The 144179-nt window shown below is 37.6% G+C and overlaps 5 protein-coding genes and 1 long non-coding RNA gene across 11 annotated transcripts; 5 read left to right on the top strand and 1 right to left on the bottom strand.

The window, feature by feature from the left end:
* Positions 1 to 6431: 6431 nt before the first annotated feature.
* Positions 6432 to 32417, bottom strand: LOC111195411 (uncharacterized). Its single transcript, XR_002651632.2, has 3 exons — positions 31889 to 32417; positions 15087 to 15174; positions 6432 to 6601 (listed from the first exon to the last, which is right to left on the bottom strand). It is a non-coding gene; the product is annotated as an uncharacterized LOC111195411 (long non-coding RNA).
* On the top strand, positions 29072 to 30936 carry gpr25 (G protein-coupled receptor 25). The gene has a single exon (XM_007234744.4). The coding sequence runs from the start codon at positions 29365 to 29367 to the stop codon at positions 30505 to 30507; it is 1143 nt and encodes a 380-aa protein (XP_007234806.1). The 5' UTR covers positions 29072 to 29364; the 3' UTR covers positions 30508 to 30936.
* A 16276-nt stretch (positions 32418 to 48693) lies between the features above and the next one.
* Positions 48694 to 91854, top strand: inavab (innate immunity activator b). 3 transcript variants are annotated; one of them, XM_022682663.2, is made up of 10 exons: positions 48694 to 48800; positions 71933 to 72051; positions 75251 to 75384; positions 78120 to 78245; positions 79816 to 80044; positions 80910 to 80963; positions 81524 to 81824; positions 82867 to 83022; positions 84026 to 84773; positions 91399 to 91854. In XM_022682663.2, the coding sequence occupies exons 2-10, from the start codon at positions 71997 to 71999 to the stop codon at positions 91492 to 91494; spliced, it is 1899 nt and encodes a 632-aa protein (XP_022538384.2). In that variant the 5' UTR covers positions 48694 to 48800; positions 71933 to 71996; the 3' UTR covers positions 91495 to 91854. The 3 variants fall into 3 exon arrangements, with proteins under 3 accessions (XP_022538384.2, XP_022538385.2, XP_022538383.2); XM_022682664.2 differs by lacking the exon at positions 48694 to 48800 and adding an exon at positions 66156 to 66363 and having other exon boundaries at positions 91402 to 91854; XM_022682662.2 differs by lacking the exon at positions 48694 to 48800 and adding an exon at positions 66169 to 66363.
* Positions 91855 to 97509: 5655 nt separating this feature from the next.
* On the top strand, positions 97510 to 108365 carry LOC103045130 (arginyl aminopeptidase (aminopeptidase B)). 2 transcript variants are annotated; one of them, XM_007248420.4, is made up of 11 exons: positions 97510 to 97980; positions 100328 to 100468; positions 102256 to 102407; positions 102505 to 102621; positions 103627 to 103862; positions 104074 to 104187; positions 104354 to 104466; positions 105984 to 106092; positions 106170 to 106394; positions 106490 to 106632; positions 107952 to 108365. In XM_007248420.4, exons 1-11 carry the CDS (start codon positions 97600 to 97602, stop codon positions 108096 to 108098), a joined length of 1878 nt encoding a protein of 625 aa, XP_007248482.3. In that variant the 5' UTR covers positions 97510 to 97599; the 3' UTR covers positions 108099 to 108365. The 2 variants fall into 2 exon arrangements, with proteins under 2 accessions (XP_007248482.3, XP_015461108.3); XM_015605622.3 differs by lacking the exon at positions 100328 to 100468 and adding an exon at positions 100144 to 100284 and having other exon boundaries at positions 97511 to 97980.
* Positions 108366 to 113943: 5578 nt separating this feature from the next.
* On the top strand, positions 113944 to 122246 carry LOC103045443 (NADH-cytochrome b5 reductase 3). Its single transcript, XM_007248421.4, has 9 exons — positions 113944 to 114110; positions 116993 to 117139; positions 117321 to 117393; positions 118119 to 118225; positions 118347 to 118476; positions 118590 to 118673; positions 119767 to 119852; positions 119981 to 120080; positions 121273 to 122246. Exons 1-9 carry the CDS (start codon positions 114096 to 114098, stop codon positions 121443 to 121445), a joined length of 915 nt encoding a protein of 304 aa, XP_007248483.3. The 5' UTR covers positions 113944 to 114095; the 3' UTR covers positions 121446 to 122246.
* A 1941-nt stretch (positions 122247 to 124187) lies between these two features.
* adipor1a (adiponectin receptor 1a) lies at positions 124188 to 138820 on the top strand. Of its 3 annotated transcripts, none has more exons than XM_049471707.1 (8): positions 124188 to 124505; positions 128046 to 128248; positions 128343 to 128456; positions 129488 to 129659; positions 130964 to 131150; positions 131266 to 131453; positions 134603 to 134796; positions 136791 to 138820. In XM_049471707.1, the coding sequence occupies exons 2-8, from the start codon at positions 128114 to 128116 to the stop codon at positions 136917 to 136919; spliced, it is 1119 nt and encodes a 372-aa protein (XP_049327664.1). In that variant the 5' UTR covers positions 124188 to 124505; positions 128046 to 128113; the 3' UTR covers positions 136920 to 138820. The 3 variants fall into 3 exon arrangements, with proteins under 3 accessions (XP_049327664.1, XP_049327663.1, XP_049327662.1); XM_049471706.1 differs by having other exon boundaries at positions 124196 to 124505; positions 128049 to 128248; positions 128340 to 128456; XM_049471705.1 differs by having other exon boundaries at positions 124201 to 124505; positions 128340 to 128456.
* The last annotated feature ends 5359 nt before the right edge of the window (positions 138821 to 144179 follow it).

Here is a 144179-nt window from a genome sequence, read left to right as displayed (position 1 = left end):
AATAAAAGTGTTAAACAAACCAAAATATATTTTAGATTCTTCAAACTAGGCACCTCTTGTTTAGATGACAGTTTTGCACATCTTGGCTGGATTTTTTCAGTCAGCTTTATATAAACAATAACTTTACCAAATTGAAAACCTCTGGAATATAATCAAGAGGAAGATGGAAGATCACAAGCCATCAAACCAAGCTGAACTGCTTACATTTTTGTAAGTGAGCAGCATAAAGTTATACAAAGGCAGTGTATAAGACTGGTGGAGGAGAACATGCCTAGATAGATGCAAGATAGATGAGAACTGTGATTAAATTCTACCAAATATTGATTTCTGAACTCTTTAGGAATTTAGGAACTTTAGGAATATGAACTTGTTTTCTTTGCATTATTTGAGGTCTGAAAGCCATAGTTTTAGAATAAAACAACAATGTTCATTTTACTTAAACATACCTATATATATATATATATATATATATATATATATATATATATATATATATATATATATATATATATATATATATATATATATATATACCAATGAACATTTAGCCATGAAATCTACCAGCATCATTAAAATACACCAAAACATATAATTACGGATACATTATTATGATGCAAACTGTATTACTCCATCAATTTCTAATACAAATATCAGTAGATTAACATATACACAGTATTCTCTTTATATACACTGTATACATGCTCTTATCTAATCTAGTAGCATGCAGTGGTGTTATAATCTACATATTTCAGAAGCACAGGCGTGCAATTAGCTGTTATTATAGCAAACAGCATCATCACTGGCCTTGGTGAGGCCCCTATAGTCAATGTGAGCAAAGTTTTTTATCAATATTACAGCCCTGCAGCTCAGTAATAACTCTTACAGTCCACTGAGATCTGATTTCCAATTAAATATAATCTGCTCTTTATTATAATAGACTGTAAAGCAATCAGTCATTCACAGCCTCTAAACAGTAATTAACCAAAAAGGCCTTTTATATCATAATGTTCTAATTCTTACAGATAATATATTTTTTATTTTATATTAATGTTAACACTTTGTTCTGGGGGTTTAGAAACACATGTGAAATATATGTTTTTAAACACTAGGTGGCACTGTTGCACTGCAGCAGCATTTGTCAATTACTGCAGCGAAGTCAACCAACATTGTACCAGGCTTTGGAAGAAAGCATTAATATCCTGTGAGGAATACAAGGTCCATACACAAGACATATCACAATGCTCATTGCTACCTTTCACCCCGTCAACAGTCTATTTTCACGCCAAAGCCATTAAAATAGCATTGGAGTTTAGGAATAAATAATTAGCAATAGCAAACAGAATAAATAACATTGCTGTTCCTTTAAATGAGCTGCGCTAAATGTGCTCCACTGTTAAAGGAGAACTCTGGTGTAAAATGGGCTTTTGTTGTAGTAAAACATGATAAAAAGTACTTACCTTTGATGAGTAGGACACCTCCGTTCTCCCACAGCATTTCAAGATCCAGAAATTTTAACAGTTTGTCCAAACACCCTTTAGACTGGACTAGACACAGGGCATAATTTGCCTTTTTCCACCGTTATCCAGCTCGAAGTAGCTCTACACATCATTGGTAGAATGCGGAGAGACCTGACATTTAAAATGTGGCATTAATAACTTAAAAAGTGCACAAGAACCTTATTAAAACCCACTGTTTACATCCCATAACACTAGCTTTCAGCTCTGTGCTCCGCCATCATTGTGCTGATAATGACAGACATATATACATATGTCTGCATAGCGTCCTGGTGGCGGCTGCATATATATCTGTCATAATCAGTACAGTGATGGCGGCACCCGGAGCTACAAAGAAGGACTACGGGATGTAAACAGTATTTTTTTTATGAGCTTCTTGTGCACTTTTAAAGTTATTAATGCCACGTTTTATATATTAGGGCTCTTCAGATTCTACCAAGGAGGTGTGGAGCTACTTTAAGCCTGGATAACAGTGTTATTTTAATTGAGACCACTAATATAAATATAACTGCTTTTTACATTTCTTACATTCATTATTTTATTCCATGTAAATATCCACTATAAAAACGTTTTTTTTTTTTTATCGAGTAATCACAGTTAATCACAGAATATTCTTGTGATTAATGGGGTTAACATTTTTTATCCATCATAATCGAATCATCATAATGTTTAATTAATTTAATAAGTGCAGATATTGTGCTGATTACCATTTTTGTTTGCTTTCAAGTGTGATGCTATGTGGTTTGTTTATGGCTTTACATTTATTTCATTATTTCCTATATACTGCCGTTCACACCTTTCTTAAAAATGAAATATACACTATAAAAATGATATCAATATTATCTATAAAAACAGAACATCACCCACTGCATAACTACACACACAAACACACTTTAACACCACTTGTAAGTATTGTAATGATGCCAGTATCATCAGAGTATTATGGTCTGGGAGTTCTTTGGTTTCTAACCAAACAAGCGTAATGAACCCACAGAGTGGTAATACTGGTATCCATATGACAGTTATTCTTTATATTGTATCAGAACTTAATTACGAATGGACCAATAGAAATGCTCCAAGGGGATTTGGAATAAAAATATATTTACATTAACTTCCACTGAAAAACACTTTTCTGCAAAGTTACTATTTTGGAGATTTAATTTTTTTTGTGTAAAAAATATTATTTTAATAATTTTAGCTTTTTAATTCTTTTAATCCACTTGATTATGTTTTTTTGTTAACATGATAAACTTTATTATATATTGCTGTAGGCTTTGGATGGAGTTGAGGATGGAGAGTTTTATCTTGTTCAGAGGAACTAAACGCGTTGCAGTGAAAGAAGACGATATGACAACAGAAAATACATGTCTTTTTCGCTTAAGGTCGTGTTGAACACAGAACCTTCTAACACTCATTGCAGAACATCGCTGGATCCCCATTTGCTGCAACGTGCACGAAATCTCTTCATGCGTCTTACCACCTTCAAAAAGATCTTTAATTAGGCCAGAATGTGGTTCCAGTCCGGCCATGCTGCCTACAGCAATACAGACTGTGTAGATAACACTGCAGTGAACTCCCGCGCAACAGAAACCCACCAAGAATAAACAAATCAGTAACTTCCGGGGCACACAAATGGGTCAAGTTCAAAATCAAAATCAAATTCGGCTCCTGGTCCGTTTTTTAAATTTCCAATTTTTGTTTGGATAACCAAATAAAAATACAAAATACAAGCCGTTATTCGTTTTTTGGTATTATATTCAAAAACGAAAAAACGAAAAAACGAATTGGTTTTTTAATTTTCCGATTTTGATTCTCAATTGAATATCAAATGAACGAATGATACACGGATTCTGAAGCAACGCAACATCACCGCTCATCAGTTAGGAGGTGGGAGGCAGTGAGCGGCAGAGCGGTGGAGGGGCGTCGCAGTGCTCCTAGACAATCAGAGGAGAGATATTTGCATGCTGTTTGCATGTATGAATATTCATGAGCAAAGCTGGAATCCGGTCATTTTGGACACCCCCCTAAAACAGTCCATTAAAAAAGAGCTATACAGAGACACCTGAGCACTTTTTTTTACAAAAACGGCTCACATGTCATTCATTCATACTAGAGACCACAACTAGACATTTTAAAATGAAAGAAAAAATTACGGAAGGTGACCTTTAATAATTTAAGTGATTATTTTGTCTTAAAGGCAGATCACAAAATCATGCTGGTTTAAATGTGCCAGGATAAAAAAAGGCATTTTATTATGTAAAAAAAAAACTAAAAAAATATATATTTTTATTGTTTTTAAAAAAATCATTGTTTGTTAAAAAAAAAAAAGCTTACAGCTCCAGTTTGGAAACTGGAGAAAACTGATACAGGAAGAGTCACGTCTGGTTGACCCACATGGCAACACCAGCCTGTTTGCTTAGTTCAACACTGGACTAAGTCTGAGTTTTAGCAGCGAAGAGAAGAATTAGAGGTCTGACTTGTAATTAAAGTAATTAAATATACTGCAATAAAAACGGCTTCTTGGTAATGTCTTGTTCTGCTAACAGAGTGGGAGGGTTTGGGTTATTTAAAGTTAATATTAACTGCTGTCAAAAATCTCTATTAAAAGTAAAGTTACATAATAATAATAATAATAATAAAATGTGTTCTTATATTGTTTTAAATATTATGTAATAACTGATCAGTGTGTAATTCAGAAATTGCACGCATAATTTTTTTCTAACAACAGTAAAAGTAATGTGGAGTATTGTTTAGGTTGTAAAGTGACATTTGGTTGGATTTAGCTACTAATAAACAGAAGTACAGAAAAAAAATCTATATATGTTTTTTGTGATTAACTGTAATTGGGCAAATGTTGTTCTAAGTCACTGTCAAACACCTTTGCTTCTAGATATCTAGATACTACATCAAAATGTTGCTAGAATTAACCCAGTTAAGGCCTTGCTTAAAAAGCACTTAAGCTTTAATAGTTTAGATATTTTAGAAATTTAAAAATAGTTATGTAAAAGATCTAAGGCCTGATTGGATGAGTATGGTATATATATTTTACAGAAATTGTTTGTGTTTGCGATGATTAAATAATAAATAAAATGCATTAGAATTTGCTGATCCGAGTGCGTATCTGTTAGGACAGGTAACAAAGTTAGTGTGTAACTCATGGACCTGTATAGATGATGGTTGCTGTGGTGTGTTGGGGGTTGCTGGGATTATTGATGTTGGGTACTGTACAGCTGTGGGAATCTGGGTCAGTGGAATGTGCTGATGGACGTGTTTGTGGGGTAAGTTTAACCTGATCATTTGCATGTACTTATCTTTACCCTCCTGACCCTCTGAAGGCCTCTGTTTCCTGCTCTCTGATTGGCTGCTGAGATTGTTGTGAGAAAGTTCTCATGCATCGTGGCTGAGGTTGGCCGCTGCAGTAACAGTACAGTACAGTATGTAACTCTGGCCCTAGTAAAACTTAAATTCATTATTCCCTTTTGGTAGTATTCAATCATTATATTAAAAAAAAATCTATGAATGATATGAAAAACATGTTTACATGTTGACTGTGTAGGTGCTGGTAGTCTCATAAAATGACTTGCACCTTATAAAAATTTCCGCTTCGTGGACAGAATCGGCACAACACCCCCGCTGTAGAACTGCGGCAGTGAAAACAGCGATTATAAATTGTTTTTTTCACTTTCAGTTTTCGTTATTTGGTTCGTTTTCGTTAACAATAATAATTGGTTACTTAACAACATTGTGATTATCACACCAGAGCTTTATTTAAAAATAAAAATATAATTATAAAACAGATGCCTACATCTCAGACTATTTTCTGGAGACCCGGCCCGAGGAATGTGGTGGTAAATCGATTTCGGGTCGGGCCTCGGGTCAGGTCGGGTTCGGGCAGACAATCTAAGCTCTAGTGTGTGTGTATGAGAGAAAGAGAGTGAGAGAGAGTTCGCACCGTATGTAGACAAGTAAGTAGAGGGTGCGCACGTGTTCTCGCGGGTGCGCGATAGAGACGGACAAAGAAATGGCTTAAGTTTAAAGTGAAGCGTTACTGAGTTCAGCTGGACTTTGTTATGGTCTCTGCTGAGCCAGAACAAAGACTGAAGCTGACTGTTTAAAAGGACATTATTGCTGGGTTCTAGCTTAAGAAATGAGAAATACAGTAGCTGTATTTCAGAAAGAGATTTGCATGCAGAAAAAGATCTAAGTTGTATTGTCAACAGATTTCAGTTTGGAGTATTTAACAGTTGCGGATTTAACTAACAAAAATATATATTTACACTGCAGTAAGCTTAAGATAAAATGTTTTTTTATCTAAACTATGCCCAGATGTTTTAAAGTTCAGTCTCATGTGTCGGATATTTAGAAAATATTCATAGTTTCTGTCCTTACTGGATTAAAGGAATTATCAGCCTTCTTGTAGAAAGGTTTTGACGACGTCCAGGTAACTCTTCTGGAAATGGTCGGTCCTTCTGTTGGGCACAGTTAAGAAAAGGGATCTGGCCGCTGGGTTTACCTGTGTGTGGCAAACTCAGAGAGGCGGATTTCCTGTCTGATCAGTGCTTTTGTCCAGGGCTGCGTCCGAAATCGCGTACTTATGTAGTACGTACTGGTTTGGGGTAAGTATGTACTGCAGACCGCAGTAAGCACTACATCCACCATCTTACTTCGGACGCTCTTTCACCTTTGACCCCTCATTACCAGCGGCACAGTTCACAGAGCTTTTACACAAACTAATTTCATTAAAATCCTCTCACTCGTCAACTCTTATTAATAAATAAACCCCAAACCTGTCCTATTTAATTAGCCCTGACTGTAAATGAAACGTAAAATAAATACTCCTCAAAAGTGAAATATTTTTTGTAATATTGTTTAGTATTCATGAAGTATATACATTTTAAGGAAAAGTGGGTGTGAATGTAAATTCAAAAATTATTTAATAGAAAATGTTCTCTCACTTGCATATTTACACATTAAATTTCCCCACAAAATACAAGAATGACAAGTGATTTTATTTTATTATCCGTTATTGATTCTTTTTGCTCCATCTCCTCGTCTTCATCCTTTCTCTACTGGCAGTATAGTTGAATCTGAAACACAGAGAGAGAGAGAGAGAGAGAGAGAGAGAGATTAAATCATAGTTTCACATTTTCAACTGAATTAGTGAAATAAAGTAACTTTTCAATGATATTCAAATTTTTTGAGATGCACTAGTATATGTTCCATTTCACCAAACCCAGCAACCGTGTCCACTCAGACACACAACAGTCTGCATTTATTTATGCTTGCTGTCTAAAATTGGTGGGAAAATCAGACTTCACACATCATCACATTATCACACATCATCCCACCGCACATCAGCATACCAGACCAAAAAACACGTGCTCACAAAATAAGGAACCGAGAGTACGTCATCAACACGATCTACATACACTGAACAACAGGGATTTCTATAAATAAATGGATTTAGAAGCTTTAATCAATGCCTTTTTAATCTCCCCCATTAAAAAAGCTTAACTTACCACATCTACCCAGCACAGTTACATCACTCTGATTAAGCAGCAAGCTGCATTCCTGTGTTCTGTGTTCTGAAATCAATAACTAAGGACTGAAGTGAACTATAGAGTGAGCCTACCCAACCTTAAATCAGTCTAGAATACCGTTAGGATTATGGCTAATCCACATAATAATCAGGGGCCAGTTGTTCAGAGGAAATCTGATCGGATTTTGGTTATCGGATTGGATCAAATCTGGAAAACGGGTTGTTCAAAAGGGAAAGAAGCATTCTGAAATCGGATCAGATCACGTAATCCAATCCTAGTTTGTAAATGGATCAAACCTTCAGTTTCTGTTGTTCAAAACTTTTCAGTAGGATTTGGATAACTTTGATCCAAAAAAACAGGATTACCCTGATCCCAACAAGGGGTAGGATTTCAAGGGGGATTTCAGGAAGTAAATGTGGTAAAACTTTAAAATCAAAGTTTTAAAGTAAAAAAAAATACATTTGTACAATTTAGTGTATATACATTTACTTCTATTTTGCACTTGACCTGTTTAACCGTTACAGTAATAAAGTAGACATTGGCTACCAATTAAGCCTTTTACTATAGTAACGTAAAAATAAAAACAATCTTGACCCCATTAAATAAACCCCCCAAAAGATTTCAATAACAAACAAAAATAATATATTCATTTTTTCATCTACGTCACTGTCATTCATCACTGTATATTAATGTCAAAGAAACATTTATCAGATATGAAGCTGTCAAAAATAATTTCGAACAATTGAAAAGAACACCAGAGTTTGTTCTGGTTCTTCAACAGGCTCAGGTGCATCATGAACATCACAGAGAGGGACATTGCGTCTGGTAGCAACATTGGGCAGGACAATACATGCAAGTGTTATGTTGCATGCTCCCTGTGGTTCGACTCGCAAATAGTTAAGGCATGCAAAGCGTCTCTGCAGAGCGCTCAACTGCTCGTATTGTTTTGCAATAAGCAGTATCTTGTTACTGCAAGAAAAGGAGTCATCAACCCCTGTTGGTTCTTCTATCTGTTTTTTACATAGCTGGTAATCCGGATTAGGTAATCGTGAAAACTGTGTTTCTGGATCAGGTTGATCCAATCCAATATTGCTTTGAAAAACTGGCTTAAAAGTTTACAAGATACTGCTTATTGCAAAACAATACGAGCAATTGAGCGTTTAAATGGAGTTCTGCAGAGACGCTTTGCATGCCTTAACTATTTGCGAGTCGAACCACAGGGAGCATGCAACATAACACTTGCATGTATTGTCCTGCCCAATGTTGCTACCAGACGCAATGTCCCTCTCTGTGATGTTCATGATGCACCTGAGCCTGTTGAAGAACCAGAACAAACTCTGGTGTTCTTTTCAATTGTTCGAAATTATTTTTGACAGCTTCATATCTGATAAATGTTTCTTTGACATTAATATACAGTGATGAATGACAGTGACGTAGATGAAAAAATGAATATATTATTTTTGTTTGTTATTGAAATCTTTTGGGGGGTTTATTTAATGGGGTCAAGATTGTTTTTATTTTTACGTTACTATAGTAAAAGGCTTAATTGGTAGCCAATGTCTACTTTATTACTGTAACGGTTAAACAGGTCAAGTGCAAAATAGAAGTAAATGTATATACACTAAATTGTACAAATGTATTTTTTTTTACTTTAAAACTTTGATTTTAAAGTTTTACCACATTTACTTCCTGAAATCCCCCTTGAAATCCTACCCCTTGTTGGGATCAGGGTAATCCTGTTTTTTTGGATCAAAGTTATCCAAATCCTACTGAAAAGTTTTGAACAACAGAAACTGAAGGTTTGATCCATTTACAAACTAGGATTGGATTACGTGATCTGATCCGATTTCAGAATGCTTCTTTCCCTTTTGAACAACCCGTTTTCCAGATTTGATCCAATCCGATAACCAAAATCCGATCAGATTTCCTCTGAACAACTGGCCCCAGAACATAAAAAGATGATTAGAATTTAAAAATAAAAATTGTAAAGTTTCAGCACAAGACTAGATAAGATTAGATGCATTTATTGTCAGTGCACAGTGCACAACATAATAGGGCAGCAATTCTCCTTAAAGTGCTTAAACATTCAATAAATAACATGAACTAGAAACTCTAATGCATGGATTTATGATACAGTGAGATGCTTGAATATACAGCTCTTAAACCACTTAAAAATAAAGTGTTTCTTTGAATTTACCAAGTTAAAAACTTCTGGAATATAATCGAGAGGAAGATGGATGAACACAAGCCATCAAATCAAGCTAAACTGCTTGAATTCTAGCATCAGGGGGATGGTATGAATCTCTATATAAGTGAATGTAATAATAATAGATATACAGCTGTGGAAAAAAAAAATTACCCAAAAAGGGAGATGGATGATCCCAAGCCATCAAACCAAGCTGAACCGCTTCAATTTTTGCACCAAGATTGGCAATAAGTTATCCAAAAGCAGTGTGTAAGACTGGTGGAGGAGAACATGCATGAAAACTGTGATTAAAAAACAGGGTTATTCCACCAATTTTTTTATTTCTGAACTCTTAAAACTTTATGAATATTTACTTGATTTCTTTGCATTATTTGAGGTCTAAAAGCTCTGCATCTTTTTTGTAATTTCAGCCATTTCTCATTTTGTGCAAAAACAAAAATGCTTGGAATTTGGGAGAAACGTTGTCCGTAGTTTATAAGTTAAAACAACAATGTTAATTTTACTCAAATATATACCTATAAATAGCAAAATTAGAGAAACTGATTCAGAAATAGAACTGTATGTACAGTGCAAGTATCAGTATATTATTGCACAAGCCCCAGAACAGCAGTGAAGCTTCTCTGCCATTCAGGGTCACGTTCTCCTCACAGCACTTGCTGACGAAAACCCGCGAACCTTCCTGATTCCTTAAACAGAAATAGAAAAAAACAACAAAACAAAGGAAAGTGAAGATCATAAAGCTCTCTACATTGTAATCAGTCGTAAAAATATGATATGTAAATGTAAAAAAACAATTATGTATAAGAGTGTGATTGTGTGGTTATCTACACTATAAAGGCCTCGGCATACTTCATGCGGAGACGACGTTCGCGTGGCTCTAGCGAACAATGTGACGTAATTGCGGAGAAAACGAACAGGCGCTGACGTCGCACAGGGGCTTCGTTCGCCGTGTCGTGCACATGGAAGCTGGGCGAACTCCACGGCCGAAGACACAACGCGACAAAGGCTGTGATTGGTCGTTAAAAAAGAGGCGTGCCAAGAAAACAAACATGGACGATTTTGAAGAAAGGCTGGCTGAGCAGGTACAGCGGTACCCTCACCTTTACGAGTCACACGTTTCATAGTATTATAGCTTGTTTAGACAGAGCGCGATGGTTTTCCGGTAGTCATGAAACTAAGCGTTACTAACGTAACAGCACCACCTGCAGTTGTGGAGCATGCGAGACAGGCAAAGCGAAGCTGCAGAAAGTATGCCAGCTCGAAAGCTCGCGAAAGTGCGCTTGACTTCGTGCAATGCTCACGAAATTCATTTCGCTGGAAGTATGCCGAGGTCTTAAGAGGCTTCTCCTCAATAATGCTCAGCTACACTGTAAATAGGGTCACCATTTATGTGTGAAATAATCAACAGAAGTCCAATTTCCAAATACTGGACAGAGTTTTCTGGACAGCAGCAAGCAACGACAAGTCTTACTCTGTAGCCAATCAGTGAATCTACTCTACATGTTTCAGTGTCCAAAATTCCAGTCTCTACTATGTTAAGGGTGGTAGTAAATCCCCTAGGTATGGTTAAAGAACCTTACTGAAGTTCAGTGTTTACCTGTTAAGCAAATAGAAAAAAAAACACAGTTTGCGTGCTGCTGTGTTCTATTCCTGGCAACCCTGATGGTGGAAATGGTACTAGGGAAATGGTTGCAGGTAGGTTCCGAGGCTACATCCCGCTCAGATTATTGACGTACTACACAATTCAAATGAGAAAATACTGGCTGATTCTCTGCTGAAAAGAGCTGCTAGAACTTAAATTCAGCTTAAATATAAAATATTACTGTTTCTGACATCAGCCTAACCCCCTGATCTGTAAATTTAATATAGTATAGTAAAATATATTGTATGCTTTAATTCATTCAGCTATGAATCTGATCTCATTTACTACAGTAATAAAGTTATAAGAATGAAAAACTGTGCTGCAGCATTTACAGGGTTAATCAGAGCATGCAGCACATTTTTATAGATTCTTATCTCTTTCTGTCTCTCATTCTCGAATCCAGGTTCTCATCTCTCATATCTGCACAGCTTGTTTCTATACAGCACTTTAACAATACTCTCTTATTTAATGCTTACGCACTATATTTAAATAACTACAGATGTACACTATACAGTGGTGTGAAAAATACTTGCCCCCTACAGATTTCTATTGTTTTTCCATTTTTTGTCATTTTGATATTTTTTTACAGATTATCAAACAATCTTTAATATCAGACAAAGATAACCTGAGTAAAAAAATACACATTTTATTTCTTAAAGGAAAAAAAATATCCAAGCTAATCTAGCTCAGTGTGAAAAATTGTTTGCCCCTAATCCTAATAGCTTGGTTGTGCCACTTCTTTACAGAATTGTTTTAATTCAGCCACATTGAAGGGTTTTTGAGCATAAATGGCCTGTTTAAGGTCATGCCACAGGATCACAATCACAGTTTAATTAGGCCATTCCAAAACCTTTATTTTGTCATTCAAGCCATTCAGAAGTGAACTTGTTTGTGTGCTTTGGATCATTGTCCTGCTGCAGAACCCAAGTACGCCTGAGCTTAAGTATAATTTTCTTTTTCTGAAATTATGTTAGTTTTATGCCAGATGTAACTGGACACACACCTTCCATCAGATTGATTTGATCATTTATCATTTATTTTCACTTTCACAATAAATAAAATCATCTTTAAAAAGTGTTTTTTTTATTTTTACTCAGGTTATATTTGTGTCATATTAAAGTTTGTTTGTTAATCTGAAAATGTAAGTATGACAAAAATGCTAAAATATAAGAAAGGGCAAAAACCTTTTTTTACACCGCAGTAGATACACACACATGTTCATTTTACTTTATGTGTTCTATTTCAACCAATCAATTAGGTCTGTCACGATAACTATTTTTTTGTGGAAAATATTGCGATTAACGATATTATTATGATAACACAATAGCATACAAAAAGAACATCAATACCCTTAAAAAAAAAATGTCAATACTATAATTACAGTATAATTATAGTGACATGCCTACAAACAGTCAATTTTATCAACTGAATTTTATTTTATTTCAAAAGCAAATTCTTTTTATTTTTTCTTTCACTATCCCTGTTTACTGTAAATACTCAGCGTCATTAAAAAATTATCATTATAAAAAGAAAAGACCAAAAGGATGAAAAGATTAAACTGGGCTGATTAACTGTGGAGGTTTTTTCTTTCCGGACAGATGAGCATCTGCCGTGGTTAGGATGTTGTGGTGGGTGGGCTTGAAATAGGCCTAGGCGCGTGTGTGTTTGTGTATTAGTATTAATTAGTAAATTACCATTAAAACCATACATTGCTGAACACTGATACATAAAATAGACTAATTTAACTATTAAATAGAATAATTATTAACTTTAAAAATAGCCAGATAATCTTCTTTGATATCAACACATAAGTGTCCTCTATTATGAACATTAAAAAATAAATAACACAAATATTTAAACATTAATTATTATTGCATGAATAAAAGAGAGGTTGCCATAAAAAATCCACATCCTCACTGAGCACTAGTCAGTCATTCCAGGATCACATTTTAAAAATAGCCTAGTGACTTTTATTTAATTTCAGCTTTTTTTTTTCAATGCATCGTTCACAAAAAACAAATACTAAGTATTGATATTTTTATTTGATTTAAATTAAATTAAAGCATGTAACAATTCCACTTCACATTTATGTGCAACTTTGTGTTGGTCTATCATTTAAACCATCATATTTTTTACACTAAAAGGCGCACTTAAAATCCTCTGTTTTTCCCAAAAACTAACAGTGCGCCCTTTAATCCAGTCCGTAAAGCCACTCTGCTGAAGTGCAGCATTATACAGGAGTTACAGCTTAGTTCTCCAGAACTAGCATTAGCATTAGCCGCTAATCGCTATTTCCCTGTTCAGAGGTGAGTATTATCGGCATGTAGCCTGCTAACAGTTAGCCGCTAATGCTAATGCTAATGCTCCAGCCTTAGTGCTTGAAACATTCGGGAATTTAAGCTTATTGTGCGTAAATGGAAGCGCTTTACTTATCCAAATAAACAGTTTTCAGGAGAAATATCTGTGTAGATTAACATTCAGTGCTCGTTTGACTTAAAAAGAAAGTCTTTTTTATTACAGTTTTGTTTACTAAGCTTAGCTTTACTTAACTGAGTTTGCTAACCTCCCCCCCATCACCAGCACCCAGCAGCGAGACCTGCTGAATTAGAAGTTCCTTATAGTGTCTCTTAAAATGCGCCTTATAATCCAGCGCTCCTTATGTATAAAAATAGACCAGAAATACACATTCATTGACAGTGCACCAAATAATAGATGTGCCTTATACTGCGAAAAATACGGTTAGTAAAATATAAATACAAGTTGTGGTTGTAAGATGAGAAAATGTGAAAAAGTTCAAGCCACTGTACAATTATAACACGTATATAACGTTATTTTCAGTATCTACTTTTAGCAACTAAAGTGTTCCATTTTTAATGGTGCACCACCACACCTGTCAGCTCAGCTTCCTGCAGGTCGTATCGGGGAAAAGGGGGGTGTTACTCTCAGGGTTTAGTTGTGATATGGGGTGCTGCTCTCAGGTCCGTTTCAGTTTCCATTTCTTACTGACATTTAGAGGACATTTTTAGAACCACTCTCATATCTTTTTTATAGCATCCCTCGCCTCGTTACACATCAATTAGCTTCAGGGTTTCAGAGTGTCCAAATATTTTCTTCCTATTTTCTGAGTTCATAAAACGTAGTGAATTTTTACTGCAGGTAGTTACTTTTTTAGTAATTGATCATTAACATCAGGGGTCGGGAAACTGATTATTAACTGTCATACCACAGTTAGTTCTGACCCTGCAATGTGATTGGCTGAGAGGGGTTCAATGAGTGCCATTATCAGCCGGTAATTCACTGTAAACAAAGCCATCATGTATTACTCCGCCACATACAAGTAAGCTAGCAACCATGCAGCGCTTACAAGCCAAACAGCGCAGCTACAAACAGAGCAGCAATAGAACTCGCAGAGTGTTTATGACCAAACAGATCTGATTTTCTTATCCTCTAATTCAAAATTTTTCAGTAAACAGTGATAATGTAACTGTGGTCTAAGTGCAATAATTTAGTCGAGGTTCGTGCTATAACACGTAATATTGGCACTGTTTTGCTGTGGTCGTAGGCACGAGGGCTCTGGCTGTTTAATTATATTAAGGGGCCGACTTGGGATCTCCCACACCTTTACAAGTTGTGAGGTGTTAGCTTGTGAGTAAGGCTGAAGATTAACCAGTGTGCTCATCAGGTCTGATGGTGATACGTTCTATTTCTGAAGTTTGCATCGAGCCACATTGTCACAGACTGTTGAAACATTTTCATAAGAGTTCATAAAACATAATGAATTTTTAGTGCATGTAGTTACTTTTTTAGCAACAGATCATTTGTACATAAACAGCTTACGTTTTCTTAAATAAAGTGATTCTACACTGGCATGGCAAAAGTCATGGGACAGCAAACGCTAAATTGATCATTAACTGTAATCTCAGGGTGCGGCTTGGGAACTCCCACACCTGTATTGTGAGATGTTTCTTGTGAGTGAGGCTAAAGATTGGCCAGTGTGCTCATGGCAAGGCCACGCTCTATTTCCAAAGTTGCACATTGAACATTCCTTGAATGGTATACACCATAGATAGCTTTTATTACCACCCACAATGGACAACTCAGTGACAAAAATCATGTGAACAAAAAGTGTTGAAGTGTGAATTTTTTTTCTGAATGAAATTATATATTTAAAATGTTGTGCCTACCTTATTAACATTTATCTAGAACAGTGATGAAAAACCCTGGAGGGCTGGTTCCAGATTGGACTCGATTCCACATCCTGAATAGAAACCCCTGTAAAATAATATATATTATTTTTATGTCTAATTTTTTTTTCTAAAATAAACCTATATATTAAAAAGTAGAAAGTGTATAATCCATACAGAGAACTTCATATCTATTACTGTCCTCCACTCAACCACAGAACCTGTAACGGTGCGGGTTCCTTCAAAATACTTGCTGAAGTCCGCATCCTGTCACCAAAAAAAATTTCAATGCTATTTTGATCAACAACCACCCATTTCCCTTTTTTTGAAAAATTATTATTATTATTCTATTATTATTATTGTTGTTGTTGTTGTTTTCCTTTAATTTCTCTTTTATAAACCAAAAATGCCAAAGTGTCTAGTACAATTTTAGTTCTTTTATAATATTTTTTGTTTTGTATTGTGCAAAAATAAAATAAAATTAAATAATTTTACTGCATGCAGTAATATTTCTGTCACTCTGAGAATGTGTGAATGTGTGCTGACTCAATCATACACATATGAAAGGTATAAAACGTGTAAAGGGAATCGGGGCATGAATATGCTTCACAGGAAATACATTCTGAAATTTCAGCAGCAGACTTCCTTCCAACAGTCATTAACGATCAAAACGCAACCTGACACCGGATATTTACAGACTGCACAATAAATCTGACACAGAAAAAAACAAACCTTCCTCACCCTGTTATAAAATGAAATCCATATAACTTACAACCATGTAATATTAACCTATATATTATTTACAAAGAATAATCTTTCTGTACCACACTGTAAAGCCTGTATTTTTTATAAACATGTATTACATTATATACAATATCCAAAAAGCACTAAATTACAGAAAACAGCTACCAAAGTATTTTATGATTGGGTCTATAGAAATAAAGTTACAGGGGGAAAGACTGTCAGAACTGCAGTTGTTGCTGCCAAGGCTGGCACAAATACGCGACCAACAAGACTTTTTCACACAGAGCTAGATTGGTTTGGGTAGTTTTTTGTTCTTTAATAAATAAATTATTAATTACAAAGTAGTTTTATATTTATTCAGGGTATTTTTGTCTGATATTATTTTTTTTCGATAGTTGGAAAAATACCAGTATGACAAAAAAGCAAAAACACACTGTCAGGAAATACCCAGGCAGGGTGGCGAGGAAAGCGGACACAAGTGCAGGTAGGGTGAAAATAAATAATAATTTAATAAATAAATAACAAGAAAACAAGGAATAAGTAACATGAAACAAAGATACACAAATAACCAATAACAAATCAAAGAACCTAAACTAAATCAACTAGAGATAATGAATAAACAAACAGGGAATATATACAAGGAATAAACTAGGAATATATATATAAGGGAAATAAACTATAAACGTGAAAACAAGAAATAAACGAGAAACAAATGACTAAGGTTATATACAGGGAGCTAGGGAACATGGAGCTAAACAAGAAATTAAATCAAATCAAATCAAATTTATTTGTATAGCGCTTTTTACAACAGGTGTTGGCAAAAAGCAGCTTTACAGAAACATGATTACAGGACAAAGAATCAGGCAAAACATTAAACATAGAATATACATAATACAGAACCCCCAGTGAGCGCGGAGGCAAGGAAAAACTCCCTCAGAGCTGCAGGAGGAGGAAGAAACCTTGGGAGGACCAAGACTCACATTAAAGGGGGGACCATCCTACCACTGGTCAAATGGCTTTTAAATTAATTTTAAAAAGTCTTTCATACATCCACATAGGTTTTATATATTCAGGTGTATAGCAGCTCCACTAATGGCTTATAGAGTAAGATGGATGATGAGCAGCTTATCTGTGGTGGTGGATGGAGAAGAGCTGACTTCAGAAACTTCCAGTCTGGCCAGACAGAGGACATGAGAGCCTGAGGGTCCAACATCCCTCGGTATCGGGTCAGATATGTGTTTATCGAATGCTAGATCTGAATCTATGATAACTCCAAGGTTTTTAGCTGCTGAACCAGGTGTGACTGAGAAGTCAGCCAGATTTAGCATTAAGTCTGATAATTTATTTCTAGCAGCTTTGGGGCCTAATAGGAGAACTTCTGTTTTATCACTATTTAATAGGAGGAAGTTGTGCGACATCCATGATTTTACATCTTCTACACAATCCTCGATTTTCTTTAATCTCACTCTGTCATCAGGTTTGGCTGATATGAAGAGCTGCGTGTCATCCGCATAACAATGAAAATTCACATCATGTTTTCTAATAACTTTGCCCAGTGGGAGCATATATAATGTAAATAATAACGGTCCTAATATAGAGCCTTGTGGAATTCCATATCTTACCTTGGTATAACTGGAAGACATATCATTTATCCTCACAAACTGATAGCGATCGGTTAAGTATGATTTAAACCATGCTAAGGCAGTTCCGGTTACACCGACCATGTTCTCTAGTCTTTCTAAAAGGATAGTATGATCTATTGTATCAAAGGCTGCGCTCAGATCGAGAAGTACGAGTAGGGAAACACAGCCTTGGTCGGCGGCTATAAGTAGATCGTTTGTTATTCTAACTAAAGCTGTCTCAGTGCTATGATAAGGCCTAAATCCAGATTTTTTCATAGATCTGGTTTCTTTGCAGGTAAGAGCAAAGTTGTTGGGCTACAGCTTTTTCTACAATCTTAGAAATAAACGGTAAGTTTGAAATAGGTCTATAGTTAGACAGTACACTAGGATCAAGATTTGGTTTCTTGATCAGAGGTTTAATTACAGCTGTTTTAAAGGCTTTGGGTACATGGCCCAGGGTGAGCAATGAGTTTACTATCATTAACAGAGGTTTAATTATATCTGGCAGTACCTGTTTTAGTAATTTTGTGGGAACAGCATCAAGTGTGCAGGTTGTGCTGTTTGAAGAGGAGATCATTTTCTCTAGTTCTAGCTGTGGAAGTGGGTTAAAGACTTCCAACCTAACTTCAGTAACAGGGTTTTGTTCTAGATCAGCCAGACCAGATGACAGAGAGGATGTAATATTTATCTGTTTAATTTTATCCCGAATGTTTTCAATTTTACTATTGAAGAAGTCCATAAAATCGTTGCTGGTGTAAATGGCTGGAATCTGAGGTTCAGTACCTGCCTGGTTTTTAGTTAATTTGGAAATAACACTAAAGAGAACTCTAGGATTATTTTTATTTATCTCGATCTGTGAGGCCAGATACGCTGAGCGGGCTTTATTAAGTTCTTTTCTATATTTTACAAGACTGTCTTTCCACGCAGAGTGAAACACTTCCAGTTTAGTTGATCGATATTTACGCTCTAAATTTCGTACTAACTGCTTTAAGGTACGAGTTTGATCATTGTACCACGGTGCGAGCTTTTTCTATCTCTCTATTTTGTGTTTAAGGGGTGCTACAACATCTAAGGTAGAGCGAAAGGTATTTTCTAAACCTTCGGTTAGTTTGTCTAGTTCTACTGGGTCTATAGGAGAATATATTAGAGTTGATAAGTCTGGAAGCTTACCTGTAAATTGTTGGGCTGTAAAAGGCGTAATTGAACGTTTTACAGAGTAGCTAGGGGATGTACATATATTATGACTGAGATGTAATTTAAATGAAATAAGGTAATGATCTGAAATTGCGGAGGTTTGAGAACGAATATTTGGGTAATCTATGCTCACACCCAGGGTCAAAACTAAATCCAGAGTATGATTACAGTAATGAGTAGGTCCTGTTATATTTTGAATAATACCAACTGAGTCTAAAATCGATGTGAATGCCTTTTTTAATGGATCATCCAATTTTTCGAAATGAATGTTGAAGTCTCCAACTATAATCACTTTATCATTACTTACTGCTAAGTCTGTGACAAAATCACTAAATTCTTTTAAAAATTCTAAATAGGGCCCTGGTGGTCTGTAGATGTTAATTAAAGAAAATGCATTCTTTTTTGTAACTGGATTAATTATACTGGTGTAAAGAAGCTCAAAAGAAGTAAAATTTTCATAGTGTTTCTGATTGCTAACTAAGGTACTTTGGAAATATATGCAGACCCCACCTCCTCTACCGGACAATCTCGGATTGTGTATATAATTATAGCCTGCAGGGGTGGCTTCATTTAATGCTACATATTCATTTGGCCTAATCCAGGTTTCTGTCAGACACAGAACATCGAATTTCTGATCAGTTATCATTTCATTCACTAGAACTGCTTTTGAATTTAGAGATCTAATATTAAGTAAACCAATCTTTAGGCTTGAAATGTTAGTACTACAGTCTGGATATGATTGTTTAATATAAGTTAAGTTATTTAGATTTACTGTTTTAGTTTTTTGATGTTTTTGTTTGACTCGGGGGACAGACACAGTCTGAATACATTGGTATCTAGGTAACGTCTCTTTGCAGCTCGCAGACGGTCGGTTAAGCCTCTCTGTCTGCGGCCTGGTCCCGGCTCTGGATTGTCAGCAGCTTCTAATACTACTTTGCCGACTAGCTAAAAGACTATGAGCTATGCTGCATGAAAGTAAGGCAGCACCCTCCCGCGTGGGGTGGACACCATCCCTACCTAAAAGACCAGGCTTGCCCTCAAAGTGTAGCCAGTTATCTATAAAGCCCACATGATTTTCTGCACACCACTTGGACATCCAGCGGTTCAGCGAAGAAAGCCTGCTGTAAGCTTCATCACCACGCCTCATTGGGATGGGGCCAGAGCAGATTACCTCCTCGGACAGCGTCTGGGCCTGTTTAATCACCTCTTTAATATTAGCCTTAGTTACTTCAGACTGCCGCAGACGAATATCATTGGCCCCTACATGAATTACTACCCTCGAATATCTCCTATTCCCTAACCTGAGGTTGTCACTAATGTCCAGTGCTCTGGCTCCTGGTAAACAAGTAACTGTTGCCGCTGGTGCCCCTAAAGGAGTAGCTAATTTCACGTGTCGGACGATAGAGTCTCCTATCACCAGAGTATCTTTAACAGGCTCCTCAGTTGGTGCTTCACTGAGCAGGGCAAACCTGTTTGACACTTGAACTGGGGGAGCGTGGTGTTTAGGTGGGCTGGCTGTGGCCTTTGCGGTAGCATTAGCCTTAGCCTTTCGACTATGCCGCCGAGACGTTACCCATTCGCCCCGCCGTGAGGGCTCTAAGGCCGGAGTCGAGGGGGTACTAACTCTCCCTGAGACACCCGGGGCTGCTAACAGTGAATCCTGCTGTCTATCCCTTATTAAACCCCGGACGTGCAGCTCTAACTTATTCACCTTATCCACCAAGGTGCTAACTATCTCACACTAAACTAGACAAGGAGAACTAAACTAAGCAGGGCAAGGGAGAAAACAATGGAAATAAATAGGAAACTAGAAATATACACAAGAGATAAACAGAGGTAAACACAGAGCAAGGACTAGGGCTATGAAACGCGGTGAAGCAACAGAGAGACAAAACAACAGGGGAAGGTGCAACGGAGAAAAAGTGGCAGAGGAGTGCTATTTATAGTAACATGTAACACACAAGAATAGGAAACACCTGGGGAAGGGGCGGAGCTACAAATGAGACACAGGTGGAAAAGTACTGAGACGGGAGACACAGGGGAGCACAGGTCACTGGGGAAGACACACAGAGACACGAGACGAGGCCAAGACGTGATACACACGAAATCTGTAGGGGGTAAATACTTTTAAATACTTGATTAAGAGCCGGTGTTTAGCTGTTGTTTGAAATATACTATTTCTAAATATACTAAATATACTATTCATTTTGCTTCAGGGTTTGCTGTGGACATTACGCCTAGTAAAAATGAGTAGTTATCCACTACCTCACACCAGCACAGAAACTATCAATCTTCCTTCAGTATGAGGAACTGTTTTTTTGTACTGGTTTTTAAATGAGTAAACCAGCAACAATCCTTTCCTGAACTCTGAGCCAAACTTCACGTCAGGCCCACACACCGACTAAACCACCGACAACCTCTACCGAAGTGTTACACTTTCACAAACACCCTATTATTCCACCAACAGCCATGTACTGTCGAAACTGGCATTCACCCAGTATCACTACTGACTGATTAAAATTTTACCATTACAATCTGCCCTTCTTATGTTTCTTGAGGAAAATTATAAGACATTCTAAGACACACATTGCTGTCGATCTGCCTGTTTGGCAAACAGTTCTGAACCATTGACCACAGTGTGAGGTTTAACCTGTAAAGTTTCAGTTTCAATTTTTTTAAGTGTTCATTGTACTGCATGTATGTTCAATACATAAACAAGGCACTGAACCAATGACTGGTTTATTTATTTTAGATACACTTTGGTTTTAGACCAAACGAGAGAAGGTACAAAATAATGGTTTGGTGATGTGGGTAGTGTTGATCAGATTAGCAGTGATCAGCATTTACAAAAACAAATGGTTGCAACAGGAAGTGGACTTTTACCAGTTCTTAGGTTGGGTGGCAAACAGTTACGCACATGAGCCCAGTAGTGTTAAAATCGTGAACTGCCTTAATGAATGAAGGTGTATTCTCTGGTAGAGTAGTTGTGGATTTCAAAGTTATGTTAAAATAGGTGTTGATTAATGGTTCAGTATTAGTGATAGAGCAATTCAAATTTATATTACATTACATTCATTGCATTTATCACTTTTTGATAAGAATGTATTTTAAACAGTACAATTCAAATGAAGTTCAGCAAAGGAGAAAATAAATGAATAAATAAAACAGCACATACTTAAAAGCTCCCTGCAAATACTGCAGAACCCTAAAATCTCATAAAACTCTAGGCCAATTTTTCATAGTTTGGTTCACATTTATTTACCTAAAAATTACAAAACAGTTCTAGAAGACAGTCACACATGCCAAATATTTTTAGGAGACTGAAGGCTACTCAGATATGGCTTAAACAGTAACAATTTTTTTTACAATAATAGCTGAAATATTTTGCTCTGTTATAATAAAATTTACCAGCCCTGCCTAAAACACTTAAAAAATTAAATGCAAATATTAACAGAATTTTGATATTTAGATATACAGTGACGTGAAAAGTATTTGCCCCCTTATAGATTTCTTTTGTTGTTGTATTTTTGTCATACTTACATTTCTCAGATTATCAAATAAACTTTAATATCAAAAATATAACCTGAGTAAATATAAAAATCAGTTTAAAATGATGATAAATTATTATTTATTTGTGAAAAATAAATGAATTAATTAACTGTGATTAATCACTCTTTTTCGAAAACTAAGTTTAATGAACTAGGCCTGATTACTGCCAGACCTGTAGAATCAAGAAATCTCTTAAAAAGAACCTGTCTGACAACATCATCGTCATCATACTGAACGTAAAACTTGGTGGTAGTGTGATGGTCTGAGGCTGCTTTGCTGCTTCAGGGTCTGGATAACTTGCTGTAAAAGATGGAAGCAGGAATTTAGCTGTTTACCAGACAATCCTGCGGGAGAATATCCGGTCATCTGTTTGTGACCTCAAGCTCAGGTGTACTTATGTTCTGTATCAGGACAATGATCCACACAGCTCAGCACATTGCGGGGGTTCAGCCCCCAAACCTACTGGACTTGTACAACAGCCACTGCCTGAGAAAGTGTGGTCTAAATGAAAGACCATAATAAAACACAAAAATAAAAGCCTTACTGTTTTACACTAATCATCATAAACATTTCATAGTCGTGTTTTGTCTAGGTTAGCAAATTATAACTTAAATTAAAGTATAGCAGGTCATAACTTATAAATTAAAACTAGGTTAGCTAGTTATTTATAACTTATAAATTAAAGCTGTTGGTTAGTTATTTGTAACTTATAAATCAAAGCTAGGTTGACTAGTTATTCATAATTTATAAATTAAAGCTAGGTTAGCTACTTATTTATAACTTATGAATTAAAGCTAGGTTAGCTAGTTATTTATAACTTATAAATTAAAGCTAGGTTGACTAGTTATTCATAATTTATAAATTAAAGCTAGGTTAGCTACTTATTTATAACTTATAAATTAAAGCTAGGTTGACTATTTATTTATAGTTTATAAATTAAAGTTAGGTAAGCTAGTTATAACTTATAAATTAAAGCTAGGTTGACTATTTATTCATAGTTTATAAATTAAAGTTAGGTAAGATAGTTATAACTTATAAATTTAAGCTAGGTTAGCTAGTTATAACTAGTACACCACACTGAGCAAAAGTCCAAGCTCAAACCCATTAATTCCTGCAATTTTCTCTAGGTAATAAGGAGGCTATAAGGAGTTGTAAATAGCACCCTGATAGCACCCTGGCTTACCAAAACACTAAGGGTTCCTAAATCTAGGCTTACAGTAAATAAACAGATGTGCTTTTCTCTCCCAAATAAACATTTTTCAGGAGAGAAATCTGTGTAGATTAACATCCAGTGCTCATTTGACTTAAAACAAAATGTTTTTTTTTTTTTAAAGAATTAGAATTTTGTTAAATTTGTTAATTTAGGTTAGCTTTACAGGTCTGACCTGCTGAATTAGAAGGAAAACATGGCGACACCCCTGTTCCTTACTAGTGTCGCATAAAATGGGTCTTTTAATCCAGTGTGCCTTATAGTGCAAAAAATACGGTATTTACCATAGTGTCTTGTAAAATATATCTTAGCTGACAAGACAAAACATTCTCAAATACTCTATTTTAATGTTTTGTTAAAGTTTTGTTACACAACCTAAAAAAGCATCTGCCCTTTATTTACAATGTCCTACTAGAAAAAAAACTACCATGTCTTTTTTTTTATATTAAGTTGATAACTGGATGTTTACCCTAAGGATCAAACACGCATAGCTATAAATTATTGTTTGTAGTACTGAATATTATTATTTGTGGAGAAAACAGAAAGGAACCATTGCTTTTATATGGCTGCAGGTTTTAGAACGGAAAGCCACAACAGAGACTCTTTGTTATTGTTATTGTGGTCTCATGTCAGCTGAACCAAAAAAAAAACTAAACATGGAACACGTTCTTTACACACTGAATGAAAACCTAATTACCCCTAATCCATATTCATTATCTCCATATCCATTTTAACAAACAACTGATTTTTTATATGAAAGAAGATTAAAATGTGTTTGAGGTTATTTTGTAAAGAAAAGTAAAAAATAAATAAAAATAACCAAATTCATTAAATGCATTAAACAGTATTTTAGTGTATGCTTGTGTTCCAGTAAAGTTTAATATTTAAATTAAAAGATTAACAAACAAAAAAAATATGTAGTGTGTATATGATAATTTCATATTGTGCACCATTATAAGATTATTATTTTTTTATTATTATTTTATTTTTGTGTATAGTAATAAATGCATAAAAGTCTTTATTTACAGTTTATATCCCTCAGTTTATCTTATCAGTTAATTAAATTAATTAAATAAACTCTTTAAGATTAACTAATCTATACATGGTCTGACGTTGAAACAGAACCGGAGTTCTACCAACCAACCCTGTCATATCCAACTGTTTATGGATGACTGAATTATTGCTTATCTGTGGTTATTCTACTGATGTATGACCACAAAACACACACACACCCACACTTGAGATAATTGATTGTATACACTGTGAGGACTGTCTGATATGTTTACACAGCACTGCACATTTTTATACAATTTATTCTATTGTATCTACTGTATCTGTTTATTTATAAATATTTTATTTGTATATATTAATGTAAAACTGACTTAAAACACAACAATTAAACAAAATCCACTATTATTTATATATATATATATATATATATATATATATTTTTTTTTTTTTTTTTTTTTTTTTATTATTATATGAAATATTATTTCCAGAGTTTTACAATGTTAGTGTCCAATAAATAACAAGCACTTTAATTTTTTGTTGTTGATTTTTGTGTCAAAAAATTTTGATGAATGGACCAATAGGGATTCTTTAAAATGACCTGAAATAAACTCTATTTAAATTGAGTTTTTTTTCTCTCTCCTGTTTTGGAGATACAATATTTTTTTATTAGAAAGCAACATATGTATGTAGTATAATTTATTTGATACCATATTTCATTTATTGTCTGTTCTAGTTAGTTCAGAGGATTCCAAACTTTTGCAACTCGCAGCTCACTTAACCCACCACAAAACATTCGCAACACATGCAAAATGTAATACACTTTTTAAAATCTAAATGCAGTCAGACTCACTCTAAAATTAGCGTAATCGCTAATTCTGTCAGTAATGTGACTGCATATAAAAACGTGATTTATATAAGAACACTGATTGTTATTTTAGTTCTGTATATCAGTAATAACCTACGGTAGTAGAGTAACTGACCTGCTCACATGATAAACAGGGTCATTTTATGGCATTTGGGGGCCCAAAGCGAAATGCCCCCCAGATCCCGACACCCCACCCGTCATACACTTTATATCAAAAAATTAATTGCATATACATATACTGCACACAAAGTAATGGTCACATTTGCAAAAATCCCATCATAATATAACCTTACAGTTTGGAGCCACATTACCAGCCCATTGGCTGAATGATTACATCAGCAACAAGTGGGAGGGGCCCCCTTGAGGGGGATTTTGATAACAGTGTCGTTAGATAGATAAAGGGGCGCTCACACCGTTTGTAATAGCATTCAGTGCTTGAGCAGTCATGTTTGGGGGCAGCTTGGGGCCCTTGATTGGTTTGCTTGCCTTGTTGCAACGGACCTAGTGATAAAAAACACCAACATGAACTTTGATTTTGGTGCCGAGTCTAAAGCGCTGCCACTATGATCTGGAGATCTGGAGAATTGGTGTGAGAACATAACATGGCCACATATTGGGGAGAAAAATGGGAGAACATTTGAAATAAAAAATACAAAACTGCAACACAAAATTTGACGTGCTTGTGATTTTATCATAGAACCCATTAACATTTCACTACAATTATACAATTATTGTGAAACTTCATCAATGTTTAGTATGATAGCTCAAAAACGGGTATATTTTCTGGTTTTGTGTACTGTACTGTATATTACCTTCTCAGAGAAGGACAGAGAACATGGACATTTTTTGTATTATTATTTTTTTTTATTTCTGATTTTTCCCCATTTTTCTCCCCAATATGTGGCCAGCGCTTTAGACTGCTGGACCACTCGGCACCAAAATCAAAGTTCATGTTGGTGTTTTTTATCACCAGTGACCCCGTGACCCTTGGAGGATGCGGGCGAGCAGACGCCTCCTCCGACACGTGTGAAATCAATCACCCCTTTTTTCGAGCTGCTGCTGATGAATCATTGCCTGAGCAGCTAGCGCGCTCGGAGGAAAACACAGTGGCTAGATTCCGATTCATCTGCTCACAGACACCTCGTGCCGCCCAGCGCCACCTTAAGTGTGATGGGGAGAGAGCGCCATCTACCCACCCCAGAGGGAGCAGGGCCAATTTTGCTCCCTCTAAGCACCGGCAGCTGATGGCAAAGCTGCATGAGCGGGGGTGCGAACCTGCGACCTCCCACTCATAGTGGCATCGCATTAGACCACTGGACCACTTGGCGCCCCGAACATGGACATTTTTGGTGATGACCTTAAAGGCCCATCAAGAATGGCAGTGTTTTAAAATACCCAACCTCCTCCCATCAACAAAGAAGTGTATAAAGAAGTATATGCATTGCAAATTTACGAAGAAAACCAAACAACGTTCAGAAGTGTGAGGTTTTCCCCTGAATAAGCTCTCATGTTCTCTTTAAATTTACCAAGAAGGGCATCAAGGATATTGAGTTTGAGTGGAAGCCGTGAGCCACTGCAATGAAACTTTTTGCCAGTTCGATGGTTGGAAGGGTCCACCATGCAGAAGTAGCAACTGGTTGGGTGGTTGATTGGTTAAGTCAATTCATGCAAAATTCTTGTGATAGCAAAATACTGTACATGGTCTAAACAACTGCCACAATGATCGGGAGATCGCTGGTTTAAATCTCCAGTCATGCAGCTCGCCATCAGTTGCCGGAGCCCCGAGAAAGCACAATTGGCCTTGCTCTCTCTCTCTGGGTGGGTCAATGGTGCTTATTCTCCTCATCACTCCAAAGGGTGATGTCGATCAGCACAAAGCGTCTGTGAGCTACTGTATCGGAGCAAAGTCATTGCGCTTTCCTCTGCGCTGTGCTGGCTACTTGGCAAAGAGGTGGTGATTGGCTTCACATGTGTCGGAGGAGGCATGTGCTAGCCCTCCCCCTCATTGTGTTGAGGATTCACCAGTGGTGGGGGATATACAGCTGGCAAGCAGCTGAATGGGTGGAACAATTGGCCACATAAATTGAAAAGAAAAATAGGAGACAGATCTGGAAGACTACACTCATCACTCGACATTTTGTGAATATTTATAAATATTAATTTTAGGTGCAAATAACTAGGAAAACACACTTAACACCTGGGAACAAAACTATATGTAAAACTATATTGTTAAGTAGTGTTATTTCATTACATAACTATGGACTACTGTATTATGAAATCCATTATTAGGCCTTTATTTCTGTGAAGATTTTTATTTAGTGCTGCTGTTTAATATACATAAAAAAGCCGCTCAGCGTCTGCAGACTGTTTGTAAATCTGTCTTCAGAGAAATATCAGGAAACCACAGCAGCAGTTAAAAACACCTCAGTGTGTCTTAGTTTAAAGTGCCGGCAGCCTGATTAAATATGCAGCACATTTACTTGAGGTAAATCAGTACTTTTAGTGCTAAATTAACACACTGTGTATTACAATTAAGCATTATACTATTTATTTATCACTGCTAGCAGTGCAAACTGCTTCAAGACTGAGCTGAGGGTTTTAGAATCTTGAATTTACACTGATTTAATACAGTATAGTTGCTGTACTGGACTTAAATGTTCTTGCTGGTTTCCCAGAGTCATTCCTACTGCTTGTACTCCTGCATTCAGATGTATCTTGGTTTATATCTGGTAACTGAAAGTGGAGGTTCTGGAGGTTCTGACCCAGCTGGACAGACGTCCTGTTGTAAATTGCGCTGTCAGGAAACCTCATGATTACAGCATTGGACGATATCCTCAAACACAGTTTTCAAGTTAAATTAAAAAGTAGAGGTCCTACCTTAGGTAAAACTTCCAATGTATTAAAATTCAAATTAACTTAAGTGTCAAAACTAAAAGTACTATTATTTGATGTAGTGGAGTTAAATTAAGATATTGAGTTTGAAAAGTAGTGGAGTTTGAAATATAGTGGAGTTAAAAGAATAATGTGTGAGTTTGACATGTAGCAAAGTAAAAGGGTTGATATTTGAATTTGAAATATAGTGAAATAAAAAGTAAAATATGTGAGTTTGAAATGTAATGGAGTTAAATAAAGAAATGTGAGTTTAAAATATAGTAGAGTTAAAGTAAGATATGTAAGTTTGAAATGTACTGGGGTTAAATTAAGATATGTTAGTTTGAAATGTAGTGGAGTAAAAAGAGTGGTATTTAAGTTTGAACTATAATGGATTTGCGTTTAAAATGTAGTGGAGTTAAAAGTAAAATATATGAGTCTGACATGTAGCAAGGTAAAAACTAAGATATGTGAGTTTGAAATGTAGTGGAGTTAAAGTAAGATATTTGAGTTTAAAATATAGTGGAGTAAAACGTGTGATATTTGTGTTTAAACTATAATGGATTTGAGTTTAAAATATAGTGGAGTTACATTAAGATATGTGAGTTTGAAATGTAGTGGAGTTAAATAAATATATTGGGTTTGAAATGTAGTGGAGTAAAAAGTGTGCTATTTGAGTTTAAACTATAATGGATTTGAGTTTGAAGTATAGTGGAGTTAAAAGTAAAATATGTGAGTCTGACATATAGCAAAGTAAAAGTAAGATATTTGCATTTGAAATGTAGTGGAGTAAAAAGTTAAATATTTATGTTTAAAATATTGTGGATTTCAGTTTTAAATGTAGTGGAGTTAAAATTAATATATATGAGTTTGACATGTAGCAAAGTAAAAAGTAAGATATGTGAGTTTCAAATGAAGTGAGATAAAAAGTTATAAGCTTGAGTTGTAAATGTAGTGGAGTTATTTAGTGGAATTAAGTACTTAATTAAATTTATATCATTACTGTCCAGAACTGCAGGTAAGATAAGTTGAATCAGCTAGATAAGTTTGATAATTGAGTTGATTGATTTGATGAAGAAAGTGCGAGATAAGCAAGATGCTTCTGACAAACAGAGAGAGACAGCAGGTCAACAGAAACGAGATGTTGCAGTTGTGGTTTGTAAGCATGTGACTGAATGGGTTTTCTTTCCTTTGCCAGTCTGAAGAGCACAGATGGCACGCAGCAGCACCTCAGCAGCCTTGTCTCGACACACAATGGACAACTCAACCCCCAGCCCATACGAGTACGACTACAACTTCAGCGGTGATGATGATTTGAATGACACCAGCACCACCGAGGTTCTGTACATGTCCCACGTCTACCTGCCCATGCTTTACTTTATCGTGTTCTTTGCCGGATTCTCAGGCAACCTCTTTGTGCTTATTGTCATTGGCAACCGTCACAAGAGGAGCAGGCGGCTGGTGGACATCTTTGTGCTGAACCTGGCTCTGGCTGACCTGGTCTTTGTCTTCACCCTGCCTCTGTGGGCCGTTGCAGCCGGGCAGCACCACCGGTGGCCCTTCGGTAGAGTCATGTGCAAGATCAGCAGCTACATCATAGCTGTCAACAGGTTCTCGAACATATTCTTCCTCACCTGCATGAGTGTAGACCGCTACCTGGCTGTAGTACGCCTCATGGACTCCCACGTCCTCCGCAGTAGCAGGTGCGTACACCTTACCTGCGGGGTGGTGTGGGGAGTGTCTCTGCTCTTGGGGGTGCCCTCACTCGTCTACCGACACCTGAGTGAAGAAGATGATGGCAGTTCCTGCATCGACGACATGGACTCGCTCTTCTTCAAAGCCATGATCCTGCTGACCGGCTTCCTCACATTCATGCTGCCTGTGCTCATCATCGTCCTGTGCTACGGATCCATCCTGGCCAAACTGCGCAAGCACTCCATCTCCGCCGGGAACCAACGAGCCGAAGCCAGGCGCCGACACTCGCTCAAGATCGTCTTCACCATCATCACCGCATTCCTGGTGTCATGGCTGCCGTACAACGTCTTCAAGACCATCCAGGTGATCTCCAGCATGAGCGACACCAGCCTGGGCGACGCCGTTCAAGAGAACCTGAGCCGAGGGCTCATCATCTCCTCCTGTCTGGCCTTCGTCAACAGCTGCATCAATCCCGCCATTTACCTGTCGCTGGATAAGCATTTCCGGCGTAGCGCCGCGGCGCTGTGCCTGAACTGCCTGGGTCACGGAGATGCACAGCACAGCTACGTCTCCTCCAACTCCTTCTCCAACGCCACGTCTGAGAGCCTGGGCAGTGTGCCCAGCCGTGGGCGCCTGTTCTCTCTAACTCAGAAGACCTGAATTGGACTTTAGGCCTGACCTGTTCATGCATTATTCACTTACAGCTTCAGCGTTTAGCGCTTTTTTAGAGGAATGCTGTAAAACATTGACCTCAAACAGAGATCGGTTTTCAATGGTACGTATTGTAAAGTTTTTATCAGATTCATAACAAACCTTTAAATATATTCACGCTTTTAAGCACGTCAGTTTCCGAACAAGTCTGTGATATACTGTTATGAGTCAAGAGACTTTTTTCATTCAGGTTCTTTATGAGCATTACAAGACATTTACAGATTTTAAATGTGGTTTTCTGAGCTCTATCTCTAAATTGCAGAAGGGAAACGTGCAAAACCCCCAACGGCGCCCCAAGCCCTTTCCTCTCAGACAGCTTCAGACAAGTCAGTCACAGCTGGGATTTTTTAAATGTGCATTTAAAATACAATCTGTGTTGCATTTTAAATGTTTTATTTTAAGCTTATCTAAACCCCACAGGGTTTAATCCTAGGTCCTGCGAACATTTTAAAGATAAAGATAAAACTATCTGAGCTACAGGGTCTAAGGGGTGGGGCTGTTTTAAACATATCCTTGTTTTAATATATACTGTAGGAGATAAAAATAAAAAAAGAAAAATCGAAAAAGAAAATGATAATAATAATATTCCAAAATAAAAACCTTACTGTCTTTTTTTGTTGTCTATAGTGTTTTAGAATAGTAGCAGGTTTACTCTCACCAATGTGAAAGCATTTATGTACGTAGAAATATTGTGAATATTTTATATTTTAGCATATTTTTTTTCATACAGGGTTCTATTTTTATTAGATATAAAATGTATTATAATTATTACAATTCTATCATTTTAAAAGGGAAAACAATATGTGCCAACAGGTTAAACTGTTCTAATTATACCTTTGGTTTTAATAATTTAATTATTAACCTTTGGTTTAAAAATAATATAATATAATAATAATATTCTACAAAAACAACTATTCTAATATAATGTAATACTTTTTTGTTACTTTATGATAATGGAAAGTCTGTCAGTCTGATCTGTGCTGTTACTGCTGGTTATGCACACCTTTCATTCAATTCCTTTCATTTCATGTTTACTTTCACTAATATATAATCCAATGCATTCATTTAAAATGATTTTCTACTTGTTTTCTTTGTGTTGTTTTAATTTTGCAATATTGTATCAAATCAGTCTTTTATTTTGTCTTGTCATGTATTTATGCTCTGTAGTGTCAGTGATTTATTGATTTGTGATTTGCTGTGTATTTTCTGTCTGACATCGAATAAAACTATAAAACAGATTTTTACACTCTTTGTAAAAAAAACTAAACAGATATTAAACTAATCGTGAGCATTTTTTTAAAGACAATTTTAACACAAACACATACCCTACCTCGTTTAGGTTTCGGTAGTTTTATCGGCCTGTAACGGATGCGTCCCGCCGCTGAGACAGATCGGCCCGGGCGACTCATTCTGGACTCTTTATTACAGAAATGATCAAAGTATACGTGTGGCAATATTACCCTGGCATCACTAACTGTTGGTAACATACTTTCTCATGAGAACTGGAGTGGGTAGTTGTGAGACATGAGAGTTCAATGGTTCACACTTGGCCACACGGCTCCACTGTTCCCCTTCGAAATGACTCACACAGCGGGTTTTTAGACACAATGGTTACGGTATATGCCAGCGTGAACTTTTGGCCTGAGCCGCGAGAAAGGCTGGTCAAAGATCACACAGAGCTTGCTGCAATAGCGCTTTTCTAGCCAACTGAGGAACACTCTGCATACTGTTACAGTGGTATAAAAAAAATATCATATGGTGTACATTTGCTTAAGACATTAAAATTATTTTTTTGCAATTAAATAAAATTCCAACCAAACATGATGAATCCATAATGAAGATAATTGTTACCTGAAAAAAAAAAACAAACAAAAAAAAAAACAGCAGCAAATCTTTCATTTAACCAACAAAAAAATAATGGTTTGGGCCAATAATAATAAGAGATCAACAACAGCAATTATAACAACAAGAAAAATAACTGTGAAATATCGTGAAACACTGTTACTGTTGACATGATACACTGTAATAAGAACACCGTAAATTGTACAACATTGTGTAACATGCTGGCAGCAATTAGCTAGTAAATTGCTGTAGAAAATTTTAAAAAAGTTTTCACTGCACATTTAATCAAAGTACATGTAAAATGCTGTATTATTTATTACAATAACAATCACAGTACTGTCATTATTATTATCACAGTAATAATCAGCTATATTTTTACCACATCACATATTAGACTGTTATAAACAGCATTACTGCATTCATTTTACCTGTTTTAAAATAAAACTAATGATGAAATAATTATATATAATTATCTTTTTTTTTATTTATTGTATAATTAGGAGCGTTTTGCTACGCATTTATTAAATATATAATATATGAATATTTTGTGATTAATTTAACCCTTTATGTTACGAGTCAAATTGACCTGTTTTAAAGTTAAAAAGTTATAAAGAATATCTAGGAAAAATAGTTAAAAGTATTTTTCAGTATGAAACTTCTTCTGTTTGCCTTAATTAATGTACATCAACATATAATATGAAAAATGGTCCATCTCACATATTCTCAACCACCCCCTGCAAAAACAAAAAGTAAATGTTTTAATGTTATGTAAAACTATTGGTTTTTATATGTTGGTCTTTCAAATGAAATAAAGTAGTGAAACATTAATAAAAAAGTTTTTTTTTTAATGAAAAACGAATGAATTCTCCTACTTGAACCATTACCTGTTAGAGGTAAGGGACACCATTGCACTTAATATTGATAAAATAATTAACAGTGGAGTAAGTAATAAAAATATTCACACTGCTTGTTAGGATTTTTGGATCCAATGCATTTTTGGATAATTAACCGGGTGAAACTTACCCCAGAACACCATTGGTGTTCCTGACAAACGAACATAACAGGAGGGTTAAGAAAAATGTCAAGTCAAGAGTCAAGAGGCTTTTATTGTCAGTACAACTGAGTACAGGTACACAGTGTAATGAAATTACGTTCCTCCGGAACCATGGTGCAACATGGAACAACAAGCAATAGACAACATAAAGTGCAGGAGTGACGACAGTGCAACATGAAACTGTAACACTAAGTAGCAATAAATACAATAAATACAAAAGACGAGACAATTTAAGAGACAGGATAGTGCAGTACCGATACGGTATAATAAAGTGTATAATGAGGATAAGGTGCAGAGATGTGTGACATACTGTAACATTTAGAACATATATAATCACAGCAGTTACTGAGGTAGAGAATTTATGGTTATTGAAAGTGAACCATGAAGGGAGCCAATAAACACCAAAATAAAGTTCATTAGTTAACTCTATCTGTAGGAAATAAAGCATTTGACTCCACTTTTCACGCTTGGTGTCAGTTTCTACATCTTAAACACAGACTGGCTGCTTACCACATGAAAGATACAAACTGAAAAAGGTTAGCTTAGAGGTAGCAAGCTAAAGTAACAAATTGCTAAGCTAAAAAATTAGCTAACTCCCTTTCTCGGTACATTTCAGCTCCATATCATCTAACTTGTATTTTTAATAAGAGACAGTGTTGGGAGTAACGGCGTTAAAACTAACGGCGTTACTAACGCCGTTACTTTTTTTCAGTAACGAGTAATCTAACTAATTACTATGACTGTAACTATAACGCCGTTACCATTTCCGACACCCCGTTACTGCACGTTACTTTAGCAGCTCTATGAACTTTTTTTTTTTATTTCGCTTTGCCCTGGTTAACCCCTCCTCTGTCCGGTGAACTTGAGCTTCTGGCCGCTGTGCCTGTGGTTTGGCGTGGTGAAGTGAGGCACAATTGTGACGATTTGCTGCTCTAATCAATTCAGTGATTGCTGTGGACAGCCCAAGTTCCGAATTAAGGACGTTAAGCTCTTTTTAGCTGCTCCGGTTTTTGTGGTGCTGCTGCTTTCTATTTTAGAGCTTAGATTCTCTGCCCGAATCCCACCTGACCTGAGGACCGACCCGAAATCAGGCTCCTATTTTTATTTTATATAAAGCTCTGGTGTGATAATCACAATGTTGCTAAGTAACCAATTATTATTGTTCACTAAAGCGAACGAAATAGCGAAAACTGAAAGTGAAAAACATTTGTGTTAACTGAATCTAATAAAAACGGTAATTAAAAGGAAAAACATAACTCGAACTGTATTTTGTGTTTATAAAACTAACTAAAACGAACTGAAATTACTGATAGAATACCCTCATTTTTGTGTTTAATTTATTTATAAGCGCTGTTGTACAGCGGAGTTGTACAGCGGGAGTTGTTGTGCCGAGCGCGCGGCACTCGTGGTCCGTTAGTTCTTGTGTAAAGCGCTCGCGCTAGCAAGCCCACCCTAAAATGAACAGAAAAAATAAAAACAAAATAAAATTAAACTATAATAAAAATGAAAACTGTAATCACGTAGCTCTGGGCGCACGTGAACGCCTCCGCGTTTGACTTGCAGCATTGTGTGTAGCTGTTCTTAAAAATCATTTAAATTAAATAATAGTTCTATGCTTCTATGTTACAGTGTTAATTAACATAATTCTGATTATATTTCGCTCATTCAATCAGCCCGAAAACAGACAGTTTATGGGGCGGATCGGGTCAGGCTCATAATGACAGTTTATGGTTCGGGCTTGGGCAGAACGTGCACGGGCTCCGGCTGGGTCGGATTTTTTGGGCACGATCTAAGCTCTATTCTCTTTTGGTGAAGCTGTTACATTAATACCATTTTAACGGGCATTAAATTGTTGTTTTTGTCCATTATTTTGTTTTATATATACATATTTCTTTTGAGTGTGGCTTGGTTTGTTAAATTTCATCCCCAGACGCGTTTTTCCGCTTTTTTCAGTATTACAAGTTTTAGTAATTTTCTTTGGTTGTGTGGAGAATTTCGTTTTATTTTTTTGAAATTCGTTAGATTATATTTTTGTCAACATTTTGGGTTTATTTTCGTTTGTTATTTTTTGTTATTTTTCTAATAATAATAGTAAATGCATAATTGATTTCCTTTTTTTGACGGGCGAATAATAAAAAGTAACGCGAGTTACTTTTACTGGTAACTAATTACTTTTATAGTGGAGTAACTCCGTTAGTAACTCAGTTACTTTTTTGGAGAAGTAACGAGTAACTATAACTAATTACTTTTTCAAAGTAACGTGCCCAACACTGATAAGAGACCACTTAAAATGACAAGTTTCTTTGATTTTACAAAATTAAAAACCTCTGGAATACACTCAAGAGGAAAATGGAATATCACAAGCCATCACATCTAGGCATGCAGTTATCCAAAAGCAGCGTGTAAGACTTGAGATAACTGGAGAAATATGAACTTGTTTTCTTTGTATTATTTGAGGACTGAAAGCTCTGTATATTTCAGCCATTGTCATTTCTCTAAATGACAAAAATTTTATTTGGAATTTGGGAGAAATGTTGTCTGTAAACAAAAATGTTTATTTTACTCAAACGTATACCTATAAATAGCAAAATCAGAGAAACTTATTCAGAAATGGAAGTGGTCTCTTGAGCTGTATACAGTTATGGAAAATATAAATTTGCCCATCTGTCTGCATAATAATAAAACATTATATCAGAGTTGTAAAAATTAAATGTCCCATTAACAAAGACAGACTCTTATATAAGTGCTGAGAATGTATGTCCTTCTAAAATTACCGTAATGTGATTCAGTGGTTATCATACCATAGAAAATCTAATCTAAAATAATTGAATCTAACGATTGTAAAACCAGTGTGTTTCTGCATGCATACGTTACAAAACAACATTTGAGAAACTGGACAACTTTTTTCATGGGTAAATAACTCATGAAAGCACCTTATAACTAAGAAATGTCATGATTGATTACAGACAGCCTACTTTTGATGCCCATCGTTAAGTATCTGACTCAGATCAGTGGTGGCGGCTGGTTGTGAAAGTTCAGTGGTTCATGTTGTTGGCATCAGAGTTCTGAAATGATTCAATCCGATCTGTCTGAGCCGGTGGGGAAAAAACATTTAGCTTGGCTTTTCCATTAGCCTGACGTTCACCAAAGAGTTCACTATAGCATGGGTTCATCTTCACCTCCTAAAATATTACAAAAGTATTATTGTACTGTTAGCTTTACTGGATAAAATAGCAACTGAAAAAAGCTCTTAAATTAAAAGTGCCATAATGTGCCTTGTGGGTTTCTTGAAGAATATTTAAAAGAGAGATAGAGCGATAGAGAGAGAGAGAAAGATTTATCCTTCTGAGACCCAAGCTCTATCTTTGTACAGGCAGTCATTTTTGCAAAAAACATATATATATAAATATATAGCTTCCAATTATTAGAATAATGTGTCAAAAACGCATACCATATCAAGCTAGATTTGTTATTGTACAGAAATGAACATTTATGTAACATTTCTCAAACATAAAATAAATACACATTTTTACCTAGCCCATGTTTCTGTCTGAACTGGCTGTAGAAACTTTTGACTGGGATTTCTGCACTCTTGTTTTCAATCAGTGTAACATTTGTCATGTGACCACTAGACGGTATAGGCAGCGTCTCCAATATGGTGTCAGTGATACTTTTATTTACTGTGATGTATTTTTTTGATTGTCATATTAGTTTTGGAAAAGTTACTAAAGATGTTTTCGTAATGTCTGTTTTTGTCTAAATGGGAATGATGTATAAGAAATGAACCATATTTTACCAGTTTAACCATTACTAGACACACTTTTATTTTTATTTTACATGATTCTAAATGCATTCCCAATTAAAAACTTTATTAAAGAACCAAAAGTGGAAAAACTGATTTAATTGATTAATTTATTTATAAATGTAATCCAGAACAAAGCAGCAGGTCACAGGTCAAGGTTTTTACAAAAATAATGATCATCTTGCAGCGATTCTTCAGTAAGAATGTGAACAACAGTTCTTGGAAGAGACTCGAGGGCTATCCGGCCACAGCGGACATCACAGCTGTAAGTGCTTATGAGGTGAAAGTGCAAAGCTGGGTAGAACTTTTTTTTTTTTATCTCAGTTAGGATATGGATATGCAGATCTTTTTTTGTGGTCACTGGCTTTGATGTTTTGGTGTAGGTTAAAACTATAGCTGCTACAGAACTTTTGTTTAAGGGTTTTTTCCTTGGTTTTACACATAAGCAATGTAATAAATACAGTAATAAAGTAATTGGTTATTGAACTTTTAAATAAATACTTTTCAAATATTTATTTTGGGTGACTGAGTTTCCTTATTTTTAAGTATTCTTATTTATTACAATTTGATTTATGTTAATAAAAACTTTATATACCGATCCTGCAATGTGATTGGCTGAGAGGCATTTTATGAGTGCTCTCATTAGCCAATAATGCACTGTAACTGAAGCTCTCTATGTATTACTCTGCAACATACAGGTAACCTAGCAACGATGCAGCTCTTACAAACCAAGTGCGATGTCATTTTATACAACAGTTAGTTCCGACCTCACAATCTGATTGGTTGAGAAGTGATCTAGCCGTGATGATATTTCGTGATAACATCACGGCCTTCTCACACTAAACTTGTATCTCTCCGCCGACGCGTTGCCGAGTAATGGCGTATACACACAGGACACCCGCAGCAGCGTTAGCTTAGCACAGACTAGCGCTCAGCCGCGGCACGCTCGCCCGCAGCGCTGGCTCGTCTTTCGTGGAAAAAAGGGAACGAAAATCGCTCGGTTAATTCCGTCTTACAGCCAGAACGCTAACCAGCCAGGCTAGGCTAAGCTAAGTTAATGCTGAGCTAAAGCAAGCTACGCTAACCTAACCACAGTCCAGCCAGCTAGCTAAAACCAACACCACCCAGGAAAATAAGCAGAAATGCTAAAATTCGCGGTTTTCACCTGAAGACGACTCCACAGAGCAGGAGAGGAGAGTATTAGCGTTATTTCACGCTTCTAACGTTACCATCTTCACTATTCCCAATTTTGCTTTCAAGCTAACTTTCGTGGTGTTAGTCTGCCTGAACCATACACTGTATGTAGTTAAGTTGTGGTGGAACTACTTTTTGGCGGAAGGCTCAGCCCATATTAAAGCATATTCAAACTGAATTTCTTAAAGTTCTTTGATTTATTTTCTTTATTTATTTAGTAAAAAAGAAACTGTTGTTTAAAAGCAATAGAACACTCGAGGTCGTGTGTTATCGCGAATAACATCACGGCTGTGATTTGGTCGCAGGCACGAACCGAAGGCGAGTTATTTCGCGATAACACACTCCCTCTCGTGTTCTATTGCTTAAATATACCACTGAAAGCCGCTGGATCCCATAGAGGCACCGTGAAGAAATGCCATGTTAATAGGCGGCGCAGATAAAGAGGAGGTCCCTCAAATAAATAAGCCCAGCGATTCAAAAATACACATTATTACACACATTATCAGCCACCAATATCAGGTTAAGATTGTTTATTATTAAAATAAAAGCTTAAGTGTATATATTTTACAGTTAATATGTGGTATTTTAAGCTGAATATAAGGTGGACTCTTGTAATTCCGCAGGTCTTGCCGATGGGGGCGCCAAAGTAAACAAAACTTTAATTCTTAAAAAAAAAAAAAAAACGTTCAGGCAAACGAGCGCTGGACTTTAATCTACACAGATTTCTCTAATGAAAATCGTTTATTTGGGTGAGTTTAACTCTTGTTTATTTAGAGTAAGCTTAGATTTTCACAATTTTGACTGAAAGGCCGATAATGCAGGGCTCACAAGCAGAGACGCTATGGAACTATTTTAACATGCAGTGTGTTTATAACCAAACAGATCGTATTTTCTTGTCCGGTTTAACTCAAAATCTTTTAATAAACAGCGATAATGAAAATGTCGTATAATCGCAATAATATACTCGAGGTTCATGCTATAACATGTAATATTGTCACTGCTGGGCTGATCTTCGGCACTCTGCCTTCGGCCTTGTGCATATGACTGCATCACACCAGTGCCAATATTACACGTTATAGCACTCCCTCTCTTGTACACTTAAGTACATTTTAAGGTAAATACTTTTGCACTTCTATTCAAGTAAAAGATCTAAAGGGTAGACTTCTACTTTTAATGCAGTAATATTTACCTTTAGTACACAAGCATCTCACACCTCGACTACTGCAATGGTAGTGGTTGTAAAACCACAGATGGTCCAGAGCACCACAGGGCGCCTGGTCATCAATTAACCAAAATGGGCACATCACCCCACTACTCATTGAGCTACACCTGCAATTGCTAAATTCAATTTACTTGTAGGCGACGATTACGATTACGATTGCCTACAAGTTGATGACAGAACAGGCTCCTTCCTACAAGCACCTGCTCCTAATAGCTTACGTTACCTCCTGGCTTCCAGTAAACATCACATTAGCTTTGCCAAACATTCTCACAAAGCAATCCAGACTGTTCTCATACAGAGTTTCCCAATGGTGGAACAAACTACCTTCCACTACCAGATCAGGACAGTCGCTCGATACCTTTATGAAACTCCTTAAGACTGAGCTCTTCAAAAAGCACTTATTTTCCTAACACCCCAAACAAATTAACTACTGTACATCTAACTTAATTCCCTGCTCCCCCTCCTCCTTTCTTCCTCATTTTTTCCTCTATCCCTATTATGACCCTTTTGGCCTCCTTTAGGCCCTGACAAAATGTTTTTGCCCCCAATTTTAATGTCCTCTTTTGCATATGTACCCCATTATTTGTAAGTCGCTTTGGATAAAAGTGTATGCTTAATGCAATATAATGTAGTATAAACACTTTAACTCAAATATAAGCTTTAAGCAATTCGTCCAACACTGCAGATTTTTTATAGAACATAAAGCTACACTCCCCTGTTCCAGGAGTGTAGAAGGTAGGCTGAAGGTGTGAAACTGAGACTTGCTATTAGTGAAGGTTCCCATGCTCATCTCCCCCCATATGACTCTCATACTGTCGGCAGTAACTTTCGTTTTGATTCTGAAACCTTTATCTACGGCTGTGTCTGTAATCAGTGCTTACTACAGCTTTCTAGACACTTGTGGTTTCTATAACGAGACTCAGAGAGTCAGACAGTCCATGTTTTAGCATTAATCTCCCAAATCAGACTAAAAACTAAAAACTAGATGTTGTTAAGTTGTTAATAGAGTACTCTGGTTTAAAATGGACTTTTGGTGTAGTAAAACATGATAAAAAGTGCTTACCTTTGTTGATTAGCACACCTCCATTCTCCCACAACTTTCTGAGATCCAGTAATTTTGTGCTTTTTGCCCAGCACTCTTTACGCCGGCTGCTACAGCAGGAGGCATGCTATGTGGAGTCTATCTATATATATGTCTGTTATTATCAGTACAATGATGGCGGCTCCCGGAGCTGAAAGCTATAGCGCTATGGGATGTAAACAGTGTTTTTAATAAGCTTCTTGTGCACTTTTAAAGTTATTAATGCCTCGTTTTAAATATCAAGGCTCTCCAGATTCTACCAAGGAGGTGTGGAGATACTTTGAGTCTGAATAACAGTGTAAAAAGTGATTTATCCGGGCAAAATATGCCCCGAAGCGCCAAGGTGTAAAGAGTGCTGGGCAAAAAGCACAAAATTTCTCATTATGTTCTCATTATGAAAAGCGTTTCTGGAGACTAGTCAGGTGAGCAGAGGCATTCTTTAATTAGGCAAACCTAGGCATTTGCCTAGGGCCTCGACCAAATCTGTCCTCCATAGGGGCCCAAAATCTGACCATCCCAGCTACAGTAAATACACCAAAAACAAAGTGAAGTAAAGTAAAGAAAGTAAAGAAACAAATATTTATATTTAAAAAAAAAAACAGAAATATCAGTAGAATACCGAATTAATGTCTAAATACAATTTGTCCAAACACACATACCCCCCTCCGTTGCTTGCATTGAACTAGTCCATAATATGATGACGTAGCAATGTGCGACAGGAGCAAACACTGGTAATTTACACTGCTAGTAAATAAACGAGTGTTACTGACCAAAATAAACGCTTTTTAGGAGAGATATAAGTTGTGTGTAAATATTTATAAGACAATACCTGACAAAATATCTGTTTTAATGACGTTAATAAACATCACTGTGACAGCGCTATTCACAGTTTCACCGCAGCAAAGGACGAGGACGTGAATCACTTACCTAACCAGCCTTTACTGATTTCTGCCCCCAATAACCCCAATAGCCTTTAATAGTCTCCAGTAGCCTTCAACAGTCTTACCTTGCAGCCGTGGTGTGTCCACTAAACTCCGTAGTTATAAACATCCTGAGGTGAGCAGCGCGCTAACTGACCTGTTTATAATGTAACCCGAGCAGTGACTCCGTGACGGCTGCTCTAAACTGCTGCTGTTAGCTGCTTGGGCTGAAAGACGAACTGTAGAGAGCTGTATTATCCGGTTAGTGGGGTTAAAACCTTTATTTCCTACACAGAAGAACTTTAAAAAACTGTAAAAAAAAAACGCTCCAGACTGACTGGCTGGGCTGTAGCACTGACTGAGCTTCTGCTGCTGCAGCTCCGACTAGTGGTTGGATGAGGAACTGCAGCTTCCTGTAAGTGAGCAGTTTCACCAGTTTCCTCCACACACAGCTCTTATAAACTGCTTAACCCTAAACTCATGAATCAGATCGGCTAAAATCAGAAGAGTATCTGTTGATCGCCGATACCTTATTTTGGCTGAAAATCGGCCAATACCGAAACACTGCCGATCGATCGTTCCATCTCTAGTTATTTGGTTTATATGTGTGTTTCTAAAATGAGGGCCCCTTGTTTATATTTTGCCTAGGTGCAGGTGATGCAGTGATTTTTTTCATGACTAAAAATTATTATTACTATTATTATTAAAAAAAAAAACACTCGTTTAGTGTGAACAGCACAAAAACCTGGCATTAGGGTTTACAAATGTATATTTGTGGCAGTAATATAGTTATAATATTGAAGAACTGAAGAGTGGGCAGACATACAGGGTTTAAAAATATTAAATATATATATATATTTTTTTCATTTGGTTAAACTCACAACTTGAATGCAACATGCAACAAATGCAGAGTAAAGTAAGGGTAAAGCTAAGAATGCGTTGTAGCCTAGGCTATATTTGCCCACCGGAAGTTGTGAAACTGGTCTCTGCAGATACATCTACATTCTGGTTTCACACCTAAGTCTTAAAACTCAAACACAAAGAGAGCCTTTGAGTATCTGAGGTAGGAGGTAGAGTTGGGGGATTTTGGTAAGACTCTGCATCCTCAGTGCAGTAGATAAATTATGGGGAAACTTTTGCCTCATCCTTTCCTGCAATTCAGGCCTGCAACACATTGCAAACTAAATTTGGGAGTAAGACAATAAACTAAATAAAAAATAAAAATACACAAAAATCAGTGTGATGTCTAACAGATCAGTAGATCAACTGTCAAAAGGTAACTGTAATTATGATATCATTTGGGGTGGACCATCAAACAGTGGAAAGAATGTCTGTAAGTTTCGCATTAATGACAAAATGATCCAGTGGATAGAGTAATGTTACAGTGATGCTTGAAAGTTTGTGAACCCTTTAGAATGTTCTATATTTCTGCATAAATATCAGATTTTCAGTCCTTAATGTATATAAAGAAAACCCAGTTAAACAAATTAGACAAAAATAGTATACTTGGTGATTTATTTATTAAGGAAAATGATCCAATATTACAAATTTGTAAGTGCCAAAAGTACAGGTATGTGATCCTTTGCTTCCAGTAACTAGTGACACCTATTTTCAACATTAACTGCAACTAAATGTTTCCAGTAACTGTTGTTCAGTCCTGCACACCGACTCTGAGGAATTTTAGCCCATTCCTCCGCAAAAAACAGCTTTAACTCTGGGATGTTAGTGGGTTTTCTTACACTAATTGCATGCTTCAGGTTGATTGGATTAAGGTCAGGACATTGACCTGGCCATTCCAACACATTAACTTTTTTCTTTTTGACCCTCTACTTCCTTCTTTTGGTAGAACGATTTGTGTATTTTGGGTTGTTGTCCTGCTGCATGACCCATCTTCTTTTGAGATTCAGCTCATGGACAGATGTCCTTACGTTTTCCTTTAGGATTCTCTGTTATAATTCAGAATGTATTGTTCCTTTAATGATGGTAAGCCGTCCTAGCTCAGATGCAGCAACCAAACAGAACCAAACCAAAATACTAACACCTCAATCACAAGATAACACCTCACAACTCATACAAGTGTGGGCATTCCCAAGCCATCCACTGAAGTAACATGTTATCAAGTTACATACTGTTTTTACTGGCATTTCATTGTATTTGCCAATTTAATCAAATTTGATTAAGCTAATATAAAGTGAATATTACTTCATACAAAAAAATATTTAAATGCAAAAAAAAACACACCGTTTCCAAACAAGTTTAGCAGTCTCTGTTGCAGGGTTTCTGATGCTGCAGCACAGCAGCGTCCAACACAATTTACCACACTTTACTGACATCTAGTGGTACATTATTTCAAACCCAGTTGGAGTCTGTCTCAAAATTATTTTAAAAATATTATTTACATTAAATATATAATAACTTGCTATAGGGTTATAGGACAGTATGTGGGTGGTGTTGGAGGTGTACCAGTGTATACAGTGCACTAGACATTAGGTTTCAAGATAATCTTCTAAATATGATAAATAGAGGTGGCTAAAAATATCCATATTGCAAAATATTATTTTATTTTTATTTGCGATACATTATCAGTATGTTGCGTCAAATATTAATATTTTATTAAAACCTAGGCACTCTAAATTCTCTCCCAGTCTAAGTTTTTGTTACATTACTCACATGATGATTCTAATCCAATGAATAGGGTAAACCTGCAAGAGAAAAATATTGGTTGTCAAATCCTGTAAAAAGGACACCAGTAAATATATCATAATATATATATATATATATATATATATATATATATATATATATATATATATATATATATATATATATATATATATATATATATATGGTATTTGCTTATTTAAAGCATTTTGTCCTCTTCATTCACACAGATGTCATAAAGTATCGTCAAGAATAGTCTTGCAATATATTGAGTATTGTAGAATCACAGTATTGTGATATCACTGTTATTGTGGACAACGCATCGAGATAGTATCTTTCATATTGTGAGATGCCCTTGTGATTCCCACCCTTAATAATAAATGAGTAAATAAGAAATTTAAAAAAGATGATCACCTTCTGAATAATTTCAGGAAAGTCACTAATAACAAAATTGGTTATTTTAAACAGGCTCTGTGATTAATGTAATTAAGGTAACTGCAGTGTTAAGGCAGTAAAAGCACTAAAATGCAGGACCAGGGCTTAGAAACAAGACAGAGCTCTCACAGGAAAGATCAACAGATGGTGATATTTCCTCAGATCGCTTGGGACAAAGAAAGAGAAAATGACAGAGTACATTTTCAAAGTTCTTATTTGAAAAAAAAAAACCAACAACACCAAGTTCTTCTGTGTTCACATTGCAGAGAACCTCTCCTGCTTCCTCGACACCAGCACCATAACAAAGTAAGCCCAGCAGCGCCTCTACTTCCAGCGTATACTAAGGAAAGCACATCTTCCACCTCCAATCCTCACCATGTTCTACAGAGGGACTGTAGAAAGCATCCTGAGCACCTGCACCTGCAACATCACAATACCCTACAGCGGATAATTAGGACAGTCGAGAAAATCGGAGCCTCTCTCCCCTCCATCAATGACATCTACACCACCAGTATTGTGGACGACCCTACCCATCCCTCACACTTTTGCCGTCTGGCAGAAGATAATAGAGAATCCGAGCCTCCACTACCAGACTCTGCAACAGCTTCTTCCACCAGGCAGTCAGACTCCTCATCACACAGAGACAGAGCTGAACCCTCCCTCATTACACACCCAAACTCAATCACAAATGAACTGAAACTGAACTGGAACCCCGACCACTCCACGCACACACAAACACTGTACTGAACCTATATATTACTCTACACACACACACACACACACACACTAATTTTAATATATACTCTTTACCTCAGTAACTGCTGTGATCATGTATGACCTATATGTTACAGTATGTCAAATATCACTGCGCCTTATTTTCACCACACACTTTTAGACTTTTAGTCTTGTCTGTTAAACCGTCTCATGCCTGCTGTATTTGTTTTATTTATTGTAGTGTTTTTAGTGCTATGTGGCAAACTCATTGCACGTTTGCACGTTATGTTGTCTATATTGCACTGTTTGTTCCATGTTGCACTGTGTTGGTTCCTGAAAAAATTTCATTTTATTGCACTGTGTACTAGTACTCAGATGAAATGACAAAAAGCCATTTGACTTGACTTGAGATAAAAGGAACAGTAAGGAATAAATGCGATTGAGTGTGTAAAATGACTACAGGAGTCCAATTCCCAAACACTGGGTAGAGTTTTCTGCCACACCCACTCCTTTCCACACATAAAGCTCACACGCACTAGACTGACACAAGTTGGCAAGCGACTAGTCTTACTCTGTAGCTAATCACTGAATATATAGGTTTTAGTGTCCAAAATGCCAACTCTACTACACTAGCAGTGGTGGTAAATTACCTAGCTATGGTTAGCAACCTTACTGAAGCTTAGTGATTACCTGTTCAGCAGAAAAAAATTAGCCAGCTCACCCGTTACCGTGGCAACCCTGAGTGTGGAAATAGGACTGGGGGTAAACAGATTCAGAGGCCACGACCCACACAGATTTCCATTAAGCACTGCACAGTTCAAATAAGAAAATACTGACTAAAGCACTTCTGACAAGAGCTGTCGTTGCTTGAACTCAAAATGTTTCCTTAATATCTGGTGATACATCCTGATCATGGTATGAGTTACTACAGAAAATATAATCCTTAAAACTGATGTTTGTACGTTTTGGGATTTAGGGCCCTCTCTGGTGAGCATGGGTAATTGCATAGAGCATGCGTAATAATAATTTTGAACTGGGTGGGTGTGATGCGGTCTCCTTTCCGAGCGGATGAATCCGTTTCTAGGTTATGTTCAGTCAGAGAGAAACGTAACTCCTTTGTTTCTTTGTCTTTCTTATGGGTGAATAAGCTACTGAGCTCTGAGTTTTCCCTTCTGAAGTCTCCATTGCTCCACCAGCCGCTCGCTTTCAGTAAAACTGGGCCGGATCCTCTTTTAAAAGCTGTACATGTGACATAAGTACGTAAAGACGCGTGACGAGACAAGAAAACTCCCCCAAAAAGCAAGAATAAATATATTAGGCTAAGCATGAATGGTCGTTCCAGCACACTGGTATGATTAAACACAATGTTTTGTCCCTTCCTAACTCACAAATGCCTGTGCTTTAAGTTTACAAACAAAATAATGTCCTGTACTGGCTTTTGAGAAACCATGTAGGCCTTGGGAAACCTAAGCCACCCCTACACTCCACCTACACTGCAGGAACACTTTAATTTCCCCCTAGGGAGTAATACAGTGTTATCTTATCTTAACCTACAGTATGTTTATCTCAGTTATTATTAGCCATTAGTACACAACTGGCACACACTCAAAGTGTGCAGAGCAGGCACTAAGCATTAGAAGCTTAGCACTGGAGTGTAAAATCATTGATTTATCAGTTTGTGTTCATTAATACAGCTCTGCTGTCTTGGTGTGATTGATGGCTGACAGGTTCTATTCTAACAGATCTGTTTAACAGGATCCTGTGTCCTAAATCAGCCCTTTTTCATGTTAATTTCCTTCCTCTAGCAGGGTGGTGGAGTGAGGACATCTACCCTGTACTGAATAGCATGCCCACTCACTCTGTAGTCGTGCAGAGTGCTGGACTGTGCAGAAGTCCACATTTTTTATTTAATGTGAAATTATTTTAAGGTGTGAAACGTTCAACAGCTGACTGACGAATGGGTATAACACATCTCATCACCTTTCTAAACTAATTATTTTTTCAATAATTAACTTTTTTGCCTAAATCATGCATTCACTGCATTGCTACATGTAGGAAAAATCACATGCACCCTCAGTTGATCAGATCATTTAATTCTACTCCTTCAAGATAATGCCCTGAGTGTCAAAAGTGCGACTTAAGCTCATTTGTGATGCTTAAGTCAAAATAAAATGTGTAGGCTATAAATATTGCAGAGTTTTTGTGTCTGCATTTTAGACCACCTAAAATTATGAGTGTCTTTTATTTTACCAAATTAAAAACCTCTAGAATTTTTCCACTAGAAGTGGCTAGAGTTATCCAAAAGCCAAGATGCATGAAAACTGGGATTTAAAACCAGGGTTATTCCACCAAATATAGATTTTTGAACTCTTAAAACTTTATGAAAATGAACTTGTTTTCCTTGCATTATTTGAGGTCTGAAAGTTCGAAACATTTTTTGTTATTTCAGCCATTTCTCATTTTCTGCAAATAAATGCTCTAAATGACAAAAAAATTATTTGGAATTTGGTGAAATGGTGTCTGTAATTTATAGAATAAAACAGCAATGTTAATTTTACTCAAACATAAAACTATAAATAGCAAAATCAGAGAAACTGATTTAAAAACTGAAATGATCTTTCATTTATTTTTTTCATAGCTGTAGGCATAACACCTGTAAAATATGTTTTGTGTGTTTCCTGAAAAAAGTAACGTTATAATAGTTATTTTAGAAATGTGTTGATATGTTAAAAGGTCATACATATGAAGAGTTCTCAGGCAGTATGTGTGTGTGTGTGTGTGTGTGTGTGTTTGAGTGTGTGTGTGTGTGTGTGTGTGTGTTTGAGTGTGTGTACGCGCGCTGTTACTATGCAAACTGTTGATGGGGGAGAAAGTTTTAGCGAGAAGTGAGGGATGTACCATGTTGTAGGTTGTAGGAGGGGGGGTTATCGTGAAAACGTTTTTTTGGAGTCTTTTAGAGGGTAAGAAATCGATAAGTATATTTTCAGAGTTCAGTGTAGAGATTTTAGAATCTGATATATATATATATTTAAGGTGAAATAATACATTTGCACTGTTTAGTGTATAGAATCATTTACAGTGCCAAATATGTAGTTGTGCGTGTTAAAATCAGCGCTCGTGCAGTCTCCCCTCCCCCCGCAGTGTATGGGCAGTTGGTACGGTCCTGTTTCAGAGTTCTGCTGGAATGCGGTGAGCGAGAAAACGTGGATTAAACTGAGTGAGAGAAAGAGAGAGAGAGAGAGAGAGAGAGAGAGAGAGAGAGATGGCGCTACTGGAGAGTTCGTAAAGTTTCAGAGTGTGTGTAATGAGCACAGTGGGTGAGTTCACGCTTGTTTATTATTATTTTGAGCTGTTTAAATAACGTAAGCCAGCTAAGCTACACTTTTAGAGACATATAATAAATATAAAAATAACAGAGCTGAGTTAACCTGAGTGTTTCATAGACAAACACACAGAGAACTACCTGTGATTTACACATTTTTGGGCTAAAATATTTATTTATTTCCCTATTTTAGTTGCTTCTTTGTTTTTATAGCTTGCTTTACGTTACAGTTGCCAGTGTTCATTCAACATACTCAACACATATGTCTGTTCTTTAGTGGGTAACTAGCTACACATGTTGAGTAACGTTAAGTCTTATTGTTACTACTGTACACTCAAAAAAGTTGACAATAAAGGGTTTTAAAACGCTAGTAATTCACTGTGGAGAAATATCACAGCACATTAATGTATAATAAGCATAGTAGGCTCATTTATTGTAACCTAGTTACAGTTTATTACAGCTTAATACAGCTTATTACAGAGCAATAGAGTTTTGGCATACATAAATCCATCATAATACTTAACTATTATTTCTAAAAACAAAAAAAAGCTATTTACTTTAAATGAAACACATAGGTAACCTGTGATTTAAACAGTTGTATTTACACAACTATTTTATATAATTTGGGTAATTATATATATTTATTCCCTCCTTTAGTTTTTACTCAGTTTTTGTCTATTTTAATACTCAATAAATATGTCTGTCCTTTAGTACGATAATACTAAAACGATAGTAATTGACTGTGGAGAAATAATACAACATATTAATGTATAATTAAAAAGTAGGTTTCTTTACTGTAAACAAATTACAGTGTATTACAGCTTAATACAGCTTATTTCAGAGTAAGTCTTTCTCCGAATAAGGCATACATAATACAATCAAATACTGAACCATTTATTTTTAAAATAACCCTATGTATTTTAAATGTTTGGGGTCTTTAGTTTCCACTGAAGCAGGAGAAGCACAGCAAAGTTACTGCATTGCATTTCTCTGGTAACTTGTGCTTATTGCCTACAACACTGTGTCCAGGCAGTCAACCATTAAATAAAAATATATATTAATTTCCAAGATAAATTAGGCCTAGAAGAAAGAGTCAACACTAAGGGTAATGGAAAGTTCATAAAGTGCTTGAGTTCACTCTTTATTATTATTCTAAACTGTTTCAAAGAACCTACAGTTTTAGAGATGAGCTGAAAATATGGAAACCGGATGAAGATGTTTAGAATAATAGGCACATAGCTGAGCTACCTGTGATTTATACTTTTGTATTCCCACAGTTTAGGGATAATAATATATACTGATTTATTGGTTGTACAATTTAAACAGTTTGAGTTGTTTTATAGAACTTTATATGAATTATATATGAAAATAACATTTGTGTGTAGTCTCAAAATTGTAGTTTAATGAAGTTTCACATATCTTCTCCTTTAGTTTCTTGTGTGATAAACATGTCTGTTCTTTAGTAGGTAACTACATATGCTGAGTAAGTCTTATTGTTACTACTGTACACTTTAAAAGGTTTATTATACATTTTACTGTAAGATAACTGCAAAAAAGTTGACAATAAAGAGTTGTAATTGTAAAACTATAGTAGTTTACTGTGGATAAATATTATAGCATATTAAAAAACAATAAGAATTGTAATTAAATGTTAACTAATTATAGTGTATTACAACTTAAGACAGCTTATTACAAAATAGGTCTTGGCATACATAAATACATTATAATACTGAACCATTCCTTTCTAAAATAACCCTATATACTTAACATTTTGGGGGTCTTTAGTTGCCAGTGAAATAGCAGAAACACTGCAAAGTTACTGCACTGCATTTCTCAGCCAGCATTAAAGAATGTATACAGTAAAAAATTGTCAACTTGCACTTATAGTCTACAACAACGTGGCAAGGTATTCAACCATTATATTAAGTAAATATCTATACACATCAAGTTTGAGTTAGGGGTAGGGTGGGGGGGGGCAATACCATTATGCAAATAAAGAATGTCGGGGCCAATAGGAAAGATATAGTTTTTCCGTATCATACTTGGAAACAATGAAAAAGTAAAGTTTTAACATTAGGTGTATGATATTTTATCCAGTACAAAGGATCAGTGTTGTGTCCTTATCTGATTTTTTATATCTGGATGAGAGTCAACAATTAAATAATAGACCTCTGTTTATGTGTTTCTAACACAGTTTATGTGTTTCTTTATGTGTTGGTCAAAATATGACCAATATAAACATGTCTTATCAGTTATATAATGGAACGCCCCCAACTCTGAAAATTAGGGCTCATCAAAAAATCTGATTTCCCACTTGTAAGTATGACGTGACTTCAATAGGCAGCAATAGGCTTCTGTATGCATCCCATTTGAGAAAATCCCCGGCGTTCACACATACACCTTTACCTTTTACATGTGAATTGCATGCTAATTAACCTGGATGGGCATAAGTGTGAATGCAAGCTGGATTCAAAATCCCAGTAAAGGACATACATCAGTAATACCATGGAAATGACCACCGGCCTCGTGTGAAAACAGAAGCATATACTGAAGTACAGGAAGTACATTCAAGTCTTGATTATAACTGGAATGGGGGGATTTTTTGCTTTGCTTTTAGTTAGTTTGAAGTGAAAACTCCACTGGAGTGCACAGTATTTTATATCTGTTTGTGTAAAATACCCTGCATGTGTTTGTGGTCATTTCTGCAGGAATCCATCATGACTGGCAAAGTAATTAATTTCTATGATTCTTTTGCTTTTGTAGGCAAGTTTTTAGCTTTTGCAAGAAAAACATTGTGAAAGTCTTTGTCCACAATTTGGAAAACAAATGGAATTCTTGGCTGAAAAGGTTGTGACCCCTATCTACTGGGAGTGCCATGGCATGTGTGAACGTGTTGATCCTGGTTAAATATCATTTAAGGGCTTTTCTTACAAATGATGTAAAATGGTTTTTTAAGGAAGTGACTCCATTTCTCTAAGGATGGGACTTTTTGTATAGATGTTTGTTTCGAGTTTTAGCATCTGTGCATTGTGAAAATGTCTTTGTATATCGTAATCAAATATTTTTTAGCTTATCGTACAGTTCTATCAGCACGTAATTAAAAACACTAAGGGTATTGGATTTCATACTGTTCATATCCATATCAAAATTGTACCATATCGACCGAAAGAAAGATACATGTTTTCCCCCCACCGTCAAAAGCAGGACTGCAATCCGAACACGTTATCGGAAAACAGGACCAATGGCGTACTTTTTATTACTAATAGATCAAAAATGTAACGGTACTTTGTTACTCCACAAGTTCACTATAGACTCTGTTGCAAGCATTAATTTTGATTAATTGCAGATTTACTGTTAGTTTGTTAATTTAAGAAAGGATGAATATTTAAATGGAAATAATTTATATGGCTTTTGGAATTCATTATTTGGTGGTAAAAATGGTCATTTTTGATACTGTTGTTTGCATTAAAATTAAAAATTAAAGGGACAACTTGGATGTGTTCTCTTTTTTACTGTATTTGCAAGTATCCGATCAGGACTCAGAATCAAATGACTCAGACTCGGGGGCAAAAACATTTTATGGGGTCATGCCTATCTAGTATAATACCATGGAAATGACCAGGAGGTCTAATGTCAAAACAGAACCTAACACTAATAGACGGAATTGCAGTGATGTCTGAAGTAAAAAGAGTAAACCTTGTCTTGTCTCCTAATTTATAAAAGAGATACAACCATTGACATCTGTGAGGGCTCTCAGCTTTGAGACTAAACAATATAGAGAAAATCTAATTGCAAATTAATGATAAACAGTCAATGAATCAATATTTTCCCACTACTTTATAGAAGTTAATTTGTAAAAGTGTATTTTGTCCTACTCCACAATTTTGAAACAAATAGAATTCTTGGTCAAAGGTTGTGACCCCTGTCTACTGGGAGCGTCTTGACGTGTGAACGTGTGACCAAGATGTGGCATGATGTAAAAGTGTTTTTCTAATGCAGTCGTCCCTGTTCACACTGGATGGGACTTTTTGTTTAGATGTTTGTTTAGAGTTTTGGGTTTAAAGTCTGTATATCTCCCCAGATCTTTTGCTTAGTTAAATCCACGTGGTGACTTTTCTTTTTGGCCAGGCAATGTAGTTTGTTTGTGTTTCTTTTTTATTAAATAATGGTGTTATTTGTACATCATTGCTATATTTTTAATCATCATTGTATACCCCATCTTTTTATTAAATATATTTTTAGTTGAATATATGTACACTAGGGGTGGGCGATATTGCTCCAAAATAATATCACGATATTTCAGGGTATTTTTGCGATAACGATATACTTGGCGATATAGGAAAACTAAAATAATTCATTCATTTCAGGAATATAGTATAATCGTATAACAGTATAATCATAATGTGGCAAAATTAATAATATAGCATAAAATAATATAATGCAGCAAATAATATTGCAGAATGTTTAGTGCATGCATATAAACTGCAAACTAAAACAATTATACAATAAAAACACCTAAAGCTTCACAGTAAATAATAGACTACTTTTAAGACAGAACAGCCCTATTATCACGATATGGATTTTTAAAATTGTGATATTTCTTTGTCACGATATATTGTATACAATATAATATTGCCCACCCCTCATGTACACTACTGTTAGGAAGAAACACTTACTCCAGGGAACTAGAATGTCATTCTTTTTTCTGTGGCTGATTTCTCAATACCACAGTTCTGGTTCTCAGAGTGTTACAAATGTTCCTGTTCACCTCATTTACACACAGAAACAAACACACACACACACACACATATAATAACACTTCATGTGTAATTCTTTGAAAGCATGAGTAATTTGTGGGAAATCTAAATGACTGTGTGTATGTGTGTGTGTGTGTGTAATGGATGGGAGATGGAGTGAGCAGGCATCAGGCAGAAGTGTGCAGACAAGTGGACGTGAATGGCTGAGGAATTTGGGGTGTGTTGGGTCAGAGCCAGGGTCGTGCCCAAGCGGAGCCCAACAGCGTGTGTGTATTGTCTGTGTGTAGCATGTGTGTGTAGTGGGTGCATTGTGTGCTGGTGACAGCTTTGCTGAAGACTCTCATTACCACCTCTGGACGTGGGGTAGCAGAGTGATGGGCACTGCTGTGATATTTCAATCTCACCCGCCGCTTCTCCACCACACTCCTGTGCAATTAGAATTTTCATTTATTTATATCGCACTTGTTACATATAATGTGGCAAAGCAGCTTCATAGAATTCTGATATCAATACAAAGATTCATACAAAATACAAACACACCTGTCACGTTTTTGCCCTGTCCCTCATCAGCCTTCATGTTTTTTCCCTTCCTTTGTTTTTCATTGATCAGAGCACATGGCTCTCCCCTTGTCTCCGCTCCTGTCTTTAGTGCTCCCACCTGTATTCATTTGTAGCTCCTCCCCCTCTTTAGTGACAACAGGTGTTTCCCATTGTGTGTGAGTGTATTTATAGCCCCTTTGTCTTCAGTATGGTGTGAGTTCTTGTGCGTGCTACACGTCTGTTAGGTTGTGTGTTTCTTTTGGTTTTTTTATTTATGTATTTATTTTTGCAATAAATCCGCATTACCTGCATTTACGTCCGCCCCCTGGTTCTCCCTGCTATGCACTCCTGACAGAAGAACTCACCATACCCTGGACGTAGCGGGTAAGCTCCGTGCCCGCGACCCCCGTCGCACCGAAGACAGCGGCAGCAGCGCCGGTCCTCGTGCCCGCGACCCCCGTCGCACCGAAGACAGCGGCAGCAGCGCCGGTCCTCGTGCCCGCGACCCCCGTCGCACCGACGACAGCGGCAGCAGCGCCGGTCCCCGTGTCCGCGACCCCCGTCGCACCGACGACAGCGGCAGCAGCGCCGGTCCCCGTGTCCGCGACCCCCGTCGCACCGACGACAGCGGCAGCAGCGCCGGTCCCCGTGTCCGCGACCCCCGTCGCACCGACGACAGCGGCAGCAGCGCCGGTCCCCGTGTCCGCGACCCCCGTCGCACCGACGACAGCGGCAGCAGCGCCGGTCCCCGTGTCCGCGACCCCCGTCGCACCGACGACAGCGGCAGCAGCGCCGGTCTCCATGAACTTTGTAGCTCTGTGGCTTCCGCCACCCCTGCTAAATCCCTGCTAAGATGGCAGCAGCGCCCTCTCCTAGCCTTCGTGTCCGTGGCTCTATAGCCACCTTTGCTATGGAGACAGCAGCAGCGCCCTCTCTTAGCCTCCGTGCCCGTGGCTTTGAGGCTTCAGTGACTTTATTTCTTGTATTTCTCGCGTTTAGTCTTATGTCTGGTCTCTGTTCCCCTCTCTTGTCCTGTTTTTCACTTTTTCGGGTTTTCCTGTCTCTCTCCTTACCGGCGCCTGGGGTTTTTTTTTGTTTGTTTTTTATGCGCCCCAGGAGTTGCGCATTTGGGAGGGCCTAATGTCACGTTTTTGCCCTGTCCCTCATCAGCCTTCATGTTTTTTCCCTTCCTTTGTTTTTCATTGATCAGAGCACATGGCTCTCCCCTTGTCTCCGCTCCTGTCTTTAGTGCTCCCACCTGTATTCATTTGTAGCTCCTCCCCCTCTTTAGTGACAACAGGTGTTTCCCATTGTGTGTGAGTGTATTTATAGCCCCTTTGTCTTCAGTATGGTGTGAGTTCTTGTGCGTGCTACACGTCTGTTAGGTTGTGTGTTTCTTTTGGTTTTTTTATTTATGTATTTATTTTTGCAATAAATCCGCATTACCTGCATTTACGTCCGCCCCCTGGTTCTCCCTGCTATGCACTCCTGACAACACCATACCCCTAGTGTCCAACAGTGGCAGAAAAATAATATAGTGTAATATAGTAAATAACAATGGCTGCAATTTTAAGATTACTAGTTTAAAGGCAGGTAAATATCAATAAACACTAGTGGAGGGCGTGCATTAGTCTGAGGCGGTTAGTACATTAACTAACTAGCTAGAATTAGTTCTGATTAAATTCATGAAGTAAAGAAAGTCCAGAAGGTCTGACTGTAACACCTTAAATAAAAGGAGGTAGGAGCCAGAAGGTAACATAGACATGAGTCCACCCCCATGAAACACTGTCATCCATCTGCTCCTTCGTCCACTATACATCTGCGTAAGTGATCATGTGCAGTTCTCAGTTTACCCACAATTCCCTATAACCATAAACTCCCATCTAAGGGGAACCATAAGTTAATTATATATTTGTTGAAATGCTGTCACTTTAAAAAAAAAAAATTTATCTCTTTTATCTCTTTTCAATACCCTTGATTTCAGAAAAAACAGTGAATGAAGGTGTCGCAATACTTCTGTCCATTTGGTAGACTTCTCATATGGTAGACTGTGGTCAAAACCTTAGCACAGTGGTGTATTTAATATATCAGTCTGATGGTATAAAGTACAGTAGTATACAGACTAAACAGGAACTAGGACACTTGCACTGTGGACGGAACAGTGCACTTCCCCACAGGTTAAAAAAGGCTAAAATAATAATAATGTCCTCATTTTAATGAATGGATGACAAATCATGCTGGAGGCGGAAATTAATTCTGTGTCATGTGTACTTTTGTAACCCTCTTGGGCATGGAATTTGCCAGAGCTGCACGGGTTACTGAAATCCTCTCCTGGAATCAACTACTCTATGATGCCAACACACAATTGGTGGATGTTAGACACCTTACTCGCTTAAAAATATGCCCTACAAGTGCTCAGTTGGGTTTAGGTTTGAAGACATACTTGGCCAGTCCATAACTTCCCACTTCTTCAACCTCTGCAGCAATGCTAGCAGCACTCATACGTCTAATTTTTTAAGCCAACCTCCTGATTTGATGCTGAACACGTGGACTGAACTTCTTTGGTCCACCCTGCCAAAGCTTGTTTCAAGTGGAACCTGTCCTGGAAAAGCACTGTATGACCTTGGTCACCGTGTTGTATCTCAGTTTTAGGGTGTTACCAATCTTCTTATAGCCTTGGCGATCTTTGTCGAGAGAAACAATTTTATTTCTCCCATCCTAAGAGAGTTCTTTGCCATGAAGTGCCATGATTAATATCCAGAGGCAAGTATGAGGGAATTGCTCCCAAAAACAACAGCCATTCTCCTCATTCACACCTAAGATCTTGTAACTCTTAGGGAGAGACAACAACACAATTAGTCACCATTTGGACCATTGGGCATATGTACTGTGAATATGTACTCACTTGAATTGCCAGCTACCAACAGTGTTTAGACATTGGGTCAACATTGATAAGACAGTAAATCTATACTTCTATACAAGCTGTACACTGACTACTCATTATATGTCAAAATCTTAATTTCTATAGTGTTTTGAGGGGTGTACTGATTGTTTTTGGAGTGTGTATATATATATGTCTCTGATGACCTCTGAATGCCGTTTTGAGTGATCCCAATTATGATTAATCCTTGAAACACACTGTATCCCGTTCACACCTGTACTTTGTACCTTATCCCACTACTGGCCACTGCATATTCAACATGGCACTTCATGGCAAATAACTCTCTAAGGATGTGAGAAATGAATGTTTTGCTTTCCACAAAGATTTCTTAGACTCTAGATTTCTTGGATCACCCAGGATGCCAATTAATGCCAGGTGAGATCCGGGTCTCTATCTGTTGTAAACAAAGGTCTAACAGAGTTCCTTAATTACGATGGAATAGTTTTATCACATTTCCTGAATGCCTTCATGCCCACAAACTTGCATTCCCCAAACCAAGCATGTGGCATGTGGGGAAATAGGGAGTCAGTAGTTGGCAGCTGGTGCTGGGGTCTGTTTCATGTGTTCTTCTTAGCCTCCGCTGGTGGATCAGATCTTATGGCCAATAAATGTTGAAGTGATGGTGACTATGGAGACAACTGAGCGTTCCAGCAACTCAGAGAGATGCGCTCACTGCTGCAGTGGTGATGGTGGTGTCTACACCAGCAGAGACATTGGCGTCCACATCAGAAACTTCCAGTCTAAACCATGTAATCAGTTTCCGTTATACATCCTCGTTTACCCATTACCCCCAACCCCCCCAACATACCAAACCCTAAGGCCTTACCCTCCCCAGGCACAGGGGCGGGGTCCTGCACCACTAAGAGCAGTAATTATACAGCACGTCAGTACGGACGGTGGTCTGAAGACATTTCAAATCACTAATTAGTCAGGATGAGCCTAGTGAATTAACATTCTCACACACTTAAAAATAAAAGTCCCCAAAACAGTTCTTTGGAACAATGCCACAGAGGAAACACTTCCCACTTCTATAGAAAATGAGTGTAGCAATACACTCAGCCCATCATGAGATTTATTTCATGGCACTGGATCCAGAATTTGATGTTTCCGTTTAATCAGCTATACTCATTGGCGCAAAAAAAAAAAAAAAAAACGCAGGAAGAATGTTGACAGTCAGAATGGAATGAAGCTTTATATGTATGATTGTAAGTGATTACAATATTAGAGTGAAAGGATTTTTGATTTAAGTTTATTGAAGAAAACAGTACAATTGAAAGGAAGTTCTATTAGTACCCTGTTGACCAGTTTTTGCCTGGATACTAGAAGAGATATGTCTGGGCATGAAGACATTTAGGTTCCTTATAGCAAGGTTGTGTGTGGGTGAGCATTATCCTGCTGAAAGTGCTATTTGAAAAGCCTGCCATTAGAGGTATTTTAATTGTTAATTATTAATAAAATTAGTGGCTAATGCTGATTAGAAAGGAGTGTTGTTTTGAACGGTCAGAATCAAAACAACATGACTTTTACCCATTTCCCATACTCCCATGTCCTCTATACACTAGGGATGTATGTAAATGGTAATATCTGTTGTATCTGGAAGATTTCTTTGCTAATATTGTTTCAGTGTTAAAAACACAGTATCAATTTGTAAGAATAGTTTAGATGTAACGATTGATGTCAGTCAGAGGTTCATTTTGTGTTGTTCAAACGCCAACCTCTAGATGGCAGTTTTGTACTATTGTTAAATCCCACTGTTCTAATTGGATAAAAAGTAAACTTTTATACAGGTTTGATAAATATAATGATGGGTTTTTTACTACGAGAGTTTTTTTTCTATTTAGTGTTATTAATCCCTGTATCGTGATACATATCCTATCACCAAATCCTATCGCCAATACAAAGCCCTACTACACTATACACCCTGTGAATTAGAGCAGTATTTTGTTTTTATGTATGTTTATTATTATGTTTATTAGGTTTTATCCTCAGTCAGTATTATTAATATATGGTTACATTACAATAAATAATATTCATATTTAAGTAAATCCATATGTCGCAAAGCTTCTATAGATTTTCTTACACATGTTTATCCTGCTGTCTTTATGCACTCGGCTCCGTGCGGACTGGTAATGAAAGGCGGCTGCAGATGAGTGCTGGCCTCAGTGCGCTTGAGCTGCCAGGCTGAATGGACAGGATGGTACATATCCCCTGAATACCCCGGCCCGGCGGGCCCCCGCGGGCACTAAGCTCACCCTCTCTGCAGCTCCAGGAAGAGTGAGATAAAGGATCAGAGTTCTATAGAACTGAAAGGAGGTTAGACGCACTGAAAACCAGCTAACCGTAATCCTATGGAAATCCTATAGAGGTTAAAGCTATCCTATAAAGCTAACATTGCTGCTGGCTTTTCTCTCTGTGCTGTTTACTGTTGATTAGATATGATTTCGCCATCTTGCAGATTTACTGATATGAACATGGATTATGTTGGAACACTGTAATAACACGTCACTTACATGCCACATACATTATTAAAGTATAATTTAGGGCTGTCCCTAACGATTATTTTTTAAACGAATATTCTAACGATTATTTTTTTCGATTAGTCGACTAATCTATTTATTGAGAAACATATTTAAATAATTGTTATTTTACGTTTTAAAGCAAACGATAAATTACTATATTTATATATAATAACAACAACAACAACAACAACAACACAAGCCTACTAAACCAAACCCCACACTTATAATCACTTACATGTACAACACGTTTAGATCTATAACGCTAAAAATGGATAAGCTCCCATACACCACAACCGTGTGTTGCACTGTTTTCTGTGACCGCTAGATTTTGTGACCACGGGCAAGTAGTTCTCAGCAGACCGGTGCACTGGCCGATTCGAAACGTGTTCGTTTCTAATGTTAACCCCGACTGGCCAAAACGGTTCAGTTTAGGGCTGAGGGTAAGGTGTAGGTATAGAAAGCTTCCGTTTTGCCAATGAACGCTCATAACCGTGAGCACTGGTCACAAAATTCCGATGGTGACAGAAAACGGTGTAACACCGCAGCGCCGACGGCGCTAGCTAAAATAACTTAAGGCAGCTAGCTTAGCTAAACACCTGAACTTATGAATAATGCTACTGTTTCTGGAAACTGCGAAATGCCATGCACAAATATAAACCAAAACTGTATAATTTCTGCCTGTGGCAGGTTTAAAACCTTTGGTAGACAGCCTTAAGTCTTTATAAGGACGTCCGCGGAGACCCTGATGTAAACGGTAACTTACTGTGTGACCCTGTTGACATATGGCAGAGGACCACATTGTTGCCCTTTTGCGTGAAATGCTCCCAAACTTTAGATGCCCGCTGGCGTTTTTTTTGTAGCTGGAGATTGCTCTCCGGAGTCCAAGCTCTCTAGAGCTTAGATTCTCTGCCCGAACCCGACATGACCCGAGGTCCGACCCGAAATCCGACCCGGGCTCCAGAAAATAGTCCGAGATGTAGGCGTCTGTTTTTTAATTATATTTTTATTTTAAAAAAAAATTACGAAAATAACGAAAACTGAAAGTGAAACTAAAATAATTTATTTATAAGCGCTGTTTTCACTACCGCAGTTCTACAGCGGGGGTGTTGTGCCGATTCTGTCCGCGAAGCGGGAGTCAGATTCAGCAGAGAGTCGGATTCGGCACAAACGCGGCGGCACCTCGCGGTCCGCGGTGTCAGTTGTAAGCGCTCGCGCTAGCCGCAAAATACCAAGTATGTATTGCTGCAGACTGCAGCACCTCCAAAAAGGAGGGGCTTACCTCCAAATGGGAGGTCCACAGCTCCAAAGGGGAGGGGCTTACCTCCAAGTGGGAAGTCCACCAACAGTATAGGGCTGGAGACTGGGAGCGTTTGTGCGCGAGACCTCTCTCACCACGGCTCCGGCTAATGTCATAAAAAAAAAGTCTTCCGTGATTATTATTATTACTATTATTCTATTACATCAAAGTAAATGTTATATAGAATGTACTATCACATTATATTATATTATACTATATAAAAGTCTACATCGTAAGGCAGGGAGACCTCACTCAGCACAGCTCCATTTCTCTGCCAAACGCCACAAAAAAGTCCTCCGTGGTTAAAAGGCTCATGGATGTCAATAAATATATTAGTAAACAATTAATGATTATTTATATTTCTTAAATGTCAATATAATAAAATACGTGCAGTGTGGATGTATTTATAATATTATTGGCTATGAATAAACAACTGCCTTTATTATTTAGATCTTTACTATTTTATAATTTGAAAAATTCACAGCATGGCAAATGTTTAAACGTTTTAAATAAATAAAATGTGGTTGCAATGTGCACAACATGCTTTTAGACTCTTAGAAAATGCATTTTAAAAGAAATAAACATTTAATAAACGAAATTGATTAATTAATTAACCTTTGGGGTTATTTACAAGCACAAAACGTCGTGAAAAACACCATACCGCGTAACACCAAGCACCAGCCTACTTGGATGTAGGCTCCGCCTGTTTGGAGGTATGTTCCTCCCCTTTGGAGGTGCTCCAGGCTGCAGCTATACACTTCTCCAAAATACGGCAGAAAACACTGAGGGAGCTGCAGAATTATGTATGGGACTAGAATATGAGCACTCACCAGAACAAGCGAATCTCTCTCTCTCTCTCTCTCTCTCTCTCTCTCTGTGTGTGTCTCTCTCTCTCTCTCTGTGTCTCTCTCTCTCTGTGTGTGTGTGTCTCTCTCTCTCTCTTGCACGTGAACTCCTCCGCGTTTGACTTGCAGAACTGTGTTTAGCTGTTCTTAAAAATCATTTTAATTAAATAATAGTTCTATGCTTCTATGTTACCGTGTTAATTAACATAGTTCTGATCATATTTACGACGCGCCGACGCACGTTATGCAAATCGATGTATTTTCGTAATCGATGACGTCGATTATGTCGACGCGTCGCCCCAGCCCTAGTATAATTTAGTGATAGTCTAATGTATGCAGGTTTTTTACTGTCAGAGGTGTTGAGCGTTCAAATTGTGCTTCTTTAATTTTAAACTGGAGACTTGTTAAAAATGCAAACAAGGTCTGTAGAGCAGAGGTGGGCAATATAATGATACATTTTTTTTATCTTTTTTTTTCCAAGTATGGAATAAACCAATCAGTGTTTTACTTGCCATTCCCTTTGTTTGCCCTGACTTTGTCGGATTTGTATTTTAATGGCACACTGCATCTGCACTTCTTAGCTGAGAAAACTGGTCTGGGCGTTTATGCTGTTAAGGTGCGTGAGCCGGCCATTTACGGAAACAGCAATGTTATTTTGTTTTGTATTCGGTTTATTGCTGATATGAAAGTTGGGTTTGTGCACTGCTGTGTGTCCTTGTGTGTTTGTAAAGAGTGTTGGAGTATGCTTGCTGAGGGGGCACAGCGCACCAGCTTCGCCAAGATAGCAATGAATTTCTGAATGTTGACTGTTGTCAGGGTTCAAATGAGTCAGTGGCGCACCTGTGTTTTTTTGCCACCAAGATAGCAATATGTCAGAAATTTACCTGAACAAACCTCGCTTCCATACCACCACACACATCAGCGATTTTTTTTTGAAAGCACAGAAAAAATACATTCTCAAACATTATATTAGATAATGTTAGATTGTAGCAAAATGTTAGCTGGACACTAGCTTTTACACACAGTGACTGTAAAAACTTAAATATAATTAACCTTCATGTTAATTACCTAGTAATATAATTTTACATCTCTTCAATAAAAGGGAGCGCTGTTCTGATGGATGAGGGAGAGAGAATTCATTCAGAAAGTAAACTTTAAGTTTCTGTGTTTCAATCTTCTCTGTTTAGCGTTGACAGTGACACAGTATATTATATAATTACAGCTCTATAGAATCTCCAACAAACAAAATATCAAAAACACAATCAATCTTGGATTGAAAAAAAAAATAAAAAAAATAACTTTCCTCTAGATAATAGGATGAGGTGGTGAGATGGTGTACTTTAAGTAAATCTAAGTCAGCGTTGGGTTTATTTTGGTCTGATTCGAGTGAGAATCCTGATCCCACTGTAAACATGGCTGAGCCGCGGTGAGAATAGTGTGTGTAGATGTAAAATAGTGGGACACAGGTCCATTGTATGCCGTTGCTGGAAATTCCTGCGGGTATTTGTGGCGGTCTGAGCGACGTGATCTTCTCAATTGAATTACATCCTACAGAAGAGTCCTGTGGCTGGATTTGTCGAGCTCAGTGTTTGTGGAACGTTTACCGTGTTTAAATAAATGGGAAAGTTATTTCCAGAAATCTGTCGTGACCCGGCCCAGAATAATGGGAGTGTAATCCTGTGCGGGTCGGGTTTCTGTCTTCATTCCCCCACGCTGCATTTATTACACGGCTCAGAGACTCCAGGAATTCTTCCCACCAGCTTCTGCCAGTTCTTAATCCGTCCAATCAGACGTTAGATCTGATGTAGATGTGTCTCAGTCAGTTATCAGTCAGTCTTTTCTTTGTACAGTAGTTGTCTTTTCTTAAACAAAAATGTTCCAGCTGTGATCTTTTTGGACATATGTGGCAGTGACTTCAAGTGTTCAAGCCTGGCATTAACGTGCATCCTGGTCTCCAGCACACAGAAGTTCAGAAGTGAACAGAATACAGTGTGTGTGGAGAAGGTGGTCAGAGATGCATCTGACCTCATTATTATTGTAGTTTAAAGGCCAAAGCGTTTTGATGTTTCCCTGACAGTAGAGCCCTGTCCTCATAAACTATTGAGCATCACTGCCCCTGCTTTAAACATACTTAATAGCCACGATACCTCATTGTATACACAAGTTAGCTGAGCACACATGAGTAACAAGCTAATGTATAAGGTGATACTTGTGGGGAAAAAAAACTGGAAGACTTTTACTGGTGCCGCCTCCAGTGGAAATAATAAGTGAGAAATATTTAGGGGTGAAATAATTACTCGAGTAATTCGAGTTACTCGATTAAAAAAACGATTGATTAATTTTCTGTGCCTCGAGGAAACTTTCAATGAGATTAATCAATGTAATTACCATCAATGTACCTTAATAACAGAACGACAGCTCTGTGGAGTGCTGATTATTAGAAATAGTGTCTAAAGTGTGTGGTTAGTTTATTATGAATTTAAAAATTAAACCAATTCGTCATTCATTATTAAGTAAATATTTCAATTTTTCAGGTGTATTTTTAATTGCTTTTTAGGCAAGCAAATATGTTTTATCCGATTACTCGATTAATCAAATCGATTTTTCAGTAGAGTACTTGACTACTAAAATAATCGATAGCTGCAGCCCTAGAAATATTATCATTCAAACAGCTATGCGTTTTGGGAACCATCTGTAATAAAATTACACAAGACTTAGGTTTAATGCCAGATAAATGTAAATGGCAAAAACACAGAAAATCTGATATTTTCAAATGTCATTTATCAAATATGATTCACTTAGATATGTGGTATTGAAATCTGATGCATATGCAGCAATGTGACTCGACCAGAAGCACCAGATTGTAATTCATGTGACATATGACAAGGCATCAAGGAGATTAAAAAATGGACAACGGCAGTGAGTTCAGTGAGTTCAGTGGTGAAATAAAGATAAATGGTTTGAACAGTCTGATATAAACATCGGATTTAGTAAAAAAAAAAAAAAACAGATTTGGGACCGTTTTATCTAATATTTGAACATATCTTTTTTTTCTAAAATTCCTAAAAAAATTCTTCAACTGGGTTCTCTGATTCAGGCCGGTCTCTTCAGAGGGTGAATATGTGTGTCAGCCCGTGCTGTTAGACATTTCTGGATGTGGACACTATTAAAGAAACCCAATACCGCTCTCGCTGCTGCTGCTTGGCATTCTGTGAGGTGATGGGACTGTGGTAGTTCACATAAACTGGCATTCCTGGAGAGCCAGCACGAGGGTACAGATCCGCTGTGAATGTGAGAGATGTGTATGAGCAGCAGACGCAGTGTCTCCCTGTGCATTCTGGGGGTCTGACCGTCTGACACTCAGGGGTCAGTGCATTTCTCCTGTTTAGGCGAGTGAGCAGTGAGCGACAGCTGGCCTCATGATGTATAGAATTATAGTGCTTGTAATAATTCTATACATCAGCTGGTGGACTGTGGCTATAGATCACAGCTGCTGTGTCAAAGGACAATTACAAATAAAACCTCTTAAAAACCTGCCTGTGTTGAATAATGTACACTTTTTGGAGAGAAGCAAGAAGAAAATACTATAATAAATGGTATTAGTGTGCTTCTGCTACAATTCCTGAAAAGCACATATATTCATTCTAAAAACAGAGGTGTCTGGTAGATCACAAGATATTTTTCTGGCAACAACAGCTTTTGCTGGTTACCAGAGCAAATGCAGCAGTGCTGCTAATGATGCTGATACCAGAGCTACTGCCAACATGGAGATATCATCTGCTCATTCTCACATTGTTACTCGAATTACTGTAAATACAACAAAATAAGAACTGGAGAAATTTGGTCCTCACTAAAATCACCAGATTACTTCACTCTGAAATCAGATTCACTGTTCCATAATGTATGTTTTAAAAGTATTTTTTACCATACTTGGTGCACATACTTGCATACATTCTCACTAAAAACTTACAGACTCAGAGTCTCTTTAAGCATTGCTTCTTAGTGCATGCACATCAGTTTAAACTGTTCACATTAAAACACTGTGTGTGTGAACAGCCTAAAATAAACATCAGGTTTAGTCATAAAATCAGATTTTGGTCACTTTTACTTGTTGTGTGAATGTTTCCATTGTTTTTAACACATCTTTATTCAAATCATTAATTATTAGTAGTATTTAATGTGTCTGTAGAGGGCAGCAAAACTTCATTATCATTATCATTATTATATTTTACACTGTGTGGAATTTATTCATGAATAAATCATTCAGAATGGAGTCATGGTTTCACTCAGGTAGTGTTAACTAGTTAATTAACCATGCTGGTTTATTATCTCACACCATGGACACAGTTTATTTCCCTTCGCCTGCAGAGTGAATCTCACCTTTACCTGCCGTATACATTTCTCTACAGAGCCCTGATCTCAGTTATACTGTACTGAGACCGCCCCTAGACACGCCCCTAACACACTAACACTCAGTCACTGAGGCTCAGAGAGAGTGTGACAGGGTTAGTGTGTTAGAGCGAGTGAGAGAAAGAAGAGAGAGAGAGAGTTGTAGTGTGTGAGAGTGAGCGTGAGAGCTGTTCTTAGTCGATCTGTGGCTGTGATTTCAGCGAACTTTTATCTTTCCTTCATCTTCAAATCTCTTTATACTTTTACCATGTAAGTACACTCTGTTTTCTTTCCTCACATTCTGTTAACACTCTGTGTGTCTGAATGTTGCTGTGAGCATCTATATCTGTCAGGAAACATATAATTTTGATCCATTTATAGGACCAAATAGGACTAAATATAACTGTATAAGGAGGCTTGTGTTAAATAGTGTTTTATATATATACATATATGTATATATTTATGTTATATGAAATCTTACTGAGACAGTCCTGTTGTAAAGGGTGTTGTGTGGTAGGGTGCGACCCTACACTGTGGTGTATATGTTAACTCCCAGGATGTCTGTTAATGTTTAATTAACTGTGTAAGTTAAGCTTGTTCATTTTAATCATTTAATGACACTAAATCGTTTCCTTTCTCACATTATGTACAACAATCTACAACTGTAGGTGAGAGTATCTGTGTCTTTCAGTAACTGTTTGGTTTTGGTGTGTTACTGCACTGAGTTCTTTAGACATTTATTTACATTTATATAATGTGGTCTCTTATTTTTGTGGTTATATAAAGTGGTCTCTTATATATATATATATATATATATATATATATATATATATATATATAGCTCTGAAAAAAATAAGAGACCACTTCATCTTCTGAATCAGTTTCTCTGATTTTGCTATCATAGATATATGTTTGAGTAAAATTAACATGTTTTATTCTATAAACTACGGACAGCATTTCTCCAAAATTCCAAATAAAATATTGTCATTTTAGAGCATTTATTTGCAGAAAATGAGAAATGGCTGAAATAACAAAAAAGATGCAGAACTTTTAGACCTCAAATAATGCAAAGAAAACAAGTTCATATTCATAAAGTTTTAAGAGTTCAGAAATCAGTATTTGGTGGAATAACCCTGTTTTTAATCACAGTTTTCATGCATCTTGGCATGTTTTCCTCCACCAGTCTTACACACTGCTTTTGGATAACTTTATGCCACTCCTGGTGCAACAATTCAAGCAGTTCAGCTTGGTTTGATGGCTTTTGATCATCTATCTTCCTCTTGATTATATTCCAGAGTTTTTTGATTTGGTAAAATCAAAGAAACTCATCATTTTAAAGTGGTCTTTTATTTTTTTCCAGAGCTGTACATATATGTGATATATACCACTACCTGTTTATGTTTGCCATTAAAACCCTTCAGATTCAGTAGATAACCTGAAATAGTACAAAATCTAGTGAACTTAAATGACACAGAAGTTAGCAGGTAACTGTCAGGACCTTTAAGGTATACAATTAACTACAAACTGAAAATGTTAAAAGTTTATTTTAAAACGACCTGAAAAAGTATATTTTAATATGTTGTAATAAAGGCATTTGTTAAAAAAGTATAGCTGATCTGAAGTAATGGAAGTAATCTGAGTTTTGGAAATGGAAGAAGTAGTAAACAGCGCTGTAACAGATCGTGTTACTGCCTTTTTTACTGAAGCATTTAAACACTTACACACAGCACATTCACACCGGAACACAGAGAACTCTGTAACTATTAAATATATAAATACTTCCTTTAGAAAAATCCCAAATTAAGCCAGAGCCCTGTTGGGTACTGTTTCCTCCACATTCAAAAGACTCTGGTCTGGCTGACCCACATGGCAACAACTTCTTTAGCTCAGCTTAACATTAGACATTAGTGAAGAGAAGATTTAGAGGTGCGACAGGTGAAGTGTCTGGTCCATGCAGCACTGCCACTGGACTATTTAAAAAATAATGGCGTTTTAAAGCACTGTTTGACTAGTAGTGGATATGATATACTATGTGAGTGTAGCAGTCTTGGTATAAGGAGTGGTGTAGTCAGCTCTCTGTTATTTGTATGTAAACTCTGTGGAAGTGAGTTAATGCTTAATAACTAACTTGGAGCATGGAGGGGGGTTAGGGTGGTTGTGGTAAATAGTATTCTGTATTAATTAACCTCAGTATTTGTTTAGGATGTGAAGGGGTTGAGTGGAAAAAGCATTACTTTAAGTGTGTGTGGTTTGTGTCTTGGTTTTCCAAGACCTTGTGTTCATTATTTTACTTGATTTTATTGAACATAGTTGGACTTTTATATAATTGTATTTTCTGTATTTCTTGTTATTTGATGAATAGATATATAATGCATTTAGTTTTGACTATTTAGGCAAATGCTTAGTGTTGTTTAGCGCTAAAAAAATCGGTTTGGTGCCAGAAAATAGACGTTTATTGATAGTGCGCCGTATAATCTGGTGCGTCCTATATGTACACTACCGTTCAAAAGTTTGGGGTCACATTAAAACGTCCTTATTTTTGAAGGAAAAGCACTGTACTTTTCAATGAAGATAACTTTAAACTAGTCCTAACTTTAAACAAATACACTCTGTACATTGCTAATGTGGTAAATGACTATTCTAGCTGCAAATGTCTGGTTTTGGTGCAATATCTACATAGGTGTATAGAGGCCCATTTCCAGCAACTATCACTCCAGTGTTCTAATGGTACAATGTGTTTGCTCATTGGCTCAGAAGGCTAATTGATGATTAGAAAACCCTTGTGCAATCATGTTCACACACCTGAAAACAGTCTAGCTCATTACAGAAGCTACAAAACTGACCTTCCTTTGAGCAGATTGAGTTTCTGGAGCATCACATTTGTGGGGTCAATTAAACGCTCAAAATGGCCAGAAAAAGTTCAACTTTCATCTGAAACTCGACAGTCTATTCTTGTTCTTAGAAATGAAGGCTATTCCATGCGAGAAATTGCTAAGAAATTGAAGATTTCCTACAACGGTGTGTACTACTCCCTTCAGAGGACAGCACAAACAGGCTCTAAACAGAGTAAAAAAAGAAGTGGGAGGCCGCGTTGCACAACTAAGCAAGAAGATAAGTACATTAGAGTCTCTAGTTTGAGAAACAGACGCCTCACAGGTCCCCAACTGGCATCTTCATTAAATAGTACCCGCAAAACACCAGTGTCAACATCTACAGTGAAGAGGCGGCTGCGGGATTTTGGGCTTCAGGGCAGAGTGGCAAAGAAAAAGCCATATCTGAGACTGGCTAATAAAAGAAAAAGATTAAGATGGGCAAAAGAACACAGACATTGGACAGAGGAAGACTGGGAAAAAAGTGTTGTGGACGGATGAATCCAAGTTTGAGGTGTTTGGATCACAAAGAAGAACGTTTGTGAGACGCAGAACAAATGAAAAGATGCTGGAAGAATGCCTGACGCCATCTGTTAAGCATGGTGGAGGTAATGTGATGGTCTGGGGTTGCTTTGGTGCTGGTAAGGTGGGAGATTTGTACAGGATAAAAGGGATTCTGAATAAGGAAGGCTATCACTCCATTTTGCAACGCCATGCCATACCCAGTGGACAGCGCCTGATCGGAGCCAATTTTGTCCTACAACAGGACAATGACCCTAAACACACCTCCAAATTGTGCAAGAACTATTTACAGCAGAAGCAGGCAGCTGGTATTCTATTGGTAATGGAGTGGCCAGCGCAGTCACCAGATCTGAACCCCATTGAGCTGTTGTGGGAGCAGCTTGACCGTATGGTACGCCAGAAGTGCCCATCCAACCAATCCAACTTGTGGGAGCTGCTTCTAGAAGCGTGGGGTGCAATTTCTCCAGCTTACCTCAATAAATTAACAGCTAGAATGCCAAAGGTGTGCAATGCTGTAATTGCTGCAAATGGAGGATTCTTTGATGAAAGCAAAGTTTGATGTAAAAACAATGTTATTTCAAATACAAATCATCATTTCTAACCTTGTCAATGTCTTGACTCTATTTTCTATTCATTTCACAACGTATGGTGGTGAATAAGTGTGACTTTTCATGGAAAACACAAAATTGTTTGAGTGACCCCAAACTTTTGAACGGTAGTGTATGTATATAACAATTACAAGAGTATTTACATATGGAATACTATAAAAACTAAGAATGAGAGAATTCAATATATTATTATAAATGAATTCACTATTTAAATCATTTTATTCTTTTTTAATATTTGCAGTTATTTGTCATTTTTTAAGCCTGTCATCCATGTATTGGCCATCATGAGAAACTAGTAAAGTAGAAATGCACTGACATGGGAATTTAAGGCCAATAATGATATCCTACCTGTAAAAAAAAACATCAGTGGAATTCTGTGTTTGGACTTGGCATCAAATGTTTAATTATTTTTAATTAATAGTTTTTATTTCAGACAAAAGATGTATTTCAGTGCATCCCTGCTTAAAATACTGGTCACTTACTTTAACACATAAGTAGGTGTAACCATCCTTCTCTATTTAAAATATACTTCATTTAAACCCAGGCTTTAGTTAAGGCTTCTGCGTTATTCATACAGCAGGTGATCTTATTCCGAACAGTTATCAGTTTATGATTAGACTATACTGGTCAGATTGAACTGATGAATCAAATCCGATGATTGTCCTAATAAAAGATATTCAGCTTTTAGAAGAGTGTTACTCATAGTAAAGCTAGAGTGAATCAGTTTGACAGTGCTGGACTCTGCGCTAGTTTTGGTGATGGACGACTGGTTTATAGTCTCTCAGCTGTTAATCATTGGCCCGGCTGCAGAGATCCCAGTTTAGTCAGACGCCGTCGCTCTGACGTAGACTGGTACAGACAGTCCCACAGACAGGAAACCACACAGACTGGAACAGGCCTGGTACAGACGTGTGTCACTTAGTACACTCTGAATCCAGTCACATATGATACTGTATGAGCAGGTCTGGGCACAGAGGGTGGTGATGTCATACCCTCAGAAAGAGTCAGAACAGAAAGGACTGAAGATATCAAGATTTTTGTACTTGTTTGTGAAATTAATGTGAAAGTAAACTTGGATTACCTTTGAAGTAATATATTGTAGTATTGAAGTATAGTATCACAATGTCTCATATGAAATCATGCTTGGAGCAGAAAGATAAAATTACTCATTACTGTCTAAACTAGGGGTGGGACAATATATTGGTATCGTGATATATTGTATAGTTTGCATCGTATCATATCGTATCATATTTTTTCGGTAGGTGGCATCAAATAAGGATATTTTCAGAGACTCTCCCCCCTAATTTAACTTACTACATTTACTGCTTTATTACTCCACATGAAGTAATGTAACACTGAATGTTAATGGAGAGGCTGTTTCCATCAACCTTTCAGCGCTCAGAGCTGCAGAGCACTCAGTAAACTGAACTCGCCCGTTTCTTCTATTCTCTATTATTAACTTTTCTCAAGTGCACAAAAGAAGCTCACTTCGGGATCAGCAAATTAAAGGGCAGACTAATAGCTAGAGCCTACCACCATCCCCACCACCCCCACTTCATTAAACCCGGGCCGAGCCCCTGCTGACAGAGCGCTGCTGTAAGGCATAGTTAGGCCGAGATTCTGAGCGCCCCGCTAACCCTTTGTTTGCGTGACTTAGCCCCCTGGAATCTGCACTGACCCCCTGTGACTCTGGGTCAGGTGACCTCGTCACGGTTGAAGGGTTAAGTGGCTCCTCAGGACTGGCTGAGCTCTGTTTGGCTCAGACGGCTAAATTAGTCCTGTGTGAGCATGCGTGATAAAATAAAAATTTTATAGTAACGACTTGTTTATATCTCTCAGGGGGCCTTCACTGGAAGTGAAGACATAGTGTTTTGGGTTGAGGAGCACCAGCAGAGCAGAAGAGATGGAGGCCAAGGAGGAGATCAGCGACACGGACAGTGGGATCATACTGCATTCAGGTAGGTGCAGTTAGCTACACCCATTATTTTGCACAATTAATTGCATAAGTATAAAGTTATGTAATTGTACTGTTGCCGCACCTGCTTTAGTTACGATTAATGCTTGTGTTGGCTCTGTGCATCTTTTTAAAGGCAGGGCTTTAATCTGCAAAAATGTAGGCTGTGTACACACAAATCTGAATTATTTAAAGCACAACCAACCTTTTTTTGCATTCTGGCTTCTTTTCATCACATAAACAGTGTTTTAGACAAATAGAAAAAGAATGGTAGGTTTGCAGTGTTTGAATTTTTGTGTTCCACCGTAAATCATGCAGCAACCTCAAAATTTAACAGCTGCTGCACCATTAATTTAAGGTGGAATGTGATATTTTGCTAGCTAGCTACCTAGCGAGATGTACTACTAGTGATTGTCTTATTTTTATACTTTTTATGCTTTATGAAGAAAAGAACAGTAATACATTAATACTCATTAACAACATTGGCACAATCTCATTTCTCTTTTAGTACCCCTACCCCTTGTTTTTAAGTGAACAGAGTTAAAGGGGAAGGAAATAAATCCTCCCTCTAATACTTGGGACAAACCCTTCAATCCCCTAACACAGATATCTATAGATAGCTATATAGCAGTGTAGCACTAAAGTTCAGCAACCTAGCTGCTGGTAAAGTACCGGTAGTTAAAGGGGATAGGTGGTCCAGCAATGAATTAGTATTGTTCATTTCTTAATTCCCCTGTGATGGGGAGCTGAAATAAGCTTTAAATAACTTTTTGTTTTATTTAATTTTTCTGTTCCGCCTTAAATAAGGCAGCCTCTATTTCTGTCTGTTGCACTATTTAAGGTGGAACAGGTAATCTACTAAGATGAACTACTAGTGTTTTTTTATGTTCGTTTTGAAGATAATGGCCATAAAACATTGAAACTACAAATTAAACTGGTAATACAGTGATTATCGTATTTTTTAACAAGAAAAATGTTTAATTTGTGAGTTTCTTTGGTTGCCTGTGCCACTGGCATCTTGCCAGTTATTTTTATATCCCTCTGGTTGGAGTGTGCCTCTTGAAAATTTGTGTTTGAAGGGTCATGTAGCCTTAATACTTTAACCTCCCCTCTTCTCCACCCTAACAAGAATTGGGCCTACATTAAATCTATTTTAAAAAATAATATAATGCAGTGATTGTTGTAATTTTTAATAAAGAATATTCTACATTTATGGGTTTTAGGTGAGTAATTGAGTACTTTTTTTAAGTCACGTGATATCGCACATCCTGTAATGTGATTTGTGCTCATGCACACATGTGATGATGAATCTGAAACAATATATTGTTCCCTTGTTTGTAATGGGGCTGTACATGTGATAGTCAGTGTAGTATGTGCTTAGAACATCAAACAAATTCTCAAGATAAAATCATATCATCTTATCATTGGTTTAAGAATGAGCTTATTAGAATGGGTTATCTCTGTTTGATTCATGTTCCACATTCATTTCCTGTAAATCACAAATTACACACACTCTACACTCTTAGCCACGCCCCCTTCTTATCTCTCTACTACTGTATCTGACCCAGAGTGGACTGGGCGCTCTGTGTAAGTGAAGAGTCCACTCAGAGAGAGTGACTGGTAGCATTCTTCACTGTAGATATAACCCAGCCTCTGTCTGTCTCTCACAGCAGAACGGTATCTCTCCAGGCCTGACAGTTACTTGTTGATGGTGAACTGTGGTGATTAGCTGCAGCGCGGTGGTCATACTGGTATCACGCCAAGTCTAAAGCCTCATTGTGTGTTCTCACACCTCTGAATGGGACAGGAAGTCAGTATAAGCTGAATGGGTAATCTCTTCAGACATTCCTCACACAGGATTTTGCCGTGACCGTCTCTTGTACTTCGCTGCAATGCTGCTGGGCCACTTTCCTCTGCTGAAAGCATAGTTTTAGCATTAGCATAGTTTCGCTGATGATTATATCACTATTGTGTAGATCTGTTTGTTTCTTGAAACCATAGAAGTTACATCCGTACACATCAGTTCAGATAATAAGTCCTCCAGGTCATGTCTGTCAGCGGGAAGTTAAATAAAATACAAAACAAAAAAAACAAAAGCATCAGATTTTTTGACTTGTTAAGATGGTAAAAAATGTTTAAAATATCATTGCATCTCGATTTTGATTCACCACAGTTTCTACCACAATTCAGATACCTGTTTATATGTCTTTCAATGCATATATTGGGTGTTTAAAGCAGAAGTCCTTAAAAAGACCTTTTTCTAATAAATTGAAAGTAGCAGTGTTCCTGAGTGGAAAAAGGGCAAATTTGATAATGCATGGTATAAGGGTTTTTCTTTTACCATTACTGCAAAGCCACATATATTTAGTTAGAGTTGGAGGTCCTGGGATGTTTTTTTAAGCTATAACAGTTTTTACTGGGTACCTGAGCAACCGCGGTGCTACTAATGGTGCTGAGACAAGAGCTACAATTACCATTTTAAATGTATTTTGTGGTATTTTTAGTTTACTTCATAATTTTAACACACAAATTGTCCCTTACAGTGTGCCAAAATTTCTTAATGAATGGATCAATAAATACTTTTCAAAATTACCTGAAATAAACCCTTTTTACATAGACTTCCACTGAAACTTTAGGAAACGTTAGAACCCCCGCTCATGCAGCTTTGCCATCAAGCTGCCGGCGCTCAGAGGGAGCACAATTGGCCCTGCTCCCTCCGGGTGGGTAGATGGAGCTCTCTCCCCACTTCACTCCTTCGGTGATGTCTGCTTTCCTCCGAGCGTGCTGGCTGCTCGGCAATGCTGCATCAGCAGCAGCTCGAAAAGAAGAGGTGGCTGACTTCACATGTATCGGAGGAAGCATGTGTTAGTCTTCACACTCCTGGTGTGTTGGGGCATCACTAGTGAAAGGGGGAGTAATTGGCCGTGTAAATTGTGGAGAAAATGGGAAAAATTAGAAAAAAAAATAAAAGTGGGACTCGTCACTGAAGACAACCAGCTGTCATTCTGAGTTACGCTATGACTGTCACTGGCACGACTACCCACCAAGTTTCATTCCTTCTGAGTGCAGCTATTTATCTGAAGACAAGAAAAAATGATTGCACTTGTACTGTGCTGTGCACTTGTACTTGTACTGCTTGTACTGAATGCTATCTTCCATTACATGTGAATTTATTAAATATATAGCTGTTTATTATCTTGCAGGACCGGACAGTCCGACCACAGTGATGAAGGACGTGAGCACACACACTCGCGCTGTGAAGTTAAAGCGGCAGTCTCTGGAGGACAGACTGGAACTGTGTTTACTGGAACTGAAAAAACTCTGTATCAGAGAGGCTGTGAGTCACATGCACACACACACACACACACACACACAATATACACTACATACTACACACACATACAAACTTTGCAAACAGATGTGTCATTTAGAAACCAGAACTACAAATTAGAGGGACATCCACTGTATCACTTCTGACGTATTTTGTTTTGGGATATTCAGGAAGGGAAAACAAGCCGGTGGTTCAGCTAAAAAAACATGAACAGTAGGGGTGTAACGATGCACTCAGCTTACGATTCACAATTCTGTATTCACAATTCGATTTTCTCACAATATTTGATACAAATTTTGAATATTGAATTCCTGTGTAAACAAATTACTGTGCTGTTTTATTTCTCAATTAATGTCTTGTTTATTTAGGCAATCTAGAAAGTGTATGAAAGAATAATCGTCTAAGCGGACAGTAACCAAAAAAAAAAAATCATTACTCATTACTCATTTATTAAAGTATTTCCTTTTTTGGTGACTTTTTACTTTCATTTGGCTGCATTTAAAGATCTATTCAAACATGTTACTTTTCACTCCACTAAATTATTGGAAATCTGTCATTTCTTTTAGCTTGTGAGGACTGGGTTGAGAATCTTCTTCTTCTAATTTCTCCTGGCCTTGAGCAAAAACTTAAACACAGCGACCATGGTGTGACCACCCACACACATAGCGGGGAAAAAAACGCTTTTGTGATTGGCCTTAGTCAAAAATATCCTCTGTCCTTGACTTACGCCCATTGGTTCTTTGGCCTTCACTAGCGGGATTGCGATCTCTGGTGCAATGCAACTGCATAACATTTTTATAAACAGGACATTGAATCGTTTATTTCCACAATGCACATTGTCATTTTTTTCATAGAGATGCATCATGCAGTAATGCTTTGCTGCACAACCTAATGAACAGTGTGGGTTAGATTCTAAAGTGAGATTCTGAAGGGGTTCCTCATATGGTCAGACACAAGGAATCTACTGACCATAGATGGATGGATGGCTGGCTGGCTGGATTTATCCCGAAGGAAATTTAGGAAGAGCGTAGGGCTGCATGAGACTGTCATGATATTAATATTACACCCTGTGTATACAGGAAGTATAGACGTATAATCAATTATATGGAGCAGATATGATTGTCAAACAGTCCCAGTATTTGTGCAAAGATGCATGTATCAGTAGAAAGTAAACAGAAAGAGAGGAGGAACCAAATGCTTACAGGAACCAAAAGTGCAGGGAGCAGAAGCTGTGAAGAATCTCTGAATGCTGCGTCTATTGTGATTGGTCCAACAAATTTGTTGCTATTAGGGGTGGGTGATATGGCCTTAAATTAATATCAAAACACTTCAGGATCACATAACTGAACAGAAGTCATTGATCCAATATGTCATGATATTAATAATGCCCTCCATATATCCAGGATTGAAGTAAAATGAATGATACTGGACAAGATATAATCTGTCTCTAGTAGATAATTAATTTAATATGAATTTTCCTTTTGCTATCAACAGCAAGAAAGTCATATGGCCCTAAAATAATATCATAATATTTTAGGTTATTTTTTGCAATAATAGCATTCAATAATTTTGGCGAAATTATAGCATATGTTAAGATAAGGCCCAGGCCCACCTCTAGTTGGTATAAAATGGCACTTCACTGCATCATAATTTGTTTGCACAGTAAATATTCATGTGATTTGTTGCTTGTCATGATACTTATCGATAAATTGTGACTACACATTATGTATTTCCATAGGAAATGCCTGGTCACAGCATTACAGTTGCAAGAAAAAGTATGTGAACCCTTTGGGATTACTTGGATTTCTGCATCAATTGGTCATTAAATGTGTTCTGATCTTCATTAGGTCACAACAATAGACAAACACAGTCTGCTTTAACTAATACCACACAAAAAATTTATATGTTTGCATGGTTTTATTGAACGCAACATGTTAACATTCACAGTGCGTGTCTGTTGTGACTTTTAATGACCAATTTATGCAGAAATCCAGTAATCAAGTAATCCTAAAGGGCTCACATACTTTTTCTTGCAACTGTAATGCTGTAATCCATGTCCTTTGATGTAACTGATATGCATCACAATAATACACATTGCAATGACGATTCTGAACTGATATATTGTTCAGCCCTGTCTGCGCATGAGTGGGTGTGAGTGTGTATCATATCCAGGTGTTTTTGAGACCGTCACCAATGAACGCTGAGCCAGCTGTCAAAATAACAGAGGTAGTCATGCCCTGGCGACAGTGTGTGTATTGTGTGTAATTGAATGGGCACGCCCGCATTGTGGCTCACCCGGCTTATGCTGTGTGTTTTTTTTGTCTCTGTGAGATAAATAGGTATAAATACATAGATAACTAACACAGCGAGTGTTACCTGTGTGTAGAGCTAGCTCAGGAAGAGCTGATCCTGGGTGGGACGGAGAGATTTAGCCGGCTATGAGGTGGATAAAGAACAGAACTCTTAGTAACCGGGTTGCGTAATCTGCTGGTGCTGTGGTTGAGAAGCGGGACGAGTTGGGACTCGTAGACACAGTGTCGTTTCGTACAGGAAAATCAGGAATGCTGGGTAAAGCCGCACTGCGGTTATTTAGCGGTTACATTTTCTCAGTGTGAGTGCGGGATCAGTCACAGCTCAGCTGGAATTGATGACAGGTATCAACATGCCTCAGTGTATAAACCCGACAATCAGTTTCACAGGCTTCACACTGTTAAAACACATCTTTTTTCAACTTCCTGCAGGAACTCACGGGACACTTGTCATCAGACTACCCTCTGCTGCCAGGAGAGAAACCCCCTCAGATCAGGCGCCGCATCGGAGCGGCTTTTAAGCTGGATGAGCAGAGCATCCTGCACCGTGGAGGAGAGGTAAGGACCAGAACAGAGTGAACACTGAACTATGTATTGGTCTCAACACTGGTCTGTTCACGCAGGCAATTCCAGCCAGACACCACCAGTCACCATTTCTGCACCACTCACTAGTGTAGTCTAGTGTAGGTGATAATATTAGCCTTCTAAGGCTTATTTCCGTCCCAATATACAAAATGATTTTGGTACAAGGGACGTTAAATACATTGACAACTTCAAAAATGTAACCTCCCATCCATCTGCACCCACTATCAGACTTTGCTCAAACTCCCATAAGTCACCTGTCCTTGTCATGAGCAAGTTGGCCAGTACTCAATCAGCCTCACTCACAACTTACAATATACAAGTGAGGGCATTCTCAAGCTGTCCATTAATTAACACTTCATGACGAATTTACCTCCCCTGGTTTGTCAAAGATAAATAAAGTTCCACCAAACAGTGTTTTTCTTTAAACATACACCAACATGCCAAAAATCACTGTATAGCAGTATGTAAAGCAGGGGACGGCAATTAAGCCAGATATTTTCCAATCCATTAAGTGGTGGGCCACAAAAAATATATATATCTGTTTTGGAAAATAAAGTGTAATGGGACGGAGTGCAACAGAATAGTAGCTCTCCAGCCCAGAGGGTTGTTGAACCCAATTGCAGAACAGTTGATCTTAAAGCAAGTAAACCCAAGAAGAAAGGAAAAATAAATAAATAAACACACCGCTCCTCACACAGGATCGAACCTGCTTCCCCGGCTAGTGAATTGGGAAAGTGCTGGTAAAAAAACGCCCTTATAAGGGGATAGGTAGCCCAAGAACAGGCGAAAAAACGAGAACAGAAAGAAACTAATCATGCAGAGCGGGACAGAGAGATAGGGAAGGAATGTAAGCAAAAGCTTTTTATTTTTATTTTTTTCATAACCGTTCATTATAGGCCAGATGTTTCATGCTCTGCTGCCTATTGCCCTGATAAAGGGTTAAAAATAAATGTAGAGGCTTCAGGTTGTTTGCACAAGACCTACTCCAAGTGGTCCAGCGGACTAAGATGCTGTCACTATGATCCGAGGATCAATATTTTTTAATCACGGATCATGCTGCTTCTCTATCAGCAGCCAGAGTCTGAGAGAGTTACATTTGACTATTGGTCATGCTTTCTTTGGGTGAGTACAGTAGGTTGCACTCTCTCCTATCATCACTTCTTGCATTACTTGGCTAGTAATGCTCTATTGACTGGTGGCAGATGGAAAAGAGATGAAGTCTGACGACATGGATTGGAGGAAGCACAATCTTGTCCTCACCCTCCTACTTCTGTGGGCTTTACTATTGATATAGGGAGATTATATGAAAGTGATTAGGTAATTGTCCTTTCAAACTGGAAAAAAATAGAAAAAAAATCAGATAGTTTACACAAGACAATTAATTGCATAATTTGTTTAAATTTATGCTTTTAATAGAAACTAGAATCACTAAATATAAATATATAAAATAACCTCAAAAGGATCCAGTGCCGGTTTCATTAATATTTAATGTGAGATAATTTGACCCTGGTGGAGGTCACTAATGCTGCAATTTGTGCTGCAGGACTCGGAGCTGCGCTCTGTGGAGGCTAAGCTGGCACTGCAGCAGCAGATCCACGTCGCTGCACGCAAACTGTACCAGGAGGAGCATCTCAGTAAGGCGGTGAGGAAGAGCAGACTGCAGCAGAGCAAGCGTGAGGAACAGAAGCTCAAAGAGCTGCAGGAGGCAGTGTTCCAGCTCCGCCTCGACCACGGGCGCTCCTCTCCGCGCCCGGGCTTGATCTTGCAGAAACGTGAGTACCTCGGCTGCTCCTGTACCATCATATTTCCACCACGTACTGTTTACGTTTGTGTAGGTAATGAACCCATGCAGCGCATGCAGTCGTAAAGAATGTGTTACTAACCTGACTGAACACGTTCCTGTTGGATAGTTTTGTTCTGTTATGCTTTGCTTATAATTACACAATAAGCAATCTGATTGTAATGGAAGCTAATCATTTAGCATTTTTTATGTGAAGTAATAATGAAATCTGAGTAATAAGGTAAATTACTGACACTTACTGACAAAAAAAAGAAAAGCATCTACTGTTACAGTATGTCACATACAGGTCTTATTAGACACTCAGTCTTTTTTAGTGCTGACATATGAAAAAAAGGCCCTCAAAGGCTATTTTGGGTAGTGTACCTCTTGGTGAGAGATCGTTGACTGTTACACATGCCTCTACAACACAATCAAAGGTTTTTTCCCTGTTGACTTTCTTTGAGAGGGGGATTAAAAGAAACAGGATGGTTGTTTTAATGTATTTCCAACATTTACATTTATATTTATGGCATTTAGCTGACACTCTTACCCAGAGCAACTTACAAGGTTGTTCCTATTACAGAGGTGGGCCAATGTAATGTTAGGAGTCTTGCCCAAGGACTTCTATTGGTGGAGTGCAGCATAGTCACACAGAACATGAATCAAACACCAGTCTCCCACATGATGTGGTAGCTCACAAGCACATCCACTGCGCCACACCAACCACATCTGTTTCACTACAAGTGATCAGAATTATATATATATAAATATGATTATTGTTATTATGTATACATAAGCAGTATTATTATTACATGGAAACATTTAGTAACCTAGTTGTTTGTCTGTTTATTTTCCAGTTCAGGGCACATCAGACGACAGCTCATTATCAGACTCTGCTGTGTTGGACGAAGGTAAATGTAAAACCAAAAGTTTTAGATCTTTGTTTTTAGGCTCTCTCACCACTTCAGTTCCTGAATCGGTTTATCTGATTTTGATATTTATAGGTATATATTTAAGTAAAATGAACATTGTTGTTTTATTCTATTAATTACAATTAATTAATGTTTCTCCGAAATTCCAAATTAAAAAATGTCATTTAGAGATTTTTTTGCAGAAAATAAGAAATGGCTAAACTAACAAAAAAGATGCAGAGCTTTCAGACCATAAAAAATGCAAAGAAAACAAGTTAATATTCATAAAGTTTTAAGAGTTTAGAAATTAATATTTGGTGGAATAACTCTGGTTTTTAATCTTGGCATGCTCTCCTGCACCAGTCTTACACACTGCTTTTGGAAAACTTTATGCCACTCCTGGTTGCAAGAATTCAAGCAGTCCAGTTTGGTTTGATGGCTTCTGATCATCCATCTTCCTCTTGATTATATTCCAGAGGTTTTTCATTTGGTAAAATCAAAAAACTCTTCACTACTTTACAACGCCACTGACCGAATCTTTCCTCTCATCTCTGTTCCAGAGGAGCTAACGAGCCAGTCGTCCCAGGTGTCATCAGAGCCCCCTCCCACAGTAGACTCACTTCCTGTCCCCCCAGGCACTTCCCATCGTCCTCTCACACCCACCGGCACCTCGCAACTACTGCAGCTACCTGTGCCCAGCCCCCGCCCGCTACTCACATTGCCCCTCGAGCCTTTGCACCCCTGCCCCTCCCCCACCATGGAGCATGACCCTGCCCCCATCCAGAACTCCCCTTGGACAGAATCCAGCCTGGATCAGCCTTACCAGAAGAAGAAGTCTCGGTCCAGCAGCACCAAATCTAGGTATGCTAACATCTCCACCAAAACTTGGGCAGCTTGTTATAGAAAATATCTGCAACATTTTTGTAATATTCTGCACTATTTAAAAGATAGGATGTAAACACACTCATTCAGAGTGGGCTGAACTTGCCGAGTCAAAATTGTTCACAGAAGTGTTGAATGATTAGTGAACAATTATTTTATTGTAATATTGTCAATGTTTTGCAGTTATAGACACCATTTCAAATAAAAAAGTACTGGTTTGCTAAAAGAATTGCAACATATGCCATTGAGATATTTTGTTCTTTTGTTACATATATATTTAGAATTTTCAAAGTTTCTGCGTAAATATGTCATAAAACATCATTGGATTTCCCAAAATTAATATATGTAAATCTTTCGTTTTAGTATATGTCATAGCTTTCTCCTTGCAATCCCTTTATGCACTTCATTGTTTTTCAGTGTTCTCCTGATGATGGACTCATAAACATTAATATTAGCCAATGTGCAAGAGGCCTTCAGTTGCTTAGAAGTTAATCTGGGGTTCTTTATAAGCTCTCAGACTAAAACACGCCTTGCTTTTGGAGGTTTTTATTTTTGGGCGCCACTCCTGGGAAGGGTAATAATGGTCTTGAATTTCCTCCATTTGTCCAAACTCTTTGTTTGAGATGTTTTGTAACCTATTTCCTATTTGACACAATATTTTTCTGCACTTCAAAAGACATCAGAGTGGGTTTGTGTATGGATTATATCAGGTCAGTGTTGTTAGAACAACAGGAGGCAACATTTAAGCAGCTTTTCCACTAAAATAAAGCAGATTCCCAGCCTAACACAGCTGTGGCATCACTGGGACTGAGCACTGGGAACCCTGTGAATTAATTTTTTTAACACTGAAGTGTTTGACATATGCCACTCTCAAAGAATGTTGCCCTCGAGAGATCATTAAGACACACATTCATTTCTGGGGTGTGTAGGGTTCCGCCTCTGCTTTGATTACAGCTCCATTTACCAAAATGTACCATACCTGTAAGTAAAAGTAATGACAGATCTTCTTTTTTTCCTGCAGTCCTGCTGTTACTCCAACACTGCCTCCACTGAAAGCATGTTTAGAGGAGGCAGGCATCACGCTGCAGGTACCCGGGCATGCCTCACTGAGACACATACAGTCCAGCAGTGCCCCGTCTACTCCAGAGCTCCATCTGCGGAGAGGCTATTCTCTCAGGTCAGGATATACATATGTTCACCTAAAAATGAATACATATTCTGTTTTCTTGTTTTTTTTATTTAGTTATTATTTTTTGTTGTCTCAATAATAATAAATACAACTTGGCTGTAAAATGACAATTATATTGGATATTGCTATTAATTCTGGGACAATATATCATCCAAACGTATTTGGTTATCAAGATAGGTCTAATAATAAATTATATATATATATATATATAGAATATGTTTTATATTTCAGATATAAAAGAGGTGCAGTAGCACCTCTTGCTTAAATGACAGTTTGCACATGTTGACATTTTCTCAGCCAGCTTTATACGGTAGAATCACCTGGAAAGGCTTTTAGTTAAAAGCTGGGTCTCGTAAAGATATCCATATTAAGTATATTATGGCAAGAACTACTCAACTAAATGAAGAAATAAAATATTTAGGAAATGAAGGTCAGTCAGTTTGAAAATTTGAAAATATCCTCAAGTGCAGTTGATAAGACCATCAAAATCTTTGTGATGAAACTGGCACTCACCAGCGGCCGACCAAAGGCCTTATTTTAGGGATCTCTAGCGCACCAATCAATTGCACATCGTGCAGTTTTATTTAGGTCGTGTTGGTGCGTTTTCGGTATCATGAGGGTGCAAAAAATACGCTTTGCACAGCTCGAAAAGCTCAAAAGGTATACGCTAATTCTCTTAATTAGTCATGGGTGTGTTTTGGACGTCATGTGAAATAAACCGTGTGCCAGTTCTCATTCCCTTTAGAAGTCTGGTGTGATAGGATTTAGCGGCTGACTGTTGACAGTTGTCAGGGTTTAAATCAGTCAGTGGTGCACCTGTATAGAACCAAGATAGAAACACGCCAGACCACCACACCCATCAGTGTAGATATTTTATATTCCTAAACATTGAATAAGAGGGTCAAGTCCATTTTTTGGATGTATTTATTGATAAGTTAATTGCATAATTATAACAACAGGTCTAAATCAAAGTATTGCAATTTTTTAACAGAGTTCCCAACTCTGAGCCACCGAATGACGTGGAGCTGGACAGGGGTCGTTCGAGGGCACCCAGGAGGCGACTCACCGACGTTTTACCCTCACCGTCACCAGAATACTCCCCCATACGCTTAGCCACTCCAAACCCCATGTACCACGACAGCTCAGAGGACAGTAACTCTGAGCACTCGTCAGCTCCTTCGTACATGAGCTCACCCTGCCAGGACCATTCCTTTGAGCTCCAGCGCCAAGCGTGCCAATCCCACCAATCCCATTACAGATACCATTACCCCAGCCCTACTGATCATTACATTCCACAGCCCTACAGCCCCCTCAGCCACTACAAAACCCCTCCTCCCCAACTGTCCCCCAACTACTACAGGGGGTACATGGACGAGGGGCGGAGCCACGACATGGACATGAGTAGGATGTACGTCAGGCCCCAGCCCCCACCTTCCTGCGCCAATGGACACTACGAGTACTGGTACGAGGAGGCGCCACCACACCCGCTCTACAGGCAAATCCCTGCTCACGTCAAGCTCTCCAGGGCTCCATCACTTAGGGAGTACCCCCACCACCCCAGCAGGGGGCTCCCTCGCCAAGTAGTTTCAGAAGAGCTGAAGTCGTGGCACCAACGAAGCCAGTTACGGCCGCCCCGACCACGCTCCTTGGACAGGCATCGGCAGGGCGCGGTGCGGGTCAGAACCCTGCCTGGACAGGAGTCGCCACTACCTCGTCAACATGGCTTCCATGACCCACAGGTAAGTTATTTGACCCCGTTGCTGCTCATGAGTTGAATTTTTCTAGATTAGCTACGCTCTAGTATCCTCGCTGTTACACAAGAACCTCATGTCTTCTTGTGTAACCTTGCTGATATTTTTTACTTTTTGAGCCATGACTAATGAAGAGAATTAGATCATGTCTTTTGCACGTTTTGAGTCGCACATGGTGTACTTTTTCCTTGGGTATGCTAGCAAAGACACACTGACACGCCCTAAATCAAGCTGTGCCGTGTGCAGTTGACAGCTCGCCCATAGATCTTTAATATAGGGCTCTTTGACTTTTTGATAATGTTCTGATTCTTTGATATAAATCAAATATAAATTCATAGACCCCTTATATTTGTGATCATCACCACACCAGTGTGAACCGCAGGTCAGCAGCAGCAGCTTTACCCTGATAAAATATTTACCTTTCAAGGCTCAGGTATATTCATGAAAATACTTATATATGAAAAAATATATAACACACACATATATATATCAGGTGTTGACTATAAACAGGATGGTCGTGTTGGAAGCTGTAGGAGAGAAAAGAGGAATTTCCACAGAGAGCGAGAGCTGAAACTTGGGCACTGCCCGGGCCTGTCTGAGGAGCCGCAGAGACTGCACCAGTTTATTAATGCTGTGATTTATCAGAGTGAAGTCACCGCGGGAGCGAGGTGCGGCGGGGAGATGGAGTTAGAATTCAGTGTGAAAGTGATAATGCTCTAAAGCTAACCTAGTTATTTATTTAAGACGACTATAGTAGACATATGATGGGTTAGATCAGTGGTTTTCAGTCTGTGGGCTGCAGTGGTACTGCAAGTTGTTGAGGCTGTTGGCAAAAAATATATATATTTTTTGTTTTAGGTTTTGCATAGTAAAAATCCTGTCAGTATGCACTTACTGATAAAAAAAGATTCATTGTGTATTGCTACAAAACTCAAAATAAAGTCAGAGTGTGGTCTGATTAGGCACTGGGTCGTAAAAGTTCTGAAAGGGCTACTTTTGGGTAGCGTACCTCTTGGCGAGAGATCGTTGACTGCTAGACATGCCTTTACGACACATTTAAAAAACATTTTACCCAGTCAGCAGACTTTGAGAGGGGCTCATCTTTAGACCGGGAGTATGAGGATGATTGTTTTCAAGAACTAGTTGTATCGTAATAGAGGAACCTGGACTGCTACATGCTGGAACTGTGTTGTCTTTAGTAAAAAATTTAGGTTTAAGTATAGAGATCTTGTAATAGTTTAAATTCTGCCAATTCTGCTGGTTTGATAATCTGAGAAGCATATGCACGACACTATTAGCTAACGTATTGCCTCTTATGCTGCCTCTTTGTTTAGATTTTAAATGGTGTTGGCTTAAGTTGAAGTGCGAGTTGCAAAAGTTTACCAACCCCCAAGCTAGATTAATACACCGTATTTTTTGGAATATACGGCGCAATCCTATAATTTCCCCAAAAATCATCAGTGCGCATTAGCTATGAATTTTACCAGTCAGGTTGTAAGGAGCAGTAAAACCAACCAATGCTGAAATACAGAGGTATACAGGAGTATCAGTGAAGTTTCTCCAGCACTGAGGCTGGAGTAGTATTAGCATTAGCTGCTAACCACAATGCTAGCTCTTTTGCCCTTCAGAGGTGACTATATCAGACTGTAGCCTGTGCCTTTACCTTGTTAAAACAAGCTATGTGGGACGAACTGATAGCTGATAGTGCTCTCGGTTGCTGGAACACTCCGGGTTCCTCAGTGTGTAGCGCTGTCGGATGGCATTTGCTAGCGCTAACCATGGCTAGTGCTGCTGCTAACAACTCTAAAATACTTTAAATCTAATCTTACTATAAGTATAAACAGTTTTCAGGAGAGGAATCTGTGTAGATTAACACTCAGCGCTCGTCTGACTTCGAAAGAAAATGTTTTTTTTTTTATTTATTAAAAATTACAGTTTTATTTACTTAGGATTAAATAGGAAAAATGGCAACACCTTTGTTCCTTACTAATGTCACATAAAATGGGCCTTTTATGTATAAAAGTAGACCAATTTTTTTATTTTCTATTTTACAGACTGTTTTATAAGCAAAGCTGCTGAAGGTTGTTTTTGTGGTTTAGGCAGTACAGTACAGTAGCTGTGCATGATGGGTTAAAGCTGTGTGAACCTGATCCCAGCTGAGCATTCCACCAGCGCTCACAGACAAAAGCCTGAACTGAATGAAGGAAACAGTGATAGTGGCCCGGCCCACTGCTCCCATTATACCAGCTGAAGTGGCCCGATTAGCTGTGTAGCCAGCATTTTACTGTGTACGTGCATTGACTGCACTGGTCTAAAAGTGGAAATCACCTGAAGCAGCGATTTCATGGCTGGCACGATTCCAGTGTTGACACCGATATGGATATTATTCTGTGAGTTTATTCGACACTCTCGGGTTCTGATGACAGGAATACATGCAGAGCACCTGGAGCCGAGGGTGTGGAATGGTGTTAAACCACAGAACCCAGTTTAAATGTCGAATCATTCCTGGTATTTCTCAAGAACAATAAATCACATTCAGTGTTAACCATATAAGGGATCTCTGATTAAGTGAGATGAATGAGACAAGTGTGATTTCTCCAGCATTATCCCACATCAGGGAAGCATGAAGCAATCCTGTCTTAATAGAATTGAAAACTGAAGGAATGCGGTACATGCCCCAGCAGGATGCCTGAACCAGTAAAATTCCCCTCAGATTAATTCAGCTGTGAAAGATGAGGAAAAAGGAAACAGAAAAAATAAATAAATAAAGAGAGAGAAAGTTCCTCCACAGTTCTACAGTCAATTCTTCAAAACTTCAGCTGAATTTCTCAGACGGAAGCTGCAGAACCGAGTTGATGTGTTGAGTGTTGGGGCTGTGTGTGTGTGTGCTGGAGGTTGGGGTTTATTCAGGAGTCAGGAGGATGTGGGAACGCCGGCTCCCTCACACTCACAGTTGCTACATTCCAGTATCAGGTTTCAGTCGCTAATGATTTACATGGCCAAATGTTCCAGAAACGGAGCAGCTGGAGGAGTTTTAAATCAGTTTATTCCCAAATATCAAAGCCTTCCTCTCTTCCACTTTCTCACAACTCACTGCTTTATATTCACAAACTATAACACAGTTGGTGAATATGCTGTTGGTGAATATGATCAGACTTCTTACTTAATTTGTATTGTATTTTTTTACATTTTTCTTTATATTTCGTTTTTTCAGTCTTGTGAGTACAAATTCAAACAAGCAACAAAATAATAAGAAAACAATAAATAAATAAATAATTTAATTTAATAAAAAAAAAATCCCATCCCAAACGAACAAAGAACACTGGTTTATTATGGTTTATTACATTTACATGGGCTGCAGACCATTTTGTGTTGGCTTAAGTTGAAGTACGAGTTGCAAAGGTTTGCCAATCCCCCAAGCTAGATTAAAGTACCCTAATTTTCACAAGTTAAAAGTTAAAAAGCAATAATACAAATCTATTTAAAAAATAATAATAAATAATGAAAGAAATAAAAAGGAAATAAAGAACTAAGTGAATAACTAAAAAAAAACTTTCAATTAGATATTACATATGATATAATTAAACATTTAGCAGTCTGACAGAAACAAATAATATAATATAATAATATAAAGTAAAAATAAGAGAGCAGTTAGGCCTCCTCTTCCAGAGACGAATTATAAATTATAGCTTCTAAATGGGAATCCAATGGTTGCCAGATGCTCCAAAATTTGTCCAATTTGTCGATAGGGATAAGAGCTGAAATGTGTGTTATCCACATTTCAAACATGAGGACCTGAGGTGTTGACCACCTCAGCAAGAATGTATTATTTTTTGCGCAAAAAAATAAAGAATAGTCAACAAAGATTGAGTGTGATTGAGGAGACAGAAGGGAGGAGTCTGCAAGAATTGTTTACCAGTGACCTTCTGGATAACAGAGTAAAACCCCTTCTAGAAAGTCTGGATATGATTACATGCTCAGAACATGTGGAAAAGTGTACCTTTTTGTTTTTTGTATGATCTTTTAATGCATACTCATACAATAGCAAAAATAATGTATTCACTAAGTATAAAATTAGGTGTCAAAAAAAGGGTTGTTTGACCACTCCCATGAAGGAACCACTGCCATTATTTTCAGGAATGCTCAAATACAATAAAAAACCCTGTATATTCTTTATTTTACTATACATATTTTAATTAATACAATCAGGCCATGTTGACGTTTATTATAAAGCCCAGCATGGTGGATTAGCCATAATGGCTAACTGGGTTTGCTAGTTGTGTTCTGAGCTGAATTAATGGCTGATGTTTGATTACAGATAAGGATAGAGCTAGCGGCTGAATGCTAACAGCTAACAGCTGAATGCAGTAGTAAAGATTATTGCAAATTAGCCCCAATGCTAACAGTTTTCTGAGATAAATTAATCATACATTACTGTGGGATTTAGTTATGAGGCATATCATCAGCTCCGCCACATTATAGTTACCGGAAATAAAGGGTTAAAGGAAGCCATAGAAGACGATTAACCAGTGTTATAATTTTTTAATACGACATGTTTTTCTATGATTAATTAATCAGCTCTAGTTAAAATATAGACCTGGACATACAGTACAGTGTAGCAGCTTTGGATATTGGTGTCATTTCTGACGTTTTGTTTATCAGAGTGTGCCTCCTTAGCATGTTGCCTTACTGCTAGGCAGTTGCCAAGGTATTGCTAGGTGGATGCTAAGGTGTTGCTGTGGAATAGGTGTTGTTTGCTAAGGTATTGCTAGGTGGATGCTAAGGTGTTGCTGTGGAATAGGTGTTGTTTGCTGAGATATTGCAAGGTGGAGGCTAAGGTGTTGCTGTGGAGTAGGTGTTGGTTGCTGAGGTATTGCTAGGTGGAGGCTAAGGTGTTGCTGTGTAATAGGTGTTATTTGCTGAGGTATTGCCATGTGGATGCTAAGGTGTTGCTGTGGAATAGGTGTTTTAGTTTTTAAGCCATTTAAACACAGCTTAGACCATTTTAACAGAATCACATTTTCAGGGTTGTGGAGGTGGGAACTGAGCAGGAGTTGAGACCAGGACTGAGGCAGTGAGTGAGCTGAGATTTGGCTGATTCAGGCCTCAGCTGACTGTGAGCCGCTCCTTCAGTAAACAGCAGTGAGTCAGTGTGTGAAACTGCTCCTCCCAGCGCTGCAGTGCTGATTATGATACCGGACCCTGACGAAAGCGCTCGCTCTCCCGGCACTGATAACTGATAACACAGATCAGAGCTCAGTGCATTAGTTTTACTGGGACAACTGAGCTTATCTGGAACTTTCGGCAGAAACTAAGAGGGTGATTACAGTTCAGCAGTGAAGCTGTGTAAATGTATAGGTGTTGGCTGATAGCGTGTTGCAAGGTGTTGCTTTGGTGTAGGTCTTGGTCGCTGAGGTATTGCTATGTAGATGCCAAGATATTGCTTTGGTATAGGTGTTGATTGCTAGGTGGATACTAGGGTGTTGCTTTGGTATAGGTGTTTGTTGCTGAGGTATTTCTAGGTGGATGCTAAGGCGTTGCTATGGTATAGGTTTTGGTTGCTAAGGTATTGCTATTTGCTTTTTAGGCAGTTGCAAATGTATTGCTATGTAGATGCTAAGGTGTTGCTTGTATAGGTGTTGCTTGCAGGGGTATTGCTTGGTGAATGCTAAGGTGTTGCTTTGGTATAGGTGTTGGATGCTGAGGTATTTCTGTGTGCTTTTTAGGCAGTTGCTAAGGTTTTGTTCGGTGAATGCTAAGGTGTTGCTTTGTATAGATCTTGGTTGCTGGGGTATTTCTGTGTGCTTTTTAGGCAGTTGCTAAGGTATTGCTTGTGGATGCTTAGGTGTTGCTGTGGTATAGGTGTTGGTTGCTGAGGTATTTCTAGGTGGATGCTAAGGTGTTGCTTTGGTATAGGTGTTAGTTCCTGGGTATTGCTCAGTGGATGCTAAGGTGTTGCTTTGGTATATGTGTTGGTTGCTGATGTATTGCTAGGTGGATGCTAAGGTGTTGCTATGCTAGAGGTGTTGGTTGCTAGGTGGATGCTAAGGTGTTGCTTTGGTATAGGTGTTGGTTGCTGGGTGAATTCTAAGGTGTTGCTTTGATATAAGTGCTGGTTGCTGAGGTGCTTTTAGGCACTTGCTATGGTATTGCTCGATGGATGCTGAAGTGTTGCTGCAGTATAGTTGTTGGTTGATAAGTTATTTGCGAGTTAATAAGGTGTTTAAAAGTAGTTGCCAAATGGCGTTGCTATGGTATTGATGTTTGTTGCTTACTTGTTCCTAGATGGTTGCAGATATGTTGCTATAACAGGGTCTTTGGTTTCTCAGCTGTGGCTAAACAGCTATTGGTTATGCTGTTGGTTGGTAACATGTAGATGAGTTGCAACCAAAAGCAAAAGTATTGCAACATATTGTTGCTAAGGTCTTCCTGGGTGGTTGCTTAGGTGTTACAATGGTATAGCTGTTGGTTGGTAAGATTTTGATGCACTTTTAGCAGTTTGGACACTTATTGTACATAATACTATTGCACCTATTCTAAAGCACACACAATATACAAGCGCACACAATAATACTAATATTTTCTTCTTCTTCTTCCTCCTCTTCCTCTCCAGCAGGTACCCCAAAGACGGATCATCCAGAGGACGGCTGACGGCACACCGATCAAATGGTACGAAGACGACGACGCAGAGATCGTTAGTCAAGTGTAGCTGAACAGACATCGCTGCAGAAATACGGATATTTATGATTTATTTATTGAACCACCAGCTGAACATGATGTTGTGAGGATTATCTGTGTAGTTGGTCTAATCTTGATCTTTTGATATCGTTTTTTTTTTTTTTTTTTTTTTTTTTTACGAATAATGAACTTTTTTTGGTACTGTTTTATAATGAACCTCTGCTGTGAAAGACAATGCTGTTAATAGAATAGATTTTACTATCTCAACTTTTTTGTACAACAAAAGAAAAATATATAATTTCTTACTAAAATGAGCTTCTATGTGTCATCTTACAATCTGTGTTGCTAATAAAGCAAATCAAATCAATAAAATAAAAACATAGAGAGATTACTCTGGTGTGTTTCTTCTTTTATCGAAAACAAATGGAGGTATGCAATTTCTGGAGTTTTGGAGGAGGACAGTGATGACACAGATGACTTGATGACATAATGACTCGTATCTCTGATCTCTCCTTCATTTTCTCTTTATAAAGGGAGGGCTGGATTTCTCAATCATACCAGAAGACGCCCAGATCTTAGAGCCTTACAGACACAAATACCACCTGACTTCTCATCAGTAGAATATGAAAAAACAAACATTCTGACATTAGAACAGATAACGAACAATAACAACCAATGAAAACACAGAACAGCATAATTAGAAAGATTGTGCTGAAAACTGTACATGCTTTAATAATCCGACTGACTAAGGTAAAACTGGCTACTATAATTAGTTATTAACAAATCAGTAAATCCATCTATTGATTGATTGATAGAAAAATTAAAGTATCAATCAATCAATGTATTGCAACATTGTGTCTGAAGGCAACAGCCAGAGATGGTACATTTATAAGCAATACTGTCAAAAACTACAATTAACTATTAAATCAATCTAATTAGGTCTAATCATGTTCATTTTCGTAATGAAATATCCTCATGGTATATAAAATATATATATATTATAGTTAATTATAGAAATATATACCTAGATCCACTCAGATAGTGAACACTGTGCTGAGGGCAGTGCTTTACATCAGTTTACAGGACACTCTATACACTATATTCATGTAGTGTTTTTTAGGTTCTCTTAACTTTACTGAGCTCATATCTAAGGAACTTAGTGGGGTGAGTTGGGTATAGAGAGAGAGAGCTCTGAAAAAAAATAAGAGACCACTTAAAAATGATGAGTTTCTTTGATTTTACCAAATTGAAATCCTCTGGAATATAATCAAGAGGAAGATGGATGATCACGAGTCATCAAACCAAGCTGAACTGCTTTAATTTTTGCACCAGGAGTGCAGGCATAAAGTTATCCAAAAGCAGCGTGTAAGACTGGTGGAGGAGAACATGCCAAGATGCATGAAAACTGTGATAAAAAAAACAGGGTTATTCCACCAGATATTGATTTCTGAACTCTCAAAACTTTATGAATATGAACTTGTTTTCTTTGCATTATTTGAGGTCTGAAACCTCTGCATATTTTTTGTTATTTCAGCCATTTCTCATTTTCTGCAAATAAATGCTCTAAATTACGATATTTTTATTTGGAATTTGGGAGAAATGTTGTCTGTAGTTTATAGAATAAAACAACAATATTCATTTTACTTAAACATAAACCTATAAATAGCGAAATTAGACAAATTGAAGTGGGACAGATTCAATACAAACATTTTTATTGTATAATTAGATCTGGGGCGGGTTTCCCAAAAACGATCAATCTTAGCGAATAACGACCGAACAAACGCATGACGTGAGAAAAGAACGAGCCAGTTCTGCGAGTGCTTCCCGAAAATTAACAAACAAGTTTAAAGAAGGTCTTTGTTAAACTAAAAAATGTGTTGGAATCAATATCATTGTACAATATTTTAAATTTAAATAACAAACATATGTACTAAGGCATTGATTAAACACTTGTAAAGACATATGACTAAAAATGTACAAAAATAACCATCTAGATTGTGTCAAGCATTCGTTTCTTAATCATTGAATGTGGATTAGGCAGTGATGGGGTTAAATCAGAGCTGGTTTATGGAGAGAATGAGCTTTATCTGTTTACCGATTATATCAGAAAATTACTATGATCCTCTACAGAAAGCCTGAGTTAGTCCAAACTGAATGGGGGTGAAAGAAGCTACATGGCTAAAAACTAAAATTAAAAATAGTAAATATACACATGGTCTGGACATTCCTTTAATTTTAGAAAGAAGACTTAAGTTCTGCTTCGCAAAAAAAGCTAAATATTTTTTTTTTTGTTTTAGCTTTTCTTTAGTAAACTACAGAGCCCCTAAAGTGACATCATGTTTTTAAAAAATAAAACACACTTTATTAATTATCTCGTTCCTATGCTACAATTATCTCGTTCTGAAGTTTAAAATCTTTATAACTGAAGCTTTTAAAAGCTTAAATAAATTATGTACTCGGTGCTGAAACGTGATATTTTCTCTGGTTAGAAAATTTGCACTTTTTTTGTATGAAAATATCTATGTATAAACTCTGATTTTGCTCAGTTGCTCCATATGAACCCATGTATTTTGGACTCACTCTGGAGCGCCCTCTAGTGGTCAAACAAACCTGGTTAAATCTCTGTACTGCGCAGACTCAGAGGCGCGCGCAACACAAATCACGCGCCTCTAAACTGTACTCTGTTTGGTCCGTTGTGTTGCCTTTGTGGCAGTCAGCCCTGCGCTGTATTTTCGTTGATAAGCTGCAGCGGAGGCCACAGAAGCAGCACCATCCGGATGTTTTACAAATCAGATGAGTGCGCATTAGACCGCGCCCACAGCGGCTGTGTTGCCATGTTGCTCTTTTTAACACATTAACATACTCTGGATTCTTTATTGTAGCTGTATAAATAATTGATATATTCAGTTATTAATATATAAAACAGAAATAAGATATCCAGCACAAATATACCAGATATAAAGCAGAAATAATACTAATAATAATAATAGTAATAATAATATAAAATAATATAAAATACAAATTAAAGTGAAATTAAACGTATAACAGTGTAATAAAATGATAAGTAAAAAATATATAAAAATCACGTTTTAATTCTGTAAACCACACATAAAAAACAAAACAAACAAACAAAAAATAGTTTAATATTTAATGGGCTAAACAGCAATTATAGGGGGAAAGCTAATTGTGCAGTCCTGAGTTTTTGTATTGTGGAACAGGTATAATGTTTATAAATGTTACTGTATAAACTTATTACAGCAATTTCACACAGGCTTTTTTGCTCACGTAAAAAACAATTTGACTGCAAATTAAGTGATTTGTGATTATAAGATTTTAATTTTGTCATAATATTTTCACACGTTAGGAAAAAGAAAGCTAAACATTTTTTTTGTTTGTTTTATTGTTTTCATTTCAGTTTTATTTTTGGCAGGATTTACCTCTCATAGTTAGCAGTCATTTTGTGCTAACATTTAGAATAAATTAGACAGAACTGCAGGATTAGGTCTTCCACCATTAGGGGGATTATGGGAGATATCTGGCAAGCCGGCTCACAGTTAAATCCGGCCAGAGCCATAGAGAGAGAGTTGCGTCAACTCCGTTCACTCCAATGGACCAGTTTTTTTTACAGCAATGGCGGACCGTGGAGCCTGTCAATAGTTCCCGGAAGTTAGCAGCAAATACTATCAGCACAGTGAAGCTGGAGCAGGATACACCATGTGTGGTCCACTTTTACAGGTTAGTACGCTTAAATAATCTGATTGTGTTTTATCAGGACATCAGAATCAAATTAATGTGTGCACTGAAGCATTTTAATGAATTAACCCCCTCATAAAAAGCAGATTTAGGGGAGTAAATCTATGCCAGGACAACGCGAATACAGTTACTGGCATTTAACATTAATGACTGAGAGCCTGTTAGTTGTAAATTCCTAAATATCTTAATATCTTATATATCCAGATAGACAATGCTGACCTAACTAAGTAAGTATCTAATATATCAATATATTATATATTCAGATAGACCATGCTAACCTAACTAAGTACATATCTTAATATCTAATATATCAATATCCTATATATACACATATATATATATATATATATATATATATATATATATATATATGTGTATATATATGTGTATATATATATATGTGTGTGTATATATATATATATATATATATATATATATATATATATATATATATATATATATATATATATATATATATATCCAGATAGATCCATGCTAACCTAAGTAAGTAAACATCTTAATATCTTTTATATCAATCTTATATATCCAGATATACCATGCTTAACTAATTAAATATCTTAATATCTTATATATCCAGGTAGACCATGTTAACCTAACTAGCTAGGTAAATAAAGCTTAACTCTATTCATTTCAGAAAGAACTTTAAACACTAACAAGAGATAAATGCTTAATAAATACAGACTACTGTGGAAACTAAGTACTAAGTAGTACTGCAGAATTTAGCTAAATGATAGCTACCTATTGCTCAGGTAGCTAATGCTAACTAGCTATCTTACTGTTTGTCTAAGTAACTACTAATTTAACAGAGATATGATTTAATGTGATATGACCAATATTTATTTTATATATGTTTATATATGTTTATATATGTTTGATTAAGGATATAGGCTATATTGTCAACAGTAGGGAAAACACTTTCCAATGCATGTGTAATTTAAGATAGCATAATTAGTTCTGTTTAATAGTAGTGCATCTCAAAAGAAATGTTTAATATTGTTTAATTAACAGTCATCTTTTGTATTAATTATGCTTACAGTGACACACCTAACAATTTATATTTTAAGTTTTAAATGAAATATTTTAGGGATTTATTATTTCTGTTTTTTTTCATGAGCTTTTAGAAAAGTAAAACAAAAACAGTTTTGGGATATGTCTCTTTATATAAAATTTGACAGATTTTTTTTATTAAACTATGATAGAAAAAAAATCATTATATTCAGGTTTTCTGAGATGCACTAGTAATAGTGTGCCAAAACAAACCCAATAAATATAAGTGTGTGTTATTGTTTGTTTTATATAAAAATAAAATAAGTAAATAATGAATACAAAATATAACAACTTTAATACAATCATCTTTCTTGGCTTCATTTTATATTAAATAATAATAATAATAAAATGTAGGTTATGTTTCCAAAATGTTTAATTGTATTCATGTATTAAATGCAATCATGTCTCAATTTTCTTATTCTCTTCCTGCTTTTGTATTCCCCAGGGTTCATTCTTCCGAACTACACAAGTAAACCCCATTTTATGTAATCTGTGCTGATTCTTTGGTTTATTTACATGTGCAATGTACTATTTTCCTTTAGTTGATTTACATGTGTTCTGTACTTTGTTTTTCTGTATGTAGCCTCTCTATATTCTGATATCAGTCTTTAAAGTTATATATCATCTCATGTTTGTTGTAAAAATAATAAAGCTGTTGCAAATAATGTGGTTCCTCTTTCTTAATGCAAATAATTCTGCATGAAATATTCAGGTGGTGACTTAAAAATATTTGCAGATCTTTGTATCCTTTGATTAAATTATTTTTGCAGTAAACTCCAAATATATGCAAGCCAAAACTTCTCCATCTTCTTTTGAACCTAAAATTTTACTTGTAGCGACTGCATTTGCACAGTGCCATGAAATTAATATTAATTAACATACAAATTTAGCCTATAAAAACTCTCTTATGGATTACAATATTGGATTCACACAGAATAACATAAGCCTTAAATAAGTCAATATATGGTCACAATAATCCTCAATGAATTATCTATGTATAATGAAATAATATATATATATATATATATATATATATATATATATATATATATATATTATTTCATTATACATAGATAATTCATTGAGGATTATTTATATATTATTATTAGTGCCCCAAAATCGCAATTCTGTCTCTGTGTTTATGGGCTCAAATTGCCCACCAAGAACTTCCTGGAACTATCTGAAATCTCCATGAATCACGTGACCATCAAGGATTTTGAACTTCCGTTGTCGCGACTCTCTCCGGCGAGCCAGTGTTCGGTCAGCTCGCGCTGAAGCGGACAGTTCCAGAACCAGAACCCGGAGCGGAACCAGCATGGATGATAAAGCCGCGGTTCTGCACGCGGACACGGCGGAGGACGTGGCAACCTCCTCCAGTTTCCGACGGTTCCGAATAGAGCACTTCCACCTGGACCTGCAGGTGGACTTCGACCAGAGGAGCCTCTCCGGAACCGAGTTTCTGCGGGTCCGCTGCGCGCGGGGCTCCGCCGCCGAGCTGCTCCTGGACTCCCACCCCAGCCTGGAGCTGCACGAGGTCTCCTTCAGCCGGGACGAGCGGGACTGGACCGCTGCCCAGTTCCACAGCCGTGACTTCACCAGCTACGGGTCCACGCTGGTGGTCCAGTTCCCCACCGCCTGGAGCTCAGGAGACCAGTTCCACCTTTCCATCAAATACACAGCCCACCAGGGACCGGGGGTAAGCATGCACGCGCCACTGGGATGCCCAGTTAGTGCCCACCCATTAGTACTGGTCACTGTTTAGCTGTGGGATGTGTTGAGGGAGGTTTAGGTTTCTGATTGGTCAGCAGATTCCAGGGATCAGCACACTTCTGCAGTTCCTCTAAAGCTCACCAACTTCCTCAGATCTGACAGCATCAGTTCCCCTTCATACTGGCCAATTTATGAGAAACACCTACATTAACTACCCTGTTGGTTGGTTGATCTCCTAATCCAGTGGTTCTCACACTGGTACGCAAAGCATTTCATACTGGTACACCAGAGGACCTCATAATTTAATTGCATGCACGAAAATATCCATAACTGAAATCTAAAAAGGTTTATCTCTAATTTCCTCAATTTCTTGGTTGTTTTTGTGTTTCGTGCAACCTCTAAACTTTGTATGTGAGCTTAGCTTACACGCCTTCAGTTCTTCTACAGTTTCATAGGTCCTACAATTGAATCCTGTGGAACTTTTTACGATTCACAGTAGATTCTGTATAAGAAATAATAGTAAAATAATTAGCTTAGGGTTCAGAAGGTGCCATGTAGACTCTGTAGTCCAATACATTGTCTCACACACCTGTTTTTTCCCTCTGTCTAAAGCTTTTCGACATATCTTTGGCTTACTGCATTTACGAGAAACTATAATCAATAATTCCCAGATTTGCAGATTGCAAAGTGGGTAAGGCCCCATCCTGTAGCCCCAGTAGGTGGTACTTAAATTTTTCATTTAATCATGGGGTGGTATATTGCTTTAAAAGTTTGAAAACCTCTGCCCTAATCCATCTTCAGTTGGCTAGATGGGTGTTCTTGATTAGTAGAACCAGTAGAACAGGTACCACCTAGCAAATATGAATTTCTCTAAACAACTGTGTAAAGAACTGAAAATGAAGGTAATCCACATGCCAAGAACGAAGGTATATATTGAAGTATGTATTGCAGTTCTGTTATGCAATGGAGGTTTAGTGAAACTGCTGAGTGTTAGATATAATCTTAACAATGTCTGGAGATAAAGACAACTGGATTGCAGACTGCTGTTCTTGTCTAAGATTTAAAGAAAGTTATTTACAGTACCAGACAAAAGTTTGGAGACACATTTTCATTCAATATTTATTTATTTTTGAACATATAATAAAAATTGTACATTGTAGACCAATATTAATTCAGCATTAAAACAATTAACCCTGCAGGCACCTAACAGTATTAAATGTTATCCTGACGTAAATTTTTTGTCATCTGATGTCATGACAAACATTCAACCTGAAATGAATGTACATTGATGTTGGCGGCCAGCTGGAAAGGGTCACATGTAAAATTACGTAGTAAACAAAAAAAGTGTTTGGCCTCTGACCTAAATTAACTGAAATGGTGATTTGGGACAAGCTGGAGCTTCGCAGCATGAAGAAAACAAGCAACTATTGTTAAGAGTGTGCACATATGTCCTCAAAACTAAATGTGGCTACTTTTAACTGGTACTGTGTAGATGTTACACGTTTTTATTAGTTGTTAGCTGTAGGCTGTGTTTATTCTGTTAAACTGCAATTTGCTAAATATGGTGTTTATTGTGGTACTTTCTCTCCTAGAATTAACAAAGTACTACTTGTTTTTCATTAATTAATTATTTCTGAAATGGGTAGATGTAGGTCTGAAGTAGAATCTTTCTTAAGACCCCCCAACATTCAGAATTTTTTTTTTTTTTTTTTTTTTTTTTACATATTACAAATATATGTATATGTACCTGTACAACATACAGTACCATGCTGGTATCAGTGCTGTGCTGATCACTCCCATTGAGATGGAGGCCAAAACAGGAGTCTGTTGGCTGGTGTATGTATAGAGTTGGGAATCTAATCTGGGAATTTCCTCTAAGCATGTTGAGTTGATGTGCATTTATTGGAGGAGGCGTGTGGTCGTCCTCACCGTACTAGTGTGGGGATTGTGGCATTGATACAGGAAATTGGGTAGTTTAGTTCTAGTTAACTAAATCTATAAAGTTTATACTATCTACAGTATATGGCAAGAGTTTCTAAGTTTTTAAGTGTTTAAAGGGTCAATATAAGTATAAGAAGAAGGTAAGTATAAATGTACCAAATGCTCTGCTAATTTAATTTATACCCTCTCTGTGGGGGTATCTTCATAGATCTCATGGCTGGTTCCAGAGCAGACCGCTGAGCGGAACCGGCCATTCCTGTACACGTCTGGGTTCCCCGTGCTGAACCGGAGCCTGTTCCCCGGCTTCCACACGCCCATGACTAAGAGCAGATACTCGGCTACAGTGCAGGTAAATAACTCTTCTGACTTGCTGCATGTACTGTATGTTGTAGGTATGCTGGCTGGACCCGGAGCAGACGGCTGGGAAGCTCCGGCCGTACGTGTTCACTCAGGGCCAGGCCGTCCTCAACCGGTCATTCTTCCCCTGCTTCGACACTCCAGCCGTAAAGAGCACATACACCGCCGCCATCAAGGTGAGGTCTCAGATCTTATTATGTTTAAGCTGCAGAAGGTGTTCAAAAACCCAGTGCATCAACATTTTCTTTTGTTTCAGTGGTGTTTAAAAGGTGCTTAAAAGACATTTTGCAGGTCAGGATAATAAAAGCGCAATTAAGTCATCACTGGAAGACAAAGGTTACTCTAAAAGAGCAGAGTTGTAATGTATTAAAGTGGTAATGTATTACAGAGATTTACCCATGCAAGAAGCTTTCACAGTAGAGATGTTATAAGAGGTGTTACTCTTTCATTTTTATAAGGAAATACATCCATTGTGTTAAAACTCTTCAAATTAATCGATTCTGTTTTCAGTCCTCCAGAGTTTTAAATTTAACCCCAATCAGTCTAGCCAAGATCCTGAATGCAGTATGTACAAGTTATTCATATTATGCTTCCGAGAAAATTTGATTTAACAGCAGACATCCAACACTGTTCCAAATGAACAGTACTTAAAGCTTTTATTTTGGAGTGAAATGGGAGAATGCTTTTTTTAACTATTTCTTTCAGAGCTAAAAAAAAACTACACTGGGATAAAACAAATTAGTGATCTGGAGCTGATCATGAAGTAACAGAGAGGAACCTGTCCTCAAATCAGACTTCTGAAATACAACATGGCAGACAATGATTCAGTTCATATCAATAGATTGTCATCATAGAAAGTGGTTTAGTACATTTGCGTTAATGTAGCGTAATAATCAGTGTTGGGAGTAACGGCGTTAAAACTAACGGCATTACTAACGCCGTTACTTTTTTCAGTAACGAGTAATCTAACTAATTACTATGACTGTAACTATAACGCCGTTACCATTTCCGACACCCCGTTACTGAACGTTACTTTAGCCGCTCTATTAACTTTTTTTTTTTTTTTAACTTCGCTTTGCCCTCGTTAACCCCTCCTCTTTCCGGTGAACTTGAGCTTCTGGTCGCTGTGCCTGTGGTTTGGCGTGGTGAAGTGAGGCGAAATTGTGACGATTTGCGTGCTCTAATCAATTCAGTTCAGTTCATTCAGCTCTTTTTAGCTGCTCCGGTTTTTGTGGTGCTGCTGCTTTCTCTGGTGAAGCTGTTATATTAATACCATTTTAACGGTCATTAGATTGTTGTTTTTGTCCATTATTTTGTTTTGTTTATATATACATATTTCCTTTGAGTGTGGCCTGGTTTGTTTAATTTCATCCCCAGACGCATTTTTCCATTTTTTCCGTTTTTTTTTTCAGTATTACAAGTTTTAGTAATTTTCTTTGGTTCTGTGGAGAATTTCGTTTTGTTTTTTTGAAATTCGTTAGATTATATTTTTGTCAACATTTTGGGTTCATTTTCGTTTGTTATTTTTCTAATAATAATAGTAAATGCATAATTGATTTCCTTTTTTTTGACGGGCGAATAATAAAAAGTAATGCATAGTTACTTTTACTGGTAACTAATTACTTTTATAGTGGAGTAACTCCGTTAGTAACTCAGTTACTTTTTTAGAAAAGTAACGAGTAACTATAACTAATTACTTTTTCAAAGTAACTTGCCCAACACTGGTAATAATTTGCACTAATAATTAAAAGTTTGAAAAAATCTGTATACACAGTCCACTCAGAATTGATTGCTATTGGGACATCCAAATATTTTCAGGAAAAAAAGATAGAAAGACTTAAAAGAGGGGAGGACCAGTAAAGGTATTAAAGTAGAGGGGTGCAGAGTAAGCATTTATTACCGAACTTTGAGCAAACTCTCAGATACAGCAGTTCATACTGGTTCTTCCCTCTGTTGTGATCAGGTGCCTGATGGCTTTACTGCAGTTATGAGTGCCACCAAGTGGGAGCACAGGAAAGCAGATAACACCTTCCTCTTCAGCATGGAGCAGCCCATACCTGCCTACCTGGTGGCACTGGCAGTCGGGGACCTGGTATCAGCTGAAGTGGGTCCAAGGTAAGTCATATGGTGCACTAAGGTTTACAGTATATATTGCTGTATTTCCACTCTTTATCAACAAGTAATAGGAAGTTTGGTTGAAATTTGTTTTTAGGTCACGGGTGTGGACAGAGCCGTGCTTATTGGAAGCTGCCAAGAAAGAGTACGATGGTGTGATCGAGGAGTTTCTTCTGGTAGGAGAGAGGCTGTTTGGGCCATACGTTTGGGGAAGGTAAAGTTAACTGTTTACATTTTACACATTTTAGAGTTTTCTTTAACTGTGTTCCAAAGTCTGATCTGCAGTCAATGTACGGGACTGTTCTATAAAGACTCAGCAGCAGTAGAAGACTTCTTAGTTGCGTACTAGCCACAGAATCATGTAGTAACTTAAAAGTGTTAAACAATCCAAAATACTCTGTGAAGCATTTAGGTGCTCTTATCTGGGGTGCTGTTAACTTGCGGATTCTGAGGCTGGTCACTCTGATAAACTTATCTTGTGCAACAGAGATAACTCTTGGTCTTCCTTTCCTGGGGAGGTCCTGATGAGAGCCAGTTTAATCATAGCATATTTGACGGTCTTTGCGACTGCACTTGAGAATACTTTCAAAGTTTTTGCTTTTTTTTGTATTGATTGACCTTCATTTTTGAAAGTAATGTTTTCTTTCTTAGTTGAGTAGTTTTTGCCATAATATGGATTAAACCATTACTCAAATAGAGCTATTTAATGTATACCAACTGTACTTCTTCACAACTTTACAACTGATGCTCTCAAACACATTAAGAGACAAGAAATTCAAGTTAATAACTCTTGACAAGTTTAGCACAGCTGTTAACTGAAAGCCATACCACTTTTGGTAACTTTGGTAATGATTTCACATGTTTTTCTTCATAGTTTGGGTGACTTTACTATTAATCTACAATGCATAAATAAAATTAAAATATTTTAAACAAAAATGACACACTGGCTCAATCTTGTTAATCGACTCTCCTTGCAAGAAAAACATAATGTGGATTATGTCAGCAAAAATGATTAAGGGTCATTTCCATACATTGTGCGATAAGTCTTTTATAATTTATAGTTCTAAAAACAAAACATTTTAAAATATTGCCATAGAATACATTTTCATTTTCCATTTTGTACCAGTTTTGTTGTGGCCAAGAAATGCAGCTCAGGCTTTGGGATGCAGTTAATGTGATAGTCTGTAACTGACTGCACTGCACTATGTTTCCTGGTTAGGTATGATGTGCTGTTCATGCCACCGTCATTCCCATTCGGCGGGATGGAGAACCCCTGCCTGACCTTCGTCACTCCGTGCCTGCTGGCGGGTGACCGATCACTCGCTGACGTCATCATCCATGAGATCTGCCACAGCTGGTTCGGAAACCTCGTCACCAACGCCAATTGGGGGGATTTCTGGCTTAACGAGGGCTTCACCATGTACGCCCAGCGCAGAATCTGTAAAGAACTGTACGGTGAGTTACAGAGATGAGTGCCAGTATCTCCTGGTAACGGCACCTTGAACAAACATATGTATAATGGATATGTGTACATGTAGAATAATCTATAACAGCAAGCCATACCCCTTTTATTTTATAGTTTAGAGATGTTCTTTGTATATGTATTTGTACATATTTGTATGTTAAACATATTAAATATGCAAATGAGTTTCCGTATCTGGTTTAGGCGAGGCGTATACCTGTCTGGAAGCAGCTACAGGCCGAGCGTTACTCAGACAGCACATGGACAACACCGGAGAAGACCATCCTCTCAACAAACTGCGGGTCGAGATCAAACCGGGTCAGCAGCTTTCACAGTTCTGATATTCCTCACTGTTATCTGTAATAAACTGTATTAATGTAATAATCGAGAAGATCTGATCTGAGTTGAAATTGAGTGATTATATATATATATATATTTAAATCATTAATAATGTTGTATAAATTGTGTAATTTTGTTTGAATAGGTGTTGATCCTGACGACACATATAACGAGACACCGTACGAGAAAGGCTTCTGCTTCGTATCATATCTGGCCCACCTGACAGGAGACCAGAAACGCTTTGATGCTTTTCTCAAGGTTCAAATTTCACAAAAATAATCTGTTATCTGTTATTTAAGCTTCATTGTGTCAGCTTTATGGCTGCAACTTACAATTATTTTGTTATCGATTAATCTAATAATCATTTTATTTTTTGGGTCAATTTATCTTATTAATTTATTAGCAATTAATCTGACAGTTATTCTTAAGTTTGCTCTTTAATTGAAATATTTAAACAATATTTAAACAATTTCCTTAATACATTTAATATCTTCTAATTCAGTGCACAGTGTTCACTTGACAATATTGACAAGTCGCCCCACTGTCCTTTAGGCCCATGCCCTCTTGTGATATTTTTAAAAGGAGGTCAAATTAAAGGAAATAAATAGGGAGTTTAAAAAAACAGCTTCTAATTCTGGATCACATGCTAGTCCAGCTCATCCAATCCAAAAGTATTGGATGGAGCTTCATCATTGTATACTCCACAGCTCAGTATTTGGGGCTTTATGCCAGTCGGCTCATCTCTATCGACTCCAGAGGTTTTCTATAGAGATTAAGCACTGCTGGAGCAGCATTACCATTAGCCACTAAGTGCTAGCTCTTTGACTGTTCAGAGTTGAGTATTATCGGACTGTACCTTGCTGCTAACCTGGGCTAGCACTGCTGGAGAAGCATTAGCATTAGCCACTAACTGCAGTGTTAACTCTTTCGACGGTCAAAGGTAAGTATTATTGGCCTGTAGCCGGTGCGTTTACCACGTTAAAACAAGCTATGTGGGACGAACCGCTAGCTAATATCGCCCTGGCTTACTGGAACACTCAGGGTTCCTCAATGTAGCGCTGTCTGGTGGCATTAGCCGCTATCGGTTAGCCACTAATTCTAATGCTCCAGCTTTAGTGGAAATCTGTAAATCTATTATTTTTTTAACTCTTTATTTAACCAGGCAAGACATTAAGAACACCTTCTTATTAACAATGGCAGCCTGGCAAAGCTTACTTATCTAAGGTTACTGTAAATAAACAGAAGCGCTTTACTCACCCTAATAAACAGTTTTTAGCAGAGAAATCTGTGTAGATTACAATCCAGTGCTCATTTAACTTGTTTAACTCATCTGAAATGTTTTTTTTAAGCATTACAGTTTTGTTTACTTAACATAGCTTTACAGGTCTCGCCACTGGATGGCGGAATTAGAAGGAAAACATGGCGACACCCCTGTTCCTACTACTTGTTACTAGTGTAGCATAAAATGCATCTTATAATCTGGTGCACTTTATGTATGAAAATAGACCAGAAACTAGACGTTTATTGATGGTGAGCCTTATAGTCCGGTGCGCCTTACAGTGCGAAATATACAGTATACATTTCTTCAATATGCAATGCTGACTATTAAAATAGTGCTAAAGCAGGTTTGGTTTGTATTTTTAAAGAATGAACCATTTAATCACATTAAATCATTTTATTTCAAACTTAACTGTTGAATTATTCAGAGAGTTTGATAAACCTGTGGACTTTCTCTGTGACACTTATTAAATAAATATAATCAATCATCTCTGCAGGCGTATGTGGACAGGTTTAAGTTCCGCAGTGTGATCGCTGAGGATGCTCTGGAGTTCTTCCTGGAGTTTTTCCCTGACCTGAAGAAGAACAGCGTCCACAAGATTGAAGGTATGAGGAAGAAGGTGGTTCTGGTATTGGATACACTTTGTTTTTGATTCAGTTCTGATTGTGGGCTGCTCTTAAAGGTTTGGAGTTTGATAGCTGGCTGAACGTTTCTGGATGGCCTCTGTACCTCCCGGACCTCTCTGCCGGACAGAGCCTGATGAAGCCTGCTGACCAGCTGGCTGACCTCTGGGGGGCGGACAGCGTCGACATCGCCGCCATCAGCAAGATCAATACAGAAGCCTGGAAGACCTACCAAACTGTTTACTTCCTGGACAAGATAATAGAGAAGTCTCCACTTCCTGATGGTACACAGATTTTTGTGATTTATTTGTTTTTGTTTACCAGATTTGATCTGTTGTTGATGTTTGTAAAAAAATGTGTTTGTGTTGCTGTTGATCAGGTAATACCAGAATGCTAGAAGAACAGTACCCACACATGGTGAAGTCCAATAACGCTGAGTTAAGACTACGCTGGGCCCAGATTGTTGCGAAGAACCAACACAAACCTGGATACCCACACGTTCGCAGTTTCCTCAGCTGTCAGGTAAGACGACACTTTTCCTTAAGCCAAGTTTTATCATCTGTTTACTGTCTTTGACAAAAAACATTGACAAAAAAAGTGCCAGTTTAAAGTTCTGCCACAAGAGGCAACACATGTTTTTTTGATAATCACACTAGCAGTTGGGACAGTGTGTTGCTTCACAGCAAAGGCAGGATTAAAGTGTTCACCACAAAGCCTCTATACTCAACCCCGACTGTCATGGGATATAGGGGTGTGCCATAGAATATCATACACAATAATATCACCAAAACTTTTTGTTATTGCCATATTCTTAAAAGCTGTCTATTTTTATTTATTTTGATATTTTAGTTTACATGCACTAAATATGCTGTACTTTAGTTTTGTAGTATTTCTTTTATTTACATTACTTTATTTTTGTTCTATTTTTATTTTGCTACACTATTTACACTAGATACAAAATCAGGGTTTTGGTTAGTTTGGTAAGGTTTTTAGTTTTTTTTATTAAAAGTGAATTTCTGAAACTCTTATATTTATACTAAAACTAACATTTATTTTGTTGCAGTAGTATATTCTTGAAATTAATAAAAAAAAAAAGTTTTGTCATATTGGCAAAAAAAAAAAAATACTGTAAATATTAGGGCCATATTGCCCAACCATAATAATAAGATCCCAAACAGAACCTTGATTTAGCAAAGCTTTTGTCTGTATTGGTCCAAATTTCCCATTTACAGCACCAGTTCAAACAAAGGTGATGGTGGCTGCCTGTTGGTGGGCAATTTGTTGAAAACGGCCATCCTGCTTCTCTCAGCCAAATGATAATTCCCCTTTCATAGTTTGTTAACCTGGCACAATGTCTTTGAGTGCATTGTAGACGCAAGTCTAAGGCCCAACCCCATTTCACTCTTTGAGCCTACCACTTGTGCACACCAAGGGGTAGGGGTGTCTCGATTCTTGTTAGGCTGGAGGGGTAGGGGGAAGAGATAGGGCTTGTTGGCCCTTCATACAGAGATTTTTTTAGAGGCACACTTCAAAGCAGGAATGAGAATTAGCTGGGTTACTGAACTTTAGCGCTCCTGATGTTGTATAGGTTGCTTGACGGGTTCTCCCAATTCTTAGGGGAGAGGTAGGGGTAAGTTGTAGGGCCAAGAGGTGAAATGGGGTTGGGCCCTAGCAGTCCTGAATCTTGCAATAAGAGGTACACTACTCAAAAGTAGTCTCTAAGAGCCTTATTTATAGGAAAGCACTTTTATACCATCTTGTGGCAAGAGCAAGTATCTAATCAGCCCATCTGTCCCTTTCCAGGACTTTTCTTATGTTCTTCTCATTTTTCTTTCGTACAGGGGAAACAGAAGTACACGTTACCAGTGTATCGGGCTCTGTGGAGCGGAACAGAGGAGATGAAGGCTTTGGCTACAGAGATCTTCTCTGCTACTTCCCATCAGCTCCACATAAACGTCCGAAATTACGTGAAGAAGATAATGGTCTGACCCTTTGATATAGCAAGCAGATCCTGTTAATCATTATTTTAAATAAATTTAAATAATTTTGTGAGACACCTGTAAAATATTTGATTGATTTGATTTTAATTTAATTAGATCTGTTCATACTAATTATAAGGTGCTAATAATGGATTATAAGGGATGAGGCAGTTTGTTTTCCTAATTTATCTTAAAGTAGATTTTTCTAAATTAAAATGTCTGACTTGTGCTGCAAAATTTTGGGGAAAAAAACAATCAAGGTATTTCTCTAATGACTTTCAAATGATTTTTTACCATAACATGCAACAGCAAATGTTTGGATAAATGAAATGTATTTTCTAAAGGTATTATATTTGCATTAAATCTACCATGTACCGTTTTGAATTAAAATGGAAGGATGTAGATGCTCACTGAATTATTTACAGGCTACACTATGATTCTATTTTCTCACAGTCATGGAAAATCACTTGTAATTAATTAATACTTTACTATTTCTATTTGCTTTGACATTGTGTTTAAGATGTGTTTTTCTGGAATTTTCTTTGAGATCCACAAGTATTGCTATAAACCTAAACCTTCCACCTGAAAAAAGGAGTTAGCACAACATTGATTAAAAAGTAATTGGTATAATTTCTTCTGCTTTTAAAATAAACAGTAAGGTATTAAAGAGTAACTGTTTATTATACTTTGGGTTGATTGACAAATATCTTTCAGTTAATTATACTTTGGGTTGATTGACAAATATCTTTCAGTTATGATTACTTATTTTAGTGACATAATTATTGTGTGAAACCTTGTATTCAATATGCATAACCAATACTCACATTGAATCTGATCATTTTTATTACTCACAGTGTATTTTACACGCATTTATATAAAAGATTAATCAATAATCACAATATATCCTTTACACACATAGTAAAACATTGTTTGATATGGCATGTGACTAACACAGACTTTATTGTAACAAATTAACCCACATGATACATAAGGCGTGTATTAACACATAGGATCTATTATATGGCGGACTAACCACGCGCTGCTAACACAGTAACATATGGCATATAGAACCCATTGTTGGGCACATACAGCTTATGCCTGAAGCATTTAATTTACTGCATGTTTCTGACTAACAATTAATCATCAGCTAAGTGCACTTTGTACGAACTGAATTGATACAAAAGAGACTCGGGCACGAACAGTGCGGCCTTTCACTCTGTGTGTGCGTTGTTTTTCATCTCCCAAAGCGGGATGGGAGCACGCACATAGGGAGGACGACACTTTGTAATTATTAAAACAATACCACACTGTTTTTACCGGACTCGGTCCAGTCCTGAAGACAATGCCACACTGTCCGATTGGAGACAGTCAAGGCCAAACACTAGTGGTGTGATCAAACCTGGGAAACTTCAGTACTAACACGTGCAAGCTAACATGAGATGATTTTAACAACGCCTCATCAACAGGCTTTACGTCATTTTGGGTATAAACAAGGAGTCAGATTAGAGGGGGTCAGAACTTCTACTGGCAAGGCTGTGTTAACCGTCTGTATGTACTAGTTCTCCTGAATTCAGTAATAAATGCTTGGTTTGCTTTCAACTTCACTCGACTTGCCTTCGACTCAATCAGACGAACACGCAGGGGAGTTGTACCCCGGAGGAGAGGTGGGGGCTAGCCCACCTTTCATTTTTCATTTCTACAACAGTATCTAATTGGTTCTAGAACTCTTGTGGAATTGTGGAATTTCTTAGTTTAAAAAGCTGTTTAAAAAATTACTTCAACACCCGTTTCTGCTGGTATCTGGTGAAAGTGGTCTTAGCTTGGCTTTGTTGACCAAGGTTGTAGAAAAGCTGCTCATTCAGGTGAAAACTTACTGATCCAACTATACTGGTAAGGTAACTGGTTAAACTTGTGAACCAGGTAAGTTCTTAGGCAGTTATACTCTTATTTGAGTTGAGGGTATCATCCAGACTATGAAGGAACACATAAGGAATCATGTAGCAACATGCTCTGTGAGGCATTTAGGTGCTGGTAGCTGGGGTGCTGCTTGTGGTTTCTGAGGCTGGTGACTTTTGAACTTATCCTGTGTAGCAGAGGTAAGTCTTGGGCTGCGTCCAGAAACCCCAAAAGTGTCTCCTTTTTCCTACCGATCCTCCTCCTCTCCTCCGTGACCCGGAAACTGATTTCGTGAGGCCATCTTGCCGCCTGTCCGAATACCGTAGGAGATGAAAGAAGCCGCTTAAAATCCACCTGTAGTAGGCTTCCAACGGAGGTTACATCAGTGTATCCTACTCCGGAAGACTTTTAAGGATTTTTAATGACATCACTGCATCCACGCCCACAGAGCACGCGAAAATGGGGAAGGCAACGCCCAAATATACGTCATAAACATATTAATTAACTAGGTTCCTTATCTAATTAAACAGCCAGTAAAGCAGTAATATAATTTATAGTTTAGATAAACTGTATGCTCAGTAAAACTATATTTATGACCCTATGTGTATCATGTTATACATATAAAAACATATATTATTTATAATATATATATATATATATATATATATATATATATATATATATATAATTTTAATTAATTCATTTATTTACTTATTTATTTTAACTTAGGGACTGATGAGGAAACTGAATCCCTCATAAGGCTGAGGTCAGACAGGGCTGCCAGAGTCACTGGTCAGAGATGCGGCCTAAAATGCGGCTGGGAGTAAACAGGATTTTATTGGAATATCTGAATTTTTGGCTGTGTGTGATAGTAATGTTCAGAAACGTGCTGAAAGTGAGCGTTGTGATTGGCTCAGTTCAACGGTAGTCAACATCCTATCTAAAAGGGATCAGCTGTCCCATTTCCCCAATTACAGCTCCTTCCCTCCATTCCTCCTCCTCCTCTCCTCTCCTCGATTCCTCCACCTTCTTCCGGGGTAGGAGAGGAGGAGTAGCAAAAGTTTCTGGACGCAGCCTTGGGCTGTATTCGGAATGGCATACTACATACTACTCGCGTACTAAATCTGCCTAAAGCCAGTATGCAGTACGCAGTATGCGACCAAACTGAGGATCTGTAGTGCACTACAGGTACCCGGATGGTGTACTACTCCGCTCCGATTTCGCAGTGTGCATGGAGAGCTGTCTTCGTGGTGTACTGCATCCCAACATGCATTGCGGCTGGCTCCTCCAGCTCGCTTCAGAAAAAAACAAGATGGTGGCGAGTGCGAGAGATTTTCAAATTATGGAAATATATATATTTTTAAATTAAGGGAATTATTTTGGAAAGTATCGGCTCACCGCTGTCGAGCCCCTCCGCTGCCGCGGCCGCGCGCTCTCCGCGGCCGGGACCCTCCGCTGCCGCGGCCGCGCGCTCTCCGCGGCCGGGACCCTCCGCTGCCGCGGCCGAGCGCTCTCCGCCGCGGCCGCGCGTTTTCCGCGGCCGGGACCCTCCGCTGCCGCGCCGAGCGCTCTCCGCGGCCGGGACCCTCCGCTGCCGCGGCCGAGCGCTCTCCGCGGCCGGGACCCTCCGCTGCCGCGCCGAACGCTCTCCGCGGCCGGGACCCTCCGCTGCCGCGCCGAGCGCTCTCCGCCGCGGCCGCGCGTTTTCCGCGGCCGGGACCCTCCGCTGCCGCGCCGAACGCTCTCCGCGGCCGGGACCCTCCGCAGTGTGCAGCAACATACAGTTTTAATAAATTATTCTGTTATTTTAATAAATAATTTCCTCAGTTTTAATAAATTATTCTGTCATTTTAATAAATAATTACCTCAGTTTTATAAATTATGTTATTTTAATAAATAATTCCCTCAGTTTTAATAAATTATTATGTTACTTTAATACATAATTCCCTCAGTTTTAATAAATTATTCTGTCATTTTAATAAATAATTACCTCAGTTTTATAAATTATTATGTTATTTTAATAAATAATTCCCTCAGTTTTAATAAATTATTATGTTACTTTAATACATAATTCCCTCAGTTTTAATAAATGATTGTTATTTTAATAAATAAGTCCATCAGTTTTAATAAATTACTCTGTTACTTTAATAAATAATTCCCTCTGTTTTAATAAATCGTTCTCTTTATTTAATAAATAATTCCAATAAATCGTTCTGTTAATTTAATAAATAATTACCTTTGTTTAAAAAATCGTTCTGTTGATTTAATAAATAATTTTCTCAGTTTTAATAAATCGTTCTCTTTATTTAATAAATAATTCCAATAAATCGTTCTGTTAATTTAATAAATAATTACCTTTGTTTAAAAAAATGTTCTGTTGATTTAATAAATAATTCCCTCAGTTTTAATAAATCGTTCTCTTTATTTAATAAATAATTCCAATAAATCGTTCTGTTAATTTAATAAATAATTACCTTTGTTTAAAAAATCGTTCTTTTGATTTAATAAATAATTCCCTCAGTTTTACTACATATTTTTCTTTTAAATAAGGGAATGATTTGAATACAAATTAATAAAATTGTTTCACTTGTGCAACGTGTCTGATTTCTTTTATTGTTGAGATTGTGTAAATATGAATGAGAGTTTGTTTAAATGTTTTCTTCTTGATGGTACTTACATAGATGAAAATAGTAATCTACTAAAATAAATAGGAAACCGTATTTAAATATAACTGGAACTTTCTTGGGTTGTTTCTGTTTACAACTCACTGTGAGGAATTCGGAGCACTACAGAGGACTGACTGGTGTGTCATGGGGCCATGTAGGGTACTACAATCAAAAGTGTTGCAGTACCGAATACTACATACTGGGCAGTGTGTAGTATGCAGTACATACTAGTGCAGTATGCAGTACGCAGTATAGTAGTATGCCATTCCGAATACAGCCTTGGTGTTTCTTTGCTAGAGTGGCCCTGATGAGTGCCAGTTTCATCTTTGCCACTACACTTGAGCATATTAAGCTCTAGATTTTTTATTATTATTTTTTTTTTGGTCGACTGACCTTCATTTCTTAAAATATTTATTTTTGTTTACTTAGTTGAGTAGTTTTATTCATGATATGGTAGGGCTATTCACTGTATATCAACTCTACCTCCACAACTTTACAACTGATGCTCTCAAACAAATTAAGAGTCACGAAATTCAAGTAATTAACTCTTGACAAGTTCAGCACAGCTGTTAATTAGTTTTTTTAAATAAGGAAAAAACACTGAAAACTTCACACAGATTAAGACCTACTGTTCATTAGAATAGACATTTATTAGTAAAAACATTCCAAAGCACTGGAAAAATTATATAAATTAATTGTGAATATATATATATATATATTTAATATATATTAAAATGCGTGTGGATATTAAAAAAAACGATATAAGGTATATGAAATTAAAAAAGTGTTAAACAAATGACTGCACTGCAATGAACAGACAGAATCCTGTTTTTGAACACATTACAGACAGAAACAGCATTTATATATATATTTTCCCTCGCTAGAACATAAGTCAGGTCTGAAAGGGTTACGGAAAATACACTTATATCCATTTTGTGGGTGCATATTCTAGTTAAATATTTTACATTTACAGTTTTATTATTTATCTATTATTTGTTACATATATTATTTATTATTCGTGCTTTTAATTTGGAGGATTTTTTAGTACTTTTTGTTGCTGGCTTCCGGCAGCTAAAGGCGTGTGCTGATTGTAAACAGGAGATGGTGTAGTGATGGTGATAGGACTCATTCTATATGACACGGCTGGCGGTGTATGCGCATTCTGTACGCAGACATGATGAAGTGAAAACTGAGCGTTTCTCAGACTAGAGGCCAGTGTGTGTGTGTGTGTGTGTGTGTGTGTGTGTGTGTGTGTGTGTGTGTGTGTGTGTGTGTGTGTGTGTGTGTGTGTGTGTGTGTGTGTGTGCAGTGTACAGTGTACACACCCGAGCTGCAGCAGCAAGTACAGTACACTAGCTAATCTATATTAGCTAAATTAGCTAGTATTAGCTAGTTAAATAGTTAGTTACGTATATTTCCGGTTGTTTAGGAAGATTTAGCCGTCATGTCCTACGCAATGGTAAGTAATCAATCTGGTATGTTAAGAATAATATAAAGTTGGTTTATTAAAGTCTTAATAAGTAGCTGCTAGTTTAACTGTACTGAAATCAGGGTTTATTTGGTATAAAATAGTTTAGTAATCGGTAACGTAATGGCTAACAGGATTGTTGTTGTTTATGCAATTAAAGTAGCTAACGTTATATATCCTGTTATAAATATAGCTAGGTAAGTTATAAATGTTGAAATGACTCTTTAGTAAAGGGCAGGGCAGGAGAGGAAGGGCGGATTCTTGGATTAAGGAGTGAGGCAGACCCTTTCAGTGCCAGTCTCAGACCCAGTGTTTGTGGTGTTTCCCCATATAAGGATTAAATTGTTTTTTCCATTTCCACCTTAAATACTGCAGCATTCCAGAGGCCTCAGTCACAGTAACTGTTCCAGCATTTAAGGTGGAGTCTCTCCTGAATGCAGACAACGGTTTATCCCTCTTATAAAAAAAAATATGTATCTAATTTAGGACAATTTTGGAGCTTTTTAGAACTGTTTTAACAGGTTTAACCTATTAAAAAACGTTTAGGCATCAGGCCGCTTGTAATAATTAACGTTACAGCAATTTAACCAACTCGCTGTTAAAGAGTGGAGCTAAACTGTGACAAAATAATACAAATAATAATAATAATAGTAATCCACTTCCCTGAGCTGGTATAACTGTTTTTTTACATACAGCTCTGAAAAAAATAAGAGACATAATCAAGATCAAGATCAAGATATAATCAAGAGGAAAATAAATGATCACAAGCCAACAAACAAAGCTGAACTGCATGAATTTTTGCACCAGGAGATGCATAAAGTGATCCAAGTCTGGTGGAGGAGAAGATGCCAAGATGCATAAAAACTGTGATTAAAAAACAGGGTTATTCCACCAAATATTGATTTCTGAACTATGAATATGAACGTGTTTTCTTTGCAGTATTTGAGGTCTGCATCCTTTTTATTTCACTTCTCATTTTCTGCAGATAAATGCTCTAAATTACCCTTTTTTATTTGGAATTTGGGAGAAATGTCTGTAATTTATAGAGTAAAACAACAGTGTTCATTTTACTAAAATATGTACCTATTAATAGCTAAATCAGAGAAATTGATTCAGAAACTGGAGTGGTCTCTTCATTTTGGACAGAGCTGTTCCAATTGTTCCAATTTCCACCTTAAATACTGCAGTATTCCATTGGCCTGAGTCACAATAACTGCTCCAGCATGTAAGGTGGATTCTCCCATGAATGGAAACAATGGTTATATCTTTCTTATCATATAAAAAGGTTTTCATACATAATTGAAAAGGGTCTTTTAATTTTAATTTTAGAACCATTTTAACAGCTTCTTCAACCTCTTAAACAAACATTTAGGCATTGTGACTGTTTTAATATTTACAAGAAATTTAACTAATCCCTGTTCATAAGTGGAGCTAAGCTGGTTGATCTTAGCTTTAGCTGGTTTAAATACTGCCACAATAAATGTTCCATCATGTAAGGTGGATTCTCCCCTAAATGCAAACCATGTTTATATTTTTCTTATCATATAAAAAGGGTTTCATACATAATTTAAAGGGGCTTTTAATTTGGAACCTTTAAGAACCATATAACAGGTTCTTCAACCTTTAGAAGAAACATTTGATCATCTAGATTGTTTTAATAATCACAGTAATAGAACTTCCTTTTCAAGAGTTCAGCTAAATTGTGACACGTTTTTAAAAAGCTTAAAAAAATGTAATTAGGGTTAAGTTTACTTTATATTCCCATTTCTACCTTCATTACTACAGTAGTTTATTGGCTGCAGTCCCAATAACTGTTCCAGCATTTAAGGAGACTCAACTGAATGCAGACATACAGTTTTTCTTACTTCTTTTTATAAAAAAAAAGGTTTCATACATCATTGAAAAAAGAGTTTCAACTAGTGCATCACAAACATATTAGAATATCATTAAAAAGTTATTTTCTTCTATGTATGTATAATATAGATTTACTACACACAGAGTGATCTATTTTAAGCATTTATTTCTTGCATAGTTGATGATTATGGTTTACAGCCAATGAAAACCAAAAATCAGTGTCACAGAAAATTAGAATATTGTATAAGATCAATTGGTACTTTTGGCAGTGTGGGCAGTGTGCCAAGTCCTGCTGGAAAATGAAATTTGAATCTCCATAAAAGTTGTCAGCAGAGGGAAGCATGAAGTGCAGTAAGATTGTAAGATTTTCTGTAAAAACACTGCACTGATTATGGAGAGACATGTCATCTGCTGGTGTTGATCCACTGTGTTTTATCAAGTCCAAAGTCTTACAGCACTTCATGCTTCCCTCTGCTGACAACTTTTATGGAGATGCAGATTTCATTTTCCAGCAGGACTTGGAACACTGCCCACACTGCTAAAAATACTAATTGGCCTTTTTTGGGGTTGTCATTGGCTGTAAGACATAATCATCAACAATAAAATAAATAAATGCTTAAAATAGGTCACTCTGTGGATAATAATGAGCTTCACATTTTGAACTGAATTACTGAAATAAAGTAACTTTTTTATTTTATTCTATTTTTTGAGATGCACTAGTAGATGGTTCTAATAATCATAGTAGTAGAACTATTAAAAAATAAAGATAATAATACTTATAATAATCCAGATCTTTAAGTTAGTTTAAGTTGTAAATTTTATTCACATTTCCAGTTTCGCCTTAAATACTGCAGCATTCTATTGGCTGCAGTCACTGTAACTGTAACAGTATTTAAGGTGGAATTTCTCCTGAATGCAGGAAATTTAGATAGATGATACAATGCTCTCTGTTTTGGGATTGGACAAGAGACCCTGATGTTAAAGATGATGATAATGATGATGTTGTCTTTGTTTTGCAGACCACCACTGTAGCGGTGACAGCCGGGGTGCTGGTGGTCTCCACTGTGGCAGTGTTGGGGTATTTTTTTCTAGGCAGGAAGAAGAAGGCTCCGATTACTTTGGTCGACCCGTCAGAAAAATACAAGCTGAGACTCATCGATAAAGAGGTATCATACAGTTTACATAATCACTGCCCTCGACTCTTACCCAGCAGCCATTCACTTTTCAGAAAGACGAGATTACATGACACATAGATATTAGATATAAGATATTAAGTTCCATCTCAGACGGCTTGTTGGTGTCTCTGAGTTTCATATTTTACTCTGTGTTGGATATGTTCTGTCTCAGGTTATTAGCCACGATACACGCAAATTTCGCTTTGCCCTGCCGAGCCCTGAGCACATCCTGGGCCTGCCTGTAGGTGAGTCTCAGCCAGCGTTCCTCAGACTGTTATTTTATCCTCATCCTCACATTAAAGTCAACCTGGAAATTAAAATCCACCTTTTTTTAGCAAGTTAAAGATGAAATGATCTCCAAAGACATGAAGTTAAAAATTCAACATTCCCTTTTTATTTTGAGCAACAAAAAATACTTACAATAAAACAAAAAGGAAAATGCAAAAGTAAAAAAAAAAAGACAGCCACCGCATCTTTTTAAACTGCTGGTGATGCAGCATTGCATTCAGAGGAAAGCGCAGTGAGTCGGTTCTGATACATCAGCTCACAGACGCCTTGTGCTGATTGACATCACCCTTTAGAGTGATGAGAGGAAAGAGCACCAGCTACGCACCTGGAAAGAGCAGGGCCAATTGTGTTCTCTCGGGGCTCCAGTAGCTGAGAGCAAGCTGCCTGACCGGGATTCAAATCAGCAATCTCCCAATCATAGTGGCAGCACTGAGCCCCTGTTGTGAATTTTAAGGTACTCTATTGTGGATTTTGAGGTTGTCTGTTGTGCATTTTAAGGTAGTCTGCTGTGGATTTTGCAGTGTTTTTGGGATCATTATCCATTAACCACAGTTAAAATTAACTGATCTGTTGATCCACTGGAACAGATTGACTGCTTGGTGAAACAGTAAGGACCCTGGCTGTCCATTAAAAAGGCCAACACCTGATCCATTAAAATCCATTGCCGTGCATTGTATTTCAGGAAAACATGTCTACCTCTCTGCTCGGATCGATGGAAACCTCGTTGTCCGTCCGTACACTCCAGTTTCCAGCGACGACGACAAGGGATGTGTTGATCTGGTGGTGAAGGTGAAATCTCTCTTGCCGGTCCTTGACGATCTGAACTCTTGAGTAAACTGTGATCTTTAAGTGAAATCTTTTGTGTACTCTGTGAAGTCATGTGATTTCAGCAGAATGCACTGATTTGCAGATTTACTTCAAGAACGTGAACCCAAAGTTTCCTGAGGGAGGAAAGATGTCTCAGTACCTGGAGAGCCTGAAGCTGGGAGATGTTGTGGACTTCAGGGGTCCAGGAGGCCTGCTGGAGTATAAGGGCAATGGTGAGATTTAGCAGCTTTGATCTTGATCTGATTATTTGGAGAAGTAATTAATTGATTGAATAATAATAAAACAGGCTGTAGTCTTATTTTCTTTCTACACTTCTCCTTAACAGGGCAGGTTGCTGTACAGGCTGATAAGAAGTCTGAACCCGAGATGAAGAAGGCCGCTACGCTGGGTCTGATCGCTGGCGGGACAGGTACTGATTAACTTTTTAGTTCATTATTACTGCCATGTTTGGTGGGTTTCCAAATGATTGTTTTTCACTTTAGTTTTCCTATAAACTGGCAACTTTTTACACTTTTTAATAAAATTGAAATGACATTACAGTACATATATTTATTCTGTTATATTCAAGTCTGTCAAAACCCAAATAAGTTTAATTTTTAATATTAAAAATCAGTTCACATATATATATGTATACTATGTATATAGATTTACATAGTTTATGATTCGCTTTAATTTATTGTGTCCTCATTTGTGATTGCATTTACATTATTGCTTGTTGGAGATTAGGGGTGTGTGAGATTAAAACAGCACAATATATTTATCGTGTAGTGTTATATGTCTCTAAAAACGTCTGCACAGGTAACCAAAACACATATTTGATCACTTTGGGGGGCAAACAGCAGCACTGGTCTGATTGAGAGATCTGCTGACTTTGCCATGTTGTTCCATTACTCTGCGGAGTCCCAAAGGCAACATGTTGAGACAATTTGATTATAGTTGCCAGGTCTGTATAGAACCCTTAAGGGGAATTGCCAGTTTAATGCAAAACCCTCCCTGGGGAGATTTTGACAATAATTCTGAGGTCTGAAGAGACTCATGTGAGATCATACAGGAGAGACATTGTTTTGTTTATGGTAAAAGCAGCTGCAGGACTTCCATACTGGTCTGTCTTTTGCTGCATAAAATAAATCATACATAATCCCTAATCAGAGTAAAACTTAGTTGACTCCAATTACAAGATGATTACTTTATAATTTTAAAAAATTAATTAAAAAAAAAATCACCTACAGTTTTGCATTTTGTGAGTTTGTGTAAACATTGAAATAAATCATCCTTCATCTTTGATTTTCGACATCTTTTAATCTTAAACACCTGTAGCCTTTGTTAAAATAACTCAACACAGTGTCTGAAGAGTAAAGCCCATCTACCCTCCCACTGTAAATAAAAGCCTAATCTAAAAGTATAGTATAGAATAAAGTGCTGGGTGGGTGTTGTAGTTCGTGTAGAGTGATTAATGAGTCGAGTGATTTCTGTGCCTCCTCCCCCTCTGTGTGTCTGTGTAGGCATCACCCCAATGCTGCAGCTGATCCGAGACATCATGAAGAACCCAAGTGATAAAACCACCTGCAGCCTGCTGTTCGCCAACCAGGTGGGTTCCGCACAGAGGATCCTGCTCATGTTTACTATAGATCCGTCTCCTCTAGTGCTAAATAAACACACAAACCTAACCTGTGTTGTGTTTGTGTGTGCGTGTGTCTGAATACTTCTAACCAACAGACTGAAAAGGACATTCTGCTGCGGGACGAGCTGGAGGAGATCCAGGCCAGACACCCAGAGAAGTTTAAGCTGTGGTTTACTGTGGACCGAGCCCCGGAAGGTACGTGGTGTTTACACTAAAGGGAGTGTTTCACAATGGCCCATTACCATTACCAACAATCAGCCAAGACATGACTGGTGTGCAAATATAGCTTCTTTAGTTTTGCACTGGAGCTGCGGAGGTAGCTAATGTATGTAATGAGGAGCAGAAGTCACTTTACATAATCTGGAGTTATTATTATGTTAGCCATATATAATTATAAAAAAAAAGTACAGTACTGATTTTAAGTGGATAAAAATCCAGATAATTCGATCATTTTGAACAGTATATGTTCTTTTTATTACTTTTTATTTATTTATACTCCATCAATTAATACTACAGCAGATTACTGACAAATATGATTGTCACACTAAGGGCCCAGTCCCATTTCTCGTTTGTACCCCTACCCCTTGAAACAGTAACCTCCCCGTTTTTTGTGTTTGTTATGAACATAATAGCCAAAAAAAAACTATGGTAACATGGTGATTATAGAATATGGTGAGTAATTTTTAACAAGGAAAATACAAACAATTCTTTGGTTGCCTGTGCCGCCATATTGCCAGTGATTCTCTGCCCTCTATTTGGAGTGTGCCTTTGAAAATCTCAGTTTAAAGGGTCATATACCCCTAACGCTCCCTTATTACCCTCCAGCCTAACATGAATTGAAACACCCTCTCCCTAGACATGCACTCCTAAAACAGAGGGGTAGGGCTAAGTGGTAGGCTCAAGGGGTGAAATGGGATTTGGCCTAAATGTCACAATAAACACGAGCAATGGTACATTGTAGCACTAAACATTGATGGGTTTTCTACCCACCATGATTTTGTATTTGTATTTTGTTGCTAAAAAATGCTAAATCTAAAAACATAAGTGTAAAAAAAATAAAGCTACTACCATTTTTGAAAGAATAAACCAAGAAAACAATAAACTGGCTCTAAATAATTCAGTTCTTTACATGGACAACATTTGCTTTGATCCAATAATTACATTGTTGGTGTTTAATATTATTGTGGTTATAGAATTAATACCAGATAAGTTTTACAGAATGAATCTGTTGCTCCATTGAGTAACTTGAGGACTGTGTGTACAGTATAAACGTCTAGTTTATACTGGATCTGGTTTATTTATTTAATTTATGTAACTGAATCACTTCTCTATGACAACATAATTCACTGTACAGTGTGTGTCTGTGTTGCTGTGTGTCCCTCTGCAGACTGGGAGTATAGTGAAGGCTTCATCAGCGCCAGCATGATCCAGGAGCACCTCCCTCCACCCAGTGACGAGTGCATTATCCTGATGTGTGGCCCGCCTCCCATGATCCAGTTCGCCTGTAACCCCAACTTGGACAAGCTGGGCTACAGGCAGAGCCAGCGCTTTACCTACTAGTCCTATCGACCAATGCTCCTGAGTTTGGATTGGACTGATTAAATGAAACCGCCCCAAAGCTGACAGCACTTCATCAAAACCACCAAAGCCTCTGCAGACGCACAAGTCTCTCCTCAGGATAAGCAGATCAGTCTTAGAAACCACCACAGACATGGTCCTAATCCTAATCCTAAATCCTAAATCAGACTACTCTTAGATGCTGTGTGAGTACCAGCTCTGGTACTTCAGCCTAAACCAATCACTGCTGATCTGCTAAACTTGTCCAAGTGCCGCCCTGGCGAGAGACCGAACCGTGCCGTTAAAAATGACTGTGTACATAACTGTGTACATATAGACCACTGAAGTTGTGTTGTCATTTTGTAGTAAACACTCCAGGTCCGATGTTCATTTTCAGTGGCAGAAATGAATGGAGTTCGGGGTTAGAGACAAATGTGGGCATACTGAGGATTTCAAAATGAAGCACAACTTCATTGGTCTGTTGGTTTTGCTTTTTTGCTCAGGTGTTATTTTGCTAAATGAGTATTTACCATTAGTAACTGTGTGCTGAAGCACTAATACACTTAAAACCTTTGATGTGCACTTGTTGACATTGCTGTTTGACAGCCAATGAAGCTGGATCTCACATGTATGGCTGTATCACTGTGTTATAATGTAACAGTGTAATGAAATATATAGTATATGTATTTTGTTCTGAAGTGCATGCAGCTCTCACTCTATATATTTTGAAGTGTTCAATGTAATGTGCTTTTGTTTGGCAAAATATAATCTATTTTATGAACATAAAGAGCTTGTTACAGTGCAGTATTTTTCTGTTTTTATTTTGTATATGAAATGCAGCTAATATGAACAAGAACATTGTAAACTTGATGCAAGCTAGCGGCAGAGGGTTGTGTGAGATTTTTGTGTGTTTCTCGTGTCTGCACTTGCTGTGTTCATGGGGATTAGGGATTAGGGCAGATTGCAGACTTGTAGTGTTTGGATTCGGGAGAGGCGCACGCCCATCTTTAAAGACAGAAATTAAAAGGTAAAGCTCATGAGCACGTGTTCAGTAAATGTGACCGTCCGGCTCACCAGTGGTGCTGCCTGACTTTCTACAAAACACAGACTTGTGTATTTTTATATTATTTTCTGATTTTTTTAGAAATATTGTCTGAATATTTGTATACTGTTCATGTAATGTAAAAATTTACAGGAAACAGAAAATGATTATAACTTTCAATGGAAAATAAATACATAAAATATAACTACAATTGACAATACATGAAAATGGCCAAGAAAGTATTTTTTTCTGAATATAGTCTTTAACTAAACAATATATTAGAAAAGTATTACACATATAAAAACAAATACATGCCCATTTTTATTTTCTTTATGGGTTAACAATATAAGAAAAAAGCCAAAAAGCAGTAATAATTAAATATTACTACATGATAGTCTTTTAGCAAAATTACTGGGGTGTAATGATTCATTAAATAATAATATTTATTTAATAATTTATTTTATTTTATTTTATTTTAATTAATATATTTAATGGTGTTTACATCCAGTGCTTAAAATAATCTGCTTTCACAAAGCCCCTAAAGCAGGCATGTCCAAGCCTTTTTTTATACTTAAGGTCTCTAGAATTCAAATTGTTCAACGCACTGTATCCATAATATTAAAAAAATTAAATGAACACAACAAATAATATGTATTTATTTATTAAACACTGAATTTTATTAAAATGCATAATTCTGCATCTTTAAAAAATTGTTAAACTATTTTTGTCAGTATTGCTTATGTATATTTTATTTTATTTCCAGGTTGCTATGGATTACCAGACTGAAAAAAATGCATCTGCATTATAAGCTTTTGTGAACTGTAAATTTGCCACCATTAAATCATATGTCAATTATAATTCAACACCCACAGTTTTAATTTAAATTAAATGTGTTAATTTATCCCTGGCAAATTTACTGTGTGGTTGTGGTTGTGGCACAAACATTTGTCACATAAGAGGGAAATAATTAGTCTGGATCTCACAAGGTTCACAACAGAAAAAAAAATGCTTGTCATGGCTACTGCGCCTGCGCAGATCTCAACAGCGAGGACTTACTATTTCATAATTATTATTTTGTAATTATGACTTAGTATCTCATAATTATGACTTTGTTTTTTTCTAAGTTGTAAAAAGGAGAGATTGTAATGTCAAGAAATTAGAGGGTACATGTCAGAAATTACCCAATTGTTAGCCTCTTGTTCCTAATTGTCCTAATTTATTTGTCTTAACCATTAAGACCCGGTGTTCTGTCAAAATATGCTACCCATCGATACATGCTGCCTAAAGGCACTGCGAACGCGCTGACCTACAGTTTTTGATTTTGGGTTTTTGTGCATTTAACAACCTAGACTCAATGTCATTGCACAAAAGCATAAATGGAAATTAATAATAATGAATATAATGAATATTATTTAAAAAATATATACAAAATCAATTTTTATTAATGTCTCATTCCTATTATTTTACCATGATACAGGGATTTATGCAATCCAAATATACTAACGCTACATTTACTGGGACTTCTACTGGGAACATGCTCTAATATGGTGCATCTTTTGTATTTTTACAGTTAAACATACACTAGGGTACCACGGTTTGACAAGGTAGCACAGCTCAACATGTAATGCTTCATACCGAGAAGTTACACAATAGATTAAAGGAATTTACACTCTAAAATGTGGGCTTTATTATATATGAATAAATACCGATATAATAAATATCGGTATCGGACTCCTGCTTAAATATTGGTGCAGCCCTGTTGTCAGAAGTACTCTTGGGAAAATTTCACGATGTTCCAGTTTTTCTCCTGGACCGGATCCACATCATCCATTTGCAGAGCCGGGTCGGAGAGCCAGCAGATGGAGCTGCGCTGTGGGTTGTTTACAGTTAACGGGAGCTGAGCGCTGTAGTCTACCGTCAGCAGGAGCTTCAATAGAGGCTTTCCGCGGCGCTCCGCTCGGCTCTTTATTCTCAGAAATACCGGGACTAGACATTCATCACATCGCGAGGTTGGGCGCTGGGTAAGTATTTTCAGCGTTCTGCGATATATAAATAATATTTTCTGTAATATAGCCGTAATATTATTCAGTCAGCCGTGTGTAGCCGCTAATGCTCGGCGTATTTATTGACAGTGTTGTTGGATTTTAGCTGCTAAAGCTAACAGCAGCAGCGTACAGTGGAGACGTCGGAAAAAAATTCAGATCCAGTGAAGTAAAACTCCGCGCCAGGATTTTACTCCTACCGCCCGGACAGAGCCACTGCAACCAAACCATACACAGAGCACATAGGCAGTCGGAGCAAAACCCTGGGGCGGATTTTATGTTGCTAGATCTGGATTCTTAAAGCTAGCGGTGTTGTCAATAGAAACCAGCTAACCTACATTACATAGCGTTAGCAGGCGCTAGTTAAAAAAACACGGTCAGATGCAGAGCTTATTTATCTATCTTAACGTGACGTTATTTAACGAGGTTAACTAGCTTAGTACCTAAATATCGTTTTATTATTTAATTTAAAGCTAGCTAATATGTTCTGTTGTTAAAATTGTAGCCAAATACACGATACCACTAGCTAAACACACCACTAGGTTTTTTTTATTATAGTGTATCCTGGCTAACCAGATGGACTATATGGAAATACATATATACATATACATATATATGACTAGCTAACGCTAACTAACGAACTAGTCAAGGTAACCCTAGCTAGCGTTAGCGAGCGTTATATAGGTTAGCTGGCTAATTAGGTTATTTGATGTTTACGAACCTAATTAGGTTAAGTGAGTAAATTCGGGCGATGTATTGTCTCTGGAATTATTGCAAAACATGATACTGTTGTCTTTTTAAGCATATTTGGAACACGCAATATAGTATAACGATAATAAGATAACATAATAACGCTGTTATTCATTAAATAAAGGGAAATTAACAATATTCAGACACAATAGAACTGCAATAAATTACGTTGGCTGTAGACAAATATAAAACCTGCTGGTTAAGTCAACATAGCAATGCATTTATGAACTATTGATAGTTATTGAATGGGTGCTTTTATTTCAGCTGGCAACTAAAAGTTATTTAACTCTGCTGTTTAACTGATGCAGTGAGTAGCTTCTCATTTATTAAATAACCATGTCAAACGACTCATTATGTGGTCGAGAAAAAGATGTTAATCTGTTTCAGAAGGTTCATATTATTGGCATGCATCAATCAGAGAAAACATCTAAGGAGAAACTAATAAAATCGGGTTAAGAACTGTCCAACACCTGAAAATAAAAAGTGAAAGGGCAGTGGGAAAACATCATCTTCCAGAAAGGAATGTGCTCAGAAAAAATTCTTAAATCATTGTGAGCAGCGATTTGATCTTTTGCTCCACATTATCACTCTGTACTGTTGTTTTTGTTCTGTTATTTGGAGAAGGGGTTGGATCTCTGCCTGACGGGAGACGGGCGGCAGTGGTGGGTCTTCGTGACGTCACCCGCCAGCCACTTTTTAATCGACCCGGCAGTGTCAGGCACGTACCCGGCAGTACTAAAAACTGTCAGGTAGCTTCCTGACAGTACGCCGGCACTACTAAAAACTGTCAGGGAGCTAGCTGACAGTACGCCGGCAGTATTAAAAACTGTCAGGGGGTAGCTGACAGTACGCCGGTAGTATTAAAAACTGTCAGGGGGCTAGCTGACAGTACGCCGGTAGTATTAAAAACTGTCAGGGGGCTAGCTGACAGTACGCCGGCAGTATTAAAAACTGTCAGGTAGCTTCCTGACAGTACGCCGGCACTATTAAAAACTGTCAGGGAGCTTCCTGACAGTACGCCGGCACTACTAAAAACTGTCAGGTAGCTTCCTGACAGTACGCCGGCACTATTAAAAACTGTCAGGGAGCTTCCTGACAGTACGCCGGCACTACTAAAAACTGTCAGGTAGCTTCCTGACAGTACGCCGGCACTACTAAAAACGGTCAGGTAGCTTCCTGACAGTACGCCGGCAGTATTAAAAACTGTCAGGAAGCTCCCTGGCAGTTTTTAATACTGCCGGCGTACTGTCAGGAAGCTCCCTGACAGTTTTTAGTAGTGCCGGCATACTGTCAGGAAGCTACCTGACAGTTTTTAAAACTGACGGCATACTGTCAGCAAGCTCCCTGACAGTTTTTAATAGTGCCGGCATACTGTCAGCAAGCTCCCTGACAGTTTTTTATACTGCCGGCGTACTGTCAGCTAGCCCCCTGTCAGTTTTTAAAACTGCCGGCGTACTGTCAGCTAGCCCCCTGACAGTTTTTAGTAGTGCCGGCGTACTGTCAGGAAGCTCCCTGACAGTTTTTAAAACTGCCGGCGTACTGTCAGCTAGCCCCCTGACAGTTTTTAGTAGTGTCGGCGTACTGTCAGGAAGCTACCTGACAGTTTTTAAAACTGCCGGCGTACTGTCAGCAAGCCCTCTGTCAGTTTTTAGTACTGCCGGGTACATGCCTGGCACTGCCGGGTCGATGAAAAAGTGCCTGGCGGGTGACGTCACGCAGACCCACCACTGCCGCCCGTCTCCCGGCAGGCAAAGATCCAACCCCAACTGGTTATTTGTTCACACTGTCGCTCATAAGAGGCTTGGACCTGTTTTCTCTGTCAAGCTGCTTTGTGACAACATTTGTAATAGAAATAAATATGAATTGAATCTTTTGGATGTGCTGGAGAAGACTTGGTGTAGTGATCCAAATCTCCCATCATCAGTACAAGGTCTTGGGTATAATTAAATGCAACACTGGACAGAAATGGTCCAACCGGACTTTGAGTGGTCCAGTGGACTAAGGCGCTGCCACTGGCTACCAGAGCCCCGAGAGAGCACAATTGTCTTTGCTCTCTCTGGGTGGGTGGGTAGATGGTGCTCTCTCCCTAATCTCTTCGAAGGGTGATGTCGATCAGCCCAAGGCATCTGTGAGGTGATGTATCGGAACCGACACGCTGCGCTTTCCTCCAAGTGCGCTATGATGCTACTCAGCAATGATGCATCAGCAGCAGTTAAAAAAGAAGCAGTGGTTGACTTCACATGTATCGGAGCAGGCATGTGCTAATCTTTACCCTCTTGGTGTTGGGGCATCACTAGTGATTGGGGGAGACTTAACGAGTGGGTTGGGTAATTGGCCATGTACATTGGGAGAAAAAAATTAGAAAGAAAATTATAAATTTAAAAAATGGTCCAACCAAAGAGTGTGTGACATTTTTTAGCCAAGCAGTGTATTTACTATTAATGATATCAGATATACATATCTATGAACCCATTCTGACTAGATACCTGACCAGAGCCACAGATCTTTAATGCGATTCTGATTAGTCCATTTGTTTCAGTTGATTTACATGCAAGTTTCTCTCTCTCTTATTTATAATTACATTTATTTATTGCCAGTAGAATATGACTCTCAGGAGCACCATGCCTACTAACTGTTGTGATTTAGAGGTGTGTAAACAGGATAAACTTAATTTAAGAAGAAACAATGAATTAACAACTGTCCTGATACGTCTGTTTTTATAGCTCAACTTTGGATGTAGTAATAGTAGTATGTTTGTTGATTTCTCAGCAGGGATCCAAAGTGTAAGGTTTCAGTGAGAGACAACAGTTCTGAACGAGTCGCAGGGCAGTCTACTTATGTCAGGACGAAACGGGTCTGCCAGCGATGCAGACTGCCGAGTCTCAGACAAGTGCCACGTCCCGGCTGACATGGAGCTGATGGAGCTGGGACCCCTGCTGGAGGAGCCGGGGGCCTCTGCGGCGAACACACAGGTAAGCAGTCTTCTCACCGTCAGTGTGAACTAAGAGTTATAAATTTGTTTTTAAATTTCGTTTTTTAACCGATATATACATTTAATATCAGCAGGGAGCCAGTAGTGACGCAGTTGAGGAAGATGATGATGATGAAGTGGGCGAGGTTCTTACTCTTCCACTGCAGGCCCATCATGCCATGGAGAAGATGGAAGAGTTTGTCCACAAGGTACGGCTTTAGATCTTCAAAAAATAGAAAATCTGATTCTTCACCCCCCCAGCATAACGAAATGCAGTGCTTTTAGCTCCTAATAGGCTTACAATGTAAGTGATAGAGGCATATCATAGCCCATTCAGACAAATGGCTCAAGTATTGGAGATTTTTCAGCAAAAGCTAGAATTCCTGCATTTCCACTAAATAAATTTTGCAATCTGTTGCCCTATTCTACCCATTCATTCATGCTCATCATTCGATTTATCGTGGCCTATTTTCAAGATGGTGGTGCCTGGAAAACATGCGTAAAGGTACTGTGTTTATTAACAGTACCAAAAAGTTCTCAGTACCTCATTTTAATTATTAGGGCTTTCGGAATTCTATCAATTAAGTTTGGAGCTTAATTTGCATGGGCAATGCTAGCATTGTAAGCCTGTTGGGAGCATCGTCTAAAAGCTCTGTATTTCGGAATACTGGGGAAGAACGAAGGTGGACGTACTTGTTATGTTTCACTACAACCCATGTCCATTTTACACCGGCGATGCCACGCAGAATACCATAGTAGATCCCATGTCTGTAAAATTTACACAGAGAACAGCAAGTTTTTTGGTAAACAGACAAATTCTATTGCAAATTTAGTTAAAGTTACAATTCTAGCCCTGTACAGCTAAACTTGAAAAAAAAAAAACAGTTTTTTGAAGAAGTAGTAAACTGATACTAAGGGTGATAAGTGATGCTTAAACCTGGTGTATGCCGGCTCTTTCTTCCTTAATCCCTGCATTGAATATAGCAGGGTGGAGGCCTGCCACCGCTTCTTTAAAAAATATGAACAGTATAGAGGAAACACTGCAATATGATATCAGATAAATTTGTTAGTTTTATTTATATTGTCTTTTCACTAATACACTTATACTCAAACTAAAAGTGCTTTTTGTCATTTTTAGCTGAATAACCATTCTAGCAGAATCATTTTGGTTGCCAAACATTTAGTGTGCCCCTCCTTGTAGGTATCATGACCATGTTTTCGGCTCTTTGTCATGCTGCAGGTTTGGGAGGGCCGCTGGAGGGTCATTCCCTTTCACGTTTTACCGGAGTGGCTTAAGGACAATGACTACCTCCTGCATGGACACCGACCGCCCATGCCCTCGTTCCGTGCCTGCTTTGGGAGCATCTTCAGAATCCACACAGAGACGGGAAATATCTGGACCCATTTGCTGGGTTAGTTGAGCTGGGTTGGGGTTACAGTTCTGGCTGAGAGATGAGCTGCTGCTGTGTGAAGCTCATGCATTTATTCATAGCTCTGGGTTAGAAACCGATCCAGTTACAGGCACGCTGAACAGGACCGCAGGTAAACCTGCAACACGATGCTCCAAATAAAGCCTGTAGCACAAGGCTTTTGAAGTTAGCTGCATCGTGTTAACAATATTTGAATCTGATTTGTAATCCAGTAAATTATAGCAGTTATTTTGAGGGCTATTCAAGAAATCAAGATTTTAAAGTGTGTCATATTGCAGGATGTGCAATGTCACAGAAGAATTTTTACTGTTTTATACAAAAGAAAGACAGGTTATATCTGCCCATATATAATTTATTTTACTACATTCTATACACATTATGGAATATAAATAGCATGACATATTTAAATGTGGATTTCTGATGATAATGCCTGTTTTTTATAGCAAAATATATTGCCTTATTTTTGTCACTATAAGGCGCACTTAAAATCCTTTAATTTTTCCATAAATCGTCAGTGCTCCTTTTAATCCAGTGAGCCGTATGTATAAATTTTACCAGTCAGGTTGTAAAAAGCAGTAAAGCCACTCTAATGAAGTACAGTGTTATACAGTAGTTTCAGTTTAGTTCTCCAGAACCGGGGCTGGAGTAGCATTAGTGCTAACTGCTATTTCCTTGTTCGGAGGTGAGAATTATCGGCCTGTAGCCTGCTGCTAACACTGGCTAGCACCGCTCATGCCTTAGTGCTGGAGGAATTCAGGAACCTAATCTTACTGTAAATAAACGGAAGGGCTTTATTTACCCAAATAAACAGTATTCAGGACAGATTTTTTTTATTACTATTACAGGTTTGTTTACTTAGCTTAGCTTTGCTTAATTTTGTTACATACCCCCCCCCCCCCCCCCCAGCACCACCCAGCAGCAAGACCTGCTGATTTAGAAGTTCCTTATAAAATGCGCTTTATAATCTACAGTGCCTTATCTATGAAAATAGACCAGAAAATAGACGTCCATTGTTAGTGTGCCTTATAATCCGGTGAGTCTTATAGGGCGAAAGATAGCATACTAAAAAAAATTAAAATGTCAGTTTATTTTCAGTATCAAGCAGCTGTAATGTAGACCATGTGTAGCGTTTTTCAAAGAATTATAAAATAATTAATAATTAAGTAATACTACTGATGAAGAACAAAGCGTTCTTAGTGAGAAATTATTTGAAAAGAACAAAAACAACTCCATGTTTTAACATAACTTTTTTATTTTGAGCTTTGTGTGTATTTGTGTTCTCCCAGGACTGATCCTGTTCCTGTTCCTGGGAACCCTCACCATGCTAAGACCGAACATGTACTTCATGGCACCGCTGCAGGAGAAGGTGGTTTTCGGGATGTTCTTCCTGGGCGCTGTGCTCTGCCTCAGCTTCTCCTGGCTGTTCCACACTGTCTACTGCCACTCCGAGAAAGTGTCTCGCACCTTCTCCAAGTACGCTCGCCACCTCATAATCCAGAACTAGATCTAGATGTTGTACGTCAACCTCTGCTTCTGTTCTGATCTGTGTCCGTCTCACTCTCTCTCTCTCTCTCTCTCTCTCTTTCAGGTTAGACTACTCTGGCATTGCCCTGCTGATCATGGGCTCGTTCGTTCCCTGGCTCTACTACTCGTTCTACTGCTCCCCACAGCCCCGCCTCATCTACCTCACTATAGTCTGTGTGCTGGGCATTGCTGCCATCATCGTGGCCCAGTGGGACCGCTTTTCTACGCCCCGACACCGGCCCACACGAGCAGGCACGTTCCATCTTTATAACCCAAAACCCATAATCTGTGATAAGGAGGATAGTGGACACAATACAATACAATACACTTTTATTGTCAGAGTTCTCTGAAATTTCCCCACAATGGCTCTATTACAAGTAAAGTATCAGTGTCATACACATCACATCATATAAACAACACGAAAAATAACAAAAATCTTTTAAATAACATTTGAAGGTAAAAGAACATATTCTTTGTGCAACACATGTTGGATCAGACAATATGCAATTTTTTTTTATCCCCATTTTCTCCCCAGTTTACAAGGCCCCTATCACTAGTAATGCCCCAATTCTTTACCAGGAGGATGAAGAAGCCTCCTCCAATACATGTAAAGTAGAGATGGCACGATCGATCGGCAGTGTTTCGGTATCGGCAGATTTTCAGCCAAAATACGGTATCGGCGATTGGCCCATATTCCCCTGATTTTAGCTGATCCGATTCAGGAGTTTGGGGTTAAGCAGTAAATCAGAGCTGTGTGTGGATGGCCGGTGAAACCGCTCGCTTACCAGAAGCTGCAGTTCCTCATCCCACCACTAGTCGGAGCTGCAGCAGCAGCACAAGCCCCGCTCTCTCTTTAGTCAGTCAGTGCTACAAGCTCAACCACGAGATCACAAGCTAACAGCAGCAGTTAAGAGCAGCCGTCACGGAGTCACTGCTCGGATTACTTTATAAACAAGTCAGTTAGCCCGCTGCTCACCTTAGGATGTTTATAACTACGTGGTTTAGTGGACACGGCCGCCAGGTTAGACTGTTGAAGGCTACTGAAGACTATTAAAGGCTATTTGAGGTTATTAAAAGGGTTATTGGGGGACAGAAATCTATACAGGCAGGTTAGATAAGTGATATACGTCCTCGTCCCTCGCTGCGGTGAAACTAGCGCTGTCACAGTTTCGTAAAAGAAAATTCTTTTTCCGTTCTGTACTGTTTATTAACATCATTAAAACAGATTTCTTTCTTTCCAACTATTTTTACTTACTAAAAATATGGAGTTTAAATTAGATCCGTGCTCGTAATTACAGTTTATGAGTGCAGGCAGAGTCAGGCTGGATTTTTTGCCCAATCTAAGCTGTAGGTGGAGTGATGGATTACTGTTGTTCTTATTAAAATATTGTATTATTATCTATATATTAATAGCAGGTGAGATTTTAAGCAGTAAGCTGACTCCGAAAAACAGGCTGTGAGGCGGCTGATGTTGGGATGCACATTCCTGCGGTATTGGCATATAAACATAAAAATCTGGTGTCTTATAACTATTTACACATAAATTATAATTCTCCTGAAAAGTGTTTATTGTGGTCAGAAACACTCTTCTGTTGATTTACTAGCAGTGTAAATTACCAGTATATGCTTTGGCGTGGATGTAATTAGGGGAATCTGTACCAGGTTTGCCTGGCTCCTGTGTGGCATTAATGTGGCATTTGCCCCCGCCCAAGATCGGTATTGGTGATTGGCCGATCGGAATCGGCCGCAAAAACACTGATCGCATCACATCACATTCGGAGGAAAACGCAGTGACTCGGTTCCAATACATCAGCTCACAGACGCCTTGTGCTGAGCGATATTACTCTTTGGAGTGATGTAGCGAGAGAGCGCCATCTACCCACCCAGAGAGAGCAAGGCAAATTGTGCTCTCTCAGGGCTCCGGCAGCTGATGGCAAGCTGATGTCATGAAGGGAATTGGAACCAGCATAGTGGTAGTGCTTAGTCCGCTGGACCACTTGGAGCTCTCAGACAATATGTTTCTTGCTAGTCTTTCCATTCCTGTCCTATAAGCTGTCTCTAGGGTGATAAGTGAGAGGTAATAACTAAAGACTGCCCTAAAAAAATGGATTTCATGTATCTAAACAGCCTAGATTTTAGCTAAATTTAAGGAGCGGCAAACCATATAATTATACAATATTTCATCAAGCTTTAACTCACTGAAATATAGAACAACATTAAAATACTATTGTTTGACCATAAGATCGAAGAAAGTAAATTCATTGCTGGAGTGGTCATATGTTTGTTTGTAATAAGACACAGCAAAGTGCTGCATCTATATATACACCCAAATATTTATGACCTAACTTAACTAAACTCCACCTTATTAATTATTAACAGTGATTGGCATTATTCCAGAGGGGAGACACAACAAAAATAAAGTGTCTGCACTGGTTAAATAAAATGTTACGCAATGCAAACAAAGTACGCCTAGTTCAAGTACAGTAGGGATGGAAAATCGTTTAATCGCCTCAGGGCTGTTTCTGTCCCAACAGGGTGGAGTTGATGAAACTGCACTCATTATGAGTAGAACGACTGAAATTTTGGAACCCTGAGGACATTACTTCTCCTTTTCACAAACAACCAAAGTGCAGGACAGCCATAACCACAGTCTTAAAATGTGACCTCATGATGTCAAACCAGCAGTTAAATATTCACATATACAGTGCTGTGAAAGTATATGCCCCTTACAGGTTGTTTTTTTTTTTTCTTCTTTGTTATACTTACATTTGCAGATTATCAAATAAACTTATCAGCAAAAGATATGGTTAGCAGCCTTACTGAGGCTTAAGAATTACCTGTTCAGCCACAAAAAAATGCCAGCCTGCCCGTTTCCATGGCTGCAGTACACTGTTTCTGTGCTGTTGTCTCTAGCTGGCAACCCTGAGTGTGGAAATGGGACTGGAGGAATGGTGGTGGGCCCGTTCAGAGACTACATCCCAAACAGATTTCTGTTACATACCACAGAGTATGAAAATACTGGTTGAAGCTCTGTTGACAAGAGCTGCCAGAGTTCAGCATATGTTCTTAATATCTGTTGACTTTTATGCAGTTGTGAAATCTTCCTGTGTCTTATCATATATTTGTTTTTCAAGCTTCATTTTTATGATCTATTTTTATATTTAAAATATATTACTTACATTTTTCTGTGACAAACCGGATGTCGATTCGAACTAATTTAAGAAGGCCAGCAGTTTGCCTGCTCATGAAAATTGAAGTTTTCTGTTTAAACAAGGATCATTTTAAACCTTTTCAAATAGAAATGTTATTGTAATGGTTATTAGTACAGTTTTTGGTTGCTGCTGTATTTTGTTAGTGTATTTGTGTTCTTTTCATAAGCTGAAAATCTTGTTCTTTTACAGGAGTGTTTATGGGCCTAGGACTGAGTGGTATAGTACCCACCATGCACTTCACCATTGAGGAAGGCTTTGTTAAGGCTACTACAGTGGGGCAGATGGGCTGGTTCTACTTAATGGGGGCCATGTACATCACAGGTGCTGGATTGTACGCTGCTAGGATCCCTGAGCGCTTTTTCCCTGGCAAGTGTGATATCTGGGTGAGTGTCTCTAGTAATCTAAATTGAAGTAGTAATGGTGGGAAAATGTATTGAAAAGACAGTGGTCGCTGTTTTTTGACAATTTTTTTTTAACCTAAAACAAATGCAAAATGAAACATTTGAATGAATGCCAAATACATTTATTCACAGGTCTTTATTCATTTAATTTAATTTAAATTAATATAATTTTTCCACTTTTTTCCACCACTGAAAATATTAAATATGGTCAGAGCCAGAGCTGTATAGAGAAAGAGTAGAGACAACGGAAGTCCAAAATGCTCAGTGGTCACATGATCCATGGGGAACTTCAGTAGTTACAACTTACAATATTTATATATCAAACCTTTATTATATGTAATAACATTGACATTTCTTTTAAACATTTTTTTAATGATATGATTTTCTATTTTAGTACAAAGCATTCATATCCTATTGTTAACTGATATAATTAGACTAAGGGGGGGTAGGGGGATGTTTTAAAATCAGATTTTTACTTTCTAACAAGAACACATTTTCGTTCATGATGAAGTCTGTGTAATTGTAACTTTTTTATTGAGAAATTCACACCTCATATACAGATATACTGTATTTTTCACTTTTTTAAACATAAGCATGTGTGTGTACATATATTTACATTTTTACATATGTTACATTTAGTAACAAGTATTCAAAACCTACCAACACAAATGGGTTTATCTTGCTAGGACTGTCTAATTAACCCTAATCGGTTCTATTAACATTCTTAATAATGGTATTTAGTGGGGGATAATACACTATCCTGCTTTAATATACATGATTCAGGTGTGCTAAGTCAAGTCAAGTCAAATTTATTTCTAAAGCACATGTAAAAACCACAAGAGCCAACCAAAGTGCTGTACAATACAGACAGAAGTATGAACAATAACATGTATAAGACTAAACAACAATAAGATAAAAGATAAGTATATAAAAGCAGCATCAGCAAACTAGATTTAGATTAACCCCGGACATACAGATAAGTCATTTGAACTTATTAAAAACATTGAAAGGCCTGAGAATATAAGTATGTTTTTAGATTAGACTTAAAAACTGTAATGGTGGGAGATGCTTTAATAAAAACAGGCAGACTATTCCAAAGTTTGGGTGCTGCAACGGAAAAAGCTCTGTCACCTTTCGACTTCAATTCAGAATGTGGCAGTATTAAATGTGGTTATTTAATTGTTTCAATTTCAAATTTCAAATTTATTTGTCACATAGATAGTAAAACACAGTATGACCTCCAGTGAAATGCTTGGAACAACAGTCTGCTCACACAATATTACTAAGCTACATTTTTAAACTTTAAACTACACAATTTAAAGTACAAAAATTATAATGTGTGAAATATGTAGGTAAAAATACTAAGATTTACAATATAAAAACCTGCAGTAAACAAAACATATGAACAAAGATAAGCAAATATAATCTAAACAAAAGAAAAAAAGGATACTTTAAATAAAATGTATAAATAACATGAGTCAATGAGTCCATGACAGAGATAAGTGTGTGTGTGTGAGTATATGTTGTGTATATATGTGCATGTCCACATTACTGAGAATAAAATTACTGTAAAAAAAAAAAAAAAAAGACCCATTGGAGTAAACCGAGTTGACAAGGCTCTATCTCTATACAGCTCTGGTTTGGGCCTGCTGCCACCGCTAACATTAAAAGAAACATTACAAAATAACTTAAATAAATTATTTAGTCTTTGCAAAAGTTTTTAAGCATCCTTGATTATCAGTTAATGTTCAGTTGTTTTCAAACGTGATTAGAACAGTCGTTGCATTGGGATAAATGTTAAAAAAAATCTAGCAAACAAATGAGAAATCGTTAAGGAATCGTTGAGGAAGCAAATGATATTCTAGCTATGTTCTCAGTGTTGATGTCTTAATGCAAATTTAGCATGTTGATATTTATGATAGTAATGGTGTGTGCTGCATAAGCCGTCTCCTCACTCTTCTTTCTGTTCTGTTTAGTTTCATTCCCACCAGATATTCCATGTGCTGGTGGTGGCAGCTGCTTTTATCCATTTCTACGGGGTGTCCAACCTGCAGGAGTTCCGCTACGGGCTGGAGGGGGGCTGCACTGACGATACACTCCTCTGAGACTTTTACCCCACTACTGCCCCCTCTGGAAAGATGGAAAACAAGTTCGCTTGTGCCCCCTATAGTTTTTCTCCCGTTACCTGAATCATGCAGTCCAGCAGCAGTGGGAGTGTCGGAGGAAAGACGCTGGGCTGGCGTGATGACATAAATGCCAGGCTCAATGTCTGACAGTTCTGCTCTTTACTGCAATGTGTTTTAGAGTAAAGTTCATAGTAAAGTTAAATCATTATTTAATGGAGGAAATGTTACCCTGACACAACAGACCACTGAAGACGTGTGGTCATTTTGGAGTCGGTGCCATGTTGTTTATGCCCATATTTGGCACTATAGTCTACTGTGCTTTCAGTTGCAGGAATGAATGGTGGTTTTCATAAAACGTTCCTTATTCAACCCTATACATTATACTCTGTTTATATTTTTCTCCTGAACATCACTGGATCCTCTGAATTAACATGAACATTGTTTAAGAGATGTAATGGGAACATTGCTACATGTAAGCTAATTCTGCTGCACAGGAGTTACGACGTCTGTTTGCTATGGAGGTATAGCAGTATAAAAAACAGACTCTGGTTGTATCACATTTTGGTTTATGATTCTACTTTAGGCATGATCAGGCAAAAACGAAAAGAGGATGCACCACAGTGGTGTTGAGTGGATGGTGGTGTTGAGTAGTGTAGCCTGAGTGCAGGTCAGGCTTTAGAACTGGTTAAAGCAAGATAAATGAAAGTGTTGTGGTGTTTCTGTAGGAGAAAACATACCTTAAACTGGTCAGCTAACTGGTTGAACAGCTAGTTTGATTGAGTTTGATTGAAGTGCTCATACTGTGCTAATATTAAACATGGTAAAACCTCTCGAGCACACTGCTAACAGTACTGCAGGCTTAATAACGTCGATTCAGTGCACGGTATCATTAGCATTAGCTTACACTTAGCAATATTAGCAGTACAGCACTTAAACAATGTAGTATAGGGTTCTGGATATATTTATTTACTACATAATGTGATTGTGTGAGTATATTTTTAGAAAACCATTCATTTCTGCCATTGGAAATTCAGCTTAGTGCAAGAGTCCAAATATGGATGTACGTAGGACTCCAGAATGACGCACAATATCAGTGGTCTATTGAACACAAAACTAAATGCAATATTTGTGGTTTGTTTTACAATCCTACTGCACTTTTTCAAGGCTGTAGAGCAGCTCTCTCTCTCTATCTATCTCTCTCTCTCCCTTTTTAATTCTCTCTCTCCGTACTAAAAACGCTGTTACAATTCTCTCGGTGGAAGTTTGTTCTCCTGACACCGTTGGACGCACACTCCTCATATTGCCCAGTTTTTATTACTATAAGTGAGTTTGTGTGTTTCCTCCAAATCACGCTGATGGGAGAACGCACAATGGGCAGTCAGGGTGGCACACAGGGCAATCGGTCGAGTTTATCTGCTTGGCCTTCTTTTCCTTTTTCACTCCGAGTCTAAAGGAAAAGATCGTTTCATAGAAAAGTTTCTGCACCTTACACAATAATATTAAGAATTAAGACAAGCTCTGCATGGGCTCGTCCGTGCAGTCTGTATACTATAAACTTTTAGACTTCCTGTGCCTTAGGCCAGTGGAAATAGTTTTAAGTAGATTGGCCAAAACTGCAGTCTGGTAATCTTCGTTAGTCTCGAATATAAACAAGACGTTTTCTTTCATTCCTAATCAACTTAAGGGTCTCAGCCTTCAGCTAGGGCTCTTCTGAAACTGCTGTTTATTTAAATTAGTATTTGATCCTTTTTAAATACGCTGACTGTGGCTTTATTAAAGACTAAACATTTCATGTGTTCATTTGTTGTGTTCTTTGTAGAAGTGATAAAACCATACATTTCACAGGTGTAAAATGTTCAAATAAATATTTATGAATGGTCTAGTGTGGTCCCTCTTATTTCTGTTTATTTCTTTAATTGTTTATTTATAATCATTTATTCATTTATGCATTTATTCACAATTCATGAAACATAGTGAGTACAAAAAAAATACAGAAAAAAAGGAACTAAATAGTGCTGAGGAATGACTGCACTTTTTCAATATAAATTTAAATTAGATGCATTTTAGATTTAGACAAAAAATGTTTTTTGTTTGTTTCTTGTTTTATATTTAACTGGGTTGTGTTTTATACCAGTATGTTATTAAAACGCAATTAGTGATCATCTGTAATGGAAATAATGTTCTGGTGATATCACATGGTTATAATTGTTTTGAAATAATTTGTAAGAAAAGAATGCAATAAAAGAAAACATCAAAACAAACATCTGCCTTTCTGAGCCTATATGTACAGTATCAGGCCTGTGTGTGTTAAAAAAAAAAATCTAGCTAAAAAGTCCAAACTGCCTCTACAGCATTACTTTATTCTGAGGTCGAAATTCAAGCCATATGTTAAAAAAATGAAGTTTATATTGGCCAATGAAAAACAAGTATCTCCAAAGTGTTAACTCTACAGGAGAAAGATAAAACCTGCTTAACTGTCAATGGACGTCAATGTGAAAAGTTTATTTCAGTTTTTTTTTTCTGAGAATTTCTATTGGTCTATTCATCAAAAAATTTTGACAGAGTGTAAGGGACTGTTTGTGTGTTCAAATTATGTAGTAAACTAGAGACAGTTGTTTGTCATTGGACAGCAATGATATTAAGTATTTTACATAATTAAATAAAATAAAATTTTAAAATTAATAAAGTGTTTTGTGACAATGTTGAGAAACATGCTTCATCACAACTGTGATCTCAACCTACTATAGTACAAGTCAAAAGTTGTTTTTTTTTTTTCTTTTTTTTTAAATGTGCATTGCTGATTAACAATAAGGTCATCCAAACTAAGAAGAAAAACATATTAAATTATTTAGTAAACAAAAGTATTAAACAAACCAGAATATGTTTATATATTTTTTATTATTCAAATTAGCTCTTATTGCTTAGATGACAGCTTTTCACATCTCATTTTTGCAGTCAGCTTTATAAGGTAGAGTCACCTAGAATGGCTTTCAGTTAACAGCTGTGCTGAAAAAGAAAAAGTTACTTAAATTACTTGAACTTCTTGCCTCTTAATGTGTTTGAGAGCATCAGTTGTAAAGTTGTGAAGAGGTAGAGTTGGTATACAGTGAATAGCCCTATTTGAATAACATTCTAATCCATATTATAATTGCTGATTTATGGCTGATTAGCAAGAATGCTAATCTATCTATTAAGCCATCCAATACTCCCCTCCACACTATGCTAAACACTTCCATTCTTGCTTTCTCTCATTTTCACGAACTCACTCACATGCCTGCACGCACACAACTGCTGACATGTTTCCTTTTTACAGCTTGTTGCAGATATGCAGCTCTAAGTTAAACTCAGTAACCCAGAACATTAAAATATTAAAATTTTTAAAGCATCAAAAGTTTCAAAAGAGAGAGATGGGCAAGATCATATGTATAAAAAGCCTTTTGATTTTTAGTCCATAAGCCTGTCAGTTCTGATGAGTGTAATGTAATCTATGTAATATTTTAATTTGAATAGATCTTAATTTCACACTGGGAGTAAAATATTTTATGTTGCTCTATGAAAAGATTCTAGGAATTATCATATAGGAATTCATTAACGTCAGTATTCCATACATTTCTAAAACAAATAAAAAAGTAGCTAAGATCATTTTTTATCTTCTGCATTTATAGGCAAAAGAGAAAGAGCCACAGCCGCCTTCTTTAACCATACCTGTCAAGTCTCCCGTTTTGGCCGGTAAACTACCGTATTTTACTCCTCTTTCCCGCCGTCCTCCCGTATTAGTATTTTCCCGTAAATTTCCCTTATTATATTAAGATTAAAAAATATATATTATTGAGGAGACAGGTCACTGACCGCGCTGTGTCTCTTAACCAATCGTGGAGCCGGTTCAAGGAGAAAGTCCCTCCTTTCATGAGAAACAGCCAATCAGCTTGCAAAGGAGAGTCAGTGTGGTGAAGACCCTAGTCGCTGTGAGTTCAGGCAGCTAGTCGGAGCTGCTGATGTTAAAACATATCTGGATATTCAGCGAATTTTCTTCAGATTAAACCTTTAAAATAAAAAAATTACAGCTTGTGACTCAGTTTAACTAGAAATGTGAAGAGGACCGAAATTAACTGATCAGGGGTTGAGTGATCAAAAGAAAGAAGTATTAATTAAAAATTATTAATTGTGTAGGCCACTTAGGACTAATTTTTACTGATGGAATATATGTGGTCCATGTCCTTTTAGTAAAAGCTCATAATACTATTTTTAGGTCACCTACATTCATTTTGCAGAATTTGTGCACCCTTTGTTCAATTTTAAATCTATTAAATAAATAAATAAATATATCATATAAAAGAGTGCATTTATGGCAAAAAAGACATGAAATCTTAACTTTTTTTTTAATATCTAGAAAAGGATTTTTAATTTGGCTGTATTAAAAGAATGACATATGTAGGAATGTCCACAACATTTCAGATTCTGATAATCTAATTGTAGTGTGTAAGTGGTTCACATGTGGTTATTTTAGATTTTTTGTAAGCCTGTCTTAAAATGTAAGGGATACTGAACCTTCGTTGGGCTGGTGGGACAGCTTTAAGCGGACAGAGGAAAATATCCCTTATTTTTAAATCTAAAACTTGACAGGTATGTCTTTAACTGTATGAAAAAAAAACTATTTAATGGAAAATGTTTTTAAAAGAACAAGTGTCCTCTTCTTTTAACCCCAAAAAAAAAATTAAAATAAATTAAAATAAATTTTGCTATAAAATGTGTAGTCAGTAGAATATATAAATCTGATTTAAGTCTGATAGCATTTCTTATACTTCTGTATTTTTTTTTTGCTTTATTTATTTCATAGAATCTTTAATGCTTAACACTGGTGCTTATTCTCTTTGGTTTGCCACTAACACATATTTTTGTTTGTTTAATTACTGTGCTTTTGCAATTACTTTGAAACTAATAAAATATTAAAATACAGCTGCAATCTTTGAGATTCCAAAGATTGTTTGAATTCTGACTTGTGAATATCTGATAAAAAAACTAGATTGTAGATTGAAGTAGAAAGTAGATTGAAATTCAGATGTTTTGATGCTGTTTTAGTGACTACTGTTATTGCTAGCAAGCCAGTGCTAGCTAAGTGTCCAAAACCGGCACTTGTTTTGTTTTTGTTACTTTTTTTAATAAAATTGAGGGTAAACTAAATGTTAGCCATCATCTAGCATTAGCATCTAACGCCTTTCAGATACGTCAGATATGTGTTGTTTACATTTAAAATGTACTAGTTCACATTTGGTACATCCTCATTCACCATAGTGTTCATAGTTGAACTGAGTTTTATTCCACCAAATATTAATTTCTGATTTTCTTTGCATTATTTGAGGTCTGAAAGCTCTGCATCTTTTTTGTTATTTTGTTATTTTTCTCAACTTTTCTCAACATCTCAGTCACAGTCTTCTCCTCTTAGTAGGGCTGCTCTCATCCTCATAACTAGTGTCTCTCTTTCTTTTCTCAGAGCTGGTCTGCCCCCCCAGACTGCTGGAATCATCGTCCTCATCCTCACCACGCTGGTGAGCTCCAGAAGGCCCAGGCTCATCATCGTCATCTGATTCACTGGAGTCTGAAGTGTCAGCGGGTGTAGGGTGTGTTGGTGGTAGGGGTGGTGCGTTGTAGATGGGGTACCATGCTAAAGCTGGACTGTCCCCTGAAGCTTGGAAACTGCACCCCCAGGCGTCTGCATTCCAGCCAAACACGCCAGGAAATTTCCCCTCATGAGGGTGCTCTGCGTAATAGCGTCTGCACGCGCGAATGATTGGCAGCAGCCTCCCTCTGCGCATCACCTCCTTCAGTCTCTTGAGTGCATCACTTGACCAGAAGATTCTTGAAGAATCCTGATTTAAGATCATGGACATGGTGCGTACAGCCTCTCTCATAACAAACTGCAGCTGATCCTTAATAACCATGGGTGGGAACTGGAGCTCAAAGTCCCCCTCAAGTGCTACCAGATGCAGGACATATTTATCGTGTTCGCCACTATCATCAACAAGGTGCCAGAGCTCCTCCCACTCTTCACCCACTGGTTCATTAAAGTTTCTGTGATTAGCCATATCGGGCATACAACAGTGAAAATCTACTGGGATCAAAGAGAATGAAGAAGCGTTTGATCACCCTCAGAATCGAAATGTGACCCAAGAAGCTTGCTCGGCCTTTTATAAACTTCCGTTACCATGGCAACCCTAGAAGGTTCTACTGGGACGCCACAAACCAAGCTTGACTGCTGATGACATCATAGTGGCAAGCTGGTGACATCACAGTGTTCCGTGTTGTCCCTTCTCTGTCACATGACACCAGCCAGCCAATCAGGAACTGTCCGCACACCCTGGCGCTGATGGCTGTGTCTCAATTCAGGGGCTGCATCCTTCAAAGGACGCGGTCTACGGAGGTGTGTCCTTTGAAGGATGGGTAGTCTGCGATGGCAGTACTGAAATGGGACAGTCTACCCTACGAAGTATTTCCTGTTTTGCTTTTTGAGATTCTACCCGCCACAACCAAAGTCAGAGCTGAGAAATGAGCCAGAGATTTTGATTCTCTTTTTGCTTCAGACCACAAAATACCAAATTAATTAAGTCCAGGTTAATTAACTGTGCAGTTACTTAAATGTTTTAAATGTGAACGGGTGGAACTGAACATAAACAAATAAAAGGGCGTTTGAAATGAAGTTGGAAAAAAGAGAATAAATTAGAATAAAGTATTATGTTATATTATTATAAATATATATATACATATATATATATATATATATATATATATATAATATATAGTATTATGTATTTTATATATATATATATAAATACTATATATATATATATATACTGTATATATAAACTAAACAATACTTATAAATAAACTAAATAATACATTAATACATACACACACACACACACACATATATATATATATATTTTTAAATATATATATATGATTTAGTTTATGTAAATAAATATATAAGTTTTTATATTTCTATAAACTATTTACAAATAACAACATAAACATGATACTACATATAAAAAACTAAATAATACTTATATATTTATATATACATAAACTAAATAATATAAATGACATAATATATAAATAATATTTATAATAAGTATTTATATATCTATAAACTACATAATACTACATAATACAGCTGACTCCTCTGCTGACTCCGCCCTTTTCTTGCTGAAATAAGCCGGCGGCGCGCAATGAATCTTGGGATAC

The sequence above is a fragment of the Astyanax mexicanus genome, chromosome 24, assembly GCF_023375975.1.
Source record: "Astyanax mexicanus isolate ESR-SI-001 chromosome 24, AstMex3_surface, whole genome shotgun sequence".
In the NCBI taxonomy this organism is placed as follows: domain Eukaryota; kingdom Metazoa; phylum Chordata; class Actinopteri; order Characiformes; family Acestrorhamphidae; genus Astyanax; species Astyanax mexicanus.
This window is presented reverse-complemented; position numbering and strand designations above follow the sequence as displayed.

Coding starts and splice junctions, on each gene's coding strand:
- LOC103045443 (XM_007248421.4), top strand. Junction 118,226..118,346: donor GTGTTGATCTGGTGGTGAAG/GTGAAATCTCTC, acceptor ACTGATTTGCAG/ATTTACTTCAAGAACGTGAA. Junction 118,477..118,589: donor GCTGGAGTATAAGGGCAATG/GTGAGATTTAGC, acceptor TCTCCTTAACAG/GGCAGGTTGCTGTACAGGCT.
- adipor1a (XM_049471706.1), top strand. CDS start 128,114: ATGTCAGGACGAAACGGGTCTGCCAGCGATGCAGACTGCCGAGTCTCA. Junction 128,457..129,487: donor TGGAAGAGTTTGTCCACAAG/GTACGGCTTTAG, acceptor GTCATGCTGCAG/GTTTGGGAGGGCCGCTGGAG. Junction 129,660..130,963: donor TATCTGGACCCATTTGCTGG/GTTAGTTGAGCT, acceptor GTGTTCTCCCAG/GACTGATCCTGTTCCTGTTC.
- LOC103045130 (XM_007248420.4), top strand. CDS start 97,600: ATGGATGATAAAGCCGCGGTTCTGCACGCGGACACGGCGGAGGACGTG. Junction 97,981..100,327: donor CAGCCCACCAGGGACCGGGG/GTAAGCATGCAC, acceptor TGTATGTTGTAG/GTATGCTGGCTGGACCCGGA. Junction 103,863..104,073: donor AATCTGTAAAGAACTGTACG/GTGAGTTACAGA, acceptor TATCTGGTTTAG/GCGAGGCGTATACCTGTCTG.
- gpr25 (XM_007234744.4), top strand. CDS start 29,365: ATGGCACGCAGCAGCACCTCAGCAGCCTTGTCTCGACACACAATGGAC.
- inavab (XM_022682663.2), top strand. CDS start 71,997: ATGGAGGCCAAGGAGGAGATCAGCGACACGGACAGTGGGATCATACTG. Junction 72,052..75,250: donor TGGGATCATACTGCATTCAG/GTAGGTGCAGTT, acceptor ATTATCTTGCAG/GACCGGACAGTCCGACCACA. Junction 83,023..84,025: donor CGGAGAGGCTATTCTCTCAG/GTCAGGATATAC, acceptor ATTTTTTAACAG/AGTTCCCAACTCTGAGCCAC.